General features: G+C 38.7%; 1 protein-coding gene and 2 pseudogenes across 12 annotated transcripts; all 3 read left to right on the top strand.

The window, feature by feature from the left end:
- The first annotated feature begins 6,112 nt into the window (after positions 1-6,112).
- LOC106828402 (non-selective voltage-gated ion channel VDAC1-like) lies at positions 6,113-6,855 on the top strand (annotated as a pseudogene).
- A 38,791-nt stretch (positions 6,856-45,646) lies between these two features.
- On the top strand, positions 45,647-140,138 carry FCRL3 (Fc receptor like 3). Of its 12 annotated transcripts, none has more exons than XM_070496975.1 (16): positions 45,707-45,850; positions 46,587-46,607; positions 47,689-47,931; positions 48,392-48,652; positions 48,900-49,184; positions 50,009-50,296; positions 50,617-50,895; positions 65,942-66,220; positions 123,634-123,912; positions 132,238-132,516; positions 132,882-133,001; positions 136,134-136,161; positions 137,054-137,172; positions 137,354-137,422; positions 138,900-138,931; positions 139,017-140,128. In XM_070496975.1, exons 1-16 carry the CDS (start codon positions 45,820-45,822, stop codon positions 139,158-139,160), a joined length of 2,757 nt encoding a protein of 918 aa, XP_070353076.1. In that variant the 5' UTR covers positions 45,707-45,819; the 3' UTR covers positions 139,161-140,128. The 12 variants fall into 12 exon arrangements, 10 of the variants coding, with proteins under 10 accessions (XP_014692371.3, XP_070353076.1, XP_070353069.1 ...); XM_070496968.1 differs by lacking the exons at positions 123,634-123,912; positions 132,238-132,516; positions 132,882-133,001; ... (3 more) ...; positions 138,900-138,931; positions 139,017-140,128 and adding exons at positions 66,587-66,706; positions 70,894-70,921; positions 71,613-71,696; ... (3 more) ...; positions 73,650-73,704; positions 75,818-76,912; XR_011498038.1 differs by lacking the exons at positions 45,707-45,850; positions 46,587-46,607; positions 47,689-47,931; ... (3 more) ...; positions 50,617-50,895; positions 65,942-66,220 and adding exons at positions 110,516-110,765; positions 119,625-119,645; positions 120,726-120,968; ... (1 more) ...; positions 121,938-122,222; positions 123,033-123,320 and having other exon boundaries at positions 139,017-139,169; positions 139,391-139,477; positions 139,579-140,137.
- LOC106828403 (non-selective voltage-gated ion channel VDAC1 pseudogene) lies at positions 93,264-94,092 on the top strand (annotated as a pseudogene).
- Positions 140,139-144,179: the final 4,041 nt, after the last annotated feature.

Here is a 144,179-nt window from a genome sequence, read left to right as displayed (position 1 = left end):
GATGGAGTCTTTGAAGCACTTCAGAGTGGGCAACATTAAAGGATGGATTTTACGGAAGAGCATGTGAAGATGGAAATCCACACATTAAGCATGGCAGTTCTGTGTCTTGGGGCATAAAGTCTGGAAGTGAGGTATAAGTAGGAACTCAAGAGCTCAGTAATTTTTTTCTCCTTCACAGAAAACACCAGAAGGACATTTCTGGAGAACATATTGAGCTAGGCTCCTTATAAGTTCTTCATCTTGTGTCCCTCCACCATGTTCCTTCTCTTGCTCACTTAAGTCCTTCCTTCTGTGTGTTTCTCCTAGGACTCCTAAGTGATCTACTCTGGTGTGAAGAAGGCATAACACTTGGAGGAACAAGAGGGGGAGACCAGAAACAAGGGTGGAGCAGCCCTAAGGACTGCCATAGGACCTTGTAAAAATGCTCAGCTCTCATAACCTGTCACAGACAGAATGTGCTTCAGGGACTCTAGGCAAGCCACCTGTGTCATCATTTTTGTTCTCATCATGTTCTTTTCCCAATATCTTCTTCTATTAGTTAAATGTTTATTGAACTGCTACTATATCCAAGGCACTATGTGAGGAAATTATTTCTGCTATCTTCTCTTAAGCTATCAATATCCAAAGAGTTGAGAAAGCAGAATGAACAAAAGACAAGTTCTCACATTTACCTACTCTGAAGTGACATAAAGAGACTCCATTTCTGGGTTTTTCTTTCCCTCCTAAATTGGATATCTGTTGTCTTTTATCTCCACAGAGATCTCAAGTTTTAAATTGAATCCTCTCTTGCTTTTGTGAAAACTTTAGGGTGAGTTTGTGGGAGGAAACAGCAGCTTGAGTTAGCTTGCCATATAGCTCACTCTTGAATGTTCAATTTTTATATTAATTCACATTGATTTAAAATTAATAGTGTGTTTGTATCTTTTTGAAATGCTAAATGCTTTACACTTGCCATCATCATGTATGGAGTAAGACCACAGCCTGTGGAATCTGCTGCCTCGGGTGTGTCCCAAATCCATCCCTTATTAATTGTGTAGCTTTGAGCAAACTACTTAACCTTCCTATGCCTCAGTTTCTTCACCTTAAAATGAGGATAACCCATAGGTTATTATGAAGAGTAAATAAATGTTTGTAAATCACCTAGAACAATGTCCGGCATATAGGTAGCATTATGTAAGCGTTCATTAAATAAAACATGCATAATTATCACTTGGCCTTAAACTCAGTACTAAGAAAGTTCAAAAAGCAGAGTGATATCAGTCTCTAACCAAAGGATTATCAAACACAACTGTCAGAATTTTCACCACAACACCTCTTTGATTAACATTTTATATAATCCCCTGCCCTGCCAAAGATAGTTCACCAATAGGAGGGACATAGATGACTGGGGATTTGAATTTGATAATTAATCTACCAAAAATAATTTAGAATGCTTTATAAAATTTAGAGAGTAATTTTGAAGTTCATCAGAAAAAATAAATAATTAAGAATAGTGAAAATTATTATTTAAATTTTATATTCAAATAATAGTACACCTTTGTCAAGACCACCTAAATTCTGAGATCTGAGCATCAAGGACTGAGAGCTAGTATATCCCATAGATTTATGACAGAGTGAGGGTAATGTCAACCCTAGAATTAACCCTGAGACCCCCCCTTAGCAGTGATGAACTGCTCTCAGCTATTATTTACATCTAACCATCCCTGGGGGATAGTATGCACTCCCATTATTAACAGTAACTATGGGTTAAAAACCTCTAGAGGAATATATCAAAATTGCATAGGTAATTTGATCTATCTCTGCTCTAGTCACTCCAAATCACCCTTACCTATCAAGAATTATTTATCTCCATATTTATGGCTTGCTGGAACCTGTGTGAAATTATAGGTTTTCAGGTAACATTCCATGTTACCATGGTCTGGCTCAATGGTTAAGTTGCCAGTAACCACTCTCATCTTAGAAGGAGACTATCTCAGAGCTGCCATTTAACACTTCTCCACACACTTAACACACGTGCATATGACCTGACTATTCTTAAATCTGAGAGGACTACCACCTGGACCCTTTGAGCTGAGAGGGACCACAAGAACCTGTGGATTTTTACACATAAGATATCTTCATTGTACGAAAACTAGAAATCGAGAAAATTAAAACAATCACTGTTAAAATCACTTTTCACTTCCATCAACCTAAGACAATTGCTACCAATACTTCAGTGTGAAGGGTCAAGGAGCTTATTATACGTTACTATCACGATATAGAATTGAAACAACCTTATAGGAAAGAACAATCTCCATTTTCTCAGCATCCTACGTAAGGAAATAGAGATTAAACATTGGAGGAGTCTCCTTCTTCCTGGCTTTCTATTTATATAGAACATTCTGAAGAATAGCTTCTTGTCCTTGCTTCCTGGTACTTTTTTGAAAGAGTTTTTCAGGTCAGTTACTGAGAGAGCGTCTTCTCAAAATGCTGAATGGTGAGGTCTTCATGCTACTGTGATCATTGTTGCTGGTGTTTGGTGAGTGGACAACTTGGAACAAGATCTGGGGCAGCAAGAGGATGGAGACCAGAGTATGTAGAGATCCGTGGGGCTTTCTCAGAGTCCACATCTTTGGCTAATGCCTAACAGTGAGGCTGGGTCTCCACTTCCATTTCAGTCTCCGGAGATATTTGAGAATTGAAAAGATGAGAAGACCTAGATTTCCAAGAATGCATAGAAAGGATACATTTCAATTTCTATTAGGAAAAGAAGTCTTTGTCATGAATTTCTCTTCTGATCATACAGGAAACATTATAAATGATGTAATTTGGATTTTTTTCAATATTAAACCCCAGTAATCTATTCCTTCACCATACTGAATAAAAATCAAACTTATTTAGATAACAGAGCCGGCCCGTGGCTGAGTGTTTAAGTTTGTGAGCTCCACTGTGGCAGCCCAAGTTTCCCCCGGTTTGGATCCTGGGCATGGACACGGCACTGCTCATCAAGCCATGCTGAGGTGGCGCCACACCTAGCATAACCTGAAGGACCTGCAAATAGAATATGCAATGATTACTGGGGGGCTTTAGGAAGAAGAAGAAGAGAGAGAGAGAGAGAGAGAAAAAAAGATTGGCAACAGATCTTAGCTCAGGTGCCAATCTTTAAAAAAAAGAAAGTACTCTGTAAACTGCAAAGCAATTTACTTCATCTTAAAAAAACTGTCTAGATAACATTAAAATTCATGATAGACAATGAGACCCTCTTGGTAAGGTACCACTGCTTAATTTTGGATAAGGGAATATCAGAACTTTGCTAAGAAACCTGACTCTTCTCTCCTGTACTTGGGAGGAATTCTGTACATAATTTTAGAATGAAATAATGGATTCTTAAGCCAAAACTTGGCCTAAAGTTGGGAAAGGAGGATTTGCACATCATACAAAACAGAGGAAGCCCCTCTTCGTCTCCATGTGTTCCCCTGGCTCTGTGTCTTAAGTTATATTGGGGCTCTGGAGAAGCAGAAGTAATAGTGAAAGGAATAAACACTGGAGTGTAGATGAACTTCTTGGAAAAGGGAACAGCGCTGTGTAATAAGAAATTGGGAACTTCCTTTGCGGGTATTAAATGAAGCAAGCGATGCAGTGTTGATGGGAAATGTACAGCTTTTGAGGAGAGGTGGATGTGGAAGAAGAAATATGAAAGGAAGAGGGAAAGAGAGAAGAGTGGAACAGAACTGGGAAAGTCCTCAGAACTGCAGATTGAAGAGAGAAATGAGGATACTGCTCTGTGCTCATTTCTCACTATTCTCTCTCTTGCAGCTTTGATCAGTGAACAAATTAGTACCAGTGTTCCTGCTGTTCCTTTCTTACAATTTTGAGAAATTCTGTCCTTTAGGCCAGCTCAGGAGGCATGAAAGTTCCACCTCAGATGGATGAAATTGAGGAGTACTAGACATGTAAATGCTTAGTGGTTTCCTCAGGCCCAGGCTGTTCTGTTTTCATATGATATCTGCTCTGAAAATATGCATGCTTTTGCTGAGTGGACAGATGTTATCTATCTTTTAAAGCTCTCCAATTCTCTACCCTTCAAATCAGAGGCTCACAACTGGTGGTCTATGACCTCTCTCTAGCTCACAGACCTGTTTTGTTTCACTAGCATGTTTTTCTTTTTAATTAAAAACTTTACATTTGTGGACAAAATGGCTCTAGGCTCTTTCTCCTAAACTTTTTCTTGGAAATACCACATAAACAAGATGGAGGTTGGTGTATATCAAAACTTTATCTAAAAACTACCATAAATACAAAAAAGACAGAAATATAGGGAACCAGAAGCTGCTTAGAGAGGAAGAGGAGGATTGGAAATGAGGGAGTGCTTCTTGGATGACATCTCTTCTCTCCCTCATATTGCTCTGAGCTGACTCTTGCCCAACCCAGCTGGGTAGTTCTACCACCAGAGCCAGTGGAGTAGCTATCAGGGCAGCACTAGAACCCAGCCATTATAGGCAGCAGATAACAGTGGGTACAGGTATATTGCTGGGCTCCTTGGAATTCTTGTCTCCCCACTGCCCGCCACAGCCCAAGGACTGAGTGATTATTATTGAAAGAGGCAGAGAAATCCCTTGGAAGAGCAGCAACTAGTGTAGAAGTATAGAGAATCCTCTAGTGGGTGGGCCAATAGGAAGTGATTGTGTCCAGTTAGAGCTCTGGAGATTTTCTGCCTACAAACACTCCTCAACACTCCCTAGACACATCGAATTGTGCACAAGTTAAAGAATAGCCAAGTAGAGATCATAAATATGAAAATTATAATAGTCAAAATAAAAATAACTGACGGGTGATTAATTAGCACATAGAATAATACTAAAGAAAAAAGTGATTTGGAAGATCAGGAAAACTCTCTTAAAATTACCAAAAAAGGGTAAAGAAATGGAAACTATAAAAGGAAAATTAAGAAATACGGATGATGGCAGTGAAAGTGTCAATATCTGTATAATGTATGTACGACAGATAAAAATAAAAGAATAGGAAAAAACTCGTGGAAAAAATAATTACTAAGAATTTTACATAATCAGAAAAAGGTGAGGGGCCAGCCCGATGGTACAGCGGTTGATTTCGCATGTTCCACTTTGGTGCCCTGGGGTTTGCCAGTTTGGATCCTGGGTGCAGACCTACGCACCACTTGTCAAGCCATGCTGTGGTAGGCATCCCACATATAAAGTAGAGGAAGATGGGCACAGATGCTAGCTCAGGGCCAGTCTTCCTCAGTAAAAAGAGGAGTATTGGCGGCAGATGTTAGCTCAGGGCTAATCTTCCTCAACAAAACAAAACAAACAAACAAACAAACAAACAAAAAACATTAAAAAAAGAAAAAGATGAACGATTTCACATTGAAAGTGTTATAATTTGCTAAGCTGAATAGACAGGAAAAACCTAAACATTATAGTAAAATTTAAGAATATCAGACTAAGGGAAAATTCTGAAAAATTTAAGAGGATATAGGTATTATCTGTAAGTCATAGAAATCAGACTGACTTCAGGCTTCTTAACAATAACAGTAAATGTAAGTCAATGGAAAATAATGTTTTCAAAGGGGAGTGTATAATCTTATATCTAGCTAGATGAAGATAGATAATTTTATATCTAACTAGACTAAAAAGCCAAACCTATAATTTTATATCTAACTAGACTTTCATTTAACAATGAGAGTAAATAAAGATATTCTTTGGTATAACAAGCCTTGAGATTTTAACACACACACTTCCCCCTCTAAAAACACTCTTAGAGGAAGTGCTGCAGTGAGAAGAAAAATATATGCAAGTATAGACCACAGCATATGGAAAATAAGTTTGAGTAATCAAATAGTAAAATTTTGTTGTTCAAATAAGCAATAACAAAATAAATAGAAAGAAAAATAAACTAATAAACTAATAAACTCAAGAGTATGATCTCATAATTGAAGGGTGGGAGGGAGTTGTTTTGAAGAAAAATAAAAGGATGCTGTTACTCCTCCCAGTAAGTTAGTAATTACCACCAGAAAACAAAAACAGGACGTGTAACTTTCAGAGCAGCATAAGAATACTCAGCCTCCAACTGGGCTGTAGCTATGCTGAGCAGAAGAGATCTGTATCTCCCATGTATGCTGATCTTGGCAAATCTGCCAAGGATGTCTTCACCAAGGGCTATGGATTTGGCTTAATAAAAGTTGATTTGAAAATAAAATTTTAAAATGGACTGGAATTTACAAATTCAGGCTCAGCCAACACTGAGATCACCCAAGGGAAAAGCAGTTTGGACACCAGGTACAGATGGACTGAAAATGGTCTGACGTTTATGGAGAATCAGGACACGACAACATGTTAGGCACCGAGATTATCATGGAAGATCAACTTGTACGTGGACTGGCCTGATGTTTGATTCATCCTTCTCACCTAACAGTGTGGGGAAATAAAAGCTAATTTCAAGACAGGGTATAAGAGGGAGCATATCAACCTGGGCTGTGATGTGAATTTTGACATCTCTGGGCCTTCAATCGGGGTACTCTGTGCTGAGTTGTGAGGATTGGTTGGCAGGCTATCAAATGAATTTTGAGACCAACACGTCCCAAGTGACCCAGGGCAACTTTACAGTTAGCTACAAGGCTGCTAAATTCTAGCTTCACACTAAGGTGAACAATGAGAAAGAGTTGGTGACTCCTTTTACCAGAAGGTGAACAAGAAGCTGGAGACGACTGTCCATCTCACCTGGACAGCAGGAAACAGTAACATTTAGCTTAGGAATAGCAGCCAAGTATCAGATCAACCCTAACACCTGCTTCTCAACTAAAGTAAACCCAGCCTGATGGGTTTAGGATACATTCAGACCCTACAGCGAGGAATTTAGTATACATTTTAACATTGTATATCTGAAATGCCAGTATTGCTAAATATCATGTTAGACCTCCAGGTTAATGATGATTCAGCCCAAAGAAGTTATGCTCTCAGAGGTAAAGAAGAAATCCAATTCAAAAAGAGGGTCCTTTCAGGTAGCTATAGATTTGGAGGGAATTGATAGCCCCTCTCGGGATATCAGTCTTCTTATATAGCAATGGCTGCAGGTGGAAGCTAACAATGTGTGGGCACTTTGTAAATTCATATTGAGTAAGTGAATGAAATTGTGAATTCCTGAGAATTGAAACTTGGTTTCCTTCCGCAACTGAAGGGTGACTCATTACTTAACGGTGTGTACAAAATCATCTGAAAGGGGTTTTTTCAGACAGATCTTCGTGACCTGTTTCCACCCCAGTCCATCACCTCTTTTACACCAAAAATAGTCTGCAAAGTGTGGTGGCTACTTCTTTTCTTCCGTGTTGGGGTAACAAGGGTGGATGTGATGAAGCCAATAATTGAGGACTTCATTTTCTCTTGTGTGGTTTTTTGCCCTTGCACCAGTGTATGAAATAGCTTCTGAGAATTCCAACCATCAACTGGGAAGAGTTTTTGTAGCTATAATCACATGGTTGCAACACTCAGAATCAAAATTGGACTAAATTATATTCTTTTTTTTTTTTTTTTTAAAGATTTTATTTTTTCCTTTTTCTCTCCAAAGCCCCCCGGTACATAGTTGTGTATTCTTCGTTGTGGGTTCTTCTAGTTGTGGCATGTGGGACGCTGCCTCAGCGTGGTCCGACGAGCAGTGGCATGTCCGCGCCCAGGATTCGAACCAACGAAACACTGGGCCGCCTGCAGCGGAGCGCGCGAACCCAACCACTCGGCCACGGGGCCAGCCCCTAAATTATATTCTTAACCCTTGATTTAGTTTTTAGCAGTTTAATGGGTACATTTTTGAGTCTTCTATTTTGTGTGGAATTAGGTCACCCCCCTTTCAAATTCTGTAATTAACATCACTCAAAATAAAACTTGAATAAAATATTGAAACCTCAAAAAAATAGAAATAAAATTCAATTTATATAACAAAAACTGGCAGGGAAGGGGGAAAAAAGACATAACAAGAAAACATGGGTAAGCAGAAATGACAAAATAAAACAACAGAAATTAGATTCCACTAGCAAAGTACTTAAAGAATTGTAAATAATTTAAACTTAGCAATCAAAAATCATGGACTCTAAGATTGAATTCTTTTTAAAAACAACCAAAATGCACTCAGAAATATATTTGTAACACAAATGCTAAACAAACACAAATAATACTGTTTCAATTCAAATAAGTACTATTTAAATACTAATTCAAAATCCAACTAATTTTGCCTCCCATTTTACCATTAAAATGAATTTTGTGGTTGTAAAATTCTCCTTGTCCAAGGAGAGAATTCAGGTAGGTCTCCTGGTTTTATTTCTCACCCTTCGGTAGTAGGTAAGTTGCATATTTAATTCTCAATTTATTAATTAGGATGTCACTGTCCCAGATATTAATCAAAATTCAAAACTTGAGTTAGCATCAAATCAACCCCCTTCTCTCAGCCTCAGTCTGTTTCATGCCGAAAGTCTACAGTGAAAAAGTAGTGTGGAATGTGTTTAGTTTCATCTCTTTTTCTCCATTTTGTCTCCCCAGGTAGCATCAAGAACTTTGGAGCCAGCACGTGGGAAGGCAAGATGAGAAAAAAGCAGGCTTCAGATCATATAGGCATATAGGTATTAAAAACTGTTGTCTTTCCTTCTTGGAAGCTCTAATTCACTAGTATTCTTTAATAATTTCTGTCTCTGCATGCAGTGCCAACCTAGTTTCATCTGGGGTCATTCTATATCTCAGGTGTTTCTCCTGAAAGACCTCACACAACCAGTCTGTCTATAGGGCTCCACGAACCATATAGATTCTGTGTCTTCCTGGCTCATTATCCTGCCCTCTCTCCTCAGACATTCTCTTTCTTGGTATCAGTCACTGTCCCCAAGATTTTCCTGTGTTTCTGGTTCCTGTGTGGTGCTTCCAGCCCTGGCCCCAAAGAGCCCACTTGTTGAGGTGGGGGAGCTACAGCCAGAGTACAGAAATGGCAAGACCCTATTGTGTAGGAAGCCCTCTGGGTTAGGGCAAGAGAGAAAGGAGGAGCCTGGGGAAGGGATCATAGATGAAAGGTTTTCTGGCTGTTATGCCTTGCTGAAACTTAGTCTCTCCCCATAAACAATAGCTTCAAGGGCTGGGAAGGTAGTGCTGGAGATGCCTGTGACTCCTTGCCTTTCCACCAGTGAATCTTGGAGGTATCAACGAGGTTTATTCCCAGGTCTGGGGCACTGAAAAGGGCTTCTTGCTCTGTGCCTAGTTAAATGTACTCTATACACAAAGATAGGCACACAAAGAAACAAGACACCATGAGTAACAATCAGAAGAAATAACAAGAGACAAACCAAACCTTTGGTTAGGCTGATCAGGATGAAAAAAGAGAGAAGGCACAAATAACCAATATCTGGAATGAAAAACAAGCAATGATTACATATTCTGAACTTATTAAAAGTGAAATAAAAGGATATGACATAATTTTATTAAAAAATAAAAATTAGATGAAATAGCCATGTTCCTAGAAAAACTGATTTTTTTTTTCCAGCAAGAAAAATAGAAAAATAAACTGAAAAGGACATTGGAAGAAATAGAATACCTAGATAGTATTGTAACTATTGAAATTGAATCAGTGATTTAAAACTTTCTGTAATGAAAACTCCAGGCTCAGATAGCCTTACTAGTAATTCTATCAAATATTTTGAAGAAAATAACAACAACTTTATACCAACACTTGCAAATATTTGAAATAGGTAATATACTTGGCAAGCATAATTTTTATCACATTTATTGCCCTTTGCTGTTAGGACTTGGGTACTTCTTTGCAGATTTTTGGGAATCCTATCTCATCACTCTTTATATTTTTGATAGTAGCTATTGGAGTTCCCAGAAGTTATCACCCACGTTCATGAAGCTGCTTCCTCAGGACCAACTATGCTCCTGTGGGTATTCTCATGGTACCACCAGTGGGCAGTGGTGCACAATTTTCCCAAAAGACTCAGAAAAAAATATTAATTAAATAATACCAATGTCATTTGGCATCCCAGGTTGAAAATTTGTTTCTAATTACATTTTCTATCCCAAATTAAGTCCAGTAAGCTGTTCAGAGGTTCTGCAGTGAGATTAAACAATAACACAAGATCCTTTAATAGTTAAATTACAACAATACTGAGATACTATAAATTTTACTGTAAATTCTTTCCCTTTTTAATATGCCTAGGAGGAAACCAAAGTTCAAAGATTAAATTCCCTTGTAAGAAAAATTCCAGACACATTAAAATAAAAATAAAGTTTTAAATCCAATTATCTTTTGTGAGTTAAAAATCTAAAGAAATTAAAGTAACGCTCTGCCCCCAATTTTTTATTCTGTTCAATCTCAGCCAAAAGGAGGTTCTCAATGTTTGGTTGGAGCTGACATTCTTTGAGCAATTACTGTCTGGACCATGTCGCAGTAGACTTGAGTAATTTCTTTCAGGACCTTGGAGGTTGCATCGGGTCAATGCCAAGACTTTCATGAGCTACAGTTAGTGAGTTCAAAGAATTAATAAGACATAAAAAATTATCACAGTACAGGCCCCATACTCACTGGATTTTTTAAAAAGCCAATCTCCAACTCTAGAACAGTTCTGCTGATCAGACTTACATTCCTAGAATCCACATTTAATGTCTCCAAAGACCATAACAGAGATCTAGCCACATATGACGAAGGGAGAGCAGATAAAGTAATTCTTTGTCTAGCTTCAGTAGGATGCCAGTCAGTTGGTGCCAATTGAGGCCAGTTAACCCAGAGCCTTTGAACTTAAACTCAATCGTGAGAAACCTTCCAGCACAAGGTTAATCTTAACACGAGCATTTACTATTTTGGGGAGTGAGTGGAACAAACTCTTGTGCCTTTTTTCCCATTGAATCTATTCAAAACCTCTTCGTTTTCACTTCCCTTTTGAGTGAGGTGCTTCTGACACCTTGGCTCTGAACTGAGTGGAGCATCTCTTAAGTGACAGTGTCTGCACTCTCAAGTGAGCAGACCGGCTGCTGCTTGTTATAGAATTGCATTGGCCTAAGAAGTCTGCAACCTGGGAGACATTTTCACCTTGCCCCCTCATTTATTTCAGTTGGGAAATATATCTCAGCAGATTCTGGAAATGAAACTGCTGTATATGTTTCTGAAGCCTGTGCCCCAAAGGGTCTGGTGAGAACCACTCGTTCCCAAATATGCACCACAAGAAACTGAACTTCCTTCTCTTTTAAATTCAATAAATTTATCAGTCACATTCTCAAAGGATACAGGCAAGAACTGCATGCCCATTTATAGTAATATACAATCTTGAAACCTACCCTATTAATTCTTTTTAAAGAATTATCTTATTGAGCTCATAATGGTTTATAATATTGTGTAATTTTGGGTGCACATTATTATTTATCAGTTTCTGTATAGACTGCATCATGCTCACCACCAATAGTCTAGTTTTCATCAGTCACCATATATGTGTGTCCCCTTACGCCTTTCGCCCACCCCCAACCCCCTTCACCTCTGGTAACCGCTAATCTGTTCTGTTTATCCACGTGTTTGTTTATCTTCCACATATGAACAAAAATCATGCCGTGTTTGTCTTTCTTTGTCTGGCTTATTTTGCTGAAGATAATACCCTCAAGGTCCATCCATGTTCTTGCAAATGGGACGATTTTATCTTTTTTATGGCTTGATAGTATTCCATTGTGTATATATGCCACATCCTCTTTATCCATTCATCAGCTGATGAGCACTTGGTTACTTCTACATCTTGGCTATTGTGAATAATGCTGCAGTGAACACAGGGGTGCATAAATATCTTTGAATTATTGATTTTAAGTTCTTTAGACAAATATCCAGTAGTAGGATAGCTGGATCATAAGGTATTTCTAATTTTAATTTTTTTTTTCATGAGGAAGACCATTCCTGAGCTGACATCCATGCCCGTCTTCCTGTATTTTGCATGTGGGATGCCAGCAGAGCATGGATCGATGAGTGGTGTGCAGGTCTACGCCTGGGATCTGAACCTGTGGATCCCAGTCCACCAAAGCAGAGTGTGTGAACTTAATCACTGTGCCACTGGGCCAGTCCCTATTTTTAATTTTTTGAGAAATCTCCATACTGTTTTCCATAGTGGCTGCACTAGTTTACACTCCCACCAGCAGTGTATAAGGGTTCGCTCTTCTCCACATCTTCTCCAACATTTGTTATTTTTCGTCTTGGTAGTTATAGCTATTCTGACCAGTGTAAGGTGAAATCTCACTGTAGTTTTGATTTGCATTTCCCTAATAATTAGTGATGTTGAATATCTTTTCATGTGCCTGTTGGGCATGTGTATATCTTTTTTGGAACAATATTGCCTTTCTGAGTTATTGTTGTCACAAATTACTGTGTTTTTAATGTTGTGACTTTGTGACTAAATTGAAGTGTTTATAGTTATTTTTGATGCTTTCCTTCCCTTTGTGTTTTATATTATAATTGTTTGCTAACCTGTTCTGATAGAGAGCTGCAATTTTCTGATTTTGTCTTTCTGTATATCTCCTCGCTCAAAGTTTTGCAAACCTTTCCCTTTATGTTTCATGTGAGAGGGCTTCCTTTATCATTTCTTGTAAGGCAGGTCTAGTGGCAATGAACCCCCTCAGCTTTTGTTCATCCGGGAAGGTTTTATTTTTTTGTGAGGAAGATTGGCCCTGAGCTAACATCTGTTCCCAATCTTCCTCTTTTTGCTTGAGGAAGATTGTCACTAAGCTAACATCCATTCCAATCTTCCTCGATTTTATGTGGGATGCTGCCAGAGTGTGGCTTGACGAGTGGTGCCAGGACTGTGCCTGGGATCCAAACCTGTGAACCAAAGGCTACCAAAGCAGAGTGTGCAAACTTACCCACTATGCCACCGGGCCAGCCCCATATCTGGGAATGCTTGTATTTCTCCATTGTATCTGAAGTATAGTTTCACTGGATAGAGAATTCCTGGCTGAAAGTTTTTGTTTTTCAGTATTTTGAATATATCATTCCATTCTCTCCTAGCTTGTAAGGTTTCTGCTGAGAAATCCACTGAAAGCTTCATACAGGTTCCTTTGTAAGTTATTTTCTTCTCTCTTGCTGCCCTTAATATTTTTTCTTTGTCATTGACTTTTGCCAATTTTACTGATGTATACCTTGGAGAAGGTCTTTTTGCAGTGATGTAATTAGTTCTATTGACTTAATATACTTTTATGTCCAGTTCCTTCCCCACGTTTGTGAAGTTCTCAGCTATTGTTTCTTTGAACAAACTCTCTTCTCCTTTCTCCCTCTTTTCTCCCTCTGGAATACCTATAATCCTTATATTGCTTTTTCTAATTGAATTGGATATTTCTCAAAGAGTTCCTTCTTTTTTAGAAAATCTCTTCTCTTCCACCTGTAGTGTTTCTATATTTGTATCTACTAATTCACTAATTCTGTCCTCTGTAATGTCACTTCTATTTTTTATGGTTTCTTGATTAGTTTTGATCTCATTAATTGTGCTCTTTATATCCAGAATTTTTGTATAGCTTTTTTTTTTTTTTTAAGAGCTTCAGTCTCTTTGGTGAAGTATTCCTTCTGCTCATTAATTTTATTCCTGAGCTCGTTGAACTGTCTTTCTCAGTTTTCTTGTAATTCATTGAGTTTCTTCATGACAACTATTTCGAATTCTCTGTCATTTACATTGCTGCCTTCTATGAATTCAGGATTGGTTTCTCGAGACTTGTCATTTTCCTTCTGCTCTTAAGTGTTACTGTAATTCTTCATGGTATTTGACGAATTGATCCCCTGCTGGTGCATTTGTGGTAGTATCAGGTGACAGATTGCACCTGCTACCACTAGGGGAGGCAGGAGCTGTGTTTTCTGATCCTTCCCCATCTACTGGTAGTTTTCTGGTAGGGCTGCTCTGTGTTTGTGTGGGCCAGCTGCAGGTGCTCAGCGGGTTGCACTCTTGCAAGCCTGCACTCTGTGCTCACTAGGCTGGTCATGCACACGCAGCCAAGACCTCTGTGCTCAGAGGGCAGGTTGCTTTTATTTGGGCAGGACCGTTGTGCTCAGCAGGGACAAGCTGAGCTGCTGCTCTAGGCAGGAGGGGAACTTTATTTTGAGTGGGCTGGCATTGTGCTTACAGGTGGTTTGGCTGAGATGCTGTGCTTGGTGGGTGGGGTGCATTTGCATGGGCTGAGCCTCTACCCCTTGGTGGGGAATGTTCCCACAGATTGGGCCACCTCAGTACCTGGGTGCTCCTGTGGTTCAAGCTAGCACTCAGAATGCATTTGTTCATGGGCTGGGCTGCTCCTGCTTCCACTTACAGTGGTGCCAACTGCTGTATGAGGACCCACAACCTGGATCGCTGCCCCTAGGGATGGTGAGGGAACTGCTCACCTAGTTCCACTGCTTCTCAGGGATCCAATCTACCCACTTTCAGATGCATGGCTGTGTGCATCTCTCAGGCATCCTGTTGTGTTGTGGAGGGAATCCTCTGTTGGTTAATGAATGTCTGTTTGGTTGTAACTTAGAGTGGAGAGATAAAGGCAACAACTCACTCTGCCATGATGCTGGTGTCACTTGGGTGATTATTACTAATGATTTATTTTTGGTGACCAAGTTTGAAAACTGAAAAACACATTCTAATCAGTGCAAGGAAAAAGATCCTAAAGACTTCTTAAAATACCAGCAGCAACCCTGTCAGTCTGGAGACCCTTGTAGATGCTGAGGGACAAGCAAGACACTTAAGCTGTGGCCTCCCTCAGGCACAACAAAGTGGTAATGGCCTCTCATTCTTCAGGCACCAGAAATGAGAAATCCAAGAGGAAGGAGGACAGGCAATGGCAGCCAAAAGAGTAGAGTCCACAGGAAGGAAACCCTCTAAGTCTGGCTTCCCTGTCTGCATCCCACTTGGCTGTCCATGTCCTGCCATAAGTAGAACTGTCCCTTGCTGTCCTTATGTCTCCCTGGTGTGCTCTGCCCTGGAAATTCAACCTGTACTTTTCTGGAAACATCCTTACACAGAGGCATTACTGTGCAGAGGCTAAGAGCATGTGTCTAGGAGGCAGGTAGATCTGGTTACAATTCCAGTTCAATCACTTAATAGCCATGTGACCTTGAGTGAGATACTTTGACCCTTTGGCACAGTTTTTTTGAACAAGATTGATACCTTTTTTGCTAGAATGATCAGTTTTCACTCCTGCGTTTTATTAAATACATATTTAACTATTTATTCTTGCTTAATCCACTTTAATGTTCCTCTTTTAAGTGGGAAATCAAAAATGACAGCAAAGCAAGTAATTTATAGGGTGACTTCTTGGATAAGCACCAAGCAGTGGAGGCCAGCTTACTTCCTAATGATAATTAGTCTTAGTTCTTCTGTGCCCTAAAGCTGATTCCCTGGACATCCCTGATCCTAAAACTAGTCCTTATGAAAGATGTATTCCCATGTGAGAAAGCCCCTATTCTGGTAACATAAGGATAAATAGTTTAGTACAAATAGTTCTTCAGGGGAAGAGAGCAAGAGGAACCATCTGAGGAGCTGGCCCCAGTTTGGGAAGTTTCCCAGGGGTTACTAGACATTGCTGCACTATGCTGCCTCACCATGGAATACATTATCCTAATGCTAAAATAAGAGGTCTGTAATGAGTCACATGCACAATTTACCCCTGTGTGCTTCCTACTTAGCCAAGAGGATATCGTACTGCCAGTTCTAATGTTAAGCTCCAATCCTTTCCCACCAGGAAATAGTGCTTTTCCTTAGTCTCTGTGACCAAGAGGACTGTTTCTGTTTTACCCAGTCCTAACTCCTCGTCTTCAGGGTCTGTGGATCCTCTTCTGTATGTCCGTATAATTTGTTCCATGTTGTCTGTACATGGGTATTTTATTTTTTTTCTCAGGATCCTCCCTTCTCTTTTGTCAACTGAAATATGCCATCTCTTTTTGAAAAAAGATTGGACAAGGAATAAGGAGATGATAGTTATCTAATCTATTTCTTGTATTGTAATTTTGTTAATAGACCCAATACTGTATTTTTATAGCATTTTTTTCCCTCCAGGATCCAATGAGTATGCAGTCTATAATCATTTAGCTGTTATGTCTGCTTAGTCTCCTTCAATCTAAAACATTTCTACAGCTTTTCTTTTCTTTCTTTTCATATTATGGGCATTTTAAGGAACTATTCTTCACTTGCTTCTTTTTTTTTTTTAAGAATATTTCTCATTTTGGATATGTGTGATGTTTCACATGAATTCCAAGCCAGAAAACTATGTAAGTGATGCTGTATCTTCAGGATGCCACACGTTGAGGCTCATGATGTTCGTCTGTCCTTCATTGACGATGTTTTCATTATCCAGTCAAAATGTTCTCCAATTTCTTCTCTCTATAGTTACATTTTCCCCTTTCACTTAATATGCAGTTTATGGGGAGACACTTCAAGAATATTTAAGCAACTATTCTGCTCCCCATATTAAAATTTCACCCAAGATTTATTCCATTGATTGCCTGAAAAAATCTTCATCAAGATGTAGCAAAATGATGATTTTCCAACTCTGGCACTCCCTGAACATTTGTCACTTGGCATTTATCATTCTATAATAAGTGACACCTCCCTTCTCCCCAAATGAACTTTAGTATTCACTTGTCTAGTTCAATGACAGACATCCTAACCAAATATAAGGCTATCTTTCCACTTGCTCAAGTCTACTTTTGTGACTTCATTTTTATTCACATAGATTTTGAACAGTTCTTGTTTATTCCTAAGTATTTCATGTTCTTATTACTGTTTAATTTTTTTATCTGTTATTTATCCTAACATAATTCTAACACATTGTCATTGTTTTGGTATACAAATGTTATTGATTTTAAGATTAACTTTATACCTTATTACCTTCTTGAAAGATTTTATTGTTTGAGTTAGTTTTATCATTTATTCTCCAGTATTTACCAGAGGTACTACACGTTTATCTATAAATATCAATAGTTCTGTTTCTTATTTTCTTCTTTTACCTCTAACTGTCTCCTCTATTTTAACTGCATTGGATGATACATCCAGAGCAATTTTAAATAGGTGGAAATAATGGGTATTTTTGCCTTGTTTCTGACTTGAGTGGGATTACTTCTTACATTTCGCCATTAAATGAGATCCTAGCTTTAGAATTTAGGTAAACATATTTTAACATGTTAAGGAAGTATCTGTAAATCCCTATTTTCTAAAGAGATTTCTATGAAGAATGGCTGTTGAATTTCGTCACTTTTTCAGTATCTAGGAAGGTATTCATATTTATCTCCTTAAGCCTATTAATATTGTGAACTACCTTAACATATTTTCTAATATTAAACCATCCTAAAATTCTTGGTACTAACCCCACTGGGTTATGGTGTATATAGACCACTAATTTTGATTGTCTAAGCCCGTGCTGTGCCCCTAAATAGGTTTCCTTAATGACTTTATTCTAAATTTAGACCTTATGTAAGATAGTCATTCTCATGTTTAAAAAACTGTTCTGGTTACTCCAGAGCTAACTGTTTAATACAGGAGCCCATGAGAAGAAATAAAAGAGCAAATAGGAATCTTATTGAGGATTGAGACATGTTACAGGTTGTTATCTTATGGAAATATCTTGCTTCTCCAATGAAAGAATTGAATACAAGTGTCTAAATCTATACTCTATAATAAAATGTATATACAGTAACCCAAATATGCTTCTTACTTAGTAACTAAGAATACAATATACTAGTTTCCGGTGCTTAATTTCAGTCTTTCCTTGCTAAGAAAATAGTGTTTCTCCCTAATCAGTTTCATCAATAAAATACTTTCTGTTTTGATCCTATATGAATTCCACTTCTTCCAGATTCTTCTGCGTATTTACACCACTCTTCATTTTAAAGAATGAAAGTTTAGTTGAGACATATATTATTTTTAGCAGTTTAAAAAAATTTTATCATTGAAAGAAATACAAACATTTCATTTTTTAAATTTTTTAAACAATTTTATTAAGGTATGACTGACATACAAAAAGCTGTACATAGTTAATATATACCATTTGATAAGTTTGGAGATAAGTATATACCTGTGAAACCATTCACATCAAGGCCATAAACTTATCCATCACCTCTAAAAATTGTCTCCTGTCCACTTTATATATTTATTATTTACTTGTTTTTTTTTTTTGTGGTAAGAGCACATAACATAAGATTTACTCATTTAGCAAAATTTTAAGTATACAATACAATTGTATTTTAAGTATACAGTAAAATAGGACTATAGGCCCTATGTTGTATAGTATATTGCCAGAACTTATTCATCTTGCATAAGTTAAACTTTGTGCCCTTTGACTGACATCTCTCTATTTTCCCTTCTCCTGTATCCTGGTAACCACTATTCTGCTCTTTGGTTCTGTGAGTTTTACTATTTTAGATTTTGCATAAAAGTGGGATACGCAGTATTTGTCTTCCTGTGTCTGGACTATTTCACTTATTATCATGTTCTCTTGGTCCATCCATCATGTTACAAAGGGCTGTATTTCCTTCTTTTTTAAGACTGAACAATATTCCATTGTATATATATACATTTTCTTCATCCAATCATCTGTCACTGGGCATTTAGATTGTTTCCATTATCTTGGCTACTGTGAATAATGCTGCTATGAACATGACAGTGCAGAATTCTTCAAGAACCTAATTTCAATTCCTTATATATATTCTCAGAAGTGGAATTAGTGTACTACATGATATTTTTATATTTAATGTTTTGAGAAACCTTCATATCATTTTCCATGGTGGCTGCACCATTTCGTGTTCCCACCAACATTGTACAAAGGTTCCCATTTCTCTACACTCTCACCAACATTTGTTGTCTTTATTTATAACCATCCTGACAGGTGTAAGGTGACATCATATTGTGATTTTGATTTTCATTTCCCTCATCATTAGTGATGTTGATCATCTTTTTATATATCTCTTGGTAATTTGTATGTTTTCTTTGGAGAAATATCTATTCAAATTCTTAGCCCATGTTTCAACTGGGTTATTTTTTACTTTTAAGTTTTAGGACTTTCTTATATATTTTGGAGATTAACCACTTTTCAAATATATGGTTTGTAAATATATTCTCCATTCCATAGGTTGCATTTTCATTTTGTTGACTGACTCCTCTGCTGTACAGATGCTTTTCAGTTTGATGTAGTTCAACTTGTTTATTTTGGTTTTTGTTGCCTATGCTTTTGGTGTCATATCCATGAAATTATTTCCAAGATCAATGTCATGAAGATTTCCCCTATGTTTTCTTCTAGGAGTTGTATAGGTTTGGGTCTTATGTTTAAGTCTTTGATCCATTTTGAGTTGATTTTTGTGTATGGTGTAAGATAAGTGCCCAATTTCATTCTTTTGCATGTGGATATCCAATTTTCCCAACACCTTTTGTTGAAGAGACATTCCCATTGTGTATTCTTCCATTTTTGTTGAGATCAGTTGACTGTGTATGTGTGGATTTCATTTTGGCCTCTCTATCCTGTTCCATTGGTCTATATATCTGTCTTCAAGCCAGTAATATATTGTTTTAATTACTGTAGTTTTATAATATATTTTGAAATTAGGTAGTATGATACCTCCAGTTTTGTTCCTCTTTCTCAAAATCACTTTGGCAATTTGTGGTCTTTTTAGTTCCATAATAATTTTAGAATTGTTTTTTTCTATTTCTGTAAAAAATGTCATTGGGATTCTGATAGGGATTGCATTGAATCTGTAGACTGCTTGGGGTAGTGTGAACATTTTAACAATATTAAGTCTTCCAATTCATGGGCACGTGATGTCTTTCCATTTGTTTGTGTCTTGTTTAATTTACTTCAGCAATGCTTTGTATACAAAGCATTTCAGTATACAAGTTTTCAGTATACAAGTCTTTCACCTCCTTAGTTAAGTTTATTTCTAGGTATTTTCTTCCTTTTGATGCTATTATAAATTTGATTGTTTTCTTAATTACCTTTTCAGATAGTTTATTATTAGAATATGGAAATGTAACTGATTTTTGTATGTTGATTTTGTATACTATAACTTTACTGAATTGGTTTGTTAATTCTAACATCTGTGTTGATGACTAATGTATCCCCAGTGTCCACAGAAGTGCCTGGTACATAGTAAATGATAAGTCAATATTTGTGGAATTAAGCTATCATTTCAGATATGCATCGGTCTATCTGTAAGATAAATTTCCATAAGTGGAATTGTTGGGGTAAATATATTCCAAAATGAATATTAGAACATTTTAATAGATAAAACTATCCATGGAGCTGATATAATGTATGAAAATACCCTTTTCTCCACAGTTTTAGGAAAAGATTTTATTATCTTTGCAAATCTGATAATATTTCAGTGTAGGTTAATTTACATTTCTCTTAATATGAGTGAGACTGAGTGCCACAGATATTTTTATGTTTTTAAATTGTCTTTTACTCTTTGTTGTTAATTGGATCATTGTTCTCCATTCTCCATCCTTACCTGAATTAAAATTATATATCCTCAGCTTTTTCCTTGTGACTTTTCTTTAACTCCCATTAGACTGAGTAATATATATTTTCCCACCCATTGGTGTGCTTGTCAGCTGACTTGTTTTGGTTAATGGAATCCTGATGGGAGTGACAGTGTGCCAGTTTTTGAATCAAAGTTTTAACGGACATTGTGTTTACATTGGTCCTTTTACGCCTCTGTGATCCACCATGAGAAGGGCATACCTCTGTACAGCTGCTGGTCCAAGGAGAACAAGGAAATATTTAGAGCAGGCCTTAGTGCAGCTGACGTCCTCAAGCCCAGTTCAGTTCATCCTGTAGTCACACCCACCAGACCCCCATGCATGTGAGCAAGAAAATAAATGTTTGTGTTTAAAAACAACTCAGATTTTGACTTTATTGTTATGAAACCAAAATTAACTAAATATCCTTTACTCATTTTTAGATGGGGTAATTGCTCTTTTTCTTATTGATTTCTAAGAATTTTTATAAATTAGGGAATTTAGGTTTGGTGATATAAATAGAATTCTTTTTTCCCCCTATTTGCCGTCCCTCTTTTTACTTTGTTTATGGTCATACTTGACCTGTAGAAATTTAAAAGAGTATTTTGTGGCTGTAGAGTTTTGTATCTTAGCTAGAAATGTTTTTTTTTTTTTTTTTTTAAGATTTTATTTTTTCCTTTTTCTCCCCAAAGCCCCCCGGTACATAGTTGTGTATTCTTCGTTGCGGTTTCTTCTAGTTGTGGCATGTGGGACGCTGCCTCAGCGTGGTCTGATGAGCAGTGGCATGTCCACGCCCAGGATTCGAACCAACGAAACACTGGGCCGCCTGCAGCGGAGCGGGCGAACTTAACCACTCGGCCACGGGGCCAGCCCCTAGAAATGTTTTTTTTAACATATAGATTATAAAAGAATGCTTTCAAAGTTTCTTTTAGTAATTTTACTTTTTATATTTAAATATTTAGATATATTTGGGATTTTTCTGGTATAAGTTATACGATTTGGACCCAATTTTATTCTTTCTATGTCTACACTAGAGACCCAAATCTGATTAATTGAATAATCCATTTTCCCCCAATAATATCTTTATCATGTACTAAATTCACATGTATTTGATTTTTAAGAAATTTCCAATTTGTGATACTTATTTATACATCAATACAGTTATGTTTTAATGATTAAGAATATATAACAGCTTCTTTAGATTGAAGTCTTATTGATGAACAATAAAATGCACAGATCTCAAATGTTCAGTCTGATGTATTTTGACAATTCTTTCTACTCATGTGTCCACCCATCCCCAATATGGAACATATCCATCACCAAGGATTTCCCTTATACTTCTTTCTGACCAGTATACGTTCCTCACCCTGGAACAATCTCTTTCTCATTGTTACCAATACAAATTAGTTTTGCCTGATGTCAGATATCATATAAATTAATCCATACAGAATGTTCTATTTTGTTAAGGTTTGTTTTCATTCGACATAACGTTTTTGAGAATAATGCATGCTTTCTCATATATTAGTAGTTTGTATTTTTTAAATTGCTGAGTATGTCACTGTTATATGAATATATTACAATTTATTGATTCATTTTCTTGTTGATGAACATTTGGATATTTTCTAGTTTTTGGTTATTATGAAAATGTCATTATAAGCATTGTTCTACAAGTCTTTTTGTGGACATATATTTTTATGAGATGTGGGATAAATATCTAGAAAGGGAATTCATGGGTTACAAGTAGTTTATGTTTAAATTTAGAAACTGCTAAATAGTCCTTTATATAATAGTATAAAATAGTATCATTATATACTATCACTGGCAAGACATGAGAGTTCTGGTTGCTCTACATCCTAATACTTAATGTTGTCAGTTTTTAAAATTACACTTATTCTGGTGGGTATTGTGTTGTACGTTTTTAGTTCACATTTCCCTGATGATTAATGATGTTAAGCACCTTTTCATGTGCATATTGGCCATTCAAACATCTTCTTTTTTGAAGCGCCTGCTCAAAGGTTTTGCTAGATTTTAATTGATTGTTCATCTTTTTATTATTTTGTAGAAATTCTCTGCATAGTCTAGTTACAAATATTTTTTCCTATTCCAATCTGTCTACTTTTTCTTGTTTATTTTTACAAGAAAAATGATAATTTTGATAAAGTCCGATTTATTAAATGTTTTTTAATAATTAGAGCTTTTTGTGTTCTGAGAAATCTCTAAGCAGACCTTAGGTCATCACGATATTTTTCTGTGTTTTCTTCTAGAAGCTTTACAGAACTGCGTTTTATGTTTAGGGCTGTGATACGTCTCAATTTTCTATTTATTTAGACAGAGTGGACATCTTAACAGTGTAGAGTCTGCCCATCTATGGACATGATGTAACTCTCCATTTATTTAGGTGTTTAATTCGTCTCAGGGATGCTTTGTAGCTTTCTGTGTAGAGGTTTTGTACATATTTCATTAGAATATTTACTAGATATTTGATGTATTTTGATGCTATTGTAAATGGTATGGTTTTGAAATTTTATTTCTATTTTTTGGTTCCTAGTATATTAAAAGAGAATTGACTTTGTATTTTAAACTTGAATCCTCTAGTCTTGCCAAATTATTAGTTCTAATAGTTTTCTCTTCCCTTTGTAGTTAACGTAGGTTTTCTGTGGACATAACCATGTTATCTACCAACAATAGTTTTTTTCTTTATTTTCCAATTTAGGTGCCTCATCATTTTTGTCTTATCCTATTACACTGGGTAGGACAGATGGTACAATGTAGAATAAAGGCCATGAAGGTAGACTTCCTTGACTTTTTCCTAATCCTAGAATGTTAATTACAGGCTCTTCATAGTTATCCTTTATCAACTTAAGGAAATTTCTTTTCATTTCTCATTTACTGAGACTTTTTTGCTTTGTTTTTAATCATGAATTGTGATTGAGTGGAGCTGTTGAGGGGATTCTGCTCTCTGGTCCTTATTCTCCTAGAGTTTGTGGGAGTAAAGACTGCTTGAGTTTTGTTCCAGGATCCTCATATGGGTCATCCATGTGAGAGATCTGACTGGTCGAGAGACATGAACAGGTCTTAGCAGAGGGAAGTTTCAGGAGTTTTGCTTGTTTGATACATCAGCTGTATTATTTGTGAATTTTACAATGAGAAAACTGAGTTCCAAAGAGCTTATCTAACTGATTTAAGGTCATCCAGTAAAGTAATATGTTGATACAGTAGCTGTTAACATTTGACACCATGTCTTAAGAAGAAACAGTGTAGAAGTAAGACTGTAATATACTCAGAGAAGATTGTTAGAGTGGACATTGGTGGTCACTGCCCCACCAATCTAAACCAATGATTCCTGACCCAGTGCCCTCCGCTTTATATAGGATCGTGCCATTACTTTGGGCAGTTAAAGTAGGGGAAGAGCCACTTACAGTTGTGTTTTGTAACAGGATGTGGGGGTAAAGTACCACAATGTGCTGGAAGCCTCTGCGGCATTGTGTGACTTCTGCCTAGTCGCTGCATCTCTTAGGCCTTCAGTTCCCATTTGAAGAAAAAGGGCCTGAATCAGAGACCAAGAGTCCTTAAAGGATGATTCGCAGGCTAAGATCCACCAACAAATCTCTTTCAAAGGAGTAAAGGACAGTCATGCATAAGCCACGAGGAGAGCTCTCTGCCTCAAAAATCTCTTCAGTTCTTCCCCTCTCTCCTCTTCCCCCACTTCCAAAATGTCAACAGCACTTTCTTTCCTTCAAGGCTGAACTTGCTCCTCCTTCATATAGTGGGATAAAGCCCCTGGACCAGTTGGTTTGTAAGCTTCCTTCCAGCTCCAATATTCTGAGTATGTGGAAGAATTTTCCCTTTGGTCCTGTTAGGAGTTTTGTACTCCACAGGTTTGCTTATCTTAGGGTAATAAAATTACCCACATAATGGGGATATTGTGAGGTTCACATGAGTTAATTCATGTAGGGCTCTTAAGACAGTGTCTGGCATCTGTTAAGGGCTCTGCAAATGTGAGCTATTTCCATTACTATTTCTTTCACTGTGACAGACATATATTGACCAGAGTTGTTGAAGATTTAGCACAACTGCAGGGGTAGTAATCCAGAAGAAGCAAATCTACAGGAGTGTGTGGGACCTGGTCAGTTCTTAGGAACAGCCTTCTGGATCTCAGCCTTCACAGCTGGGTCCTGCCCTGGGTGTGGCTCTTATGTTGGTGTGCCTCAGTCTGAGTGAGACTCAGGCCTTGAATGGACTTTAGTAGCTCAGTTGTTAATATCAGGGCCTCCAAGATTGGACAGAACTTGGTCAGATCTGAAGTCCATATTGCTTGCTGAATTACCCCAGTGCAGGTAGCATAGAGACTTTGCAATGCCACATTATTGAGGCAAAAGGACTACCCTATTGCTACTGGCAGCCACAGAAACATTCTCATTACTTCCCTTGTATCTACAATTCAAATCATGCTCTAATGGAATGAAAATGTTTAGAATTTCTTTAGGTAGAAATTTCTTCCAAAATTTCCCAGTAGCCAGTTGCTTTTTTAAATTGCAGGAACGTGTAAATCTTGTTGCTATTCTCATTTACCCAATAGAGAAGACAGTGTTCACTGCTTGCTGCTCTCACCAAAACCACGCTGACTTTCAGATCAGACATCTGTGGGCCTCCAAAGATAGTGTATCTCCTGAGAGTGAATCAGGCTCATGCCTTTCCTTCCATGAATAAGTGATATGCAGGGTCCTAACTGCGGAAGTGTGCAGTCAGACAATTTTGTCTCCAGGGCCCCACTGTTATGAGTTGAGTTATATCTCCCTAAACCCACAGTGCCTGTGAATGTGACCTTATTTGGAAGAAATGAATTTGCAGGTGCAGTCAAGTTAAGATTAGGTCATTAGAGTGGACCCTAAGTCAACATGACTGGTGTCCTTATAAAGAGGGGAGATTTGGATACAGATCTATAAGGAGAATGACATGCAAAATGGAGGCAGAGATTGGAGTGAGTATCTGCAAGCCAAGGAATACCAAGGCAATAAATTTCTCTTGTTTTAAGCCACCCGGTTAGTGGTAATTTCTTATGGCAGCTCTTGGAAATTAATAAACCCATCCTCTTTCGGAGCTCTTCTCTGACTCAAATCCTCAGAAAGGAATGGAAACTGAAACTCATTTACACTGAGGTATACATAACCAAAAAATAGCTTAAAGTGTTAGCTCTCCCAGGGCCACTTGCTGTCTTCTGAGGATTACATCCTTAAGCTAAAGGAGTCAAAGGAGCAGTGAACACGGTGCCTGGTTCAGAGTCAATAGTCCTCTCTTGGCTTCTCAGTTTTTCCACCCAATAATTTCATATAATCTCAAAGACACCTTCCAGATCTGGCATTTGTTGCTTCTTTTGAGGCCAGAAGTGGAACACCAACAGTGTAACTTCAGATTTTACCTCGGTCGTGGGAATGAATTTGCTATACCTAGAGAATCAACAGGAATCATTCTCTCTGTTGCTTTCCATCTCTAGCCCTCATTGTCCCTCTCAAGACTCTTATAATATTCTCTGAGGATTTTACTCCTCTTGGCCCACCTCTCAAGCCAGTCAGAGTTATCTTCTGGCTTTATTCACACTCCTTACTCTTTAACTTTTCCATCATTCCGAAGTGATGACAAATCAATGACCGGTCTCCTTACCCAAGGACTCAACAGGCCTTACACCCTCAGCTTTCTTTGTCTCTCCGGACTCCTATCCCATCACATTCTTTTACACACCCTCCACTGGCGTCACATGGCTTACCTCCTCATTCCTAAACATACTTAGGCTTCTGCCCTACCACGATACTGATGAAGCTCTTCCCTTAGTATGGAGCACCCTGCCCTTGTGTTCTCCCATTGTTACTTTACTTATCCTTCAAAGACAACCTAATCAGACTTAATTGCATCTTTCTCTGTTCTTCTTGCATATGTTATAATCTGTGTTCTAACATTTCTTTTAAGATAATCTATTATTTATGAATCAGTCTCACCCATTTTCTGTAATCTCTTTGAGAGAAGATACTCTATTATATTCATCTTTGTTCCTTCAAATTACCTACTGTAGTGCTTGGTATATAATATGGTTAAATTAATCTATGCTGATATGCACTGAATTTGCCAAATGGAATCATCTTTTCTATGTAGCCAGATGAAATGTTCTCATTGACCCTGAAAACTGTCTTTTACTTTATTTCATATTGAGCTACAATTTTTGCCAATTAGTAAGTAGCGCTAAACACGAGCAAGTCATAGAGAAGTTATAAATATCACAGATTTACAGATCTCACTATTTTTGTACCTAATCTCTACTTCTTGATTTCTCCCTGAAATTTTTTTTTTTTTTTTAAGATTTTATTTTTTCCTTTTTCTCCCCAAAGCCCCCCCGGTACATAGTTGTATATTCTGAGTTGTGGGTCCTTCTAGTTGTGGTATGTGGGATGCCGCCTCAGCGTGGTTCGATGAGCAGTGTCATGTCCGCGCCCAGGATTCGAACCAACGAAACACTGGGCCGCCTGCAGCAGAGCGCGCGAACTTAACCACTTGGCCACGGGGCCAGCCCCTCTCCCTGAAATTTTAAATGGGGAATACCAGCCCATCTTGTCTTTATCATGAGTCTGTGCTCACCAAGCTTCATTGTGACTATTTTATTAGATACCTTCAAAGCCTGTAGTAGGAAAACTGTGAAAAGGAATATTGTCCGTGTGCTTATTTGGGGGAGCACCTAGAAAGATGTGATTTATGGAGACTGCACCTGATACAAAGCTAGTCAGGGGAAAGGATCAAATGAAATTTGGAGCCTGAAGAACATGAAAAGTAAGGTTGCATGGAGCCATTTTGGAGTTGGGAAGGGGCCTAGGTCTGCTAGTAGATGAGCTCATATAAGCACCCTACATGCACATCTCTCCTTACTCTTAAACCTCAGGAAAATCCAGCAAGACAAACTGATCCTTCATGTTAAGGTACCAGGTATTGAAGCCTAGGCACTAAACAGATAATGGCAAAAAATGGTGTGGCTATGGTCCAGTCCTATCCCAGGACCTGCAGTAAAACGTGGGTTTGGATAGGCAACCCTACGTCTCTGTGCTGGCCAAGGTGATGTCAGTGTTAGAGAGTGTGAAGAAGAAGGAGCAGGCAACTCAGGACCATTGCTGACCTGAGCTGAAGGACAGTCACAGGCCAAAAAGCAATGATGCTTAAAATTTCTCAGCATGTAACCCTCTGAGAAGTTCTTCAATCTCAATGCAATTCCTTTGGTCCCCTGCTCTACATTATCCACTCTTGTAAAATAAAAGCATATGGTTTGTTTATCCTGAAAACACAAAATAAATGAATTTTCTCAGAAGTTCCAAGTCTCTATCCCTTCCTACCTCAGAACTCTGACCTATCTCATCTGTAAGACACAAGGAAGAGGCTTTATGGGGAAGATGTTCACCTTTCCACCCCTCAGATCCCCCTTACTTCCACCCAACCTCAGGCCTGGGTCAGGCTCCAAGTCTGGAGACTGTATATCTTTCTTAGTAGACTCCCAACTGGGTCCTGATCTAGGACAGATTCCTGACTCTCATAGTCACATTCAGGGGGATAACTTCCCGGTCAGATTCTCCATGTCCTTGTCATATCCCTCACAACACCCATAAGACAGCAGGTGCAGAGGAGGCTTCTAGATAAATGGGCCTAAGCAGCGCATGTCGGAGACCCAGGAGTTCCAGGGCTCCAGCAGGTGCACAGAGTGATGAGAAGACCTGTACCCTGGCAGTGCCTGAAGTTTGGATGAAAACGTTGCAGAATATGAAGAAAAAATCATACTTCACTTCCTTCCTGCCAATGATTTAAAGCAAATGGTACATATGATAGAAAAGGGCAGTAGGTACCAGCAAAATACCCCAGAAGGACTAGACAGAATCAGCCACAGGCATAAGTTCATGTCACTCAAGCATTGAGGGGACCAGATAGGAAACTCATTGCCCAGAGGCCCCTCCCTCTGTCACTTCCAGGAGAATAAGCTTCTCCTACGCCTTCTTCCTCTGCCTCCCATGCCTCTCCTCTACTCCTCATGTACTCCCATCTACCATCCTTGGAAGGAAAACAAAGAGGGTTCCTTTGTGAAAGGGGAAAAAATAGCCCATTGGGGAGTTTAAATTTTGAAATCACTGAATATGTATGCAAAAGAGTTTGAATTAGGAGAAAAGGGACTATTTAAAATCAAACAAATATGAGATATATTTAATTGGAAGGTTTAAATTTTCTTATGACATCAGCAAAGGTGAGAACTCAAAATTAAGATGTGATTGGTTGTAGATAAAAAAGAAACTTTAGGGGCTGGCCCCATGGCCAAGTGGTTAAGTTTGCATGCTCCGCTTCGGTGGCCCAAGGCTTTGCTGGTTCACATCCTGGGTACAGACATTGCACTGCTCATCAAGCCATGCTGAGGTGGTGTCCCACATGCCACAACTAGAAGGACCCACAACTAAAATATACAACTATGTACTGGGGGTATTTTGGGAGAAAAAGCAGGAAAACAAAGAAGATTGGCAACAGTCGTTAATTCAGGTGCCAATCTTTAAAAAAAAAAAAAAGAAAGTTTAAATTCTTTGCACATCTCCATTATGGTATGAAATTTTTATTCTATCCTTCACATATGTCTGATATTAAGACTCAATGTTAGGTACCAAATATAAGACCATATGTGTTTGCAGAATATACTTATTAGCTTAAACCAGAGTTTTATTTTGAATGGGAGTCACAGTATGATTATCATGCACTTTGTATCCTGTCTTTTCCTCCTGTAACCTTGATGGTGGCCATGTCTGCAGCATACTTTGTTCTCCTAATGCCCGGTTTTACAGTAGTCACCTCTTCTTCTCATTTCTAGAGTAAACCTCGTCTCCACAAAGCATTATTAAATATAACTTTATTGGGTTTATTAAAGTTCAGTGATAGTCTTATCAGGGTTCCCTTACATGTAACACACTCATTTCTCTTGCTGCTGTTAAAGATTCTCTCTTTGTCTTTAACTTTAGAAAATCTAATTATAATGCGTCTCAGTGTGGGTCTCCAAAGAGAGATTCAAAATTAATCTTTTTCAGTATTCTTTAGGCTTCCTCTATTCTGGATGCCTTTTTCTTTCCCAAGATTAGGCATGCTTTCAGCTATTATTTTTCTGAATAAGTTTTCTACCCCTTTCTCTCTCTCTTCTCTTTCTATTCCCCTATTATGTATATATTGGTCCACTGGATAGTGTCCCATAAGTTCCTCAAGTTATCTTCACTCTTTTTCATTCTTTTTTCTTGATTGGGTGATTTACACTGCCCTCTGTTCAAGTTCAAGACAGTTTCTTCAGCTTGATCTAGTCTGTTGATCTGCTTTATTATTTTTTTCAGTTCAGTTATTGTATTCCTCATCTCTATGATTTCCGTTTGGTTTTTTTTTTGTGTGTTTTCTATGTCTTTGCTGAAATTCACACTTCATTCACACATTGCTCTCCTGACTGGGGTGAGCACTTTTATGACCATTATTTTGAACTCTCTGTTGGGTAACTCACTTATTTTCATTTCATTAATGTTGGTTTCTGGAGATTTATCTTGTTCTTTTGCTTCAAACATATTACTTTGTTTCCTCATTTTCCTTGACTCTCTATGTTGGTTTCTGCACCTTAGCTGTAACGGCCACTTCTCTCAGAGTTGACAGACTGGCCTCATGCAGGAGATGAACCTTGTCAATCAGCCTGGCCTGAGCTCCTAGTTGACTCTCAAATCTTTGTGATTGTCCAAGCTTCTGTCTTTGTTCTTAGCGATGTAGATGAGGATTTGCCAAGACCCATCAGTGTCCCAAAGGCACAGGAAATGCCCATACACCTGTTCAGACTCCCAGAAGACTACTAATTGCCTGTTCTTTCAAACTCCCACTCTAGACTAATTGGAAACCTGACCTTCAGGCAGGAGGTGGGAAAGTTAAGATGTTAGATATGTAGTCTAGCCACTATCAGGGAGAAATTGGCAGCTTGATGTTTTTGCCTATTCACTCTGGATTGAGCCAGATGGAAGAGTCTCTGGGAATGCTTGTGTGCCCAAATAGAACCACTCATTTGTTTTGTGTGGTCCTAGGGGATTTGTGAATGCCAATTCCTGCAGATACCAGAACTAGATGGTTTGAGAGCCAGTCCCTTGGATGGTAGCTGTATCCGTTGGGACACCAGAATTATGGTCAAGCTCCTTCTAGAGAAAAATTGGAGACTTAGTTTTACTGTTAGAATGAGTCAGGGGGAGATGGCAGGGGACATGACTGCCAGCATTTTCAGATTCTCAGGAGGATTCCTGTGAGATCCTATATGCAGGCTGATTATAAGCTGGAACTTAGGCAGCAGCTAGGAAAGTAGGCAGTTGAATCCCTTCTAGGAAGAAACTGAGAGACGGGAGTTTTTGCCTACTCCTTCTACACTGAGCCCAGGGTGAGGGGAGATAGCTGTGGAAAGTGTTTGTGCACCCATTTAACAACTGCCTCTTTGTTTGCTATAGTCTTATGGATCTCATGAATGCAGTCTCCATCAGCTTTCAGAGTTAGGGCGCCATCCTTTGGGTGGAAGGCATAAAATTTGAAGTGCTACATGTGTGGTCCAAACCCTTCACCCCTCAGAGAGAAGCTGGGAGTTGGAGGTTCCCTTTTGATTGTAAGATTCTGTCCTGGGGGTGGGGCTTTTGGTGAGAGTGTGTCTCAGCCTTTCCTACCTGTTTCAATTTGGATATTTTCTCAGTTGTATAATGTGTAGAAGTCACTCAACTAGTTTCTGGATTTCTCTCAGAGGGAATTGATTTGTGTATAGTTCTATATTCAGTGTGTCCATGGGAGCAGGGAAACTCAGGAACTTCCTATGTTGCCATCTTGGTGAAGTCCAAAAAGGGTTTAACTCAAGTTGGCTTGTAGCACATCAGATTTGATTATAAATTTCAGTTCCTTGGTTTCACAATTTTTTAACATGTCCTTTACAAATGGTCTAGTACTTATTTTTCCAGACCTTAGGTCCTCTGCCTTAACTATGACAGTATGAAAAATTATATTTATGAGAAAAAGAAAAGTTATGAACAATTTTATAAGAGAGATTTGAGAGAATTTAGAAAATTTATACTACTCTATCGCAACAAAAATGAAACCAAATAAGTTCCCGTTAAACATTTTTATTCTTCCCAATGTATCTCTTCTCAGCCTCACAGAAATTAACTCTTGATTCTACCCTTGCAAGATATAAAATATGTGCATCTATGCCTATGTTTATATTTGAATCTAAATCTATATTAATATACATCTAAGTAGAGTTTTCTCCCCTTATTTCCATTTTTATATAGAAATTCTTTTACCCAACTTATTTATCACAACTTACTATATTTTTAAGTGTCAAAGGTTAACATTATTAAAAATATTAATTAAATCAATTATTTATAATGTTTATTTATTGGTTCTATTATATGTAATTATTAATTAGGCAAAATATTAATATTCACTAAATATAAAGGATGGATACTCTAATAGTTACAAGAATAAAATAAGAGTTATGAATTTAAAATATTCTAAAAGTGTTACACTTATACTGTAGCATTCAAAATACACTGTCATTTAATATGGCACTTATGTCTTGATAGAAAAGACTGTCTTTAAACCATCACTAACTCCTGTCTTCCCCCTTCTAGAAGCTCAGACAGGATTTGGTACACAAGACACAATTAGTGATTATTTATGGTTACATTAATGAGATCTGATTAAAGTTTTATTACTAGCTTTGAGAATGCTGAGAGAGAGGGGTGACAGAGAATATCTCCAGTCTGATCTTTTCCTCCTTCTCCTTCCACATGCTCTTAACCCTTCCCTCACGCCACTTTCATCTCTTTATTCCATTTCCAATCTCCTTTCAAGAATAGGTGGCATGCTCCAGTAAATTATTCAAGAGTAAGAAACTGACAAAAGGAAAATGACACCACCTCCCAGACCACATGGAATGGGAATGGTGTGGACACTCAGAAGAGGATCTGTAGACCCTGAAAAAGAGAAATCTGGGCTGGATAGAACAGAAAAGGTTCTCTTGGTCACACAGATTAAGGAAAATCATCATCCTCTTAGTAAGGAAGGATTGGAATTTGACAATACAATAGCCCCTTGGCTAAGTAGGAAGTACACAGGAGTAAATTGTGCATGTGGCTCATTACAGAACTCTTATTTCACCATTAGGATAATGCATTCCATGGTGAGGCAGCATAGTGCAATGATGTCCAGTCACCCCGAGACACTTCCCAATCTGGGACCAACTCCTCAGACAACGCCTCTCGCTCTCTTTTCCTGGGCACTGTACTTAACCATTTTTTCTTATGTTACCAGAATAGGGGTCTTTTCACATGGGAATGTTTTTCATATGACCTAGGTTTAGGATTTGGGATGTCCAGGGGACTAGCTTTGGGGCACAGAAGAACAAATTAAGGCTAAACAGCATTAAGAAGTAAGCTGATCTCCTCTGCTTGGCGCTTATCTAAGGAGTCATCCTATAAACTACTTGCTTTGCTATCACTTTTGATTTCCCATTTAAAAGAGGAACATGAGGGGCCGGACTGGTGGCGTAGCTGTTGAGTTCACATGCTCCGCTTTGGCAGCCTGGGTTTGCAGGTTTGGATCCCAGGAGGGACCTAGCACTGCTCATCAAGCCACTTTGTGGCATCATCCCACGTAAAAAATAGTGAAAGAGTGGCACAAATGTTAGCTCAGACACAATCTTCCTCAAGAAAAAAGAGGAAGAATGGCAACAGATGTTACTCAGGGCCAATCTTCCTACAAAAAATAAATCAAAATATAAAAGAAGAAAATGATAATGGGTTAAGCAAGATTAAATTAATTAAATATGTGTTTAATAAAAGGCAGAAGTGAAAACTGACCATTCTAGCAAAAAAGGTATAAATCCTGTTCAACAAAACTATGCCAAAGGGTCAAAGTAGTTGCTCAAGGTCATATGGCTATTAAGTGACTGAGTTGAACTGTAATCAGGTCTGCCTGCCTCCAAAGCACGTGCTTTTAGCCTCTGCACTGTAATGCCTCTTTGTAGGGATGGTTCCAGTGAAGTCCAGAAATGCACATTTTGAAGTTCCAGGGCAAAGCACAGCAGGGACATAGTTGTACTGGACAGCCAGGACCAGTTTTACTGGCAGCAGGACATGGACAGCCAGGCAGGATGCAGACAGGGCAGCCAGGCCTACAGGGTTTCCTCCCTGTGGACTCCACTCTTTTGGCTGCCATGACCAGTCCTCCTCTCTCTTGGATTTTTCATTTTTGGTGCCTGAAGAATGAGAGGCCATTATGGCTTTGTTGTGCCTGGGGGAGGCCACAGCCCAAATGTCTTGCTTGTCCCTCAGCATCCACAAGGGCCGCAGACTGCCAGGGCTGCTCCTGATATTTTAACAAACCTTTAGTATCTTTTTCTTGATCATGTTTAGAATGTTTTTGCAATTTTGAGAATCGGAGACAAAAAAAATTAATAGTAATCAATCAACCATAAATAATGGAATATCTATTAATGGGCCATGTGACTAAATACCTATAGCTATAGTTCATGTTCTCTGGGGCAACCTCTTCTGTCTTTAGAATTTTCTAATGATAAGTTGGAAAAAATAATTTCCTGTAGTATCCATATGTAGATCTTGTTATCTCCTCAGGAATTCCACGAAACAATTTTATTCTCAATGCCAGAAGACTCTGCTCATGTTCCCTCCACCCCTAGTTGGATTTATGCCTTATTTTGAGCTCTTTCTCAATCCTGGATACTACTTGGGAGGGAGGCAGATAAACAAATGAGAGCAGCAGAAGGGAATCAATGATTCTATTTACAGGTGTTTACAGATGTACACGGGAAAGAGCAGCCAAACCCACCAGAATCCTGTTTTCTATCAATTATTATAGAAAGGCAGCCCAAGAGACCCCTAGTCCTTCTGGCAACCATCCCAGAATGTCAGTCTTTACCTTCTGCTGCCCAGGAAGCACACCCTCATGACTCTCAGCTGTGGGGTCAGTCCTACCTAGTTCCAAAGCCAATTTTATGTAAGATATGTACACATAAAAAACCTTGTCCCACTAAGGGTAACTGAAATGAGCGTACCTGGAAAAATAACCTATACCATTATTATGGTGGTGGACCCCTGATTGACTTGCTGTCCTATTACCAAAATCAAAGATCTTCCTTTGATTTTTCAAACCACAGATAAACAGAATACATATTTCTTAACAGTTTTTCCTCTTGGAGACCTTATGACCTCTATCTCCCAGCTCTTACAAGACAATGTGGACATAATGGACATGAGATGGTATTCTGATGGTTGAAAGACTCAGTGATGCCCTTTGGCTGCCAATACAATCATTCGTTTGTTCAGAGGGTCAACGATAATTTATTGCATGCCAAGTACTGGAAATAACTCAGAAGGAACAACTCAGATGGTTTCCTACTCTCACAGAGACCACTAACAGTTGACAGATGGGTTATTTGTCAGATGGGTTTCACCTTTATGCCAAACCAGCAGAACATGTCACTCACCCTTCATTAGAGCACTCCACAGACTGCTTTCTGTGCTCTTATGCGTGTTAAATATTGATTTCCTCCAGACAATTATCTACTTCCACACAGCTGAGGACTTCCACACCCCCTGCGTCCCACCGCATCTCCCTCATTTGGATAAGCCTCTTATTGATAACCTTTTCTCAATTCCCTAAACCCTCAGCTTCTGAAACTTCCACCTTCACTCTGTTTCAGTCCCCTGACTTGGGACTTGTCATTGCCCATATCTGCTTCTCCTCTAAACTTGTAAACACTTCTCTCCAAATCTCTGAACAACTTTCCATGCTTTGAACATTCTAACACTTTCCTTTCCCCCAGCCCTTCCTCAGTGAGATCCCCTTTCCTACAATGTATTTCTGCTTTCACTTTTTATCAGCCTATTTCCTGATCTTCTCTAAGTCTTGTAGGCCACTTAAGTTGTGCTCTCAGCTTGAATCCCCACTTTACTAGCCTCCCAACATACCTTTCTTACAAGTGTCCAGCTCTGAATCAATCAGGCTGATAATCTCACACTCAACTCTCTGAGTGCAGCTTGAGGGGACCTCACAACTGAGCACACTGGTGACACTTACAAATGCAGGTTTTCAACTCTGTGATGAAAAATAGTCATAGCACTTGTCTTTATTCAGGTCCCTTTTCCTTTCAGTGATTACTTTTGACCTTTGTCACTTTTCAGAAGCTCCCTGTCCAATCCAACCTTCCTGGCTCCTGTCAAGCAACTTATGCTCCACTTCACCCCAAACACCAAGACTATGAGATGTAGTCTACTTTCTGCCTATCCTTGCTGACATTTATCTTTATTCACTTTCTGTGACATTTTTCCCTTCCAGAAGTCGGGTGATCATCTTAAAACACTAATTACCCCTCATGTTCACATCCAAAGAGCAAAGTCTTTTCATAGATTCTACAGTTAATTCTCTCTCATACTCATTTCCTCCCCTCAAAACTCCTCATGACCTTGTCAGTTCAGACCCTCCTCTGCTCTCTCTGGACTGGTGTGGTGGTCTCTCATGAGTCTCCCTGGTTCCAAACTACCCACATTCCTATTCCTTTTCCATGCTGCAGTCAGAACACACACTCTAAAATGCATAACATCCTGCAGTGGGTTCTTGTGCCCTTGGGATAATGCCCTTCTGACTGAAAAACTTTCCTTTTCCTTTCTTTGTGTTCTTTACTCTGTTAATAAAATACTTTATAGGAGAGGAAGCTTTTGCTTTTATTTTTTCTTTCCTTTTCTTTAATTGAATTTTCTACCTAAAAGGGGGAGAAATAGATCTGAATCTTGAGGCCTGAGCTCTCTGGTGGATTTCTTTGCCAACAGGCCATATGAATTTTTTTCTCCTCCAACTGTCAACTCAGCAGGGCAGGTCTGGCTCCTGAGGGCTGAAGGTAAATGCAGAGGATCTTGGATCCCAGCTGCAATCTAATGTAGCTTCATTAACAGTAAAGCTGATGTTTTGGGCCTTTTCTGCTTGTTGTGTCTGTTAGTGCATCATTTCAGAATCTGGAGAGGGAAGGATGTGAGTAATTCACATTTACAAACCCTTTTATATAGACCCTCCATCATCTGGATCCTGTTGATGCCTTCATATCATCCAGCATCTGGACCTTCCAATACCTCCTGACACCTGACCAACAAGCAGGCTGTGATCTAGGCATTCCAAACTACCTGTTGTTGTTTAATGGGGAATGCTGTTTCATTTGTCTGCATATGCATAGCAAAGCCTTTTCCCATTCTGATTCTCCATTCTACTCATCCTTTAACTCCTGCTCAAATGTCATCATCTTTATGAAGTCTCTGATTAGCCCCCAGGTAGAAGTGACCATTTCCTCTATTGGGTTCCCAAAGTTTCTTATACTTTCCTCTCTTACAGTTGTTTTCACGTGCTTTAAAATTATTAGACCATGTCCTTTTGGAGAGCCAAACTATCCCTTATTCATCAATGTACTCCCTCCACCCATCACATTCACCTGGCACTCATGGCTGCCGAAAACTTTTTACTGAGTGCAATAATAAGCAAATGAAGAAATACAGGATTATAAATGAATGCCTATAATGAGCCAAGCTTTATGAGGAATGACCTGAATATAAAAAAAGCTAACCTGTTTCATTGTAGAGGAAAAATTATCCTGCTTGACACAGTAGGGAGTGATGTTAGCACATGTAGTTGAGTACTTGAGTGGTCTGGAACTGAATAGCTCTGAAGCATAGCCATACTCAATAGCAAGGTGAGGGAGTCTGGAAATACTGACAGTCTTGCTGCTCAGTTTCTGTCCGTCATATCTTAGACCTTAGAATGACTTGATTTCATTACCACAGGGACTTGTTTCTACTCTGCTTCCAAAGATGGGCATTAACCAGGAAAAGCACTGAAAAAGAGTAGATCCATGTACTAAGCACTCTGCTTAGTCCCGGAAATGCTGGTTTGAAGGAAATAAAGCCAACCCTAGATGCAGAGATTGACACCTTGACTCTGGATTGTGGTTTTGACACTGGATTATGGTGCCTCCAAGGGCACCTCTGGGTTTACTCTATGGTCTCTGGTTTCTATATTCTCTAGGAACTTCCATCTGGAGCGACAGAATCAAATGGCCTATTGCACCCGTGAACCATACGTACATGGTTCAATGTACGTACAATGGAGGTCAAGCATTGCCTGGTCTTCCAGTGTGAAACGGCTTCATTCTTGGTACCCGATTTTCCTTGTGGGAGCTCTTTTCCTTGTTTACATAGTGAAGGGACTGAAGCAGAAATGGATGGAGCTGGGATTACAGCAGAAGGAAGTCATAACAGCTTGGGTTTTTTTGTTGTTTTCAGCATCTTTCCACAAGTTACAGCCACCTCCCTTCCTCTGGGGATATGCTGAGTTCAGCAAGTCCAGCCTTGTCAGTTCTGCCCCCTGAGCCTATTGGTTTCTGGTCATCTGGTAAGGATTCTGCTGCAGACCGGTCTTGTCTCCCTCCCTCCTCTCAGCACACTTGCAACCAAAACTGAATTTTGCTGCTCTTGGGACTCCCTCCAGTCTTAAGTTTCAGCTCATCATCTTTAGTTGCCTGGGTCATGGCTCTGCTATTCTCCTTGATCCTTGGTACGTATCTCTGCCCCTGTTGGTTTCGGCTTCAGAGGACTCTGGGGCTTTGATCAGGAGAATCCTTTCCCTGCCCACGTGGTGCAGATCTAGGTAACTTTCAAGGAGAAGCTCCTCTCTTCTCTGCCCTTTCTCTATATCTAGCAACTGTTCTAAACCCAAAAATCACTTAATCCGTACCCAGTTTATAATACACTTTATCAGATTTTTTTCTATTTCCCTATATTTGCACTGAAAAATTTATAATAGTTTATCCCATTTCCCTTTTACATTAATTTTCCTAGATGTACTATTTATAAAAAAGACAAATGCATGGACCATGGGTAGTGGCAGGTAGGGCAAGAAAAGGAAGTATAACTGTAAGACAAACACTTTTATTGATCCTATTGTTTAATTTCCTCTCAAAAGTGTTTCATACAGTGTTTCCCCCAGTTTTTTTATTACATATATTAGAGTAAATGGATATTTCAGAGTCAAAGAGATCTGAGTTTCAATCCTTGCTCTTTGATTTCTTGGCTGTCTGAATTTTTAAGTTACCACGTCTATCTGAAATCTTGTTCTCATCTATGAAATAAAGACAATTTTATGTTCCTCAGAGGTCTGTTAGCAGCCTTTTCACAAGATAATTAATTTAGGGTATCTAACAATGACTGCTAGGTTCCTTCCTTAATAAATAACATCCATTTTTATTGTCTTGATGATCCAGTCCATCACCAAAGCCCGCTGTGGTCTCTCAATTGAGCACTTATGTGTTCTATATAAGCTGCTGGCCATATTCTTAAACATCTATACATCCTCTGCATCACCTAACAGATAGTCCCGCCCATCATGAATGTACTGTTGAATCTCCCAGGCTTACTTCCATGATTACTTTTTCCCACCTCATTCATGAACTCTTTATGGTCTTTGTTACTCACAATTATTGATTCTGCTACAGAGTTTTCAAGTCACTTTTGCACTATATCGCTTCACATTTACATATCAGGCTTGACATGTTCCCTTTCCTTTGCATTTATGCATGTTTTGTGTTCTTCACTAGACGTGTGGAGTGTTATGTATAATACAACCTTCAGTTTTAGACAGTTGTAGACAAGGTCTCACTGAGTCTGGGAGTGGCGACTTCCTGAAGATTAAGGGATGGGGTTATTAAGAAATTATTTGGAAATATAAAGAATAAAATAATCCACTCACCTTTTTCCACTGCTTTCCAGGGACCCAGTACCCCCACATTTAGATGTATGGCTGTGTGGATCTCTCAGATGTCCTATTGGGCCTTGTAGGCAATCCTTGGTCTGTTAATGAATGTCCATTTAGTTGTAACTTAGAGGGAAGAGACTAAGAAAATAGCTCACTCCACCATGATGCTGACATAACTCCTTGAACATCTTGTATTCATAAAGATGCCCTAAATCTTTTCTTTCCCGGGTCCCCCGAAGCCACATTGCTTCCACTTTCAGGAGTGATTCCCAGAGCACAGGCCCAGTAATTCTTTAAATATTTCCAACTCTTGAGCCTAGGGAACACCATAAGAATTCAAGAGTAATCCCTCCAGTTTGCTCCTTGGGTCTGAAAGCAGGGTGGAATTTGGGGTGACTCATTTAGGGAGACTTTCTATGCCTGAAACTAACAATTTGGAGCTAGATCCTTATTGGTGTTCTGTAGCATACAAGGAAACTTAAAGCTAAAAAATATTATTTTTACCAGTCACCAGTGCCTTAAAAAGATATAGAGATTGGGGCTGGTCCAGTGGCATAGAGGTTAAGTTCACGCACTCGGCTGCAGTGGCCCAGCGTTCACTAGTTCAGGTCCTGGGTGTGGACCTATGTGCCACTTACCAAGCCATGATGTGGTAAGTGTCCTACATGTAAAATAGTAGAGGAAGATAGGCATGGATGTCAGCTCAGGACTAGTCTTCCTGGAAAAAAAAATGCTATAGATCTTTCTACTTTTACTAAAAAAGACTATGTGCTTCAGCTATGACTGCCTAGAAAAGCTAAGCAGGCTACTCTGGGCCTTTATTGAGCCACCTCTATAGCCCTAAGGCTCTGTTGTAGGGCAAACTTCGGGTCCTCCGTGTATCTACTGCCCAGAGTTAAACCCTTGCATCATTTGTTCCTGTTTATAAAGGCCTTCACCACTCTCTTCAGGCCCCTGATGAGGTTCTTGTAACTTTTGTTTATTGATATCCATGAATATGGATATTCAGTCCTTCTTCTATAGAAACATCCACTGGCCTATAAACAAAGCCACCACAAGCTGATGTCACCCATCAAGGTCACAAAACCAGCCTCTTGCCGATCTCAGGAAAGTTAAAAAGGACCAGTATGAGTTTCTTCAATCTCCAAAATACCCTGCTCTCTTGTGAAAGCCCAAAGCTGAAAGCCACAGGGCCTGGTCCCACTAATAACCTCATCTTGTAAATATATGACACACTTATGTTAGTTCCTTTGTTTTTATTTCTGTTATATCTAAGCCCATGTCCCAACTTTCTGTGTCTCTATTAGCTCTCAAAATTCTAGATTTTCTGCCAGTCCAGGGCAAGTTTTGTGCCTGTATATAGATCTGTCTACCAGCAGGCTTGCATCCAAGATGAAAAGAATGGAGCTGATTAAAGCATGCCTCATTTATTATTCCCCCAAATTTGCCCACCAGATAAGTCATTTCACTTCTCCTGGGGTGGAGTGAGTTAAGGAGCAGAGAGAGGACCAGAGTTGGAGTTGTATACACATGGAAGAAACCAACTGTTCCCTCACCACAATCACTCATTAATTTATTCATGCAAATTAAAAATGACTGTTCAGTTGTTTGCCAGATTTAGCAAATAAAAATATTGGATTTTTAGTTATATTTGAATTTCAGATAAACAGTGACTACTTTTTTAGTGTAAGCATATCCCAAGGATTGTATGGGACATAGTTATAGTAAAAATTATTTGTTTTTTATATGAAATTCCAATTTACCTGGGAATCCTGTATTTTATCTGGTAATGCTAGACTTAATGTCATGCATTGTTCATGGTGCAGAGACTATAGTGTGAACATGACATAGTCCTTGCCTAACAGAGAGGAAGACAGAAAATCCAATATTTTTGGCATCAAATTGGCAATAACATTCAAAAAGCTGCTTTCTGAGCATACCCTTCTAACCACAAGAAACAATTGTTAGCAGGAATCATCATCATCTTCACTTATGATCATGAAATGAATTGTAATTTTTCATGTGTTGAATAAGTCTGATTTTAACACACTACATCTCAAAGCTATCCATATTCAACTGATCCTTCCTTTTGTTGACAGTTATGCTGGACACAGAGAACTCAAAGTGAGTCAGAGTCATTACCTTCCCTAAAGATACTTACACTACTGAGAAATACTGTCAAAGGAACAGGAAATTACACTTCACTGTGATGAACTCTGTGATGAAGGAAATCAAAGTGTTCATTAAACACATGAGAGGAAGACCTAGCCCAGATTTGGAAGGTCAGAGAAGACCTCTTAGAAGAAGTAACACCCATACTCTATAGTTATTCGTTTACAATATGAATATAAAAACAGTAATTCAAAAAAATATGTTCATTGCAGCATTATTTACAATAGCCAAGAGATAGGAACAAGCTAAGTTCCCATAGACAGATGAATGGATAAAGAAGATGCTGTATACACACACACACACACACACACACACACACACACACACACACATACACAATGGGATACTACTCAGCCATAAAAAAGATGAAATTTTGCCATTTGTGACAACATGGATAGACTTTGAGGGTATTATTCCAAGTGAAATAAGTCATATGCAGCAAACAAATACTATATGATTTCATTTGCATGTGGAATATAGAAAACAACAACAATAAACAAGCACGTAGGTACAGAGAACAGATTGGTGGTTACCAAAATGAATGGGGAGTAGGGGAAGGGCAAGGGGTAAGGAGGACATTTGTACGGTGATGGATGGAAACTAGACTTTTGGTGGTGAACATGATGTAGTGTATACAAAGTCAAAATATAATGTAGTACACCTGAAATTTATATAATGTTATAAACCAATGATACATAAACTTGCATATTGTCGAAGTAATCAAAACAGTATGGTCCTGGCATAAGAACAGACATACAAAACCAATGGAAGAGACTAGAGAATCCAGAAATAAACTCATGCATACATCATCAACTGATCTTTGACAAGTATACCAAGAATACACAATGAAGACAAGATAGTCTTTTCAACAAATGGTGTTGGGAAAAGTGGATATCCACACGAAAAAGAATAAAATTTGACTCTTATCTTACACCATACACAAAAATCAAGTCAAATGGATTACAGACTTAAACATTAAACACAAAACTATAGAATACCTAGAAGAGAACATAAGGAAAAAGCCCCTTGATATTGGTCTTGGCAATGATTTCATGGGTATAACACCAAAAGCTCAAGCAACAAAAAGAAAAATAGAAAAGTGACACTACATCAAACTAAGAAGCTTCTGCACAGCAAAGAAAACAATTGACTGAGTGAAGACACTCTACAGAATAGGAGAAAATATTTGAAAACCATATATCTAATAAGGGGTTAGCCTCCAAAATATATAAGGAACTCTTACATCTCAATAGTGAACAAATTTATAATCCAATTAAAAAATGGACAAAGGACATTTCTCCAAAAAAGACTTACAAATGGCTAACAGATACATAAAAACATACTCAACATCACGAATCATCAGAGAAATGCCACACAAAAAGAAATGAGATATCACTTCAGACCTGTTAGGATGACTATTATCAAAAAAACAAAAGATAAGTGTTGGGAGGATATGGAGAAAAGGGAACTCTTGCATTCTATTGGTGAGAATGAAAAATGACACAGCAGCTATGGGAAACAGTATAGAAGTTCTTCCAAAAGCTGAAAATAGAGCTACTAAATGATCCACCAATCTCACTTCTGGGTACTTATCCAAAATAATTGAATTCACGATCTTGAAGAGATATTATTAGCACTGCTATGTTCATTGAAGCATTGTTCACAAGAGCCACAATGTGGGGAAAACTTAAATGTCCATGAGTAGATGAAACGATAAGGAAAACAAGGTATACGTACATTGTAATACTACTCAGCCTTAAAAAAGAAGGAAATCCTGCAATATGTGACAAAATGGATTAACCATGAGGATATTATGCTAAGTGAAGTAGGCCAGTCACAGAAAAACAAATACTGGATGACTCCACTTATGTGAGATATCTAAAATAGTCAAATTCATGAATCAAAAAGTGGAATTGTGGTTTCCGAGTGGATGAAATGAGGAGTTACTAATCAATGGGCATAAAGTTTCAGTTAAGCGAGATTAAGTTAAATTAAGCTCTGGAGATCTGCTGTATAACATTGCATCTATAAGCAACAATAATGTATTGTATACTTAAAAATTTAAGATAAGTATCTTGTTGTGTTCTTACTACAATAACAAAAAGGAAGGAGGGAGGGAAAGAAGCAATGAAAGAAGGAAGGAAGATAAGAAGAAAGAAGGAGGGAGGGAGGGAGGGAAGGAGAGAAAGCAAGAAGGAAGGAGAGAAGGCAGGAACGAAGGAAAGAAGGAAGGAATGAGGAAAGGAGGGGAAGAAGGAGTGAAGGAAGGAAGCAAGGAAGGAGAGAAAGAGGGAAGGAAGAAAGAAAGAAAACACAATGGAGAACACACCAGATTCTTTTGAGCTCTTGTGATGCTACAGTCTAATGAGAGAAAGGGACATCATACAATCACACAAATACATATAGAAAGGCAAAATTTGGTAACTATCATTGGGGAAAGAATGGAATGCTATTTGGTTAAAGAAGAGGACCTCTTTCCATTATAGCCTCAGGATATCCTCCCCAAAGAAGCGACATTTGATCTGAGATTCTCACCTGTTTCTAATGTAAAGGTGTCTTTGAATGGTCATAGCTTCCTATCCTGGTAGTTAGATTGCTGAGAATGGTCTGTCTCTATGTCTAGAACATGCATGCCCAACAGCAGTGATATAAGCCTCAAAGCAAAAAAATGGTTCTTGGGGAGGCAAAAAGATCCTACTATTTTTATGTGTAAAACATAGATACATGCATACCGTACATAAACAGATATACAATATGTCTGTGGTCTTAATGTTTCATGGAGGAAGGGATTGGCTTGGAAAAAAAGTCCAAAAGTCCTGTCAGGGAGGGATAATGAAAAAATGGTTGAGAAACACTAATCCAGAGTTTCTCACAGTCCCTCAAAAAATATTTATTAAGTGCCTACTTTTGAGAAAGAATTGTTAGAAGCACAAGTGATATAACAGTGGATAAGACAAACCAGCCCTTACGCATTAGTCAGAGAGAAGACACAAAAATAACCAAGAAAATAGAGGAAATAATTAGATCATGATAAACACTGTGAAAAAAGCACACAGGGGCTGACACAAAATAGATGAGACCTCTTTGATTGCAAGGCCGTGGAAGGTCTCTCTGAGAAGCGCCCTGGCTTTGAAAACAGGGGTTCGGTAGTATAAGCCCTGACAATTGGTTTTTCCTTTTTATAACAAAGAGTCTTTGACATAAGCTTTGATTGCCTAGGCCTACACCTCAAAGATGGCTACTTCAAATAAAGACACTGCCAGCCACTAGATAAAGAGCTAGGCTGCTTCCCCTCCCACCCCTGCCCCCGAGACTCCCTCGTTTTAGAGATCTTAGTTGATTTTGATAATGGACCATTTGGGCCACTTGTTTTGTCTCTTTCTGTGCTTTAAATGCCTGCTCTTATGTTTTAAATTCACCAACAAAGAGTGAGCCCATGCCACCCTAGCCCCCAAACCCCATTAACCACAATAAAAGTGGAACGTCAGCCTTGTGACCTCACTGTGCAGCCCTATGTGTGCCATATGCTTACCAGGACCTGTATGTAATAAACCTTTGTTTTTTTTCCAAAATTTTCTTATGGTGAATGCAGAGGGCATCTTGCAATCATAGTAAGAACCACAAAAGCCAGTCCAGTCACAACACTGGTAATACATAGGCTGAGACTAACACAAGAGACGTTCCTCTTTTTATGCCTGTTCCTTTGTCTCCTACTTTGCACAGATCTGGGTGGCAATTAGGGGCAGCCACTTTTGCTAATCTGCGATTTTCTATTATTTTCCTTTTCAGCAGCTTCATGCCAGCTTATATAAGTGGCAAAAAGGGTTTTGCATCTGCTTTGACACTTTGTATGACTCATGTTGTAAAACATAGTAAGACATCACACTCATCAAGTGTCTCTATATTAGGAGCCTCATGTGGAAGCAAAAACCTCATGTGGAATTTACAGTTATAAAGGCATTTTCCATTTGAAAAATAAAGAAAAAGTTATTTGAATACTAGCAAATCCACTGCTTGTCATTTTCAGAGAACCTAGGGACAACCTTGGAGATTTCTCCTGAGAGACTTGAACAGTTGGAAGATGACCACCACCTAAAAATGCAGAGCTGCCAGTGTTGAAATACAAACAGCATTTAGGAAGGCAGCCACGTGAATATTTTTAGAACCCAAAGCAAGATAAGATTCTTTACTTCCCCTTTTATAATTCTTGCAGAACTCATCTAAGTACCGCCCTCCTGTCCTCCTGTGTGGATGCAAGTTAAACCTGGCCTTTGGTGAGACAGACTTTCCCTGCCCTCAGCAAGGGCCAGGTCCCCATGCTTCTGTGGCTGCTGCTACTCCTCCTGGGTGAGTGGATTGCTCAGACTGGGACAGGGGTCTTAGTTTCTAATGTCAGCCAGGGGAAAAACCAAGGCACTTCTGTCTCCTCTTGCACTTAGGGTTCAGAGACAGACAGCAGGAGAATGAAAATGAGCAGAGCAGTGTTCCCAAGAAAACCAAAGTCTCTGAATACAACTAGCAGAGCAAGTCAAGAATGTTACCCTGGGTTTCTCACCCATTTCTTTTCCATCTCATAGGAAGCTTGGATTTTTCTTTCTGCCAAACTGCAGCTCTAAATCCCTCAGATAAAAAATTACTTTCAAAACTTAGGCAATTGAGGGAAGACTTACTGAGAAACATAACTCCTTCCCTGAGATTTTAAGTCATTATTTAACCAGAGATTGAAAAAGTGAGGAACAACACCAAAGAAATGACGGGGAGGATAAGTCACTTGTCTAAGCCCTTTTCTGCCTCTGCACTGCTAGTTCAGACTAGAGAGGAGAAGAAGGGAATGAAGTATGCAACAGCAAAGAGGTGAGCTGGAGTTGTGGATACAGTCATTCATGTTTATAAAATAAATTATAGGCTAATTTTTGTTTATCTGTAGGGATGGGTTCTGTAGAATTGGGACAAAGAAATGAGGAAGAAAAAATGAAGAAGTGGTTGTGGCTGGGTTGTTGGAAAATTTCTCAGAGAGTATGTAACTGAAAATGTTTGAAAAACATTGCTCTATGCTAATCTTTAAATCTTGGTTCCCTCACAGCTCCTGGAAGAGAACAATCAGGTCAGTTTTCCCTTCTCTATATTCCTCCTGGTCTCCGAGCATTGGTCCTCTTGGCCAGCACAACCTGCCTCCATAAATGAAGGATTCAGGGCTGTGCCAATGTTGGTGGTGTTGCTACTCTGAGGTCATGCTTGTTGCTATAGTGGGTGAGCAGACTCTCCCCTGATTTCTCCAGTTCTTTCCCTATTATCAGGATGCTTCAGTGTAGAGAGGAAGGAAGCATTTTCAGAGGGAAGAGCAGAAGCAGGAGGCTCATGTTGGGAGAGCCTCAGATCTGATCTCCTCTATTCCCTAAGACCCTTCCCTCTGTATGTCCAAACTAGTGCCACTAACAAAGGACATAGAAATAGTTCCCATCCACAGAGGAAATGCTACAGCCAAATCTTTATATATCTCCAAAAGGAGCTCATGTCACTCTCGTGCTTCCACTTCTGGTCCCATTAGTCAGTTGCAATTCTATACAGAAGTATGATTTGTGTATATGATTTCTCAAGCAGCCCATGCCCCTTCACTCAAATTCTTTGTATCCTTCAATTATTGACTGTGTCCAACTTAGATGGAGAATAGAAAAAAGTTGCTTTCCCCATAGAATCTCAAATTAAGCAAGGTTTAATAATAATGAAAAGCTAGAAAAAACTTTGTTCATTAAATATTATCACCAAGTAGGAAGTGGTTTTTTAAAGTCTAGGACTTGCCTCTGAGGTATACACATCTCAGGCTCACATTTACCTTGGTAAGAATATACAGGTCAAGCTCATTTCAGAATCAGCCCACCTTGAGACGCCCTTATAGTGTTTGCCCAGCTACAAGTCACATCTCCTGAGCTTTTCTGAGCCCACACCAGGGACCTGAGAGCTATCCCTTATGACACCCACCAGCTCACCTTCAGGCCATACAAAGAATGCAGAAGAACAGATTCTGCCCCAGGCATTTCCCAAGGTTGTTTCTGTTCCATTTCTTACCCAGGTCCTAATAGGAATTAGTTTAGGGAAACTCCCAGCTGCAGGCCAGGCCCTCCCCTGTTCTCTTACCCACTCCCCATTCACCTTCACGTGCCTTCATCTTTCTATTTCCTGTTCAGGATTAGCTCCAAAAGCTTTTCTTCTCCTTACTCCTCCATGGTCCACACACTTCAAAGGACAGAAAGTGACTCTCAAATGCAGGGATTCCCGTTATCCAGCCTGGGGAGATGTATCCTGGTATTATAATAAGAATTTGATGAGAGAAGAATCTGGAGAGATTCAAATAAAAAAGTCTGGATATTACAAATGCAAGACCCAAGTATCTTCCTTCAGTGATCCCGTACATGTGGAATTTTTGTCTGGTAAGGAAAGAAAGGAAGAGTTTCTGAAATAAAACCACTCGTCAGCATGTCTGAGGGCTGGGTTAATGCAGAGAGTCCATGAAGCGTGAGATATTGGAAGTATTGACCACAGAAAATAATGAAATAGGGCAGCAGTGGATGCTGCATTGTCTGTCTTCTCCATCCAGAGAAGTGTCAGTTACCTATAACTCACAAGGCAAAGAGGGACCCACGTCTGAATAAAGGTATGGTATAAAATTTCTATTTTAACAATATTTATGGGAATTTTTTGAGGACATTTCCTGGGATTAGTTCACTGTCCTAGGACAATGGAGAGTCAGGGATTGGAACCACATGGAAATGTTGATGGAAGATATTTGCAAGCATGTACAGGACTGTAGCTCTTTCATCGTGAGCAGAAATGAGAGCTTGAAGAAAGAAGCAATAAGGGTAAATTGGTGTGTTCCTCTACTCTTTGCAGACTGGCTGATCCTCCAGGCTTCCCACCCTGTATTTGAAGGAGACAAGGTACTTCTGAGATGTCTGGGGAAGGAAGAAGAGATTCCTAGTGAAAAGATTTACTACAAAGATGGAAAAAAACTTGGCAGTACTTATAGTACAGAGGCCATCATACTAAATTCAGTTTCCCTGGAAAATAGCAAATATCATTGTACTGTGTCTAGGAAGGATTTCTGGAGTTCATGGAAAGAAACTTCAAAACCTCTAAGGATCCAAGTTCAAGGTAATGGCTACACTTCTGTGGGTAATAGGGCTCAGGAGGGAAACAGTGCGTGTGGATTGAGGGAGGGTACTCATCAGTGGGGATTTCATGAAAAGCCTCTTTTGAGCCAGCCATGGGAGGACGATGAGAAGTGGTTCCATCTGCATGGGTCCCTATCTCCTGATGGCTGGTGCTGACAACAAAGGTGTGTCTTTCCAGGCACGCTGGGCCTCACTGCCCTGAGAATTATATTTGTTCTTCTCTCTAGAGTTGTTTCCGCCTCCTGTGCTGACAGCCAGCCCCTCCCAGCCCATAGAGGGGAGCCCAGTGGCCCTGAAATGTGAGACCTGGCTTCCTCCACAGAAGTCAGACACTCAGCTTCAATTCTGTTTCTTCAGAGAAGACCAGGCCCTGGGGTCAGGCTGGAGCAGCTCCTCAGAGCTCCAGATCTCTGCCATATGGAGTGAAGACTCAAGTTCTTACTGGTGCCAGGCAAAGACAGTGACTCACAGTGTCATAAAAAGAAGCTTGAAATCCCAGATACTTGTGCAGAGTAAGTGTCTGTAGGGCTGCTCTTTCAGAGTCAGAGGTGGGGAGAGGAGAAGAGAACAGTGACATCTGCTCACTGGGATAATGAACATAAGGGAGAGGAGATTCCTGCTATTCTGATATCCTTCTTTGTTTAGGTTCTACAATGGCCTAATCTTCCTAGAGCAGTTTCTTCCATCTAAGCCATGTAATAGCAGTTATTGATCAATTACTGGGTGCCGAATGCTGTGGGGGCTACAGAGACATACAAGATCTGTTGTATTCTCTCATGCGTAAACAGATAACTAAAAGCACAGATGACCACATGCTGTATTTAGAGGTCTCTTTGTTGCTTCCATTTGTTGATCTAAACTTACTCCAAAATAATCAGAAAAGAGGAACATAAACACAAACTGGAATAGTCAAAGAAGAATGTGGGAAGATAGAGGTGAGAATGGAGAAGAGTCTTGAAAGAGAAGAGAGGGGTTTGATTCTGAGTAAAATCAGATCAGGATAGAAGTAGCATTACCATTGCTCTCTCTTATTTTGTGGCCCATTGGTGCATCAAAGTTTCCTTAGAGACAAATGTCCATAAAATATGACGGCAGTCAACATTAGGTTTAAGATTAAGGGCCTGATGCCCACATTACTCAAGAATGGGAATTGTCTGTGAGAGGAGAGGAGCTGCTCCCATTGTAATAATATACTCAATTCATTCCTTAATTCCTACTTTGGACCCCTGCCCATTGAACCTGCTGCTATTGGCTTAATCATGGCAGGACCAGCCTTCTCCTTGACCTTGAAGTCTCTGCCATCAAGACCCTCATGTGTCATCTTGTGTCCTCCCAGGAGTCCCTGTGTCTGATGTGAATCTAGAAATCCAGCCCTCTGGGGGGCAGCTGATTGAAGGAGAAAATCTGGTCCTTATCTGCTCAGTAGCCAAGGGGACAGGGACTATCACATTCTCCTGGCACAGAGAGGGCACAATAAGAATTTTGGGAAGAAAGACCCAGCGTTCCCTGTCAGCAGAGCTCCGGATACCTACTGTGAAGGAGAGTGATGCTGGGAGATACTACTGTGCAGCTGACAATATTCATGGCCCCATCCTCAGTAAACTGACTATGGTCACATTGAGAAGTAAGTTCCCAATTTCTTTTACTTAGCCTTGGTTTGCAAGCCAGGGTTTAGGTTCTCTGTAAGCTGTGAGGATCTTGTGAAGGAGGCAAAGGAACAGAGCTGTGAAGATTTAAAAGCTAACCAAGGAATGGCAAAGAGGGCAAAATAAGTTGAGGATACCTTACTTCTTGTGGAGAGGATTGAGTAGTGATGAAAACAAAATTATCCAGGATTACTCCTCATGACTCAAGGGATCTATCTATTTTTAGCCTCCTCAAGTGGAGTTATGAACGTGTCACAGCTTCAGAGTCCTTCTCTGACAGCTTTTTTTTCTCTCTCAGTTCCAATGTCTCGCCCTGTCCTCACCATCAGGGCTCCCAGGGCCCAGGCTGTGGTAGGGGATGTGGTGGAGCTTCGTTGTGAGGCCTGGAGAGGCTCTCCTCCAATCTTGTACCAGTTTTATCATGAAGATGCCACCCTGGGAAGGAGCTCAGCCCCTTCTGGAGGAGGAGCATCCTTCAACCTCTCTATGACTGCAGAACATTCTGGAAATTACTCCTGTGAGGCTGACAATGGCCTGGGAGCCCAGCATAGTGACAGAGTGACTCTCAACGTCACAGGTAAGTAGGATATGTCCATAGCAGTTGCATCCAAGAAAAGAATATGTCTTCTCACAAACAAAGCTCATTTGGGCTATTTTCTAGTGTGATGTCCCAGCAGACTCCCCACTTTTTCTGCCTCCACCTGAAGGTTCTGGGATTCTTCCCTCTGGCTATACATTCAGTAACTTAGACAATTTCTTTATTTCCACTTTCATTGTCATCAACAGCCATATATTCCTAACAGTCTTTCTAGTAGAGGCAAAAAGACTTTCCAAAATACCAGATATATGATGGTTCAGCAATTTCTGATGAAGGAACAGCCTATAGAAAGCTTTATTTCTAAATTCCTTTGGACAAAAGCAAATGACCAGATCATTCCTTGACAAAGTTTTCTGCCCATGCTCCCATCCAATATAAATTCCTACTTGGCTCTCTGGATCACTAGACAAAGTGTCTCTCCTTGTGGACACCCACAGCTATCAGAGCAGCAGAGTTTTTCATGGCCTTCAGACTGACGACCTGTCTGGCCTTCTCACTTTCTCCACATGCCTCTGACTCTTTGAATGTTAGGATATCATTGAATATGATGTTCTCGGTATCTCCAAACAAAATTTTTCTTCACCAGAGCTATCAAGGCATCTTTATTTCCCACTTCCAGTACATGTTGGCAATTAGTGATACGCCCATCCATTTGGGAGAGACCCATGGTCCATGCCATGATCATTCCAAAGTACCTGGCATTTAGAAGGTGAGGAGAAGCACAGGGACTTAGGAAGAGTTGGCAGGATTAAGAGATGTGATGGTGACTCCCAGTGCCTCAAACCCTTACATTCTCTGGATTTTGCCATGGCTTCTTGTTCTCCAGCTATTCCAAACTATTGTAATACTTATGATATCTAGGTTAATAATGACTCTTCCTATGGGCCAACTTTGGGTTATGATTTAAGGAAGATTAGAACCTGGGAGAGCCAGATAGTGTGCTGATACTGGGATTCCAGTATTGAACAAGAAAGTGTCTATTTATGTGACCATCAACAAGTCTCCCTACTAATCTTGTCTTCGATTTTCCCACTGATAAAGTAATTGAGTCACGTAAGTCATGGAGTCACACACATTCCTGATCTTACACTGCTGTCAGTTAAAAGTGTTGAAAATGTATCATAAATATTTTTTATTAGTTATATACATGTTCTACTGTATTAACTTAATATACACACTATTAAACACAGAAATATAAATTAAATAAGGATGAAATAAACAGTATTTTAAAATATTCTTGGAATCTTTGACTAAAATAGTAATTGAATATGATTTTTTTCACTTTGAAAATCTTGGTTTACTCTTTGTAGTACAGTTATTTGAAGCCTGGTTATAAGTTTGGCTTATTCCAATTGATTTCAGTGGCTACTATTGAACAAAAGGTGTCTTGCCAAGATATCCAGATCCAAGTGGAAACAAAGCATCTGTGATACCCATTTTTCAATCCAATATACTAATTACGCAAAGATTTTCCTTTAAATTTGGCTAGTAAATTTCCATTTTTATTGATGTCGTTAAGTTATTTTTGCAAAGTACCTGGGAAGTGTTACATATTTCAATTTATCACAGATTAGTTCAAGCTTTGAAAGATGTATAAACTGGTTACAACATGCTGTTTAACTACATTTTTAAATGTATAGATATAAATTTTTGAAGTGACATATTGACATTTTCTGATAATAAAACCAGATAGAAGTGTAACTATGTTTAAACAACCATTTACAAAATATTATCTCTATCACATGAGTTTATTTATGAAGCATTAATAATGAGTACTGTTAAGTCTTCTTTTTAGTGCTGGACTAAATATTATACTATTGGGTCACTGATCACCAAAATACATAAATAAATAAAAACACCAAAAATAGAGATCTCATCAAGATGGCGCTGTGAAAAGACGTTGAACTCGCCTCCTCCCACGAATACAACCAGGTTACAACAATTTTGGGAAGAATCACCCTGGATTGAAAACTGAAAACTAGATAAAAAGAACCCCCACGACAAGGGACAGTCCTGATGAAAGCAGAAGAGGCAGTAACTCCAGCCAGAGAGGAAAAAAGCCACCTTTGGGAGCAGCGGAGCTTCTCAGCTGGCCAGGCGGGAGCCACCCTAAGGTACGAGCCCTCCCTGGAGGAGTGAGGTCCGGAGCGGGGGCAATACTGCTATAACCATCCTTTGGACTCAGCCCAACTGAGATGAAGGTCTTACTGCCTGGCTTTGCTGGCTATTAACTGCAGTGAGGACGCCCCCAGAAAAGCTATTGGCCGAAAGCCAAAAAGATCCGCGTCTTAAAGGGCCCACGCACAAACTCGCTCATTGCAGCAACCTAAAATCACCAGAGAGAAGGCTGACTGTCCTTTGGTGAAACAAGACTCACCTGGTGGGCTCTGGGGGCATCTTGGTGAAAGGAGGGTCCTCTCCGGAGACTGAGACATTGGTGGGGGCCATTGTTCTGAGCTGGTCCAGGCGTGCTGATACGGACACCGGTGGGGGCCATTGAGGTGCATCTGTTGGGCTGTTAGCCCAGGGGTCTGCCACACCCACTAGAGCACAGATTTAATCCAGTTCAGCCAGGGCAGGCAACCCGCCCTAGGGACTGACCCCACCTAACAGCAAGCCCTCAGGCTACTTTTCAGCCTGCATTGACTGAGTGCCTTGATCCTCTACAGGCAGGCAAGGGTGTCTGCCTCTGTGGGGCAAGGCTTGTGTGAGGACCAGGTGAACTGTGGGGGGCATTGGGGCAGAGGTGGGGGCCTCTGCAGTGTGGCATTGGGGTACGCTCCAGGGGGTTGAGAAGTACGCACAGACCAGGACTGTGTTGACAGTGTATGTGGTCCAGTGGGGGGTGAGGCTTATCAGTGGCAGAAGACTTATGCTTCACAAATAGCCATAAAAAGGATCAGACCCACCTTCCAAAGCCTGAAACAACTGAGTGCCTCCATGCCAAGGGCTAGCCCCACTCAGCTGCACTCCTAAGAGAACTGACAACAGCCTTGTTGGCCTCAGGCCTATTACAACTGTATGCCCCTGAGCCTAGCAACCAGCTACACTGGGTACCAACCCAATTAAGAGGACAGTTGCAATAAGAGTGTGCTGATAGACTTTGTAGCCAACAGTGCTGAGGCCCCTCCAAACAAGATTTACAAACAGCTGGCCAGGGAAGGAAAGATCAGACTCCCTGGGTACCTGCAGTGGGAGCAACCCTGCCACAGCAGAAGAACACAAGTAGCCCACAAAGGGGTCACTCCTGGTTCTTATGGTCCGGTGACGAGAGGGAAGCACTCTGCTGGGCCTCATAAGGCATCTTATACATAAGGCCACTTCTCCAAGATCAGGAGACATAGCCGACTCACCTAGTACAAAGAAAATAGCACAGAGAAAGAGGCATAATGAGGAGGCAAAGGAATACTCTCCAAGCAAGGGAACAGTACAAAACCTCAGAAAAAGAACTAAGTGAAACAGAAACTAGCGACCTCCTGGACAAAGAATTCAAACAAAATATAATGAGGATGCTCACAGATATGTGGAGAAGAATGGATGAACACAGTGAGCACATCAGCAAAGAACTGGAAGATATAAAATAAAATCAATGAGAAGTGAAGAATACAATACTCGAAATGAGAAATTCACTAGAGGGACTCAATAGCAGAGTAGAGGAAGCAGAAGAACAGATCAGTGAGCTAGATGAAAGACTAGAGGAAATCACCCAAGCAGAACAGAAAAGAGAAAAAAGAATTAGACAGAATGAGAACAGTGTAAGGGAACTCTGGGACAATATCAAGCATGCTAGCATTCGGATTATAGGGGTCCCAGAAGGAGAAGAGAGAGACAAAGGGGCAGAAAATTTATTTGTCAAAATAATAGAGGAAAATTTTCCTAACCTGAGGAAGGAAACAGACATCCAAGTTCAGGAAGCACAGAGAGCTCCAAACAAGAGAAGCCCAAAGAGGCCCACACCAAGACATATTATAATCAAAATGTCTAAAATTAAAGACAAAGAGAGAATCCTAAAAGCAGCAAGAGAAAGGCCACAGTGACATATAAAGGGAAGCCCATCAGGCTGTCAGCGGACTTCTCAGTCGAGACCCTACAGGCGGGAAGAGAATGGCATGACATATTTAAAGTTCTAACAGGAAAAAACCTACAACCAAGAATACTCTATCCATCAAGGCTCTCATTTAGAATAGAAGGAGAGATAAAGAGCTTCCCAGACAAGCAAAAATTAAAGGAGTTTACCACCAAGAAACCAGTTCTACAAGAAATGCTGAAGGGTCCTATTTAAGTGGGAAAGCAATGACCACAAATAGAGATAAAAGAGAAAAAATTATCAAAAAAACCCAAAACAACAACAACAAGAAAAAGCAGGCAATAAAATCACTTGTAAGGTGAAAGTATAGTGAAGGCAGCAGATCAACTACCTGTGAAGATAATATGAAGGTTAAAAGACAAATGTACTAAAATCACCTATTTCAATGATAAGAGGGTAATGGATAGACACACACTAAACAAAAGACTATATATGATGTGAAAAACATATAATGTAGGAGGAGGGGAGTGAAAAAGTAGAGCTTTTAGAAAGAAGTCAAGCTAAAGAGTCTATCTACTCAATATAGACTGTTATATGCATAGTATATTAAATAGGATCCTCATGGTAACCACAAACCAGAAACCTACAACAAGCAGGAAAAAAAGTAAGACAAAAGAAGTCAAACATATTACTAAAGACAGCCATCAAACCACAAGGGAAGAGAGCAAGAGAAAAAGAAAGGAACTGAGAACTACTAAAACACCCCAAAAAAAGAAAAAGTGACAAAATGGCAATAAATACATATTTATCAATAGCTACTTTAAATGTCAATGAACTAAATGCTCCAATCAAATGCCATAGGGTGGCCAACTGGATAAAAAAACAAGATCCATGTATATGCTGTATACAAGAGACACACTTCAGATCTACAGACACTCACAAACTGAAAGTGAAAGGATGGAAAAAGATATGCCATGCAAATGGCAAAGAAAAGAAAGTAGGGGTAGCAATACTTATATCAGACAAAATAGACTTTAAATCAAAAACTGTAATAAGAGACAAAGACGGGCACTACATAATGATAAAGGGAACAATCCAACAAAAAAATATAGCACCTGTAAATATCTACGCACCCAACATAGGAGCACCTAAATATATAAAGCAATTATTAACAGACATAAAAGGAGGAATAGACAGTAACACAATAATAGTAGGGGACTTTAACACTCCACTTACACCAATGGATAGATCGTCCAAACAGAAGATCAATAAGGAAACGCTCACCTTAAAGGACACATTAGACCAGATGGACTTAGTAGATATATACAGAACATTCCATCCAAAAACCACAGAATACACATTCTTTTCAAATGCCCATGGAACATTCTCCAGGATAGATCATGTATTAGGCCACAAAACAAGTCTCAATAAATTTAAGAAGATCTAAATAATACCATGCATATTTTCTGACCACAAAGGTATGAAACTGGAAATCAACTACAGAAAGAAAACCAGAAAAGCCACAAAAATGTGGAGATTAAACAAAATGCTACTGAACAATGATTGGGTCAATGAAGAAGTCAAAGAAGAAATAAAAAAATTCCTGGAGACAAATGAAAATGAAAACACGACTTGCCAAAATCTGTGGGATCCAGCAAAAGCAGTTCTACGAGGGAAGTTTATAGCAATTCAGGCCTACCTCAACAAAGAAGAAAAATCCCAAATAGACAATCTAAAAGCACACCTAAAGGTACTGGAAAAAGAACAACAAACAAAGCCCAAAATCAGCAGAAGGAAGGAAATAATAAAAATCAGAGCAGAAATAAACAAAATAGAGACTAAAAAAACAATAGAAAAAATTAATGAAACCAAGAGCTGGTTCTTTGAAAAGATAAACAAAATTGACAAACCCTTAGCCAGACTCACCACGAAAAACAGAGAGAAGCCTCAAATAAATAAAATCAGAAATGAAAGAGGAGAGATTACAACGGACACCTCAGAAATACAAAAGGTAATAAGAGAATACTATGTAAAGCTAGACGCCAACAAATTGGACAATCTAGAAGAAATGGATAAATTCTTAGAAACATACAACCTTCCAAAACTGGACCAAGAAGATGTAGAAAATTTGAATAGACCAATCGCCAGTAAGGAGATCGAAACAGCAATCAAAAACCTCCCCAAAAAATAAAAGTCCAGGACCAGATGGCTTCCCTCGTGAATTCTACCAAACATTCAAAGAAGACTTACTACCTATCCTTCTCAAACTCTTCCAAACAATTGAAGAGGAGGGGAGGCTTCCTAACTCCTTCTACGAAGCAAACATTATCCTGATATCAAAACCAGACAAGGACAACACACACACAGAAAAATTACAGGCCAATATCACTGATGAACATCGATGCAAAAATTCTCAACAAAATACTAGCAAATCAAATACAACAATACATTAAAAAGATCGTACATCATGATCGAGTGGGTTTCATTCTGGTGATGCGGGATGGTTCAACATCTGCAAATCTATCAACATGACACACCACATTAACAACATGAAGAATAAAAAGCACATGATCATCTCAAAAGATGCAGAGAAAGTATTTGACAAGATACAGCATCTATTTCTGTTAAAAACTCTAAATAAAATGGGTATAGAAGGAAAATACCTCAACATAATAAAGGCCATATATGACAAACCCTCAGCAAATATCATTCTCAATGGAGAAAAACTGAAAGCTATCCCTCTAAGAACAGGAACCAGACAAGGATGCCCACTGTCACCACTCTTATTTAACATAGTATTGGAAGTCCTAGCCAGAGCAATCAGGCAAGAAAAAGAAATAAAAGGGATCCACATAGGAAAAGAAGAAGTGAAACTGTCACTCTTTGCAGACGACATGATTTTATATCTAGAAAACCCTAAAGAGTCCGCTAAAAAACTTTTAGAAATAAAGGAATACGGTCAAGTTGTGGGATGCAAAATCAATGTACAAAAATCGGTTGCGTTTCTATACACTAACAACGAAGTACCAGAAAGAGAAATTAAGAATACAATCCCATTTACAATTGCAACAAAAAGAATAAAATACCTAGGAATCAACTTAACCAAAGAGGTGAAAGATCTGTGCACCGAAAACTATAAAACATTGTTGAAAGAAATGGAAGAAGACACAAAGAAATGGAAAAATATTCTGTGCTCTTGGATTGGAAGAATTAACATTGTTAAAATGTCCATACTTCCTAAAGCAATCTATAGATTCAACGTAATCCCTATCATAGTTCCAACAACACTTTTTATAGAAATAGAACAAAGAATCCTAAAATTTGTATGGAACAACAAAAGACCCTGAATAGCCAAAGGATTCCTGAGCAAAAAGAACAAAGCTGGAGGTATCACACTCCCCAATTTCAAATTATACTACAATGAAATAGTAACCAAAACAGCATGGTACAGGCACAAAAACAGACACACAGATCAAGGGAACAAAATTGAGAGCCCAGAAGTAAAGGCACATATTTATGGACAGCTAATATTCGACAAGGGAGCCAAGAGCATACAATGGAGAAAGGAGAGTCTCTTCAGTAAATGGTGTTGGGAAAACTGGACAGCCACATGCAAAAGAATGAAAGTAGACCATTCCCTTACACCATGCACAAAAATCAACTCAAAATGGATTAAAGACTTGAATGTAAGACCCGAAACCATGAGACTTCTAGAAAAAAACACAGGCAGTACGTTCTATGACATTGGTCTGAGCAGCATATTTTCAAGTCCCATGTCTGACTGGGCAAGGGAAACAAAAGAAAAAATGAACAAACGGGACTACATCAAAAGCTTCTGCACAGCAAAGGAAACCATCAACAAAACGAAAAGACAACCTAACAATTGGGAGAAGATATTTGCAAACCACATATCAGATAAGGGGTTAATATCCAAAATATACAAAGAACTCATACAGCTCAACAACAAAAAAACCAACAATCTAATTAGAAAATGGGCAAAAGATCTGAACAGAGATTTCTCCAAAGAAGAAATACAGATGGCCAACAGGCCTATGAAAAGATGCTCAACATCACTAGCTATCAGGGAAATGCAAATCAAAACTACAATGAAGTATCACCTCACTCCGGTCAGAATGGCTATAATTAACAAGACAGGAAACAATAAATGTTGGAGAGGGTGTGGAGAGAAGGGAACCCTTGTTCACTGCAGGTGGCAGTGCAAACTGGTGCAGCCACTATGGAAAGCAGTATGGAGTATCCTCAGAAAATTAAGGATAGATCTACCATATGATCCAGCTATTCCACTGCTGGGTATTTATCCAAAGAGCTTGAAAACACAAAGGCATAAAGGTACTTGCACCCCTATGTTCATTGCGGCATTATATACAATAGTCAAGACTTGGAAGCAACCTAGGCGCCCATCAAGGGACGAATGGATAAAGAAGAAGTGATATTTATACACGATGGACTACTACTACTCAGCCATAAGAAATGACGAAATCCAGCCACTTGTGACAACATGGATGGACCTTGAGGGTATTATGCTGAGTGAAATAAGTCAGAGGGGGAAAGTCAAATACCATATGATCTCACTCATAAGCAGAAGATAAAAACGAGAGAAAAAAAAACAATGCATAGCATTGGAGATTGGACTGGTGGTTACCATTGGGTAAGGGGGAAGGGGGACAGGCAAAAGGGGTGATTAGGGTCACATGTGAGGGGATGCACTATAATTAGTGTTTGGGTGGTGAACATGATGTAATGTATAAAGAATTCGAAATATGATATACATCCGAAAAAAAAATTTAATAAAAGGCTAACAATTGGAAAAAAAATCCACCAAAAGTAAAATAATGATCTTCCATCTTAGCAAAACGCATGGGTAGTCTTTATATTTACCTCCTCTTTTAGAACTGTGCCACCAAATAATTGAAAAAACTCCTAGGTGGTACAAAAAGATACTGTGATTATAACCCAATTTCATTACAAAGCATTTTAAAGACTTTAATTATTTAAGTTGAAATAATATGTAAAAATACTCAAGTAGATGACTTGGAGGGCAATATGTTCCCATATGCTGAAAATGAACAAACAATTGAAGGTTCTCTGTCAACTCCTCCATGTGGTGGGAACCCCACTGCCTTCACAAGAACTCCCTTACAGATCTCAACACAGGCTATGACACATGGCTCGAATAAGAGTGCCAATGTGACTATTAGTAAAGCTGAATTTCTTTCTTACTTTTTTTTTTCATTATTAAGTTGAGAACTTTAATCTTTTCACTTAAAGGAAGCACTTCGTGGCTTCTCTTTGGCATATCCAAATTACCAGCATCACTGCTCTTGTACTTTGAGGCCATTATTAAGCAAAATAAGGATTATGTCAACACAAGCACTGCAATACTATGACAGTAGATCTGATAACCAAGATGGCTACTAAGTGACAAATGGGCAGGTAATGTATACAAGATGGACACACTGGACAAAGGGATGATTCACGTCCCAGGCAGGTTGGAGCAGGATGGTGTTCCTCTAAGACCAGGAACAAGGCAAGGATACACACTTTTCCACTTCTATTCAGGATAATATTGGAATTTCTAGACAGAGCATTAGACAAGAAAAGGAAATAAAAAGTACTCAAATTGGAAAAGAAGAATTTAAAATTACTCTGTTCACCAATGACAAGATTTTATATGTAGTAACCCCTAAAGATTACACACACACACCCAAAAAATCTGTTAGAGCTAATAAAAGAATTCATCAAAGTAGCAGGATACAAAGTCAACACACAAACATCAACTGCGTTCTGTGCACTAATGATGAATAATACGAAAAGGAAATTATGAAAACAATTTCGTTTAAAACGAAATCAAAAAGAATAAAATACTTAGGAACTAACTTAACCAAGGAGAGGAATGACTTGGACAATAAAAATTACAAAACATTGCTGAAAGAAATTCAGAAGACATAAAGTAAAGGGAAACACGTCGCATGTTCATGGATTAGAAGACTTAATATTCTTAAGATGTCAATACTACCCAAAGCAACCTACAGATTCAGTGCAATATCTATAAAAATTCCAATGATGCTTTTTGCAGAAATAGAAAAATCCATTCTAAAGTTCATATGGAATCTCAAGGGACCTCACATAGCCAAAACAATTTTGAAAAAGAATGGACCTTGGAGCACCACAATTCCTGATCTCAGAATTTACTACAAATCTGCAGTAATCAAAACGGTGTGGCACTGGCATAAGGACAGGCATATAGACTAATGGAATAGAACAGGAAGCCCAGAAATAAATAAGAAGCCCATCACATTTATGGTAAAGTGATTTTTGACAAGGATGTCAAGACCATTCAATAGGTAAAGGACAGTACTTTCAACAGATGTTGCTGGGAAAACTCAATATCCATATGCAAAAGAATGAAATCAGACCCTTATCTAACATCATACACAACAATAACTTAAAATGGACCACAGGCTTAAATTTAAGACCTAAAACTATAAAACTCTTAGCATAAAATATAGGGCAATTTCATGACATTGGATTTAGCCTTTTTTTTTGATAGACACCAAAGACACAGGCAAAAAAAGAAAAAAATAGACAAATTAGACTTCATGAAAATTTTTAAAAATTTGTGCATCAAAGGACAATATCAACAGGATGATAAGGCAATCCACAGAATGGGAGAAAATATTTACAGATCATATATAATGATAATGGATTAATATCCAGAATATAGAGAGAAGTTATAAAACTCTACAACAATAAAACAAACAACCCAATTAAAAAACAGGTAAAGGAGTTGAATAGACATTTCTCCAAAGAAGATAAATAAATGGCCAATAAACATGTGAAAAGATGCTCAACATCACATGATTATTAAGGAAAGGCAAATCAAAACTACAATGAAATACAACCTCATACCCATTAGGATGGCAACTATAAAAAAAAAAAAAACGGGTCTGGCAGGTGGCATAGCGGTTAAGTTTGCACGTTCTGCTTTGGCAGCCTGGGGTTTCCTGGGTTCGGATCCCAGTGTGGACATGGCACTGCTTGGCAAGCCATGCTGTGGTAGGCGTCCCACATAGAAAGCAGAGGAAGATGGGCATGGATGTTAGCTCAGGGCCAGCCTTCCTCAGCAAAAAGAGGAGGATTGGTGGCAGATGTTTGCTCAGGCCTAATCTTCCTCAAAAACAACAACAACAAAAAAAACAGGAAAATAACAAGTGTTGACAAGGATGTGGAGAAATTGGAACCCTTCTGTACTGTCGGTGGGAATGTAAAATGGAGCAACCATTATGGAGAATAGTATGGAGTTTTCTCAAAATTTGAAAATAGAACTACCATATGATCCAGAAATTTCATTCTTAGGTTTGCATCCTCAAAAATTGAAAGTGGGTTCTCAAAGAGATAATTGTCCACCCATGTACATAGCAGCATCTTTCATAATAGCTAAAACATTGAAGCAACGCAAGTATCCATTGATAGCAATATGGATAAGCAAAATGTAGCATATACATACAACGGGATATTATTCAGACTTAAAAAGAAAGAAAACTCTGATATTTACTACAACGTGGATGAATCTTGAGGCCATTATGCCAAGTGAAAGAAACTAGCCACAGAAGACAAATACCAAATGATTCCACTTATATAAGATATTTAGAGTAGTCAAAATCATACAGACAGAAAGTAGAATGGTGACTACCATTGGCTAAGGAGTGGGAAAATGGGGAGCTAATGTTTAATGGGTGTAGAGTTTTGGTCTTACAAGATGAAAAGTTATGGAGATGGATGATGGTTACGGTTGCACAACATTATGAATGTATTTAATACCACTGAACTTTGCACTTAAAGATGACTATGGTGGTACATTTTTTTCCAAGTAATTTTATTGAGATTATAATGGTTTATAATATTGTGTAATTTCGGGTGTGCATTATTGTTTATCAATTCCTGAATACACTTCATCGTGCACACCCACAGTAGTCTAATTTTTGCCCATCACCGTACATGCATGCCTGTTTGTCCATTTTGACCAACCCCCAGCCCCCTTCCCCTCTGGTAGCCACTAATCTGTTCTCTTTATCCATGTACTTGTTATCTTCCACATATGAGTGAAATCATGCAGTATTTGTCTTTCTCTACCTGGCTTATTTTCTTAACATCATAACCTCAAGGTCCATCCATGTTGTTGCAAATGGGATTATTTTGTCTTTTTCATGGATGAGTAATATTCCATTGTATATATATACCACATCTTCTTTATCCTTTCATCTGTAGAAGGACACTTGGATTGCCTCTACCTCTTGAATATTGTGAATAATGCTGAAGGGAACATAGGGATGCATAAATCTCTTTGGATCATTGATTTCAAGTTCTATGGATAAATACCCAGTAGTGAGACAACTGGATTGCATGATATTTCTATTTTTAATTTTTTGAGAAATCTCCATGTTTCCCATAGTGGCTACACCAGTTTGCTTTCCCACCAACAGTGTATGAGGGTTCCTTTTACTCCACATCCTCTCCAACATTTGTTTTTTGTCTTTGTAATTATAGCCATTCTGACTGGTATAAGGTGATACCTCATTGTAGTTTTGATTAGCATTTCCCTGATAATTAGTGATGTTAAACATCGTTTCATGTGTCTCTTAGCCATCTGTGTATTTTCCTTGGAAAAATATCTGGTCATATTCTCTGCCCATTTTTTGATCAGGTTGATTCTTTTTCCCTTGTTGAGTGTATGAGTTCTTTACATATTTTGGAGATCAACCCCTTGTCTGATAAATGATTTGCAAATATTTTCTCCTGGTTGGTGGATTGTCTTTCTGTTTTGCTCATGGTTTCCTTTGCCTTGCAGAAGTTCTTTAGTCTGATGTAGTCCCATTTGTTCATTTTTTCTATTGTTTCCCCTAGCTGTGTAGAAATGGTATTCAAAAATATGCTGCAAAAACCCATGTCAAACAGTGTGCTGCCTGCACTTTCTTCTAGGAATTTTATGGCTTTGGGTCTTACATTCAAGTCTTTAATCCATTTTGAGATAAATTTTTGTGTATGGTGTAAGATAATGGTCTACTTTCATTCTTTTGCATGTGGCTGTCCAGTTTTTGCAACACCATTTATTGAAGACACTTCCCTTTTTCCATTGTATGATCCTGGCTCCTCTGTCAAAGATTAACTTTCTATAGATGTGCAGTTTATTTCTGGGCTTTCAGTTCTGATCCATTGATCTGTTTCTCTGTTTTTGTGCCCATTCCATGCTGTTTTGATTACTATAGCTTTGTAGTATGTTTTGAACTCAGGGATTGTGATGCCTCCAGCTTTGTTCTTTTTTCTCTGGATTACTTTGGATATATGGTGTCTTTTGTTTTTCCATATAAATTTTAGGATTTTTTGTTCTATTTTTGTGAAGAATGTCATTGGGATTCTGATTGGGATTGCATGGAATCTGTAGGTTGCTTTTGGTAGTATGAACATTTTAACTATGTTTATTCTTCCAACCCGTAAGCATGGAATATCTTTCTATTAGTTTATGTCTTCAGTTGCTTTCAATAATGTGTTACAGTTTTCAGTGTACAGGTATTTCATCCCTTTGGTTAAGTTTATTCCTAGGTATTTTATTGTTTTTCTTGTGATTGTAAATGGGTTTATATTCTTGATTTCTCTTTCTGCTTTTTCATTGTTAGTGTATAGAAATACAACTGATTTTTTTAATCTTTCAGATGTACATCATAATATATTTCAAATTCTGTGTAGACTACATCATGTTCACCACCCAAAGACTAATTACAATCCATCACCACACGTGTGTGCCTAATCATCCCTTTCGCCCTCATCCCTCCCTCCTTCCTCTCTGTAAACATCAATCCAATCTCTGTTGCTATGTGTTTGTTTGTCATTGTTTTCATCTGCAACTTATGAATGAGATCATATGGTATTTGATTTTTTCCCTCTGACTTCTTTCACTTAGCATCATTTCCTCAAGGTCTATCCATGTTGTCACAAACGGCTGGATTTCATCCTTTGTTATGGCTGAGTAGTATTCCATTGTGTATATACACCACATCTTCTTTATCCATTCATCCCTGATGGGCACATAGTTTGCTTCAAAGTCTTGGCTATTGTGAATAATGCTGCGATGAACATAAAGGTGCAACAATTGATTTTTTAAAATTGATTTTGTACTGCGCAACTTTGCTGTAGTTGTTGATTAATTCTAATAGTTTTATGATGGATTCTTTAGAGTTTTCTATATAGAGAATCATGTCATCTGCAACCAGTGAGAGTTTCATTTCTTCCTTTCCAATTTGGATTCCTTTTATTTCTTTTTCTTGCCTAATTGCTCTAGTCAAGAATTCCAGTATTATGTTGAATAGAAGCGGCATGAATGTGCACCCTTATCTTGTTCCTGTTCTCAAAAGGATGGCTTTCAGTTTTTCTCCATTAAGTATGGCATTGGCTGTGGATTTATCATGTATGGCCTTTATTATGTTGAGGCACTTTCCTTCTATACCCATTTTATTAAGAGTTTTTTTTTTTATCATAAGTGGATGTTGGATCTTGTCAAAAGATTTCTCTGCATCTATTGAGATGATCATGTGATTCTTATTCCTTATTATGTTAATGTGATATATCACATTGATTGATTTGTGGAGGTTGAACCGTCCTTTCATCCCTGGAATAAATCCCAATTGATCATGATGTATGATCCTTTTAATGTATTGCTGTATTCAGTTTGCCAATATTTTGTTGAGTATTTTTGCATCTATGTTCATCAGCGATATTGGTCTGTAATTTTCTGAGATTAAAAACTTTTAAAACATCAAAATTATAGAGCTAATAAAGGGCAGAGACAGGATTTGAACTCAGGTTTTCCTGAAACCCAAGTCCATGTTCCTAATAATAAATAATGCTGGATATTTCCTTTATTAAGTTATCTTGTATATACAGTTAATTAAAACTTCCAGTGAACTATGTTTTGTCCCTCAGTTCCAGTGTCTCATCCTGTCCTCACTCTCAACCCTGCTGGCACCCAGCCTGTGGTGGGAGATGTGTTGGAGCTTCGCTGTGAGGCCCAAAGAGGCTCTCCCCCGATCCTGTACTGGTTTTATCATGACAATGTCACCCTGGGGAAAATCTTGGCCCCCTTTGGAGGAGGAACATCCTTCAACCTCTCTCTGACGGCACAGCCTTCTGGGAACTACTCCTGTGCGGCCGACAACGGTCTAGGGATCCAATGCAGTGAGGTGGTAATGCTCAACTTCACAGGTGGGTTGGCGGTACCTGGGCTATAGGTTACAGTTATGTCAATAAAATATTTCTCCAACAGATTGTACAAATTCTGCCAATGTCAAAGAGTTTTGCAACATGATACCAAGGCTTGGGGCTTCTGGAGATTGGTACTGATTTCATGGAGGAGAAGAAAAGGGAATAAATTTTCATCTTAGATGCTGCCAGTCACCCTCTATGTGTCATTATTTTGAAATTTACAAATTATACCAGAGATAATTCAAGTGGAGAAATCAGAAACTGGCAAAAATCTGTCCTGATAGATCTCTAGCTCCCACCCACATAGTCTTTGCCTAGATCAAAAATATTTGCTACTGGAACTCAAATATAGGTTTTTCCACTTAGTGCCTTCCAGGAGCAAAATAATCCTTATCACTGTGGGAGTCATCTCGGGGCTGCTAAGTATCCTTGGCCTTACTGCTACTGCTGCTCTGGTGTGCAAGTTCAAGACCCAAAGGAAATCAGGTGAGTATCTACTTCTTACCCTTGGATATTGTGACTTATGCCATTGCTATAATAATTTGGACTTGTGTGGTGCATCTGATAAAGGTCAACTTTTCCCTTCAAGTAATAGACTCTCAGCTCTACTCACTGCCACTCTATAGGTAACAGTGGCAAAAATCATAAATTTTCTCAATGAAATTGTTACTCCATATGTTTAATTTGAGATTTAAATCAGATAGCAAGAGTTTGACTTCCAATTATAAATTACAAAGTTAAGTGTTTACCATTCTACCCCCAGTCCAAAGCTTACTGAGAACAAAAAGAATGAAAAATCAAGTCCTTTCTTTGTAAAAACAACAAAAAGACAATGGCCATGAGTATAAACCATGGTCTTTGAGATGTATTCAAATACCTGTCAAATATAGTGAAATTTGGATAAAATTAACAAAGAATGCTGAGAATTAAAGTTTAACTTCTGATCATTTATTGATAGTATATAGAAATAAAATTTGTTATTGTAGTGTCGTTTACTCTGAAATGTTCTTTGATGTTAATGTATTAATGTAATTAGTGTTAGCATGGTATTTCTTTATTCATCTTTTTACTTTTAACATATTTGTGCCCCTATATTTAGTGCATTGTTTACAGAGAGTGTAAGTTAATTCTTGTTTTTTTATCCAAGATGACAGTCTCTACCTTTTAACTAAGGCGTTTAGATCATTTCCTAATGTGATTATTGACAGGCTCAGATTTAAGTCTATTATTTTGCTATTTGTTTCCTATTTGTCCCAACTGTTCTTTGGTTTCTTTTTTCCCCACCTTCTTTTGGATCAATGGAGTATTTTTGGATGCCATTCTATTTCCTTTGTTGGCTTATTAGTTATATAGTTCTTTGTTTTGTAATTTTAGTGGTTGTTTTAGAGTTTATAGTATACATCCCTAATGTCACAGTCTGTGTTCAAGTGATATTATTCACTTCACATATAGTATATTACTATAGTGTGCTCCATTTCTCCTCTCCGAGCTACATTGTTATTATTTTTGCAATTATCTCTTAAAGAGACTTAAATATAATTTTAAAATCTTATATATTTACTCAAGTGGTTACCACTTCCAAAGTCCTTTATTCTTTTTTGTATATCCATATTTTCATTTGATATCATTTTCTTTCTGCCCAAAATATTTCTTTTAACATTTCTTGTAGTATGGGTCTGCTGGTGATGAATGACTTCAGCTCCTGTATGTCTGTAAAAGTCTTTATTTTGCATTCATTTGTGAAAGATATTTTTGCTGGCATTGAATTCTAGGTTGAAAATATCTTTTCTTTCAGTATTTTAAAGATGTTGCTCTGTTGTCTTTTTGTGTGCATTGTTTCTGACAGGAAATCTGCTATCATTCTTATCTTTGTTCTTCTGTGGCTACTTCTTTTTATTTCCAAATTGTTTTCCATGGATCAGGAATCTTTGAATGAACTGTTTTATTTAGCACTCTGAGTGCTTGCAAGGTCTCAATACTTTATATTTTGGAATTACTAACCTTTTACTTTCTTTTTGTCTATGTGGTGTAACATGGCAACTCCTTTTCTGTCAGGCTAAATGCTTCTTTCTGTTCTCTTTTTCTCAGGGCTCATACTGAAAACCAAGAAAATAAGCAAATGAAACATTTGGATCTCAGTTTAATGAAAAAGCTTACATATTTTTTCTTAATCATGCTGGTCAAGCATTGTCTTCTTACACCTCTTTTCATGTCAATCAATGAGTTTCCATCCTGTTTCTTTGTATGAAAAATGGCATTGACATTTTGTGATTGATATTTTAAAGCTACTTAATATTGTATTAAATAACATTACATATAAAATTATGTGTATATATAATTTTCAAAAACGTGAAGAGATTGAGAACGCTAACTCCAACAGTACTCATAAAATCTGTCATTTATTTAGAGTCTATTATATGCAATTTTATAACTTGTCTAATTCTCCCAATTGTTCAATAAGTACATTTCAGTTCAATTCTACCAAAATTATTATCAACAAATTACAGATGAAAAAATGGAGATTTAGGGAAGTTAAGTAACCTTTCACATATCTATTACGAATCAGAATTAGGGCTTAACTTGAGTATTCCTAACCCTTGAGTTAGTATTCTCTTCATTACACCTTGACGACTTGTTGAAGGCTGGTCACACTTCCTACTCTCAAAGTTACTTTTCTATCTCATTGCCTATCCAGGATATCATTTATTAATCAGTAGCATACTAGAAGTGCAGACATTAGAACACCAATGTTAAAGTTGATAATGTTCAAAAAACCAATTGCTCAGTCAACACAACACCAAACAACACCAGGGAAGGAAAGATTGCCAATCATCACTTTATGTGATCCATGAGGGTGTGAGCTCTGGAGGTTTTGTCCTCAGATCTAGGAGAAATGTTGTTTTAAATATCAAATTCAAATAAGGAATTCTGAGAGTCCACCAATCAGAGGTTCGCTGCCATTCTCATCTCAAAATCTTGCCTACTGTATTTCCCTCATAGTAAAGTCTTCCTTCTCATTATTGACCAGATGCTCAGGGAGGAGTTCAGGACTTCCAAATTTTCCTAAAAATGAAGAGTTTGATTCCTCAAGCCTGAACATATTCTACAAGTTACCTAAGGGAATGATAAACTTATTCACTCTGTAATTAACTGCATTGATTACAATTCCAGTAATGACAAATATCAAGAATTTGGCAAGTAAATTAAATTCTCCAGACCCTAGTTTCTTTAGCTATGTAATGGTCATAATAATAGCGTCTATCTTTTAGGTGCCATGAGACGATCTATGTAAACTGCTTAGCACAGTGCCTGGACTATATATCTTCAGTGAATATTAGCTTGTACTATAAATAGCAATGTTCTGGGTCTGTTTTCTCTTTTACGAATGAAGAGATAGACTGAGTCTAAGAAGCTTCCTGAGACTTAGCTAACCTGCCCACAAGGGAGGATATTGGTTGCTGATTTATGTGGATTGCAATTGTTCTGAGGAGAGAGGTACAAGCCAGATTCATGCTCATATACCTCTAGCTTAACTCAGGACACCTGGTTCCTAAAGACAGGATTTGTAGAATCAATCAGTCATTTTGCATGGGAGGTAAGGATGAGTATGTTTACTGTGGGCAATAACTTGTGTTCTCTATGCCTGGTGAAACAGATATAGAGCCACAGATAAATAGGTAAAAGACAGGGATGGGAAACTTGGAGGACGCGTGTACTGAGTCAGGCCAGAAAGATCTCAATATTTCAGTGGTGAAGGAAAACTGCCGTATTTTCAAGGCTGGTGGATAAATCTTACAGATTAGATTTACATGTAATCATCTTTTGTAAAACTGTCAATTTGTCATTCTTTTATTCCTCAATGTACATGCTTTAATTTGTTCAGTTGTTTTACAAATTGATATTGAATATTTTCAAGATTTTAGGTATGGGAATGCAAAATAATTAAGACAAGGTTTGCGGCCTCATGTTACACACTGATTCATTAAGGAGAAAGTTAGAGACAAATATAGAAATAAATAATTATAGTACAATATAGTAATTTAATATTTCAGGGTTCTGTGTGCATGGACATAGGTCAGTTAATCCAGCCTATTGGTATCAGGGAAAACTCTTGAGGAGGAAAGGTAAATTGGAATTGGCCAGATGAAAGAGAAGAAAAGAAGAAGTGTGGAGAAAACATTATGTACCCAGTGTTGGAATGGATGTGTAAGGGTCACTGATAAAGAGAGGTCTTAGATTATTATGGTAGTCCTAATGATTCATGCTTGTTTAAGAATTCTGTATCAGTTTTAACCCCTCTCAAGGCCTCAGTCTCCTTGTCTCTCCTCATAGGGCTACAGTCAGGATAGAGAAGTGGGAGTGAGGGAAGCATTTGACCCAGAGGGAAACATTTAATTGTCTCTCTTCTGCTATTTGGTCACTACTACTTACAGATCATGCTGATATTACTGATTGAATAATGATTCAGAATAAGTGTGATTCTGTGCAAATGTCTTTCAAGACCCCACCTTCCTTATTTAAAACATGACATGGGGAATGGAGTTGGATGTTCTCTCAGATTTGTCGTAGCTGAGATCTAGAATGAATCTGACTTCTAGGAAGGGATATTCTAACATAGAGCATGTTATGCACACAGCTCACTTACCATCAATGTTCCTTTGTGTGTTTTTCAGGAGGACTTTCTGCCACTGGAACACCTGGGTGAGGTCTCTGCTTCTTGTGCTGCCAACATCTTCAGGATTTATTTATACCCATAAGATAGGAACATGGAATATGTACATTAAAAATTTTTGACTGAACCTCCTATTAACATTTTCAAATTCTTGGGAAATCCAAAAATGTGATTAAGAAGACGACTTTCAATCACATTTGTGAATAACACTAATTTATACTTAATTATACACAGAATTCATGTTATTTGCTTTCCGTGTTAATTTATCTACTTCTTTAGATGTGCTGCAGTAGAGAATTGACCATTGACATATTAATTACACCATCTCTCTTAGAACTACAATTCATTCATTGCCTTATTGCTCATTCCTCCACTCACACACTCATTCAGGAAATGATTCCCGAATGCCGGCAATGTTCAATTCACAATATTAACTGCAGAAGGAAATCACATTGAGAAAAAAACCACAGCACTTTTCATGAAGTGCCTTCATGGTATCTTACAGGAAGGGTAGATTATTGTAATATGGACAGAAAATCGAAAGGGGCCTTTTACAAAAGACAAAAGTCAAATTCTGTGGGAATGCAGAAGTCTTTGTGTATCAATGTTGAAGCATTTACATTTTTGAGAATAATAAAAAATTAGGCAAATGCAAGTTTTACTCTATCAAAGTGACATTGAGACTGTGTAGCTTTAGCCCTCTAACCTTGCCTTAGACAGCCTTCTCTGTAATGCTGCCCTGGCCTTCATCTTGTGCCACATCCCTTCTGACACTCTCTTGAAAAACTCACGCAGACTCTTAGAGTAAGCAACCATGATATTTTTACTATGCTGGGCTCTTCCTGGGTATTGATTTCCCTGAGACTCTGTATAATCTACAAATACTTTTCTCCCTTGTCTCTCCCCACCCTGTCACAGTTACAGTCCCAATGAGTGTCAGGAACCTTCTTTGTCCAAGCCTTTCAGCACAGACACCCAAGAACCCACTCACTCTGAGCTACCAGCCCTAATGGAGCTGCAGCCAGTGTACAGCAATGGTGAGGACTTCCTAAGGCTCAGAGGGCTCCAGGGAAGAGCCAGGGAGGGAGGAGAGTGAGCAACAGTATAGAGCTCAGTCACATTAAATTTATAATGGCATTCCTATCACTCTGTTGGGGATAGAACTTGGTGGCTGGGAGGAAGGGTCTAGAGTGTGGGCTCTTGACTACAGCCAGCTATGATTTATTCTCTCACAGTGAATCCTGGAGATAGTGACTTGGTTTATTCCCAGGTCAGGAGCACCCAGCCTACAAAAGAACATTTAGGTAAGACATCTTGCAGACAAGTAGAGGTGAGGTGACAGTATGTTGTCAGATCTAGCAAGGAGTCTTTGATCAAAGAGTCATCTCAAATATGAGTCCAAAATGGAAGAAATTTCCTGCTTCTCTTGTCTTGCCAATCATATAATCACTCATTCCATCTTAGCTGTCTACACTGCCACCCCACAGATTCCTTGAGGACAGACAGTATAATCTTTCACTAATGTATCAAAGCATCTAGTGCAATACTTGGCGAACTATAGGCCCCCTCAAATATTTTTTGAATGAATGAATGAATATAATTGCTAAATTAAGCTTCTCGTAATCTATTGTGCAGACAATTGTAATTCTCTTCATTAGTCTTATTATTTGTGATCTTGTTATCCTCCCACCTTCCAACAATCTGTTTCCCACATGATCCCTCTGAGATATACAATAGATCTCATCATTGAGTATATTAACTGCCCGCAATGACTCTCTATTCTAAAGGATGACCCTTGCCTCCCTCTGAACTCTGGCCCCACTCTAAGTTCTGCCTTATGAGCTTATTCTAGCCATACTGAACTCTTGACATCTTTCCTGATCATACTGGGCTGTTTCATGCTTTGGTTCTCATGCTTCTTATTTGTCCTGTGATGTCCTTGCCTTTAGTTTACTTGCTGACCCTTGCTCACATTTCAAGACACAGTTCAGGAACCACTGTGAGACTTGGAGTGACTCCCACCAGCCCTCTTTATGTCCTAACCTGGGAGGAACTGATTGCCCTTTCCTAGTTACATAGCATAATTCGATGTGTATGTCTATCTTGGTGCCTATAATACTTGTTGCATTTTTTATGAAAGAGATCCAAAGAACCCCTTGGAAGGATGGAAGAAATACACATACTGAATTTTCTTAATATTCTACTGTAATTGTCTTCCTGGGAAATTACTGTGTGGTCTTAGAATACCAACTCTCTCTCTGACCGCCTCCAATTTCCCACTGCAAAGTGAAGTGAATCTTATTTGACATCTGTTCCCAGATGATCAGTCTAGTCATAGATGCCCTGTGTTTGGGGGTAGGGTGGTTCTCTGTTGGGGTTGTGATGGCAGTGGAGAAAGAAGGAAATCATCAGGAAAGTGATTCTGGGCATTTGGTGGGCAAGGGCAAGGCTTATGATGTGTGTGGAGGGGAGCAGGTTGGGACCCTTTGCCTGTGAGGGCTTAGAAGTATTCAGCAGAGGAAACAGTCAAGAGATGAGTCAGCAGAGGAAATGTTGGCTTGGAATGCATTGTGAGTAACTTGTAAGTTGGAATATATCATCCACTGTTTAATACTTTTCTTTCCCTTCTCCATCCAACAGCAAATTCACCAAGGATGCATTGGGAGCACGAGGTGGGTCACATTTTCTGGCTTTCTTTCCCTTCTGCTCTTCCTCACCTATATTTAGGTATTTATTGTTTGTATTTTTTCCCACCAGGGATCCACAGTCATCTATTCAGAAGTGAAGAAGACACATCCAGATGATTCTGCAGGTCAGGCCAGCAGTGGAGGCTGGGCCCATGAAGATGCTACAGAAAGCTATGAGAATGTCCCATGTGCATCAATGGCCTTGGACCACTAGCCCTTTACCCAGAGTGACCTCCAGAGACCCTGCAAATCAGTCCCTGCTATTCTCCCTATATTCTCCAACCATGCACCCTCTGCCTCCATGACTCAGCCTCCAAGGAGGCTGGAGGGGACTTGAGGCTGTGTGAAATATCTGCCAGCCTCCTCTGTCTCTGGGTCTGTTCATCTCTAGGAATAGAGTGGGTGTTTGTTTGAGTAAATACTGCATTCTTTTTTCAGTAGACGTACATATGAAAGCAATGCAGGTAGGCCTTCAGCACCTGGGTCCATGGAATAGAGGAGGAGGGAGAAATGACCTGGCCAGAGTCATAAGGGTGCAACGTAGTCATTTAATTGAAGTGTGATTGAAAGCTTTTAATGTACTCTCTCTGCATAAGTAGTTTGATCTAAACATTTTTTTTCTTTTGTGCATGTGTGTTTGGTAGTGGCATTGCTGATGTTCTGGTGTATATGTTATGTTCCAGCTACCAAATTGGAAATGATCAAAAGGATTCATTCTATCTACATATATACTATTTCTTGATGAAATATGTATTTGAAAAAAATAGCCCAGTTTATTTAAAGAGATAGAGCTTCTAAATTATCTGATTACGTAGTGTTATGGACTGAGTTGTGTTCCCTCAGAATTCATATGTTGGAGCCCTAACCCCAATGTGATGATAGTTGGAGATAGGGTTTTTAAGGAGGTAATTAAGGTTAAATGAAGTCACGAGGGCAGGCTGCAATCCAACTGGCCTGGTGTCCTTACAAGAACAAGAAGAGGCACTGGAGATCTCTCTATCTCTTCTTGTGCACATAGAGGAAAGGTTATGTGAGTACACAGCAAGAAGGCACCATCTGCGCAGCCCAAGGTGGCCGGAAAGAGAAGTCTCACCAGCAACCAACCCTATCAGCACCTGGATCTTCGATTTCCAGGCTCTAAACTCTGAGAAAATAAGCGTCTGATATTTAAGCCACCTACTCTGTGGCATTTTGTAATGACAGCCAGAGCAGATTAATACAGATTTATACATAGATATATAGACGATAAATGATCGGTGATTATAATGTTGATGATGATAATGATGATGATGGTAGATAAATAATAAAATAGATGCAGACATATGACACACCTCTCTACCCACACAGAATTTTTGGTCTTCAAGATACTTTGGTCTCACAGGATCAAACATTCTTCCTACCTGAGGCAGGTTAGTTTTTGCTGTTTAATTATTCAACATCCAATATTTGAAGACTACAGAAGCATCAGCACAAACCCTGTAAGCCCAGTAGAGCCAATGATTCACGTGACTCAGATGGCAAAACTTAGTGTCACTCGGGAGCCCTCATGACCTGTTCTGGCAGTGGATATAGAGATAGACGCAAGGCAATCAGTAGGCTCAAAGGAGGACAACCCCTTCTTTTGCTCAAAGACCCCTAATCCATTCCTCAACTGACTGACAAACATTGAATGTCTACCACTGAAGAGAAAAAATTTTTAAAGTGTGACTTTGTGCTTAAGTTTCAGGAAAAATGGCAGAATAACTTTTATTCATAAGATTTGCTGGGGCAAGAAATGAATAACTGAAATTGTTGGGATCTATCACCTAGTGTTACACGCAAATTTTATTAGCTCTGAAAACAATAGATCTTAAGAAAAGAAGATAGTAAGTTCACTAATGACTGATTTATATCAACTGTTATAATGTATGGACGTCATGGATTTTACACCAGTCATTATTCATGACTTTAAGTAAATAACACAACGATGTTTTGCAAAACTGGAAAATAGCTCAAGCATAAAAGTATTAAGTGTATTTTATATTTTTGGCTTTTACCCTTGGGGGTCAGAAGGTTAGACAACAGAAAGTATAACATATACTTTAGAAAAGTGCAATCTGATTTGAGGTTTTTAATCATAGGCTTATGAATTCAACTAGCAAGATAATTTGCTGAGAAAAAAATCTACTTCTTTCTTAAAGAGGTCATACATATTTTTCTTATTAACGGGGCTTATATGTCTTGTCACCATGTTACTAGGTACAAAATGCAATCTGGAATGTATGCCTGGCCTTTCAAGGGTGCAAGAGATCCAGGTGTAATCTATATCTGTGCTTAAATTTTGCTCCAAATGCCTCCCCACTTTGGGATCCAGGAAGAATAAAGCTGTATATGGGGGAAGAGTCAATATCACCAAGTGCCAACTGTGAGAAATCCATTTGGAAGAGTGATGAAAAAGGACAAATGTTTCTTTATTGACTTAAGAGAGAAAATTCCTAAAGGAGAAAGACAGGATCTAGGCAGCATCCCATGGACAGTGAGAGTCACTCTCCAGGAGTGCCAGTCAGTGGTGCAAGCAGCACCAAGGACAGCAGCCTCTAACAAGAAGAGAACCAGCAAATGGCAGCAAGAGATGGGGACCAGAGAGACTCTAGAGTGCATAGAATAGTTCCGAGCTTATGAGAGCCTCCCTCCCAGAACTCCATATCCAGGTCCTCAAACTGAGGGCAAATAATAGTACCTGTAAGCAGTCAGGAAGTCTAAGAAATATTTGGGAGAAGATTCAAGAGAAAATTATTTTTTGAATTAGTCAAGAAAGTAAATTTGAAGCTTCAAGATTTGACACATTACTATAATTTCTTTCTTTACATTATGTTTATTTGCTTACAAATTTATTGTAGAATAATTTATGTGCAACAAACTGCACATTTTTAAAGTGTACAATTCAATGAGTTTGACAGATGTATACATCCGTGAAACCCCCACCACCACAATCAAGATGCTGAAATCTCCATCACCCCCCAAAGTTTCCTCATCCTCTAAGCAATACTGCTTTCCCTCTACAGCCATCTTATGTAATCATTGATATGCTTTCTGACACTATAGATTTCAATGTATTTTCTAAAATGTTATGTAAATAGAATCCTACAGTATAGACTCTTTTGTGTCTGGATTCTTTCACTAGGCAAAAAGATTTTGAGATTCATTCGCAGTTTTCATGTATGCATAGTATATCCCTTTTCATTGCCAAGTAATATTACATTGTATGGATATACCACGTTTTGATTATCCATTTACCTATTAGTGAACATTTGGATTATTTCATCATTATTAAAAATAAAGCTGCTATAAATATTCATGTACAAGTATTTGTGTAAACATATGCTTACTGCTTTTTTGTCATACCGAAGAGTGCAATTGCAGGGTCACATAGTAGATTTATGTTCAACACTTTAAGAGGCTGCAATGCTCTTTTCCAAAACGGCTGTACCATATTACATTCCCATGAGAAGTTTATGATAGTTACAGTTGCTCCACATCCTTGCCAACAATTGACTTTTTCAGTCTGTAATTTTAGTCACTCTAAGGAGTATGTAGTCTAGCACAGTGTTATCTCATTATGGCTTTAATTTCCCTGATGATCAATGATGCTGATTATCTTCTCAAGTCCATATTGGCTCTCTACAGATCTTTTGTGAAGCATCTGTTTGCATCTCTCCCTCTTTTTAATGGGTTGTTTTCCTTTTTATTATTGAGTTGCAAGAGTTTTTGAATATATTCTGGTATGATTTATATGTTGCAAATATTTTTTCCATTTCCATAGCTTGCCTATTATTTTCTCAATGGTCTCTTTTTAGAGCAAAAGTTTTTAGTTTTGATCAAGTCCAATTTGTCAGCTTTTAAATTTTATGTGTAGGTTTTATGTTTCCTAAAGAAGAAAGTACACCCCAAGGTCAAAAGGTCCTCTCCTATTTGTTTCATTTTTTTTTCTAGTTTTCACTTTTACATTTAGGTCCATGTGCAATTTAAAGTGAATTTGTGTGTGTGTGTGTGTATGTATAGTCTGAGAAAAAAATGTTCATTTTTTCCTTGTGAATATCGAGTTGTTACAGCATTATTTGCTGAATAAACTTTCTTTTGCCTCTTTCTAATTTGAGTTGTTTGTCTTCTTATCCAGTTACTGAAGTTCATTATATATTTGGGATATATATCCCATTGTCAGATATATACTTCGCAAATACTTCCTTTTGGTTTGTGACTTGCCTTTACATTTTCTTTACCGTGTCTTTCAAAGAGCAAACATTTTTGATTTAATAGAAATTATTTACCACTTTTTTCTCTTATGGTTTATGGTTTGTGTATCTTGTTTAAAAACAATTTGCCTAACTGAATGTCATAAAGATTTTTACCTATATTATTTTTTAGAAATTTATTAGTTTTAGCTCTTATATTTGTATATGTGACACATTTCAAATGTCTTTTTCATATGGCATGAGGTGAGAGGTGATGTTAATATTTTCCCATACAGACATCCATTTGTTTCACTACCATTTCTTCAAAAAACTACTTTTTTTCCCATTGAATTACCTTGTCCCTTTGTCAACATTCAATTGACCATATAAACACAGGTCTACTTCTAGACTATTCCATTCCATTGATCTTATACATCTGTCCCTATGCCCAAAACCACTCTTCTTGATTACTGTTGCTTTGTTTTAAGTCTTGAGATCAGTTGGTGTAAGCTCATCAACTTTATTTTTTTCCCAAAGTTGTTTTAACTAATATAAATTAATTTAACTAATATATACTTAAAACTCATAGGGTTTTACACTGGAATTTTAATTTATTTGAAAAAGTCTGTTAGAATTCTGATTAGGATCTCATTGAATCTATAGATCAATTTGAAGAGAATTGCCCTCTTAACAACACAGTCTTCCAATCGATGAAATTTATATAACTTTTCATTTCTTTAGGTCTTTTTAAATTTCCTTTTTGCACCCCCTTTATTAAATTACTTTCTAATGATTTTATATTATATGCTAATGTAAGTGGAGTTTTTATTTCATTTTCTAATTTCTAGTATTTTGTGGTAATATTCCTCAATTTTGTGAGTTCAGGTAGGATTGATATTTTATTTTTCTTTAACAGAATACAGTAGTGAAGCTGTTTGGATCTGAATTTTTTTTGTGGGGGAAAGTTTTTTGGTAAGGAATTTAGGTTCTTAATTGATAGAGGATTATTCACAAATTTTTTCTTTTTGTGTCAGTTTTGGCAAGTTGTATTTTCTGAGCAATATGTCCATTTCTTCTAGTTGGTAAATTTGTTAGCACAAAATTTTACATCATATTTTCAAATATTTTTAATGTCTGAAGCATTTGTAGTACTAACTTCTCTTTCATTCCTAACACTGTTTGTTGTATTTGCTCTCTTTTTCTTTTTGATCTGTTTAGCTAAGAGTGTCTCAATTTTAGCAAAGAACCAGCTTTGTCTTTGTTAATTGACTCTATTTTTTTGTTTTCCATTTTGTTGATTTCTGCTTTTATCTTTATTACTTTATTCTTTCTACTTATTTTGTGTGTGGTAGGCAGAATTCTTTGATGGCTCCCAAGATTTCTGCTCCCAAAGACTCTCATCATTGTATTATCCTTTCCTCTTGAGTATGATCAGGACTTGTAAATACGATGGGATATCACTCAGTGATTAGATTACTAATCATTTATTTTCAACTAATTAGAAGGGAGATTTTCCTAAGCTACTTAATCAGATGTCTTTAAAAAGAAGTGAAGCAGCAGAAAGATTTTTCTGCAGGCCTCAAGGAAGAAACAAACTTGTCATGTTGTAAAATGCCTATGAAGAGAGAGGCAGCTTCTAGGAGGTAAGGGTGGTCCCCAGCCAGCAGCTGGTGAGAAAAAAGAGGACCTCAGTCATACAACTGAAAGGAAATGAAGGGAACTTGTAAGTGGATCTCTTCGGAGTTCAGCCTCCTTATGTGGATCCCCTCAGCTGACACCTTGATTTCAGCCTTCTGAAACCTTGAGCAAAAGACCCAGCTGAAAACACATCAGGCTCCTGACCCATTGAAACTGTGAGATAATAAATGTTTGTGGTTTTAAGCTACTAAATTTAAGCTACACAACAATAGAAAGTGAATACATTGTCTGCTTTGTTCCTCTTTTTCTTGCTTTTTAAAGTGGTACCTTGAATTATTCATTTTAGACCTTTCTTCCTTTCTAATGTAATCATTAAAACCTAAGGTTTTGATACTAATGCTGGTTTATCTGCGTCCCACACATTTTATTATTATTGGTATGGTTACATCTAGGTACTCCATTTCATAGTTTTGTGTTTTCCTGGTTTTTATTTCTCTGCTTACTTTTCCTGCTTTCTTCTAGATTATTTTTATTTTTATTTTTTTAGTATTTTATTCAGTTCCTAATAGTTTTTAATAGTCGTTAGGATTTTTTCAACTCACTAATTATTTAAAAATACGTTGTTAATTTCCAAATATTGGGGATTTTCCCAAATATCTTATTGGTACAGATCTTGCTTGACTTATGATAGAGTTATGTTCTTATAAACCCATTGTAAGTTGAAGATATCATAAATCAAAATAGGTTTAATACACCTAACCTACTGAGCATCATAGCCGAGGCTAGACTACCTTAAACGCACTCAGAACACTTGCATTAGCCGACAGTTGGGCAAAACCATCAAACACAAAGCTTACTTTATGATAAATTGTTGACTGTCTCATATAATTTATTGAATACTGTACTGAAAGTGAAAAACAGAATGGTTGTATGGGTGCAGAATGGTTGTATTAGTTGTTTATCCTTCTGATCGTTGGGCTGACTGGGAATTGCAGCTCGCTGCTGCTGAGCAGCATCACCAGAGAGTATTGTACTGTATATCGCTAGTCCAGAAGACCAAAATTCAAATTTGAAGTACAGTTTCTACTGAATGTGTATCACTTTTGCTCCATCATAAAGATGAAAAATTGTAAGTCGACTCATTGTAAGCTACCGACCATCTATATTGCTTCCTAATTTAACTATGTTGTGATTGGGGAACATTCTATTATTTCAGTCCTTTCAGATTTATTGGGACTTGTTTTATGACCTGATATGTGATCTATCTTGATGAGTATTCTGGAATGTAGTAAATATCAATTAAGTTAAGGAAGTTAAGAATGCTGTTCAAATTTTCCTTGTCTAGTGTCCTATCAACGGCTGAAACAGGAATGTTAAAATTTCCTACTATGATTATAGAATTATCTATTTCTCACACTATACCATCGATTTTTGCTTCTCGTATTTTGAGACTCTGATATTAGATGCATACACATTAATAATTATGTCTTCCTGAAATTGCCCCTTTTATCATTATGAATTATCCCTCTTTATCTCTAAAAATACTCTTTGTCTTGAAGTCTATTATATCTAGCCTTAATGTAACCACCTCAGCTCTCTCATGCTTACTGCTTAAATAAGGTATCTTTCTCCATTCACTTACTTTCAACGTATTTGTGTCATTATATTTCAAGTGTGTTACTTGTAAGCAACATGAAATTCGGTATTACTTATTTTTTATTGAGGTAACATTGATTTATAACATTATATAAATTTCAGGAGTACATAGTATATGTCAATTCTTGTGTAGATTACATCATGTTCACCGCCCAAAGACTAATTACAATCTGTCATTACACCTGGTTCCCCCTCTGGTAACCACCAATCCAATCTGTCTCTATGTGATTGTTTCTTGTTTTTATCTTCTACTCATGAGTGAGATCATATGGTATTTTACTTTCTCCCTCTGACTTATTTCATTTAGCATAATACCCTCAAGTTCCATCCATGTCGTCACAAATGGCTGGATGTCATCATTTCTTGTGGCTGAGTAGTGTTCCATTGTTGTGTATATACCACATCACCTTTAGCCATTCATCCCTTGATGGATACTGAGGTTGCTTCCGAGTCTTGGCTCTTGTGAATAATGCTGCAATGAACATAGGGTGCATGTATCTTTATGCATTCCTGTTTCCATGTTCTTTGGATAAATACCCAACAGTGGTATAGCTGGATAGTATGGTAGTTCTATTCTTAATTCTTTGAGGAATCTCCACACTGTTTTCCATAGTGGCTGCACCAGTTTGCACTCCCTCTAGCAGTGTATGAGAGTTCCCTTCTCTTCACAACCTACCTAATACTTGTTGTTTCCTGTTTTGTTAATTATAGCCATTCTGACGGGAGTGAGATGCTATCTCGTTGTAGTTTTGATTCACATTACTCTGATAGTTAATGATGTTGAACAGCCTTTCATGTGCCTGTTGGGCACCTGTATATCTTCTTTGGAGAAATATCTGTTCAGATCTTTGGCCCATTTTTTTATCTTAAAGATTGGCACCTAAGCTAACAGCTGTTGCCAATCTTCTTCTTTTATTTATTTATTTAATTTATTTTTTCTTCTTCTCTCCAAAGCCCCCCCAGTACAGAGTAGTATATTCTAGTCGTGAGTGCCTCTGGTTGTGCTATGTGGGATGCTGCCTCAACATGGCCTTATAGATTGTGCCATGTCCATGCCCAGGATCCGAACCCGCAAAACCCTGGGCCGCAGAAGCCAAGCATGTGAATTTAACCACTTGGCCACTGGGCCAGCCCCTGGTCCATTTTTAAATTGGGGTGTTATTTTTTTTTTGTTGCTGAGATGTATGAGTTCTCTTTATATTTTGGATATTAACCCCTTATCAGATATACGGTTTGCAAATATCTCCTTCCAATTGTTTGATTGTCTTTTCATTGCATTGATAGTTTCCTTTGCTATTAAAGCATTTTAATTTGCTGTAGTCCGATTTGTTTATTTTTTTCTATTGTTTCACTTGCAGGTCAGACATGGTACTTGAAAATATGCTGCTCAGACTGATGTCAAAGACCATACTGCCTATGTTTTCTGCTAAAAGTTTCATGGTTTCAGGTCTTACATTCAAATCTTTAATCTATTTTGAGTTGATTTTTGTGCATGGTATAAGGGAATGGTCTACTTTCATTCTTTTGCATGTATCTGTCCAGTTTTCCCAATACCATTTGTTGAAGAGGCTTTCCTTTCTCCGTTGTATGTTCTTGGTTCCTTTGTCAAAGATTAGCTGCCCATAGATGTGTGGGTTTATTTCTGGGATCTCCATTCCGTTTCATTGATCTGTGTCTTTTGTTGTGCCAGCAGCATGTTTTGGTTACTATAGCTTTGTAGTATACTTTGGAATCAGGGAGTGTGATACCTCCAGCTTTGCTTTTTCTCAGGATACCTTTGGCTATTCAGGGTCTTTGGTTCTTCCATATAAATTTTAGGATTCTTTGTTCTATTTCTGTGAAAAATGTTGTTGGAACTTTGATAGGGAATGCATTGAATCTGTAGATTGGTTTAGGAAGTATGCTCATTTTAATGATGGTAATTTTTCCAATCCAAGAGCATGGAATATCTTTCCATGTCTTTGTATCTTCTTCAATTTCTGTCATCAATATCTTATAGTTTTCAGTGTACAGATCTTTCACCTCTTTGGTTAAGTTTATTTCTGGTTATTTAATTCTTTTTACTGCAGTTGTAAATGGGATTGTACTCAATTTCTCTTTCTGCTACTTCATTGTTAATGTATAGAAACACAATTGATTTTTGTATGTTGATTTTGTACGCTGCAACTTTCCCATATATACTTATTATTTCTAAAAGTTTTTTGATGGATTCTTTAGAGTTTTCTATACATCGGATCATACCATCTGCAAATAGTGACAGCTTCACTTCTTCCTTTCTAATTTGGATACCTTTTATTTCTTTTTCTTGCCTGATTGCTCTGGCTAGGGCTTCCCTACTATGCTAAATAAGACTGGTGACAGTGGGCATCCTTGTCCAGTTCCTGGTCTTAGTGGGATATCTTTCAGTTTTCTCTATTGATAATGATATTAGCTGTGGGTTTATCATACATGGCCTTTATGATATTGAGGTGCTTTCCTTCCATACTCAATTTAATCAGAGTTTATATCATAAGTGGATGCTGTATCTTCTCAAGTGCTTTCTCTGCATCTATTGAGATGATCGTGTGATTTTTATTCTTCGTTTTGTTAATGTGGTATATCATGTTGATTGATTTGCAGATTTTGAACCATCCCTGGATCTCCAGAATAAATTCCACTTGGTCATGCTGTATGGTCTTTTTAATGTATTGCTGTATTCTATTAGCTAGTGTTATGTTGAGGACTTTTGCATCAATGTTCATCAGTGATATTGGCCTGTAATTTTCTTTTTTTGTGTTGTTCTTGTCTGGTTTTGATATCAGGGTAATGAATTAGAAAGCTTCCCCTCCTCTTCAATTTTTGGAAGAATTTGCGAAAGGTAGGTATTAAATCTTCTTTGAATGTTTGATAGAATTCACCAGGGAAGCTGCCTGATCCCGGACTCTTATTTTTTGGGAGGTTTTTGATTAGTGTTTTAGTCTCCTTACTGGTGATTGGTCTATTCAAATTCTGTATTTCTTCTTGATTCAGTTTTAGAAAGTTGTATGATTCTAAGAATTTACCCATTTATTCCAGATTATCCAATTTGTTGGTGTATAGCTTTTCATAGTATTCTCTTGTAGTCTTTTGTATTTCTGAGGTTTCCATGGTAATTTCTCCTCTTTCATTTCTGATTTTATTTATTTGAGGCTTCTCTCTTTTTTTGCTGGTGAGTCTAACTTAAATTTTGTCAATTTTGTTTAATCTTTTCAAAGAATCAGCTCTTCGTTTCATTGATTTTTTTCCTATTGTTTTCTTAGTCTCTATTTTATTTCTTTTTGCTCTGATTTTTATTATTTCTTTCCTTCTACTGATTTTTGGCTTTGTTCTTCTTTTTCCAGTTTGTTTAGATGCACTGTTAGATTCTTCATTTGAGATTTTTCTTATTTGTTGAGATGGGACTGTATTGCTATAAACTTCCTTCTTAGAACTGTTTTTGCTGTATCCCATTAATTTTGACATGTCATATTTTCATTTTCATTTGTCTCCAGGTATTTTTTTCTTTCTTCTTTGATTTCTTCATTCACCCAATCGTTGTTCAGTAGCATTTTGTTAAATCTTCACATATTTGTGGGGTTTTTTGACTTTATTCTTGTAGGTGGTGTCTAGTTTTATAATTTTGTGGTCAGAAAAAATTCTTGGTATTATTTCAACATTCTAAATTTATTGAGATTTGTTTTGTAGCTTAACATGTGATCAATCCTGGAGAATGCTCCATGTGCATTTGAAAAGAATGTGTATTCTGTGGTTTTGGGATGGAATGTTCCCTATATATCTACTAAGTCCATCTGGTCTAATGTGTTGTTTAAAGCCAGTGTTTCCTTATTGATCTTCCATTTTGATGATCTATCCATTGGTGTAAGTGGAGTGTTAAAGTCCCGTACTATCATTGTGTTACTATATTTTTCTCCTTTTATGTTTGTTAATAATTGGTTTATGTATTTAGGTGCTCATATGTCGGGTGTACAGATAATTACACTTGTTATGTCCTCTTGTTGGATTGTTCCCTTTATCATTATGGAGTGCCCTTCTTTGTCTCTTGTTATAGGTTTTATTTTAAAGTTTATTTTGTCTGATATAAGTATTGCTATCCTAGCTTTCTTTTCATTGCCATTTCCATGGATAATCTTTTTCCAACCTTTCACTTTCAGTTTGTGAGTGTCTTCAGGTCTGAAGTGTGTCTCTTGTACACAGCATATATACGGGTCTTGTTTTTTATCCAAACAGCCACCCTATGCCTTTTGATTGGATCATTTAGTTCATTGACAATTAAACTAGCTATTGATAAGTATGTTCTTATTGCCATTTTGGTACTTTTTTCCAGGATGTTTTAACAGTTCTTTTCTGTTCCTTTCTTCTTCTCTTGCTCTCTTTCCTTGTGGTTTGATGGCTTTCTTTAGTATCATGTTTGGGGTTTTTTCTCTTAATTTTTTGTGTATTTATTATAGTTTCTTGTTTATGACTACCATGCAGTTCATATATAATAATCTGTATATATGGCAAGCTGTATAAACTTGATGGTCTCCTTAGTTTGACCTCTTTCTAAAAGCTCTACTCTTTTACTCTCCTTCTCCCACATTTCATATTTTTGATATCATATCTAACCTGTTTTGTGTGTGTTTGTGTATCCATTACCCTCTTATCATTGAAATAGGTAATTTTAGTACTTTTGTCTTTTAACCTTCATATTATCTTCATAGGTGGTTTATCTGCTACCTTTACTGTATTTTTGCGTTTACCAGTGATTTTCTTGCTTTTTTTTCTTTGTTAATTTCTTATTCCTATTTGTGGTCTTCTCTTTCCCACTTACAAAAGTCCCTTTAAGAATTCTTGTAAAACCGGTTTCTTGGTGATAAACTCTTTTACCTTTTGTTTGTCTGGGAAACTCTCTCCCCTTCTATTTTGAATGATAACCTTTCCCAGTAGAGTATTCTTGCCTGTAAGTTTTTCCCTTTCAGTACTTTAAATATATCATGTCACTCCCTTCTAGCCTGTAAGGTTTCTGCTGAGAAGTCATCTGATAGCTTTATGGGGTTTCTTTTGTACGTTACTTGTTGCCTTTTTCTTTCAGCTTTTAGGATTCCCTCTTTATCTTTAATTTTTGAGGTTTTAATTATAATGTGTCTTGGTGTGAGGCTTTTAGGTTTATCTTGTTTGGTGCTCTCTGTGCTTCCTGTACCTGGATGTCTGTTTCTTTCATTTCGTTAGGAAAGTCTTCAGCTATTATTTCTTCAAATAGATTCTCTGCCCCTCTATCTCTCTCTTCTCTGTTTGGGACCCCTATAATATGAATGTTAGTGTGCTTGATGTTATCCCAGAGATCCCTTGAACTGTTCTCATTCTTTTTAATTCTTTGTTCTTTTATCTGTTCAGCTTGCGTGAATTTCTCTAGTCTTGCATCCAGCTTGCTGCTCTGTTCTTCTGGATCATCTATTCTGTTGTTGAGTCCCTCTAGTGAATTTTTCATTTCCAGTATTGTATTCTTCATTTCTGATTGGTTCTTTTTTATATTTTCCAATTCTTTGTTGACATTCTCAGTGAGTTCATCCATTCTTCTCCCAAGATCAGTGAGCACCCTTATGACTTTTTGTTTGAATTCTTTGTCAGGTAGATTATTTATTTCTGTCTCATTTAGTTCTTTTTCTGGGATTTTGTCCTGTTCTCTTATTTGGAAAGTATTCCCTTGTCTCTTCTTTTTGCTTCCTTCTCTGTGCTTATATCTATGTATTAGGTGGATCAGCTATGTCTTCTGATCTTGGAAAGGCAGCTTTATGTAAGAGATGTCTTATGAGGCCCAGCAGTGTACTTCCTTCTTGTCACCAGTTCCAAATGTTCCTGGAGTGTCCCCTGTGTGAGCTACATGTGTCCTTCTGTTGTGGCAGAGTTGCTTTTGCTGCAGGTGCCCGAGGATCCTTGGCTGTCCTCCTAGTCAGAGTTTATAATGCTCAGCTGCATGTGGCTAAAATGGTTCCTTCAGTCACTCTATCAGGCATAGAGAGGCCCAGCACAGTTGGCTGCAAGGTCTAATAGCACATTCCTGTTGTAGTTCTTCCATTAAGTGTGTTGATCCCTAGTGTGGCTGGTTGCTAGGCTCAGTGGTTTACAATTGCTGTAGACTTCCAGCCTACAAGGCTGTTGTCAGCTCTCTCAGATTGTGACTGAGTGGATCTGGTCATAGGCATGGGAGCACTCAGTTGTTTCAGGTTTTGGAAGGTGGGGCCAATCCCCTATGTGGCTGTCTGAGAAGTACAAGTCTGCTGGAGCTGACAAGCTCCACTGCCCGCAGGGCTACACATCCCAGCAATACAGTCCTGTTCCATGCTCACACCCTGACCCACTGAAGCAGACCAAGTCACCCTGCTGCAGAGGCCACACACACTCTGCCAACACAGGCCTACCCCTCGCACATACCCTGCCCTGCAGAGGTGGACCTACTCACCCAGCTGCAGAGGTTCCATGCACCCTGCATATGTGGGCCCACAAGTTGCCTGAAGGCTTGCTGCTGTGTAGGGCCTGTGGCTAGGGTGGCCTTCCTGCCTGGCTGAGCTGGATTACATTGATGCTCTAGTGGGTTGGGAAGATCCCTGGGCTAACAGGCCAGAGGAAGAACTCCAATGAAGTGAGCATCTTTTCACCAAAAGACAGTGCACCTTCTGGTGATGTTAAGTTGTTTTCCAAAATGGGTGAATTTGTGCATGGGCCCTTTAAGAACGGGCTTTTTTCCCCCCTTATGACTGATAGCTTCTCCAGGGCTATACCCCATTGTTGGTGATAACCAGCAAAGCCAGATATGGCAATTGTCTCAGTTGTGCTGTGTCTAAAAGCTGCTTATTGTGGTAATGCTCCCCTGCTCAGATCCCCTACTTCTCCAGGAAAGGGGTCATACCTTAAGATTGCTCCTGGCTGGCTGTGAAGCAGCTAGAAGGTGGCTTTTTTTCTCTCCAGAAAGGAATTTCTGCCTCTTTCACCTCAGTCAGCACTGTCCCTTGTTGTGGGAGTTCTTTTTATCCCTTTTTCAGTTCTCTGTAAGGGCTAATTGTTTCCAGAGTAGTTGTAAATTTGTTATGTCCATAGGAGGAGGTGAGTTCAGAGTCTGCCTGCACCACCATCTAGAGAGTAAATCCCTGTCCACTCTTTAATGTTCAGTTTTTTAAATTCACATTGATGTAAAATCAACAGAGTGTCAGTTTCTTTTTGAAACGTTAAATGTTTTACATTTGCCACCATGTCAGGAGTAAGACCACAGCCTTTGGAATCTCCTGCCTGAGGTGTGTCCCAACTCCATCTCCTATTAAGTGTGTGGCCTAGAGCAAACTACTTAATCTTCCTATGCCTCGGTTTCTTCACCTTTAAATGGAGATAACCCATAGGTTATTATGAAGAGTAAATAAGTGTTCATAAATCTCCTAGAACAATGTCTGGCATATAGGTAGCACTATGTAAGTGTTCATTAAATAAAATATACATAATTATCACTTAGCCTTAAACTTAGTACTAAGAAAGTTCAAAGAGCTGAGTAATATGGGTCTCTAACTAAATGACTATCAAGCACAAGTATCAGAATTTTCACCACAACACCTCTTTGATTGACGTTTTGTACAATCCCCTCCCCTGCCAAAGATAGTTCACCAATGGGAGGGACATAGATGACTGTGGGTTTGAATTTGATAATCAATCTACCAAAAATAATTTAGAATGTTTTATAAAATGTACAGAATAATTTTGAAGTTCTTCAGAAAAAACAAACATTTAAGAATGGTTACAACTATTATTTAAATTTTTTTGTACTGAAATAATCATACATCCTTGACAAGAACACCTAACTTCTGAGCTCTGAGCATCAAGAACTGAGAGCTAGTATATCCCATAGATTTATGACAGGATGAGGGCAATCTCAACCTTACAATTAACCCTGGTAACACCTTAGCACTGATGAACTACTCTTAGCTATTAATTACATGTAACCATCCCTGGGGCATAGTACACTCTCCCATTATTAACAGTAATTATGGCATAAAAACCTCTAGTAGAATATATCAAAATTGTGTAGGGACATAGATAAATTGGTCTAGTCACTCCAAATCACCCTTATCTATTAAGAATTATTTACCTACATATTTCTGGCTTACTAGAACATGTGGGAAATGATAGGTTTTCAGGTAACTTTCCATGTTACCATGGTCTGGCTCAATGGTTAAGTTGCCAGTGACCACTCTAGTCTTAGAATGGGACTAAGAGCTGCCATTTAACACTTCTCCATACACTTAACACACATGCATATGAACTGACTATTCTGAAATCTGAGGGAACTACCACCTGGACCCTTTGAGCTGAGAGGGGCCACAAGAACCTATGGATTTTTACATATAAGATAATATATCTTCATTATACAAAAGTAAGAAATTAGAGAAAATTAAAAATATAACTATTAAAATCACTTACACTTCCATCACTCTGAGGCAATTGCTACTACACTTCAGTGTGAAGGATTGATCAGCTTATTATACATTACTATCATGATACAGAGTTGAAACAAACTTATAGGAATGAGCAATCTCCATTTTCTCAGCATCTTACATAAGGAAATAGAGATCAAACATTGGAGGAGTCTCTTTCTTCCTGGCTTTCTATTTATATAGAACATTCTGAAGAATAGGTTCTGGTCCCTGCTTCCTGTTACCTTTTTGAAAGGTCTCTTCAGGTCAGTTGCTGAAATAGTCTCTTCTCAAAATGCTGAATGATGAGGAGCTCGTGCTACTGTGATCATTGCTGCTGGTATTTGGGGAGTGGACAACTTGGAATGAGATCTGGGGCAGCAAGAAGATGGAGACCAGAGTATGTAGCGATCCTTGGGGCTTTCTCAGAGTCCACATCTCTGGCCAAGGCCTAACAGTGAGGCTGGATCTCCACCTCCATTTCAGTCTCCAGAGATATTTGAGAATCGAAAAAATGAGAAGACCTAGATTTCCAAGAATATATAGGAAGGATACATTTCAATTTCTATTAGGAAAAGAAGTCTTTGTCATGAATTTCTCTTCTGATCATACAGGAATCTTTATAAATGATGTAATTGGGATTTTTTTCAATACTAAACCCCAGTAATCTATTCCTTCCCATACTGAATAAAAATCAAAACTGTTTAGATGAAAAATTAAAATTTACTATAGACAGTGACATCCTTTGATAATGTGTCACTGCTTAATTGTGGACAAGGGAAGATCAGAACTTTGCTATGAAAACTGACTTCTTTCTGTGTACTTGGTAGGCATTGTGTACATAATTTTAGAATGAAGGAATGGATTTTTAAGCCAAAGTTGTCCTGAAGTTGATAAAGAGGGACTCGTACATCATACAAAACATAGGAGAAACCCTTCTTCTTCTCCATGTGTTCCCCCTGGCTCTGTGTCTTAAGCTATATTGGGGCTCTGGAGAAGCAGAAGTAATAGTCAAAGGAATACACACTGGAGTGTAGATGAACTTCTTGGAAAAGGGAACAGCGCTGAGTAATAAGCAGTGTATATGTTGGGAACTTCCTTTGTGGGTGTAAAATGAAGCACGCAATGTAGTGTTGATGGGAAATGTACAGCCTTTGGGGAGATGTGGAATGTGGAAGAAGAAATATGAAAAGAAGAAGGAAAGAGAGAAGAGTGGAACAGAACTGGGAAAGTCCTCAGAATTGCAGATTGATGAGAGAAATGAGGATACTGCTCTGTGCTCATTTCTCACTATTCTCTCTCTTGCAGCTTTGGTCAGTGAACAAATTAGTACCAGTGTTCCTGCTGTTCCTTTCTTACATTTTGAGAAATGCTGTCCTTTAGACCAGCTCAGGAGGCATGAAAGTTCCACCTCAGATAGATGAGATTGAGGACTACTAGACATGCAAATGCTTAGTGGTTTCCTCAGGCCCAGGCTGTTCTGTTTTCATATGATATCTGCTTTGAAAATATGCGTGTTTCTGCTAAGTGGATAGATGCTACCTGTCTTTTAAAGATCTCCAATTATTTACCCTTTAAATCAGAGGCTCAAAACTGGTGGTCTATGACCTTTCTCTAGCTCACAGACCTTCATTTCACTAGTATGTTGTTTTTCTTTTTAATTAAAAACTTTATATTTGTGGACAAAATGGCTCTAGGATCTTCCTCCTAAACTTTTTCTTGGAAATACTTTTACCGAACCTGAAGTGAGTTCGCTCACCCATTGCACAGCAAGCCAATCTCTGACACCAGGGGTGGTGGAAGAAAGTAGGAATTTTATTTTTGCACAGTGCTGAGCAAGGAGAGAGGGCAGCTAATGCTGAAATCCCAAACTCCCCGAAAAGCTAAAAGGAAGGGTTTTTATTTGGGGCTTTAGGTAGGGGAGGGGGAGCATATGGCCTTGCTGGTCAGAGCTTTCCCAGCAGCCTGTCTTTGGCCTTGAGACACTTGCAGAGAGGAGGAAGCCCATGACATTGCTGGTCAGCAGCTTTCCCACCAGCCCGTATCTCTTTGTGGGAGGAGATAGTCCAGGTGCTTGTCCTTGACGGTGTCTGTCTCCATGGAGGACAGTGGATTCTGGAGCCAGGAAGCCAGAGAGTAAGCAGGGAATGAGTGTTTTGGTTTTAACCCCATATATGCTGGGTTTAGTGTGGGAAAACTGATATCAGGGTCAATATCAATACCACATAAACAAGACGGAGGTTGGTGCCTATCAAAACTTTATATAAAAACTATCATAAATACATAAAGAGACAGAAATATAGGGAAGCAGAAGCTGCTTAGAGAGAATGAGGCAGATTGGAGGTGAGAGAATGCTTTCCAGATGAGATCTTCTCTCCCTCATATTGTTCTGAACTGCTCCTTGCCAAAGCCAGCTGGCCAATTCTACCAGCAGAGTCAGTGGAGTAGCTATCAGGGCAGCACTAGAACTCAGCCATCATAGGCATCAGATAACAGTGGGTACAAGTGCACTGCTGGGCTCCTGGGATTTCCTGTCTCTCCACTGTCCACCCCAGCTCAAAGACTGAGTGATTGTCATTGAAAGAGGCAGAGAAATCCTCTAGTGGGCAGGCAAATCAAGAATGATTGTGTCCAGTTAGAGCTCTGGAGGTTTTCTGCCTGCAAACACTCCCCAACACTCCCTAGACACATCGAATTGTGCACAAGTGAAAGAATAGCCAAGGAAAGATCACAAATCTGAAAATTATAATGGTCAAAATAAAAATAACTGATAGGTGGATTAATTACTACATAGAATCATACTAAAGAAAAAAGTTATCTGGATCAGAAAAACTCTTGTAAAAAAACCAAAAAGGAGTACAGAAACCGAAACTATAAAAGGAAAATAAAGAAACATGGATGATGGCAGTGTCAATATCTGTATAACGTATGTACTACAGATAAAAATAAAAGAATAGGACAAAACCCATGGAAAAAATAGTGACAAAGAGTTTTACATAATTAGAGAAAGATGAAAGATTTCACATTGAAAGTGTCGTAATTTGCTAAGTTCAATAGACAGGGAAAACCAAAACATTAAAGTAAAATTTAAGAATATCAAATATCAAGGGGAAATTCTGACATATTCAAGAGTATAAAGATATTATCTATAAGTCATAGAAATCAGATTGTCTTCAGACTTCTTGACAATAACACTAAATGCAAGAAGTGAATGGACATAATATTTTTAAAATGGAACATATAATCTTATATCTAGCTAGATGAAGATAGATAATTTTATATTTAACTAAATTTTCATTTAACTATGGGAGTGAGTAAAGATATACTGCGGTATAACAGACCTCGAGATTTTAATATACACACACACCTCTGAAAACACTCTCGGAATGCTCCAGTGAGAAAAAAACATATGCAAGAATATACCCCAAGATATGGAAAATGTGTGAGTAATCAAATAGTAAAATTTTGTTCTTTAAATAAACAATGACAAAATAGATAGAAAGAAAATCATAAAATAAACTAATAAAATCCTGTTACTTAAACTCAAGAGTACAATCTCACGATTGAAGGGTGGGAGGGAGTTGTTTTGAAGAAAAATAAAAGGATGCTGTTACTTATCTTAGTAAGTTAGTAATTACCACCAGAACAAAAACAGGATGTGTAACTTTCAAAGACGTATAAGAATATTCAACCTCTAACTGGGCTGTAGCCACTGCTGAGCAGAATATGGCTGCATCTCCCATGTATGCTGATCTTGGCAGATCTGTCAGGGATGTCTTCACTAAGGGCTATGGATTTGGCTTAAAAAATTTGATTTGAAAACAAAATTTTAAAAAGAACTGGAATTACAAACTCAGGCTCAGCCAACACTGAGACCACCCAAGTGAAAGGCAGTCTGGAAACCAGGTACAGATGGACTGAATGTGGTCTGACATTTATGGAGAATTGGACCATGACTACATGCTAAGTCACCGAGATTACCATGGAAGATCAACTTGCACGTGGACTGGCCTGATGTGTGATTCATCCTTCTCATCTAACACTGTGGGGAAATAAAAGCTAAAATCAAGACAGGATATAAGCTGGAGCATGGCAACTTGGGCTCTGATGTGAATTTTGACAGCTCTGGGCCTTCAATATGCAGCACTCTATGCTGAGCTGGTTAATTGGCTACCAAATGAATTTTGAGACCACAAAATCCTGAGTCATCCAGGGCAATTTTGCAGTTGGCTGCAAATGGCGAATTCCAGCTTCACACTAAGGTGAACAACGGGATAGAGTTTGGTGGCTCCATTTACCAGAAGGTGAACAGGAAGATGGAGATCACGGTCAATCTCCTGGAGAGCAGGAAAAAGTAACACTAGTTTAGGAATAGCAGCCAAGTATCAGATTGACCCTAATGCCTGCTTCTTGGCCAAAGTGAACAATCCAGCCTGACGGGTTGAAGATACATCCAGACCCTAAAGTCAGGTAGCAAACTGACCTGCCAGCTCTGCTGGATGGCAAGAATGTCAATGCTGGTTGCTACAAGCTTAGTCAAGGACCGAAATTTTGACCATAAATGAATACTGTACAACCATTTAATTTTACAGCATTTTTCAGCATAACTATCTTTGGAATTTAGTATACGTTTTAATATTGTATATCTGAGATGCCAGTATTGCTAACTATCACGTTAGATCTCCAAGTTAAAGATGATTCAGCTCAAAGGTGTTATGATTTCAGAGAAACAGAGGAAATCCAATTCCCAAAACCGATCCTTTCAGATAGCTATAGACTTTGGGGGAATTGATGGCCCCTCTAGATATATCAGGTTTTCTTTCTTTCTTTTTTTTTTAAATCTAGAAATGGCTGCAAATGTAAGCTAACAGTGCTTAGGCATTCTGTAAATTCATATTGAGCAAATGAATGAACTTGTGACTTCTTGAGAACTGAACTTTGGTTTCCTACCCTAATTGAGGAGCAGCTTACTGCTTAATGGTGTGTAAAAAATCACCTAAAAGGGACGATTTTAGACAGATATTCGTGACCTGTTTCCACCGCAGTCCATCACCTCTTTTATACCAAAAATACTCAGATCAGAGTGTGGTAGCTGTTTCTTTCATGCCATTTTGGTGTAGAGAGGGTGGATGCAATGTAGCCAATAATTTAGGAGTTAATTCTCTCTCATATGGTTCCTTGTCCTTGCACTGCAGTATGAAATAGCTTCCAGGAGCTCCAGCCATAAGCTAGGAGGAAGCTTTGCAGCTGTAATCACATGGTTACAGCACTCAGAATCTAAACTGGACTTCTGTTGTGTTCTTATCACTTGATTTATTTGTTAGCACTTTAATGAATACCTGTTGGAATCTTCTATTTTGTATGGAATTAGATCATCCTTTCAAATCCCATAATTAACATCATATAAAATAAAACTTGAATAAAATATTGAAACTTTAAAAAAACAAAAAGAAAGTCCAATCTCTGTAACGAAAACTGGTAGACAATGGGGGAAAAGACACAGAAAGAAAATATGGGTAAACAGAAATGACAAAATAAAACAGCAGAAATTAAGTTCCACTAGCAAAGTACTTACAATAGTTGCAAATAAGTTAAACTTAGCAATCAAAAGGCAAGGATTCTTAGACTGAATTGAAAAAAAGAACCAAAAATACATTCAGAAATATATTTATAACACAATTACTAAACAAATACAAATAATACTATTTCAATTCAATATAATTCAATTCCAATAAATACTATTTTGAATTACTAACTCAAAATCAAACATTTTTGGCACCATTTTGCCATTAATATTAATTTTGTGGTGGTAAAACTCTCCTTCTCCACAGAGAAAATTCAGGTAGGTCCCATGATTTTCTTCTCACTCTTAGGTAGTAGGTAAGTTGAATATTTAATTTTCAATTTATTAATTAGGATGTCACTGTCCTAGACATTAATCAAAATTCAAAACTTGGGTTAACATCAAATATGCCTTCTCTCAGCCTAGGCCTATTTCATACTGAAAGTCTACAGTGAAAAACTGGTGTGGAATGTGCTTAGTTTCATCTCTTTTTCTCCATTTTGTCTCCCCAGGTAGCATCAAGAACTTTGGAGCCAGCATATGGGAAGGCAAGATTAGAAAAAAGCAGGCTTCACATCATCTAGGCATACAGGTATTTAAAGCTGTTGTCTTTCCTTCTTGGAAGCTCTAATTAGCTAGTATTCATTAACAATTTCTGTCTCTGCAAGCAGTGCCAACCCAGTTTCATTTGGGCATCTTTCCATGTCTCAGGTGTTTCTCCTGAAAGACCTCACACAACCAGTCTGTCTATAGGTCCATAATATCACTCCGCAGACCATATAGATTCTATGTCTTCTTGGCTCATTCTCCTGCCCTCTTTCCTCAGCCTCTCTCCTTCTTGGTATCAGTCACTGTTCCAGGATTTTCATCTGTTTCTGGGTCTCACAGTGGCCCTTCCAGCCCTGGCACTGAAAAGCCCACCTGCTGAGGTTGTGGAACTACAGCCAAAGTACAGAAATGGTGAGACCCTACTATGTAGGAGGCTCTCTGGGTTAGGGTAAGAGAGAAAGGAGGAGCCTGGGGAAGGGATCATGATGAAAGTTTTCTGGTTGCCAGGCCTTGCTCAAGCTTAGTCTCTCTCCATAAAAAATGACTCTAAGGGTTGGGAAGGTAGTCCTGGAGACATCTGCGAGTCCTTGGCCTCTCCATCAGTGAATCCTGGAGGTGTCAATAAGGTTTATTCTCAGGTCTGGAGCACTGACAAGAGCTTCTTGCTCTGTGCCTCCTGTCCATGCGGCAGAGGCCTAGGCAGGGTGATGATCCTCTAGTCCAGGCTCCACAACAACAATGACATAGAATCTGATAACCCAGGAGACAGCAAAGCTAACAGGAGTCTGCACCTTAATGAGAAATTGACCCTCTGAAAGAAATTGGGAAGCGCCACATCTACTATCCTATTTTAAGTTATCTGTGCTTGTGTCCATTCTTTTCTTCCAAAGTCTTTAATACATTTGTATTATGTTACTGTTAGGTTTAAGCCATCCTTGTGGACTTTAAATTCTGGGCTGAGGCTTGAAGTAAATGATACAAGAAAAAATGGTAGCAGCTTAAGGCAGCTAGAGGTAATAGAGAGCACAGAAATCAGACATATATGAAAAGAGTGGATAGTATCCTGAGCCAGATGACTGACTGAGGTGGAATGATAATAAAGATAGATTTGTGGAGAAGGCAAGTATTTACCATAGACAAATGGAAATATTGGGGATGGGAAACCTGATCAAATAAGTGAGTTTATAAATCAGCCAAAAGGAAAGGGTCTTGAGTTACTGACATATGGACGTTAAAATAAAAAGTGGGGTTATATGAAAGGTAGACTATTAGGGTAAAGAAAGATCTCTTTGGTTACCGTGTGAAGCATAGGTTATGGTCTTCTACTTCCCACAATGGAAACCTAGATAATTTTTTACCAATCATTTTGTAAAAGACAATTGAGAAAGCAAAATTTTATAGGTTCAAAACATAAACGAGCTAACAAAACAATAAGGGATTACTGGGCAGAGATCTGGAAAAGATCAGAATGCAAAGAGCTGTTTTGCGACAGTTTATGCCCTGTGGCAGTAAGGGGTGAGGGAAGCTGATGTAAAAATGTTGATAAGGGACTGAGCTGAGATTGAGGTAGCCTTGTAAGGCTGGCAATAAACATCGAAGTCTAGGGTCTTTAAAGGCCAAGGAACCTAGTAAACCATCCTCCCTCTTGAGTTGATATCTCAAAGGATTCCACTGCAGGTGTAAGTGGGAACTGGACGTAAACTGGCCCGCAGACAAATTGATGCCTGGTTTCAAGTCATTTGGTTGCCCTAGAAAACCACATGCCTGGACTTGGATTAAAGTGGCCCCGTACTGTTACTGCCGCCAGAATACTGAGTTTTCCAAATATGGATTTTAGAAAACTAAATTTTCTTGGGAAAAAATAAAATCAAATTAGACTTCAAGTTATTCCTATAAACAAATTTTCAAATACAATATACACACAAAGATAGGCACACAAGGAAACAACACAGCATGAGTAACAATCAGGAGAAATAATGAGAAAAATCGAACCTTTCATTAGGCTGATCAAGACAAAAAAAGAAAGAGGGTACAAATAACCAATATCTGGAATGAAAAAGAGGACCTGATTATGTATTCTGAAGTTATTTAAAAATGAAATAAAAAGAAAATACATGATTCTACTTAAAAATAAAAATTAGATGAAGTGGACAAGTCCCTAGAAAAGCTATCTTTTTCCAGGAAGAAAAATTGAAAAATAAACTGAAAAGGACATCAGAAGACATAGAATACCTAAATAGTGCTGTAACTTTTGAAATTGAACCAACGATTTAAAATTTTCCATAAGGAAAACTCCAGGCTCAGATAGCTTTATTAGGAATTCCACCAAATATTTTGAAAGAAATAACACCAACTTTACATGAACACTTGTAAATATTTGAAAAAGGTAATATACTTGACAAGCATAATTTTTCTCACATTTATTGCCCTGTGCTGTTAGGATTTGTGTTCTTTGCAGATTTTGGGGAATCCTATCTCATTACTCTTTATATTTCTGATAGTAGCTATTGGAGTTTCCAGAAGTTATCACCCACGTTCATGAAGCTGCTTCCTCAGGACCAACTGTGCTCCTGTGGGTATTCTCATGGTACCACTGGTGGGCAGTGGTGCACAATTATCCCAAAAGACTCAGAAAAACCTGTTAATTAAACAACACCAATGTCATTTGGCATCCCAGGTTGAGAATTTATTTCTAGTTACATTTTTCCACCCAAGTTAATTCCAGTAACCTGTTCAGAGGTTCTGCAGTGAGATTGAACAATAACACAAGATCCTTTAATAGCTAAATTACAACAACACTGAGATGCTATAAACTTTACTGTAAACTCCTTCCCTTTTTAATATCCCTAAGAAGAAATTAAAATTCAAAGATTAAATTCCCTTGTAAGAAAAATTCCCGACACACAAAAATAAAAATAAGTTACAGTTTTGGGGCCAGTGGTGCAGTGGTTAAGTTCACACATTCTGCTTTGGTGGCCCGGGGTTCGTGGTTTGGATCCTGGGTCTGGACATATGCACCACTTGTCAAGCCATGCTGCGGCAGGAGTCCCATATAAAATAGAGGAAGATGGGCATGGATGTTAGCTCAGGGACAGTCTTCCTCACCAAAAAGAGGCGGATTGGCGGCAGATATTAGCTCAGGGCTTATCTTCCTCAAAAAAAAAGTAATAAAAAATAAAGTTTTAAATCAAATCATCTTTTGTCAGTTAAAACTTAAAAGACATTAAAGTAACCCCTAGCCTCTGATATTTTATTTGGCTCAATCTCAGCCTGAAGGAGGTTCTCAGTGTCTGGGTGGAGTTGAGATTGTTTGAGCAATTACTGTCTGGACCATCTCACAGTAGACTTGAATAATTTCTTTCAGGACCTTGGAGGTTGTGTTGGTTCAGTGCCAAGACTCTCATGAACTACAGTTAGTGAGTTCAAAGAATTAATAAGACATAAAAAATTGTCACATTACAGACCCCAAACTCACTGGACTTTTAAAAAGCTAATCTCCAACCCTAGAGCAGTTATACCAAACAGATTTGCACTCCTAGAATCCACATTTAATGTCTCCAAAGACCATAACAGAGATCTAGCCACATATGACGAAGGGACAGCAGATAAATAAATTCTTTGTCTAGCTTCAGTAGGATGCCAGTCTGTTGGTGCCCATGGATACCAGTTAACCCAGAACAGTTGAATTTAAACTCAATTGTGAGGAAACCTTCCAGCACAATGTTGACATTAAGCATTTACTACTTGGGGCGGGGGGGGGGGGGGGGCGGTGAGTGGAACCACCACTTCTGTGCCATTTTTCCTGTTAAGTTTATTCAAAACCTCTTCGTTTTCACTTCCCTTTTGAGTGAGGTGCTTCTGACACCTTGGCTCTGAACTGAGTGGAGCATCTCTTAAGTGACAGTGTCTGCACTCTCGAGTGAGCAGACCGGCTGCTGCTTGTTATAGAATTGCTTTGGCCTAAGAAGCCTGCAACCTGGGAGACATTTTCACCTTGCCCCCTCATTTATTTAGATGGGAAGTATATCTTAGCAGACTCCGGAAATGAAACTGCTGTATATGTTTCTGAAGCCCGTGTCCCAAGAGGCCCACTGAAAACCAATCCTTCCCAAATGTGCACCACAACAAACTGACTTTCCTCCTCTTATGAATTCTATAAATTTATCGGTCACATTTCCATAAGATACAGGCAAGATCTTCATGTCCATTTATAATAAGTATAGAATCTTGAAACTTACTCAGTAATTCTTTAAATATTTTCCACTCTTGAGCCTAGGGAACACCACATGAACTCAAAATTGATTCCTCCAGTTTGTTCCTCAGGCCTAGATGCACAGTGGAATTTAGGGTGACTGATACAGGGAGCCTTTCCAGGCTTGACATTATCAATTTGGAGCTAGATCTTTACTGGTGTTTTGTAGCACACAAGGAAATTTATAGCTAAAAAATATTATTCTAGTCATCACTGTCTTAAAAAGCTATACAGGTTTCTATTTTCTCTAAAAAACATTATCTGCTTCAGCAGTGACTGCCTAGAAAAGCTAAGTAGGCTACCTTGGGCTTTTGTTGAGCCATTCTTGTAGTCCCCAAGGCTCTGTGGCTGGGCAGCCCTTCTGATCATCCACGTGTCTACTCCCCACACTTAAACCCCTGCCTCATTTGTTCCTGTTTATAAAGGGCTTCACTCCTCTCTTCAGACCTCTGATGAAGTTCTTGTACCTTTTGCTTATTGATATCCATGAGTGCAGTCTTGCCTCTGTAGAAACATACACTGGCCTATAAACAAAGCCAACAGAAGCTGATGTCACCCATCAAGGTCAGAAAGCCAGCCTCTCGCCCATCTCAGTAAAGTTAAAAAGGCCCAGTATGAGCCTCTTCAATCTACAAAATATCCTGCTCTCTTATTTTTATTTATTTATTTATTTTTTGAGAAAGATTAACCCTGAACTAACATCTACTGCCAATCCTCCTCTCCTCGCTGAGGAAGACTCGCCCTGAGTTAACATCCGTGGCCATCTTCCTCCACTTTATATGTGGGATGCCTGCCACAGCATGGCCTGCCACGCAGTGCCATGTCCATACCCGGGATCCAAACGGGCAAACCCCAGGCCACCAAAGTGGAACGTGCGAACTTAACCACTGCACCACTGGGCCAGCCCCCTGCTCTCTTATTAAAGCCCAAGGCTGAAAGCCACAGAACCTGGTCCCACCAAAACCTCACCTTGAAAATATATGATGTCCTTATGTTTGTTCTTTATTTTTTATTTCTGTTAAATTTAAGCCCATGCCCCAAATATTTGTGTCTCTGAGAATTTGCTCTCAAAATTCTAGATTCCCCCCCAGTTAAGGGCAAGTACATAGATCTACACTGTATATAGTCCTCTCTACCAGCAGCCTTGAATCCAAGATGAAAAGTGTGGAGCCCAGTTGAACATGCTTCACTTATTGTTCCCCCAAATTTACCCATTAGATAGGTCATTTCACCTCTCCTGTAGTGGAGTGAGTTAAGGAGCAGAGAGAGGAGCAGAGTTGGAGTTATACACACATGGAAGAAAGCAAGTGTTCTCTCACCACAATCACTCATTAATTTATTCATGCAAATTTAAAAGTGATTCTGTTCAGTTTAGTTTGCCAGATTTAGTAAATAAAAACACAGGACTCCTAGTTACATTTGAATTTCAGACAAACAATAACTACTTTTTAGCGTAAGTATATCCTAAACATTGTATGGGACATAGGTATAGTAAAAATTGTTTTTTATCTGAAATTCAAATTGAACTGTATTTTATCTGGCAACACTACAATTAATGTCATGCATTGTGCTAGGTTCTGGGACTAAAATGTGAATGTGACATAGTCCTTGCCTTACAGAGAGGAAGATAGAAAATCCAATATTTCTGGCACTAGGTAGGCAATAACATTCAAAAAGCTACTTTCTGATCATCTCTTTCCAACCACAGGAAACAGTTGTTAGCAGGAATCACCAACATCTTCACCTTTGACCATGAAAAGAATTATATTTGGTCAAGTGTAGAATAAGTCTGACTTTGACACACTACATCTCAAAGCTATCCATAGTCAACTGATCCTTCCTTTTGTTGACAGCTGTGCTGTCATGTGAGCCAGAGCCTTTTCTTCCCTAATGATACACTACTGAGAAATGCTGTCAAAGAAACAGGAAATTGCACTACACTGTGATGAAGGAAATCAAAGTGTTAGTGAAGCACATGAGAGGAACACCTAGCTCAAATTCAGAAAGTCAGGGAAGAGCTCTTAGAAGAAGTGGCACCCACACTCTGTAATCGTAGTTTACTATATGAATATAAAGACACTAATTCAAAAAGTCAGGGAAGAGCTCTTAGAAGAAGTGGCACCCACACTCTGTAATCGTAGTTTACTATATGAATATAAAGACACTAATTCAAAAAGATATATGCACTCTATTTCATTGTAGCATTACTTATAATAGCCAAGACATGGGAACAACCTAAGTGCCCATAGACAGATAAAGGGATAAAAAGGATATGAAATACACACACACACACACACACACACACTGGAATACTATTTAGCTGTAAAAAGATGAAATTTTGTCATTTGCGACATGGATAGATTTTGAGGGTATTATGCTAAGTGAAAGAAGACAGATGGAGAAAGACAGATGTCACTTGATTTCACTTGTGTATGGAACATAGAAAACAACAATGACAAAGAAGTACATAGATACAGAGAATAGATCAGTGGTTACCAGAAGAAATCAGGGTTGGGGGAGAATAGGAGTAAATGGGGACATTTATAGGGTGATGAATGGAAACTAGATTTTTGATGGTAAAGATGATGTAGTGTATATGAAGTCAAAACATAATGTACACTTGAAATTTATATAATGTTATAAACCAATATTGCCTCTCTCTCTCTCTCTCTCTCTCTCTATATATATATATATATATATATGGCAAAAAGTTAAAGTAATCAAAACAGTATGGTACTGGGATAAGAACAGACATATATACAAGTGGAACAGAATAGACAATCCAGAAATAAACTCACACATATATCATCAACTGATCTTTGACAAGGGTGCCAAGAATACACAATGGAGAAAAGATACGTCTTCAACAAAGTTGTTGGGAAAACTGGATATCCACATGAAAAAGAATATAATGTGACTCATCTTACACCATACACAAAAATAAAGTCAAAATTGATTGAAGACTTAAACATAGAACACCAAAGTGTAGAATACTTTGAAAAGAACATAGGGAAAAAGACCCTTGATATTGGTCTTGGCAATGACTTTGTGGATATAACACCAAAAGCTCAAGCAACGAAAATAAAAATAGACAAGTGAGACTACATCAAACTAAGAAGCTTCTGCACAGCAAAGGAAACAATTGACAGAGTGAAAGACACCCTACAGAATAGGAGAAAGTATCTGCAAACCATATATCTGATAAGGGGTTAATTTCCAAAATATATAAGGAACTCTTCAACTCAATAGTAAACAAATTTATAATCCAATTAAAAAGTAGGAAATGGGCATTTCTCCAAAGAAGACATATTAATGACTAACAGATATATAAAAAGGTGCTGATCGTCACCAATCATCAGAGAATTGCAAGTCAAAAACCAATGAGATATCACTTCAGACCTGTTAGATGGCTATTATCCAAAAAACAAAAGGTAGGTGTTGGCAAGGATGTGGAGAAAAGGAAATTCTTGTACACTGTTAGTGGGAATAAAAAAATGACACAGTAACTATGGAAAACAGTGTAGAAGTTCTTCCAAAAACTGAAAATAGAACTATTATATGATCCAACAATCTCACTTCTGGGTATTTATCCAAAATAATTGAATTCAGGATCTTGAAGAGATATTATTAGCACTGCTATGTTCATTGAAGCACTATTCACAATAGCCATGATATGGGAAAAACCTAAATGTCTATCAACAGATGTGTGGATAAAGAAAACGTGGTATACACATACATTGTAATAATGCTCAACCTTAAAAAAAGAAATTCTTCAATATGTGAATGTGACAGCATGGATGAACCATGAGGACATTATGCTAAGTGAAGTAGGCCAATTACAGAAAAACAAATACTGAATGATTCCACTTATATGAGATATCTAAAGTAGTCAAATTCATGGAATCGATGAGTGGAATTGTGGTTGCCAGGAACATAAAATCAGGAGTTACTAATCAGTGGGCATAAAAAGTTTCAGTTAAGCAAGACTAAATTAAATTAAGCCCTAGAGATATGAGAATAACATATTGTATTACAATAATGTATTATATACTTAAAAATTTGTTAAGAAGATAGGTATCACGTTGTATTCTTACTACAGAATCTAAAGAATATTGTAGTCATGTGGTATCACACTCAAAAAAATCATGACTTTTTAGACATTGGCTTGTAACTATAATTAGATCGTCTGCTCAGAATCAGCCCCAGTGGTCTCCCAGGGGACTACAGCATGTTCCGCATTTTGAAACACAGAGATGGACACATACATAGATCCAGACACAGAAAAACCAGACACCAGTAAACCAGTTCCAAGATTTGTGGTAGAAAGTCCTACAACTGTTCCCACTCTGAATGGTCATACATTTCTATCCTGGTATTTAGATTGCTGAGAAGAGTCTGTCTCTATATCTAGAGCATTCATTCCCAACAGTGGTGATATTGATATTGGCCCTGATATCAGTTGCTCTACATTAAACTAAGCATATATGAGGTTAAAACCTAAAGCACTCATCTCCTTTCCCTGCTTACTCCTTGGCTTCCTGGCACCAGAATCCACCATCCACCATGGAGGCAGACAACGAAGGACACCTACCTGAGGATTTCTTTATCTCACAATACTCCTCCTTGCATCAGTCTCAAAGACTAAGTGCAAGCTGGTGGGAAAGCACCAACCAGCAGGGCCACAGTGTCCCCCTCCCTACAAGCAGCTGCATTGCTCACAACCTTTTAAAACCCTTGCCTCCCATCTTTCAGGGAGATGAGATGAATTTGAGGGCTGACTCTTGTCTCCCAGCTGATATCACCTGAAATAAAAACCCTTTCCTTCCCATAAGCCTGGCATTCCAGTTTTTATTTGGTCCTCTTGTGTGGTGGGTAAAGAACTTGCGTTTGTGTCCTGTAATAATTTGGTGAGTGAGCCAGGAGGCTCTTTACTCATGGCTCCACAGTCTCAGGCCAACTGGGGTTTCCTGGAATCAGTCCAGCAGCTGCCTAGGTGATTTGCCCCAGGAACTGTCCCTAGTACTTTCTGTCTGACTCAGCACCACTGACTCTAGACACATTTTCTTGTGGCAAGGACACAGGCTCTAGATTCATTTGTGGTTTTTGGCTTCTGGTGAGTAGACGGACTTAATCTAGAATAGGGTAAGTCACCTCAGACATGCCCATGAACTCCCTTACCCTCCAGTTGGGGCCTTTCCATTTATGGTGGGGCCATCTGCAGTCCCTTCCATTCGCAGAGTGGCCATCTGGGCCAACATTCAACCCACACCACATGAAATTAACTTAGTGGCTAATATCAGGTGCTAGAAGGATAATAAAGTTTTCCCTTCCAAGATAAATTGGTCTAAGATTAAATGTACACTTAGAAAGGGGGAATTTCTTAAATGATTTGTGCAGACTTTTAAAAGGGTGATACATTGTCCGAAAGTTTCAAAACTGCAACTGCGATGTCTTTGTGTATATGTGTGTCTCTATATACATGTTATGTGTATATATATGTGTGTGTGTGTGTGTGTCTTATATGATATTTTACCTCAGATGGAATGGTCGAAATTAAGAGGTCTATTTAATTGGCTTAAAGTGAGGACTTACATTAGTTGTTTCTAAATGTAATAAAAACTAACCCAAATGTCTTTCAAGTTAACATAATTTAAAATAACCTTTAAAACATAAAATAAATAAAAGCTTATTTAAGTTTGCTGTTTTGATCTAACATAGTTGTGTCCTCAAAGTTATCAGTATTGGATATAATGTGGACATACAGCTTGGGTTTACTGGTCAAATAAGCTCATGTTTTCTCTGTTACAAAATTTGTCAGTGAGATTAGTAACTCACAGTAATAGCTGTTTTTTTTGGATGTCTCATGAGTTTTTTGTGGACAATATACATATAATTGTTGAGGACAGATAAACTAGATAGATTAAAAAAGATAAAAGTTCTTGGACGAAATTTTTAACAATTATGTTTTGTGGTATATACATTTGAAAAATAACTTTCAAAATCTTTTTGTTAACTTAAAACTTTAGTTTTGCTGAATTAAGTAAATTATAAAATGTGTTGAGTGTCTAGTTCATTTCCACATAAGATAAAATATTAAAAACTGATTACTAACCATAGTTTTGCCTGCCTTTGGTTTCTTATGTAAAAGAAATGGAAAGATGCTTGAGTTTGTTGATAAACATGTTTTGTGCATGCTGAGGAATTTTCTATGGGAAAGCTCATTTTTCTAGAAAGTCCGTACACAAGGAAAGTAAAATGTATGTTTTCAGTAAAAGAGGTATAAAAAATGGGTATATTTTTGTTTATTTTGTTAAAGAAAGATAAATTTGTCCAAAAGTACTAGGAGGGAAAAAAGGAGACATGAGACAAATTCTAATTGTAAAAAAGGAAGTTATACAAAGCTTATGGAGAAATAATCCTGAGGAAGAAACAGTTATACATTGTCAAATTGACTAAGATTAAACTGAATTTAATTAATAATTACATTTAAAGATCAAAAGCAAGCTGATGTAAAAGTAGAATTTGACTTTCTCTCTCTTAAAAAGATAATTCTCTTGAACATTTGACCTGCTCTTGATTAAGAAGTTATAACAGGTTTTTCTTTATTTTTGAGTAAGTCTACATAAAAGACAGAAGATCTATGCTTTGTTAAAATAATTCCCTGTGTTCAAAATCACTGAAGTCTCTTAATTAAAGTTTTTTGACTGTTTTGACTCTCTGTTTACTTTTGACATCTTCTGTTGTCACCTTGGTTGAATGGATACCTAAGTATTGTTTGCTATTGGACCAAGCGTTTTAAAACCTTTTGATATTTTTGAAAAACTTCCTCCAAACTTAAAGTCTTCTTTTGACTTAAGAAAATTGAGAATTTCCAATCAACTCTGAAACTTCTCAAAATTTGTTCACTCTTTGTACAAAGAGGAAGATATTAAACTAACTAAACTTATTTGGTATGTTAAACTACATGGGAAGTATTACAAAATAAATGATAATAAGCCTTCCTAGGTTATATTATGTGGGTAAATGTTATTGACATGCATTTTAAAAGTTGTATAACATTCCTAAAATTCTCATCTGTACTGATTGTGAGTCACAATTCTGGTTATTATCTTAAAGTGTTGTATGTCACAGAAATAGCCAAGTTTCTTTGTCAATTGCCATTTTTAAGTCTTTTGTCATTTTCAGCCAGCTGTTTTACTCTGGGTTTTTTTGAAAATATGTTTCATCTTCAGCCAGATTCATGGAAAGGACTCTGATCCTTGCTCTAGAATACAGGTTTCTAATAAACTTTCAGATTATGAAACTGAAATGGGTAAGAAATTACAGAACTGTAAGTGAAAAGCTGATGGCTTCATCAAATTGGTAACAGAAGATCAAGAATTGATTACATGAAACCAAATGAAGTGGTAAGGATGTGTCCAATTTTTATGACTTTTGATTTGAAATATTGCTGATTTTCAATTTTTTTTTATATTTAAGGAAATTTTTTCTCATTTCTCTTAAGGAACTATGTCTTATAGCAGTTTGTAAACAAGTTTAAAAAATTTATCTTTTTCTTCCTACCTGATTCCACCAGAATTTGGAAATTCTTAGTGAATTAGTATTGTTTTCATGATAATATGGTTGTTTGCATAAGTTCAATAAGAATCTTTTTTCCTTACGTCAGGATGCAATTGAAAAACACTATTTGTATAACCAAAGCATTGACTGGAATATCATATTTGAGAAAAATATATATAGACTCAGATATGACCAGACAACTTTTAAGAATGAAGGTTGAATTTATGGAGTAAAGCCATTTGGTAAATATTGGCCTTGCTTACAGGGTTCCCAGCAACCTCACCAGGTAAGTAAAGAATGTCACTTTTCTGGCAAGTGCAAGGAACCTCAAACTATTGTGGGGAACCTCAAAAAAGAGAGGAAATCACCCAAATTTATAGGTATTACAGACAGAATCTGACAACAAGTCCTTGGTATGGGTTTCCTGACCTCAAGAGGCCTTTAAATTTCAATTTGGGATTCCTTGTTAAAAGTTCCAGCAAAGCAGATTTAAAATAACCTATGTAAATTACTATTCTTACTGTACTTATGTAGACAATTGGGATAAGTTTTTTAAAACTAGACTTATTTTACAAACAGTGAGTCTTAATTTGGCTATCTTTGATAAAAATGAGTGTGATTTTAGAGAGAAAAATTACGTTTCAATAAAAACTTTGTGGATGTTAGATTTTGATTCTGTTAATTGTCTCTGAGGTTTTTGTTTTCCATCTGTAAAACTGACTGGATCCTGAATTCTTCTAGTCTCCTGAAATATCTGTATACAAATCTCCAAACTAACATTTTCAATTTTTCCCATCATTTTCATTTGGAATCATTGAGAACTGAACCTACCCTTTTTCCTGAAGTCCTGCAAACTGAAGCTGAACATCTTGATATAAACTTAAAAAATGTTCATGCCTGTTGCCATATTAGCCACTCAGAAATATACCTGAGTGCCTGGTGACACCATCAGAGACCTTTCAAACTGCAAAAGATGCTTTGACACTGACTTCTAGAAATCTTCTTGATTGGCTGGCCCCTGGGCTCAGGAGCTGGTTTATAACTTGCTCGAACCATTAACCTTGTTTTTTCTTTTTGTTTATCTGGAAATACTTCTTATTAAATACCTGATTACTTACTTACACAATGTCAGCCTAACTTGGGGGCCCACCTGCATCACCGCCTTAGTAAGAGACTGGTTCAAAGAGATGAATCAACCTATGCCCCTTATCAACAGTTTTATTACAGGGAAACTGATATCATATCAAGAAGCTGAAGCTTCCCAGACCCCAACTCTGCAGATTCCTGGTACCAGAATCTACCACCCACCATGGAAGCAGACGATCAAAGACTCCCACCTGTGGCTTCCCTTATCTCACCACCCTCCTCCCTGAAAGAAGCCTCACAAGGCCAAATATAGGCTGGTGGGAAAGTGCCAACCAGCAAGGCCATAGTCTCCCCCTCCCTACAAGCAGACACATTCCTTGCAATCTTTAAAACCCCTTGCCTCCCATCTTCCAGGGAGATGAGAGGAATTTGGAGGCTGATTCTCTTCTCCCAGCTGATATCAAATAAAATAAACACCCTTTCCTTGACATAAGCCTGGCAGTCCAGTTTTTATTTGACTCTTCTTGTGTGATGGGTAAAGAACCTGTGTTTATGTCTAGTAACAATATCGTCCTCAAGGCAGCAAAAATTGTTTCTTGTGAGGTGAAAAATGTCTTATTTTTATGTATAAAACATAGGTATGTATACAGTACATAAACATATATACAGTATATCTGTGGTCTTAATGTTTCATGGAGGAGGAAGTTGGCTACATAAAAATGTCAAAAAAGGCCCCTTCAGGGAGTGATAGTGAAAAAAACTTTGAGAAACACTGGTCCAGACTTTCTCACAGTCCCTCAAAAATATTTATTAAATTCCTACTTTCAAGAAAGAATTGTTAGAGGCAAGGGGCATATAATGGTGGATAAGATAAACATGGGCTGTTAGTGTTAGTCAGGGAGAAGACACAAAAACAGTAAGAAAATAGAGGAAATAATTACAGATTAAAATAAGTGCTGTGAAAAAGGCACAAAGGGGCCTGAAAGAGAAAATAGTCAAATGAGACCTCTTTGACCACAAGGCCATGGGAGGTATCTCTGAGAAGGACTTTGGCTTTGAAAACAGGGCTTCTTCAGTGTAAGCTGTTTTTGCCTTTTTCTAGTGCAAGTGACTCCCTTAAGCTTTGATTGCCGAGACCTACACCTCAAAGATGGCAGTCTTGAATAAATACATTGCCAGCCACCAGACAAAGAGCCACACCACCCGCCATCCCTTGAGCCCAGCTTCCTAGAGTCCTTTGTTTTAGAGATCTTGGTTGATTTCTGGCAGCTGGCCATTTGGGTGGCTTGATTTTTCTCTTCCCTTGCTTTAAATTTTCAGTCTTAAGTTTTAAATTCACCACCCTAGGCCCCCACTCTCAAACTCCATAAAAGCAGAGTGCCAGGCTTGTGACCTCACTATGCAGCCCCATGTGTGCTGTGCCCTTCTCAAGACCTATGAGTAAGCTAACCTTTTTTTTTCAACATTTTATTGTGGTTAATTAGGAAGGCATCTTGTAGTCATAGTAAGAACCACAGCATTACTCATCCATAGGCTGTGACCAGCACCAGACAAGATCCTATTTGTATGGTTATTCTTTTATCTCTTAATTTACACGTATCTGGGAGACTTAGTGGCAGCCCCTTTTGCTAATCTGTGATTTTCTATTATTTTCCTCTTCAGCAGCTTCACGTCAGCTTATGTAAATATAAAAAAAGCTTTTGTGTCTGCTTTGACACTTTGTATGACTAACACCATAAAACATAGTAAGACACCACCCTCACCAGGTGTGTCTATATTAGGAGCCTCAGTGGAACCAAAGGTTTTGTGAATTGGTAATAAAGGGGTTTTCCATTTGAAAAATGAAGAAAATATTGTTTGAATACTAGCAAATCTACAGCTTGGCATTTTCCGAGAACCCAGGCACAGCTTTGGAGATTTCTCCTGAGAGACTTGAACTGCTGGAAGATGACCACCAATATCTAAAAGTGCACAGTTGCCAGTGTTGAAATACAAACAGAATTTAGGAAGCTAGCCATGTTAATATTTTTAGAACCCAAGGCAAGACATGATTCTTTACTTCCCCTTTTATAATTATTGCAGAACTCATCTGAGTGCAACTCTCCTGTCCTCCTGTGTGCATGGAAGATATGCTGGATTTTCATGAGACAGACTTTCCTTGCCCTCAGTGAGGACAAGGTCACCATGCATCTGTGGCTGCTGCTGCTGCTCATCCTGGGTGAGTAGATGATTGGACTGGGACAGGGGCCTCAGTTTCTAATGTCAGCCAGGGGAACAACCAAGGCGCTTGTCTCCACTTCCACTTAGAGTTCAGAGACAGCTAGTAGGAGAATGAAAATGAGCAGAGCTGGGTTCCCAGTGTTGGGGAACATAATCCATAACCAATGGGTAAGTCAAAATTAGGGTGAGTTTATTATGAACCAGATCTGAGGGGCATATAGCCCGGGAGAGTCGTTTCATGAAGGAATGGAGCACTCCAAAGAAGCGGGAGTTGACACAGTAGTTATATGCTATCAAATAGTATGTATCATGTATGATTGGAATATCCCTTTTACAATAATCACGAGATTGGTTTGCTGGCACAGCCATTCACACAGCAGGTAGCAGGTCTGTGGTCTTGAGCTGGGTGGTCATAAGGTGAACGCAGCAGGCCAAGAATTAATTCCTAGTATCGGGAGAGATGTTTATCCTTAAGGAAATGCCAATGTGGGGAAAGTTACATCTTTATCTTAAAGGGCATTGGTCTTGTCTTTTGGGCAGAGTAAATACTTAAAGCAGATATACAATGCATATTCAACAGCCACATCAGGCCTTTTTGGAAAAATAAGATCAGACCGAATTAGTTTTACACCAAATTGCTTCCTCATATACTCCAATATATCCTATTGTTTGCTATTTATTTATCACCAGGAAAACCAAAGGCTCTGATTAAAACTAGCAGAGCAAGTCGAGAATGTCACCCATTTAATTTTCATCTCATAGGAAGCTTGGATTTTTCTTTCTGCCAAATCACAGCTCTAAGACCCTCAGATAAAAAAATTACTTCCAAAACTTAGGCGAGTGAGGGAAGACCTACTGAGAAACATGACATCCTTCCTGAGATTTTTAAGCCAATATTGAATCAGAGATTGAAAAAGTAGGAGGAAGAAGGTCCAAGAAATGAGGAGGAGGATAAACCATTTCTCCAAGCCCTTTTCTGCCTCTGCATTGCTACTTTTTAGCTAGAGAAGAGAAGGAGGGAATGAAGTATGCAACAGCAAAGAGATGAGACTGGGTTGTGAATACAATCAATCAAGTTTATAAAATAAATTATAGACTACTTTTTGTTTGTTTATTTGGGGGCTATAGGTGGTATAGAATTGATGTAACCAGCAAAAGGGTTCTTCTATTACCTGCAAAGGCAAGCCAACAGTCAAGAGGCAAGGTGGTAGGAGAGAAAGGGTCTTTTCATTACAGCTTGTTAGCAAGTAGGAAGATGGCAGACTAGTGTTCTAAAGAACCATCTTAAAACTACAAAATTTTGAAACAGTTATATAGGGCAAGTGGGCTGAAGGGGGGTGGTCATGCAATGTTGACCATTTGGTGCTGTAGTCTTGGAGACTCCAGATCATCCCTTCCTCTTGTCACTGGTGATGGATACCAGCAGAAGGATTTTTCCTGAAGGTCATTACATCCCTGGGAAAACTTAAAGAACAAAGTTATTGGCTTATTGGAATAGGGAGGTCTACGTATAAGCCAAGATTATTAAAATAGCAAAGCATGCATATTTCTCACAAGCAGGAGTGTACTTATCCAGGCTACGTGCAAACTAAAGCACTGCTGACAAGGAAAAAGGGGGGGATGTTTTGTGGATCAGGGTCATTTATAGTCCTAACATTGTTCCCTGCTATAAGATGGCTTTCCCTCATGCTAACTTATGTTAACCATTGGCTGTATTTATCTTAGCTATTTAAGCAGCACTAACAATTTCTCCCCTGTCAGTTGTACCCCTCCACCCCAGGGCATAAGCATATGCTGGTGTAGATAATAGGGCCGTCGTGTCCAGTCTGCTACTTCCTGCTGAATGTGGGTGGCATGTGGGCACCATGGCATGGGATAGATTTACTCTCTTTTAAAAATGAGCCAGGGGTGTCTAAGGGGGAGCCGTTGCACTATTGACTTGGAAGCTTTGGTGGTTAAGGTGGATATACATTTTATTCCACTTTTAATGGCTAAATATCTTACTAAACCTACTAATATTACTGTTAGGCCACTTTTTATGATACCCACAAGAATGGATTGAATTCCTGCTGGTATCCAGGAGAAAAGGTTAGTAAACCAGTCACCTGTTCCTGACAGGAAAGGGGTTTTATGATTTTAGGTCATTTGTATCCAGGTGGCTTGTTCTCTTATTTTATTAACACTGGCTTCTACTTGGGAAGAAGTATTGATACAAGCACGGCCGGTGGTGTTAGCGACCATGCACACACCGCCTTGTTCTGCAAGGATGTCATCCAGAGCTGTTCTGTTATCCAAGATGACTTTGGTTAAAGAGTCAAGAGGGGTTTGTAAATTAGCAAGAGGTAAAGCTGTTTCACTAGCTATCATTTCAAGAGTACGAGATGTTGGTGGGCTGCAACTCCCCACCAATGTAACAGAAGGTACCCAAAGAAATAAGCATCCCCATCAGGAATTCCACAAGGAAAATCTCTGCTGCATTTAGTGAGCAGTTTTAGGGAGTTTGCCCTATGTTTAGTTTCTTCATTAGAGCATAAATTAAAAGGTATTATTAGGGTGCCCTATAGATGTTGTCCTGAGTCTGCTCTACTCCATAGACAGTTGTGTGCCCAGGTGATTCCATTATGACTGCATATGAATATATATCCTTTAGGGGTACAATACATATGGTCAATGTCTGTGCTGATGGCCAGTGCAGGATTTTTCACCCAATTGTGACCTGGAAAATTTGAGTCTGTAGGTTCTCTAGGAGTGATTTTTATTGCAGACAAGGATGGTTTGGTGTTTATAATAAGTTGTGTATCTATGCCAGATTTAATCACAAGCCTTTTTGAAACTTCATAAAGAAATAAAATCCAGCATCCAGGGAGGTGACATTGTTAATATGGATTGAAAAATCCACATTATTTCTCTTATTGGTATCTGCAACTTGTGACCCCAGGGAAATGGTGTCCATTAAAATGGAAGAACTGTTCATAGCCCATTTCAATTTTTCTAAACCAGATAACAGGGCCCATTGGGGAAGTAGAAGGTAAGGCACAATGTAGGATAACATTGTTGCCAGGTGTTACACTGAGCACCATTTTTATTTGAATTATCTGGGGAGGCTTAGTGTCTGATATTTGAGTTCATGAGTGAGAGCTCTTGTTTGAAAATAACATCAACGAATTTCTTAATTTTTGCTGTCTAAATCCATATGTGGGAATTTCAATTGGGGAAGTTGTACATGTGGGCAACGTATTGATTTCTGGAGAAGACATATTTGTGCAGTTTTCTCTTTAAGGGTACAGTGAAGCAGGTAATATTTCCCTGTATTTCAGCTGAGAACTGGGCTATTCTAACCCAGTATATAACTCTTCTGATTATAGGCCTTTTGGTCTAACCTGGAGGAACCTGGGAAAAATTACATATGGGGCAGACCAACAGATCCCGATTTTCAAAAACAGAAGAGGGCTTGGGATGGCAAACCCAGCATTTAGTGACATTAGTAGAAGTTGCAATAACCTGAGTGATACGGACCAAAGCACTGCTTTTCCAGGTTACAGTAATAGTAAGAAGAGAAAACAAACATAAAAGGCTAAGTTTTTTTCTTGAATACATATTTTAATTCTTTAAGGGGGTTGACTTGCTAAGTATGCCTTTTATTACAAGGTGTACTTTCCTGTGAGGTTGGACCTGCCTTTATCTCAGAGTGATGTAACCACACTTTTATTCTAGTGAGCCTGACAGATGAGTGTGCGGTCAGCAGTATGTCAAAAGGGCCCGTCCATCTGGCAGCTAGTTGATTTTCAGGTCCTTGTTCTATCCAAGTCTTCAGCAGTACTCGGTCACCAGGATGGAAAGGATGGAGGTGTACATCAGATGGGAAAGCTGACCTGTTAGAGGCAAACTCTTGAATAGAAGTTAGTATAGCACTTAATGATTTGACATAAACTGAGTGTGACACCCGCTAGAGTCTCAGGTGATTCGCCTGAGAAAGAAGGCTGCATAAAATTTCAAAAGGGCTCAGTTTAAGCCTACTTCAGGGAGCCACCCTAATCCACAGCAAGAAAATAGGCAACACTTTGTCCCAGGTGAGATGAGTGGGGCTTTTTTTCCTTTTTTTTTTTTTTTTTTGAGAAAGATTAGCCCTGAGCTAACATCTGCTGCCAATCCTCCTCTTTTTACTGAGGAAGACTGGCCCTGAGCTAACATCCATGCCCATCTTCCTCTACTTTATATATGGGACGCCTACCACAGCATGGCTTGCCAAGTGTTGCCATGTCCGCACCCGGGATCCGAACAGGCGAACCCTGGGCCGACGAAGCAGAACTTGCAAACTTAACCACTGCACCACCGGGTCCGCCCCAATGAGATGAGTTTCTTGACAGTTTTTAACAATATTTCTTTTTAGGGTATGATTCATCTTTTCCGTTTTTCCGGTGGATTGGGGTCTCCAAGCTGAATGCTGTGTCCATTTAATATTTAACGCCTTGGAAACCTGCTGAGTGAATTGAGAAACAAAAGCAAGTCCATTGTCACTCTGTAAGATATTAGGCAGGCCAAATCCAGGAATGATCTCCTTTAATAGAACCCTGACAACTTTCAGTGGCCCTCTCCAATTGGATGGGGAGAAAGCCTCTACCCACCCAGAAAAGGTATCCACCAATACCAGTAAATATGGGTAATTTTCAGCAGCATAGGGCATTTAGGTGAAGTCTATCTGCCAGTCTTCCTTTGGCCGTTCCTCCACGTGTTAGACTCCTAATTGTTGAGGCCCTGGAGCACTTTTGGGATTATTTTTTGCACAAATCATACAACTAGTAGTTACTTGTTGCACAGTCTTTTTAAAATTAGGTCCCAAATGTATTTTTTAACCCAATGTATTGTCTCTTCCATAATGGGTGTTCACATACATCCATTTTAGGAGTGGGCAGAGGAGAGCTTCAGGTGCAAGAATTAGTTCTTGGTTATAATCTTCCAGCCTGCCTGTGGGTCTGAGGTAAAATCCCAGTCTCTTGCACGCTCTAAGTCCCTGTCTGAGTAAGCTGGCTGATATTCAGACAAGTTTATTTGAGGAAGCAAAGGGCCAATTATGTAAGAGCCTTTTACCACTTTCTTGGCTGCTTGGTCAGCCAGGTGGCTTCCTTTAGCGACAGGGGCTTCGTCCTTTTGGTGACCAAGTGTATTATGGCCACTTGCAAGGGCTCATTAATTGTCTCTAATAACTGTCATGTTTCTATAGCATGTTTCATTTCTTTTGTATCAGCAGCTAAGAGTCCCCTTTCTTTCCCTATCGCCCTGTGGACATGGACCACTGAAAATGCTTACCAGGAATCTGTATGAATGTCCACCTTTCTTCTCTGAGATACGTGTAAGTTTCGGGTTTGGGCTGTGATTTCTGCCTTCTGAGCTGAGGTTCCTAGAGGTAGGGCTTTGGCTTCTAAAGTCTCATGTAAGGTCACAACTGCATATCTGGTGCTTCTCTGACCTTGATCCGTGAAGCTGCTGCCGTCTGTAAACAGTTCCAGTTCAGGGTCCTCAGATGGTTGATCTTTTAGGTTTGGTGGTCTGGAATAAACCATTTCTATAACTTGTAAACAGTTTATGGTCTGTTGTTTGTGAAGTTTCATTGGGGAGCAAGGTGGCCGGATTCAGGATTGAAGAGACTTGCAACCTGACATTTGGGTTATCTATCAGAATGGCATTCAGCTTGGAGACTTCAATCCACTGGAAAAACGAATCACACCCTAAAAAAAGAACATTGCTAAAATCTGTCAAGAAACTCATCTCACCTGGGACAAAACATTGCTTATTGCCCTGCTGTGGATTAGGGTATCTCCCTGAAGTAGGCTTAAATTGAGCCCTTTTGAACTTTTATATGGCCATCCTTTCAGGTTTCTTCTTTCCCAGGCGAATCACCTGAGACTCTAAAGGATGTCACACTTGGCATTCTAACGTCTGTCCAAACGACTGATGTTGGACTTTGCCAGAAACCCCAGTTATCGGAGTTGACCTGGTTGATTTTTTGGTCAGTTTTGTATTTAAAACAGCGTAGGTGGCGCCAGTGTCTACTAGAAAATCAATCAGTTTGTCCACCACTGACAATTTTACCTGAGGCTCCTGTGGGGAGAAATATGAATAGGTTATTTTAGGTTCAAAGGAGCCCCAGGACCCCTTCAATCTTTGTCAGAACAAAGATCCTTTTCCACCATCAAGGGGGCTTTTTCCTTAGTTTTCTCACCTAGGGGGAGGTTTTGTTTCTCTTAGGAAACTCTTTTTTCCAGGATCCTTCCTGCTTACAATAAGAACATTGATTTTTCCTGAGGGGGTGCTTACCTGGTGTCCCAGTTTCTTCTTCCAGTAGTTTATATTCTTGCCACTTAAGGCAGAGGCCAGGAGGGTGGCAATTGTCTGGCACGCCCTCTTGTTTAATTCGGTGTTCTCAGCTATTCTAGACCATAAAAGCAATATCTACAAGCTGAGAATGGTCCATTCCTAAAACCCCATCCATTTTTGCAGTTTTCTCTTAATGTCTTGGGCGCTTTGTCCTAAGAAAGTCATGTTGACCATCCTGAGGTTTCCAGGGGCCTCAGGATCAGAGCTGGTGTAATGCCCGTAGGCCTGCTAAACTCTTTCCAGAAATTCAGAGGGGTCCTCATCAGGTTTCTGTTGCAGTCCCTGAATCTTATTTAGATTCTTTTGTTTGGGAACCCCTTTTTTGAGGCCCACCAGAATACACCATTTAAAATGTTCCATTTGGGCTCAGCCCCCCGCTTCTTTGGGGTTCCAATCTGGTTCTACTAATGGGACAGCCACATTAGATTCAAAGGTGTTATTGAGGTCTTCCACATGGAATCTAGTGGCTTCTCTAGCTTTATCTAATGCCAATCTCCTTTCAACACCAATTAACAGCATATTTATCAGAATATGAATGTCTGCCCTTGACGGATGATAAATGGCAAAAATGGAAGAGAACAAGTCAGTCATTTGCTTGGGGTCCTCTTGGCACGGTGGGTTGTTATTTTTTCAGTTGAACAGATGAGAGGTGGAGAAGGGGTTATTCATCCATATGAAACCAGCAGATTGTCCATCAGCATTAACTCCTATTGGCTATTGCCTTAAGGAAAATTGCCTAGCTCTGGGGGTAGCACCTGGCCAAATTGTGTTCCCTGTCTAGTCCTGGGGGGTAAAACCCGGCCAGCTGGCCTGTGTCCTTTTCAGTATTTCCCTTGTAAGATGTTGAGGCCTCAGCTCCCATGGCTAAAGGAGCCTCTTGGGGCTGAGGAGCAGGAAGAGCAGTGGCAGCTGTTTGTGCTTGTGCTGCAGGGGGAGGGTTGAGGGTTTGAATGATTGTCATATCTTTCTCTTCCTCCTGAGTTCCTTGTCAAACCAGTCCTCTTTCTCCTTTTGTTCTTTGTACCATAAGGAAATCTTTGCCCTCTCTTTCCTTATCCTGATATAATAGCATAAAGGGCTGGACATATGGGATCTCATCATCTTTACCAGCTCACTTGCAAAACAATTCTAGCTGTAAGATGGTTAACAATTCAGTGAGCCATTAACCAGCCAGTTCTCACCTGAACCTAGGGAATATTGTGTCCAGGCAGTGTTGCAGTAAAAAATCATCTTTTTCTTAGTCGTTGGCTCATAGCTATAATCAGACCAATTATTCAAAATTTGCCCCAAGAACTGATGGTGGACTTCCCATTGTTATTACACAAAGTTGACTCGTTCTACGCACACACACAGACGCAGAAACACAAATGAGCACTAGATAAACCAGACACTAATGAAATAGTTCCCAGATTTCAGATAAAGTCCTACAACTATTCCCACTCTGAAAGCACACCCAGATGGCCCTACCATAAAAGGCAAGATCCCAGATGGAAGGGAAGGGAATTCTTGGGTATTCCCAAGGCAATTTACCCTGTTCCTGGTTGAGCCTGTGGACTCCCCAGATGTAGCTGTTTCTTGCTTTACCACAGTTAGCCTAAGGAGGCAGCTGGTGTCAGCACAGGAAAGCAGGAAAGGCAAATCCCTGACAGAAGGGGCCTCAGCAGCTGCTAGGGACTTACTGTCAGGCTGCCTGTCTGAGGTCAACTACCTGTGAGCAGGAATTATAGTCCCATCGTGGTCATAAAATTTGTAACTGCCAAAAGGGATGTTCTACTCTCCACAAAGACAAGCCAACAGTCAAGAGGCAAGGTAGTAGGAGAGAAAGGGTCTTTTAATTACAGCTTTCCAGCAAGGGGGAAAATGGCAGACTAGTGTCATAAAGAACCATCTTAAAACTACAACATTTTGAAGCAGTTATATAGGGCAAGTGGGCTGAAGTGAGGTGGTCATGCAATGTTGACCATCTGACATTATAGTCCTTGAGACTTCAGATCATCCCTTTCCCTTGTCATGAGTGATAGATACCAGCAGGGCCTTTTTCCTGAAAGTTGTTACATCCCTGGGAAAACTTAAAGAACAAAGTTATTGGCTTATTGGAATACGGATGTCTACATATAGGCCAAGACTATAAAAATAGCAGAGCATGCATATTTCTCACAAGCAGGAATGTACTTTTCTAGGCTACATGCAAACTGAAGCATTGCTGACAAGGAAAAAGGGGAGAGGGTTTTTGAATCAGGGTCATTTATAGTCCTAATATTGTTCCCCTCTATAACATGGCTTCCCTTATGCTAACCTGTGTTAACCATTGGCTGTATTTATCTTAGTCATTTAGGTGGCACTAACATTGGGACAAAGAAATGAAGAAAAACTAAAGATGTGGTTGTGGCTAGATTGTTGGAAAATTTCTCAGAGAGTATCTAACTGATAATGCTTGAAAAATATTGCTCTATGCTAATCTTTAAATCTTGTCCCCTCACAGCTCCTGGAAGAGAACAATCAGGTCAGTTTTCCCTTCTCTACATTCCTCCTGGTCTCTGGGCATTGGACCTCTTGGCCAGCACAACCTGCCTCCATAAATGAAGGATACAGGGCTGTGCCAACGTTGGTGGTTTTGCTACTCTGAGGTCAGGCCTGCTGCTATGGTGGGTGAGCAGACCCTCCCCTGATTTCTCCAGTTCTTTCCCTATTATCAGGATGCTTCAGTGTAGAGAGGAAGGAAGCATTTGCAGAGGGAAGAGCAGAAGCAGGAGGCTCATGTTGGGAGAGCCTCAGATCTGATCTCCTCTATTCCCTAAGACCCTTCCCTCTGTATGTCCAAACTAGTGCCACTAACAAAGGACATAGAAATAGCTCCCATCCACAGAGGAAATGCTACAGTCAAATCTTTATATATCTCCAAAAGGAGCTCATGTCACTCTCGTGCTTCTGCTTCTGGTCCCATTAGTCAGTTGCAATTCTATACAGAAGTATGATTTGTATATATGATTTCTCAAGCGGCCCATGCCTGTTCATTCAAATTCTTTATATCCTTCAATTATTGATTGTGTCCAACTTAGATGGAGAATAGAAAAAAGTTGCATTCCCCATAGAATCTCAAATTAAGCAAGGTTTAAAAGTAATGAAAATTAAAAAAGAAAAAACCTTATTCAAAATACTAACAAAATTGGAAGTGGTCTTTCAAAGTCTAGAAGCTCCCTCTGAGGTATATCCATCTCAGGCTCACCTTTAGCTTGACAAGACTGCATAGGAGAGGATCATTTCAGAATCAGCCCACCTTCAGAGGCCCTCACAGTGTTTTCCCAACTACAAGGTGCATCTCCTGAACTTTTCTGAGCCCACACCAGGGACCTGAGAGCTATCCCCTATGACACCCACCTACTCACATCCAGGTCAAGAAAAGAATGAGGAAGAACAGATTCTGTCCCAGGCATTTCCCCAGGTTGTTTCTGTTCCATTTCTAATCCAGGTCCTAATAGGAATTAGCACAAGAAAACTCCCAGCTGCAGACCAGGGCCTCCCCTGTTCTCTATTCACCTCCCATTCACCTTCATGTGCCTTCATCTCTCTATTTCCTCTTCAGGTTTAGCTCCAAAAGCTTTTATTCACCTAACTCCTCCATGGTCTGTGAACTTCGATGGAGAGAAAGTGACTCTCACATGCAGGGATTCCAATTCTCCAACCAGGGGAGACATATCCTGGTATTATAATGACAATTTGTTGAAAGAAGAATCTGGAGAAATTCAAATTATGAAGACTGGATACTACAAATGCAAGACCAAAGGATCTTCCCTCAGTGACCCTGTGCATGTGAGATTTTCATCTGGTAAGGAAAGAAAGGAAGAGTTTTTGAAGTAAAGCCACTGGGCAGCATATCTGAGGGCTGGGTTAATGCAGAGCCCTTCAGGCATGAGGCTATTGGAAGTGCTGTCCCCAGGAAATAACAAGATAGAACAGCAGCACGATGCTTCATAGTCCTTCTTCTCCATCCAGAGAAACGTCAGTTACCCAGAAGTCACCAGACAAAGAGGGACTGAGGACTGAAGAAAGGCATGGCATAAAATTCCTCTTCTAAAAATGTGTATGAGAATTTCTTAAGGACCTATCCTGGGGTTAGTTCACTATCCTAGAACAAGGGAGAGTCGAGGATAGGGGCTATGTGGAAATGTTGATGGAGGACATTTGCAACTGTGTACAGGACTGTAGCTCTTTCAAAGTGAGCAAAAATTACAGCTTGAAGAATGAAGCAGCAAGGATAAATTGATTGTGTTCCTCCGTTCTTTGCAGACTGGCTGATTCTCCAGGCTTCCCACCCTGTTTTTGAAGGAGATTATGTATATCTGAGATGCCGGGGGAGGAAAGAAGAGGATATTAGTGAAAAGATTTACTACAAAGACGGAGAAGAACTTGGTGGCAATTATAATTTAGACTCCATCACAATAAATTCAGACTCCCTGGACAACAGCAAATATCATTGTACTGCTTCTAGAAGGGGTTTCTGGAGCTCACGGAAAGAAACTTCAAAACCTATACAGATCCAAGTTCAAGGTAATGGCTACACTCCTGTGGGTAGAAAGGCTTGGCAGGGAACCAGTGGGTGTGGATTGAGGGAAGGTTCTCATCAGTGGGGATTTCATGAAAAGCCTCTTTGGAGCCAGCCACGGGAGGGAGATGAGAAGTGGTTCGATCTGCATGAGTCTCTATCTCCTGATGGCTGCTGCTGAGAACACATGTGCATCTCTCCAGGCATGCTGAGCCTCACTACCTTGGGAATTGTATTTGTTCTTCTCTCTAGAGTTGTTTCCACCTCCTGTGCTGACAGCAAGCCCCTCCCAGCCCATAGAGGGGAGCCCAGTGACCCTGAAATGTGATACCTGGCTCCCTCCGGAGAAGTCATACATTCAGCTTCAATTCTGTTTCTTCAGAGAAGATCAGGCCCTGGGGTCAGGCTGGAGCAGCTCCTCAGGGCTCCAGATCCCTGCCATATGGAGTGAAGACTCAAGGTCTTACTGGTGCCAGGCAGAGACAGTGACTCACAGTACCATGAAAAGAAGCTTGAAATCCCAGATACGTGTACAGAGTGAGTGTCTATGGGGCTGCTCATTCGGAATCAGAGCTGAGGAGAGAAGAACAGAACATGACATCTCCTCCCTGGGATAATGAACATAACAGTGAGGAGACTCCAGCTATCCTAGTATCCTTCTTTTGTGGTTCAACATTGGCTTAATATCCCTAGACCATTCTTTTCCATCTAAGTCAGGTGATAGTAGTTATGGATCAGTTACTGGGTGCCCAGTGCTGTAGGGACTACAGAGACCACAAGATCTGTCTCTCATGTGTAAACAGATAACTAAAAGCACAGATGACCGCATGCTGTCTTTAGAAGTCCCTACGGTGCGTGCATGTTTTGATGTAAACTTGTTCCAAAACAATAAGAAAAGAGGAACATAAACACAAACCAGAATAGCCAAAGAAGAATGTGGGAAGAGGGAGATGAGAGTGAAGTCTTGAAAGATAGAAGAGGAGTTTGGATTCTGAGTAAAGTCACTTCAGGATAGAAATAATATTCCAAGTGTTATCTCTTATTTTGTGGTCCACTGGTGCATCAAATTTTCCTTAGAGACAAATGTCCATAAAATGTGACAGCATTCAACATTAGGTTTAAGATTAAGGGTCCGATGCCAGCATTACTCAAGAATGGGAATTGTTCCTGAGAGGAGGAGTATTACTCCCTTTATAATAATATATACAATTAATTCCTTAATTCCTACTTTGGACCCCTGTCTATTGCACCTGCTTCTATTGGCTTATTCACGGCAGCACCAGCCTTCTCCTTGACCTTAAAGTCCCTTCCATCAAGACCCTCATGTGTCATCTTTTGTCCTCCCAGGAGTCCCTGTGTCTGATGTGAATCTAGAAATCCAGCCCCCTGGAGGGAAGCTGATTGAAGGAGAAAATCTGGTCCTTATCTGCTCAGTAACCAAGGGGACAGGGACTATCACGTTCTCCTGGCACAGAGAAGGCACAATAAGAATTTTGGAAAAAAAGACCCAGCGTTCCCTGTCAGCAGAGCTCCAAATACCCACTGTGAAGGAGAGTGATGCTGGGAGATACTACTGTGCAGCTGACAACATTCATGGCCCCATCCTCAGTACACTGATTACCGTCACAGTGAGAAGTAAGTTCCCTATTCCTTTTACTCAGCCTTGGTTTGCAAGCCAGGGTTTAGGTTCTCTGTCAGGTTCTTCTAAAGAAAGCAACGGAACAGAGGTGTAAAAATTTAAAAGCTAACCAAGGAATGGCAAAGAGGGCAAAATAAGTTGAAGACACCTTACTTTCTGTGGAGAGGACTTAGTAGTGATGAAGACAAAATTTTCCAGGATTGCTCCTCATGACTCAAGGGATATATCTATTTTTAGCCTCCTCGAGTGTAGTTCTGAACCTGTCACAGCTTCAGAGTCCTTCTCTGACAGCTCTTTTTTCTCTCTCAGTTCCAGTGTCTCGCCCTGTCCTCACCATCAGGGCTCCCAGGGCCCAGGCTGTGGTAGGGGATGTGGTGGAGCTTCGTTGTGAGGCCTGGAGAGGCTCTCCTCCAATCCTGTACCAGTTTTACCACGAAGATGCCACCCTGGGAAGCAGCTCAGCCCCCTCTGGAAGAGCAGCATCCTTCAACCTCTCTCTGACTGCAGACCATTCTGGAAACTACTCCTGTGAGGCTGACAATGGGCTGGGAGCCCAACATAGCGACAAAGTGACTCTCAGCGTCACAGGTAAGTAGGATATGTCCATAGCAGTTGCAGCGAAGAACAGATAATGTCTTCTCACAAACAGAGACCCTTTGGGCTATTTGCTGATGTGATGTCCCAACAGACTCCCCACGTTTTCTGCCTCCACCTGAAGGTTCTGGGATTCTTCCCTCTGGCTATACATTCAGTAACTTAGGCAATTCCTTTATTTCCTCTGTCATGAAAGCCGTATGTTCCACATAGTCTTCTAGTAGAGGCAAAAAGACTTTCCAAAATACCAGATATATGATGGTTTAGCAATTTCTGATGAAGGAACGTCATATAGAAAGCTTTATATCTAAATTCCTTTGTCCACGAACAAATGACCCAACTGACCCTTGCCAAGGTTTTCTTCCTCTGCTCCCCTCCAATCTAAATTCCTACTTGGCTCTCTGGATTACTAGACAAAGTGTCTCTCCTTGTGGACACCCACAGCTATCAGAGCAGCAGAGCTTTCTCTTGGCCTTCACACTGATGACCTGTCTGGCCTTCTCACTTTCGCCACATGCCTTCTGACTCTTCAAATGTTAGGATATCATTGAATATGATGTTCTCGGTATCTCCAAACAAAATTTTTCTTCACCAGAGCTATCAAGGCATCTTTATTTCCCACTTCCAGCATATGTTGGCAATTAGCGATGTGCCCACCTATTTAGGAGAGACCCCTAGTCCATGCCATGATCATTCCAAAGTACCCAGCATTTGGAAGGTGAGGAGAAGCACTGAGACTTAGGAGGAGGTGGCAGGATTAAGAGATGTGGTGGTGACTCCCAGTGCCTCAAACCCTTACATTCTCTGGATTTTGCCATGGCTTCTTGTTCTCCAGCTATTCCAAACTATTGGAATACTTATGGTATCTAGGTTAATAATGACTCTTCCTATGGTCCAAGCTTGGGTTACGATTTAAGGAGGATTTGAACCTGGGAGAACCAGATAGTGTGCTGAAACTGGGATTCCAGTCTTGAACAAGAAGATATCTATTTATTTGACGGTGAACAAGTCTCTTTTCTAGTCTTGTCCTCAGTTTCCCCACTTATAAAGTAATTGATTCAAGTAAATCACGGAGGCAAAAACATTCCTGATCCCACATCACTTTCAGCCAAACTTGTTGAACATGTTTCCTAAATACTTTTTATTAGTCACATACATGTTCTACTGTAGTAGCTTAATATATACACTATTAAACACAGAAACATAAATTACATAAGGATGAAATAAACAATATTTTAAAATATTCTTAGAATCTTTGATTAAAATGGTAATTGAATAAGAATTTTTCATTTTCAACGTCTTGGTTTACTCTTTGTGGTACAGTTATTTGATGCCTGGCTATGAGTTTGAGTTATTCCAATTGGTTTCAGTGGCTGCTATCACGTAAAAGATGTCTTACCAATGTATCCAGATCCAAGTGGAAACAAAGCATCTATGATACCCATTTTTCAATCCAATACACTAATTATGCAAAGATTTTCCTTGAAATTTAGCTAGTACATTTCCATTTTTATTGATGTCATTGTTATTCTTGCAAAATACATGAGAAATGTTGCATATTTAAATTTATTACAGATGAGTTCAAGCTTTGAAAGACATATAAACTGGTTAGTACATGCTATTTAAATACAATTTTAAATGTGTAGATATAAATATTTGAAGTTGACATATTGACATATTCTGATAATAAAACCACATAGAAGTGTAATTATTTTTAAACAACCATTTTACAAAAGATTATCTCTATTGCATGAGTTTACTTAGAAAGTATTAATAATGAGTTCTGTTAAAAGTCTTTTTTTTAATGTCGAACTAAATATTATACTATTGAGTCACTGATCATCAGAAAAAGAAAGAAAGAAAAACACCAAAAGTAAAATAATAATCTTTCTTCATAGAAAAATGCATGCGTAATTTTTATATTTACCTCCTCTTTTTAGAACTTGACCACCAAATAATTGAAAAACTTTTATGTGGTTCAAAAAGATGTTGTTGTTATTAGTCAATTTCATTGAAAAGTATTTTAAAGTCTTTAATTATTTAAGTTGCAATAATATGTAAAAATACTGAAATAGACGACTTGGAGGGCAACATGTTCACATATGCTGAAAACGAACAAACAATTGAAGGTCCTGCTGTCAACTCCTCCATGCAGTTGGTACCCCACTGCCTTCACAAGAACTCCCTTACAGATCTCAGCACAGGCTATGACACATGGCCTGAGTAAGAGTGCCAATGTGACTATTGGCAAAGCTGAATTTCTTGCTTACTGTCAAGTTAAAATACTCAAACATTCTCATATTTTCTTCTCATACCCCATTCGGTTGGTTTGCATCCCATCGTGGAGACCACTGAACTTGGTGATAACCATGGTCTCTTTCAGCACTAAAATTCTCTGACTTTATTGGGATGTGCATGTAGAACCAGAAGTTTGGTGAACCCTGGAGGGAGAAATGTAATGGAAGAAGCTGAGAATCACTACTCCGAGCTTACAGAAGCCTAGAGAAAGAGGAGGTAGGGAGGATTCTGGGAAGATGGCAGAGTAGGAGGCACCAGGAATCTGTCTTCTTACTTAGAATTGCACTGGAAAATCTGTCTGAGGCAATTATTTTGGGATTCTTGGGTTTACTGGAAGCTTGCAACTCCCACAGGAAGGCTTGGTCGGTAAATTGCAGTTAATTTCCATCAATTTCAGCTCTTAGCACAGTAGCAGCTACCCAACTCCCACCCTCAGCCCTGTGGCAGGCTGCTGTGTATGTGTTCCTGGAGCAGCTTGCACACAGCTTGTGGGGAGCTGAGGTGGGCAAAAAGGACCCTGTCCTCCAAATATTGGGGAATCTGTGCTCTGAGCCCAATTGCTGCTTCTGATCACAGAGGTGTGCAGACAGACGCAGGCAGCTACAGACGGTTGTTATACCTCCTTCCTCTGTTGCAAGCCCCTCACTCTCCAGCTGAAGGGACTTCCAGAGGGTTTAAAGGGCTGCCACCCTTTTTTTCCCTTCTTAACTTTTTTTTTCCTTCCTTTTGGAACTGGACATTAAGGACTAGGACATTCAAAAACAACTGCATATACAGGGATATTTTGAAAGTGAGTGTGCATGCCCAAGGAAAGTCTCAGAAAAAACCTTAGAAGACCTTAAGTCTACACCTCAGGGTGATCTTTGGCACAGAGATAGCCTACAACAATCAAAAAGCAAAAGAATAGGGGCTGGCCCCGTGGCCGAGTGGTTAAGTTCGCGCACTCTGTTACAGGCGGCCCAGGGTTTCTTTGGTTCGAGTCCTGGGCGCGGACATGGCACTGCTCATCAAGCTACGCTGAGGCAGCGTCCCACATGCCACAACTAGAGGGACCCACAACGAAGAATATACAACTATGTACTGGGGAGCTTTGGGGAGAAAAAGGAGAAAAAATAAAATCTTTAAAAAAAAAGCAAAATAATAAACAAAAACAATAACAAAAACAGCAAAACCTGGGGAAGGAGGAGAATCTGACTTTCAGAGCTACCAGATTATTAAATTCAAATGTCCAATTTTCAAAGAAAAAATCACAGACATACAAAGAAATAGGAAAGTATTGTCCATTCAAAGGAAAAAAGGTAAACCAACAGAAACAGTCTCTGAAAAAGACCTGATGGCAGATACGCTAGACAAAGAATTTAAAAGAACTAAACGTCCCTCCTTATTTGTTGGGGATATGTTCCAAGACATCCAGTGGTTACCAAAAACCAAGGATAGTACCGAACTCTATCTTAACTAAGCACTTATCATGCACTGTCGTCATAACTTTTGCCGTTTGAGTTACGACAGCAAAACTAGCATGAATTTCTTGTTCCTTCACAATTTCACAGATAGAAAATTCATTCTTACCTTAGATCAGGACAATTTCACTATACGATTTTCTTTTTCATTATTAAGTTGAGAACTTTAATCTTTTCACTTAAAGGAATCACTTTGTGGCCTCTTTTTGGCATATCCAAATTACCAGCATCACTACTCTTGTACTTTGAGGCCATTATTAAGCAAAATAAGGATTACTTCAACACAAGCACTGCAATACTATGACAGTAGATCTGATAACCAAGATCGCTACTGAGTGACAAATGGGCAAGTAGTGTATACAACGTGGATATGCTAGACAAAGGGATTATTCATGTCCCAGGCAGGGTGGAGCAGGATGGTGTTCCTCTAAGAACAGGAACAAGGCAAGGATGCTCGCTCTTCCCACTTCTATTCGGGATAGTATCAGAATTTCTAGCCAGAGCATTTAGACAAGTAAAGGAAATAAGAGTCATCCAAGTTGGGAAGGAAGAATTTAAAATTATCTCTGTTCACCAATGACATGATTTTATATGTAGTAACCCTTAAGGATTATACACACCCCCAAAATACCTGTTAGAGCTAATAAATAAATTAATCAAAGTAGCAGGATACAAACTCAACACGTAAATATCAGCTGCATTTCTGGACACTAACAACGAATAATCTGAAAAGGAAATTATGAAAACAATTCCATTTAAAATGTCTCAAAAAGAATGAAATACTTAGGAATTAACTAAGGAGAGGAAAGACTAGGACAATAAAAACTAGAAAACATTGCTGAAAGCAATTGTAGAAGACAAAATAATGTAAACACATCCCACGTTCAGGGATTAGAAGACTTAACATTGTTAAGATGTCAATCCCACCCAAAGCAACCTACAGATTCAATGCAATATCTATAAAAATTCCAATGTTGTTTTTTGCAGAGGTAGAAAAATGCATTCTAAAGTTCATATGGAATCTCAAGGGACCCCAAATAGCCAAAACAATCTTGAAGAAGAATGGAACTGGAAGCATCATACTTCTTGTTCTCAGAATTTAACTATAAATCTATGGTAATCAAAACAGAATGGTACTGGCGTAAAGACAGACATATAGACCAATGGAATAGAATAGCAAGCCCAGAAATAAACCATCACATATATGGTCACTTGATTTTTGACAAGGGTGTCAACACCATTCAATGGGGAAAAGACAGTCTTTTCAATAAATGTTGCTAGGAAAACTGAATATCCACATGCAAAAGAATGAAGTTGGACCCTTACCTAACACCACACACAAAATTAACTTCATATGGACAACAGACTTAAATTTAAGACCTAAAACCATAAAACTCTTAGAATAAAATTTAGGGAAATTTCATAACATTGGATTTAGCCATATTACTTTTGATAGACACCAAAGATACAGGCAAAAAAGAAAAATAACCAACAAATTGGACTTCATGAAAATTTTTAAAAATTTTGTACATCAAAATGCAATATCAACAGATTGATAAAGCAACCCACAGAATGGGGGAACATATTTACAAATCATATATATAATAAGGGATTGGTATCTAGAATTAGAGAACTCCTGAAACTTAACAAGAAAAAAAAAAAACCCAGTTAAAAAATAGGTAAAGGACTTGAATAAGCATTTCTCAAAAGAAGGTAAATAAATGGCCAATAAACACATGAAAAGATGCTCAACATCACATGATTATTAGGGAAATGCAAATCAAAACTACAATGAACTAGGGGCCGGCCCAGTGGCTGAGTTGTTAAGTTTGCGCGCTCAGCTGCAGGCGGCCCAGGGTTTCGTCAGTTCGAACCTGGGCGTGGACATGGCACCGCTCATCGAGCCATGCTGAGGCGGCATCCCACATACCACAACTAGAAGGACCCACAACTCAGAATATACAACTATGTACCTGGGGGCTTTGGGGAGAAAAATGAAAAAAATAAAATCTTAAAAACAAAAACAAAAACAAAAAAACTACAATGAAATACCACCTCACACCCATTAAGATAGCTATCATAAAAAATAATAGAAAAGAACAAGTGTTGACAAGGATGTGGAGAAATTGAAACCCTTATGTTCTGTTGGTGGGCATGTAAAATGGAGCAACCATTATGGAGAACAGTATGGAGGTTCCTCAAAATTTGAAGATAGAACTACCATATGATTCAGAAATTCCACTCTAAGGTATGCATCCTCAAAAATTGAAAGTGAGTTCTCAAAGAGATATTTGTCCACCAATGTACATAGCAGCATTATTCATAATAGCTAAAACATAGAAGCAACTCAAGTATCCATCAATAGGTAAATGGATAAGCAAAATGTGGTATGTACATACAATGGGATATTATTCAGACTTAAAGAAAATTCTAATGTATGCTACATCATTTATGAATCTTGAGGCCAACATGCTAAGTGAAAGAAGTCAGTCACAAAAAGACAAATACTATACAATTCCACTTACATAAGATACTTAGGGAGGTCAAAATAATAGATATGGAAAGTAGAATGGTGGTTCCACCGGCTGGGGAGTGGGGAAATGGGGTGCTATTTTTTTTTGTTTTTTTGAGGAAGATCAGCCCTGAGCTAACATCTGCTGCCAATCCTCCTCTTTTTGCTGAGGAAGACTGGCCCTGTGCTAACATCCATGCCCATCTTCCTCTACTTTATATGTGGGATGCCTGCCACAGCATGGCTTGCCAAGCGGTGCCATGTCTGCACCCGGGATCCAAACCGGCGAACCCCTGGCCGCCGAAGCGGAACGTGCACACTTAACCACTGTGCCACCGGGCTGGCCCGGGGAGCTATTTTTTAATGGGTATAGAGTTTCAGTCTTACGAAATGAAAAGTTATGGATGGTTGTTATGGTTGCACAACATTACGAATATATTTAATACCACTAAATTGAGCACTTAAAAATGATTATGATGGTAAATCTTATGGTGTGTGTATTTTACTGCAATAAAAAGAAATTGGAGAGCCAGCCCCGTAGCCGAGTGGTTAAGTTTGCAGAACCTCTTTGGCAGCCCAGGGCTTTGACGTTTTGGATCCTGGATGTGGACACGGCACTGCTCATCAACCCATGCTGAGGCAGCGTCCCACATAGAACAATCAAAGGCACTCAAAACTATAATATACAACTATATACTAGGGGGCTTTGGAGAGAAGAAGAAGAAGAAAAAAAAAAGAAAAGAAGATTGGCAACAGATGTTAGCTCAGGTGCCAATCTTAAAAAAAAAAAAAAGGAGATAAAAAGAAATATGAGGCCATAATGTGGGTGGAAAGGCACACTGAGATGCACAAAGTACATATAAAGACTTACCCCTGAGGCCCTTAGCATTTGGCCCAGGTCACTTTATATGTCAAAGGATGTACAGAAGGGCCAAACTCAAGCCATCTGTTTAGATTTAGCAGGAAACCTACACTTCCAAAAGCCAGTGTTGGTATTTCCACCCTGAGGCAGTTGGTGCCATCTGTTTTGCAGCCAGCAGATGGCGCATTTTCAAGAGAAATCATTTCCGTTCAAGAATTGATTCCCGTGCTTCCCTTTGAGTCAATCTCTGATGCAGAGCAGAGTTTAAGATCCTTACCAACCTTCTCTTGCCAGTGACACACACAGCTTATATCTAAAGCACTGCACACAAATTCGCTCATCCAGGTTCCCTCACGACTTAGCAGAACAAGCAATCACAGTTCACATTCCACATTATTTATTAATAATTCCATATATTAGTAAAAATGATTTTTCTGTTCTTCCTGGCTGACCTAGTTCTATAATCATCAATTAAAAAGGAAATCATTGTTGCTATTGCTGTATCTGGACATTTTTATGCCAATCTGATCAGTTTGGTCACCCATGCAATCACCAGTTATTGAGGAACTATTGCATGCCAGGTTAAGTTCCAGCAGCTGGAAATATAATGAACAAACAGACAAGTCCTCATTCTTTTGAAACTCACATTTTATTGGGGGAATCAGATATACAACAATGATAGATAGATGAAAGAGAGAGAGACATAGATAAATAGATACACAGATAGATGTTAGTGCTAAATGCTGCATAGAAAAATAAAGGAAGGTAATTGGCTAGAGTAATGAGGTCCTACTTTCGATAGATGTGGAAGTATAGGTTTAAAGCTAGTACTCAGGAGTCAGTGATGCTGAGAAGCGAACCTTGCTTTTAATTATTATTTCTATCAATAGTAGTAGCTAACATTTACTGAGCACTTTACATTCATGATTTTTATTACTTATAGCTTGAGATATAATCATTATTAATTACATCTTACAAAGGAATAAACTGAGACTCAGAGACATTAAAAAGTTTTAAAACATCAAGATTACAGAGCTGAAAAAGGGCAGAGACAGGATTCAAACTCAGGTTTTCCTGAATCCTGGGTCCATGTTCCTACTAATAAATATGCTGGATATTTCCTTTATTAAATTTTCCTGTATATGTGCTGAACTAAAACTTCCGGTGAACTATGTTTCCTCCCTCAGTTCCAGTGTCTCGTCCTGTCCTCACTCTCAACCCTGCTGGCACCCAGCCTGTGGTGGGAGATGTGTTGGAGCTTCGCTGTGAGGCCAAAAGAGGCTCTCCCCCGATCCTGTACTGGTTTTATCATGACAATGTCACTCTGGGGAAAAGCTTGGCCCCCTTTGGAGGAGGAGCATCCTTCAACCTCTTTCTGATGGCACAGCCTTCTGGGAACTACTTCTGTGGGGCAGACAATGGCCTGGGGGTGCAATGCAGTGAGGTGGTGATGCTCAACTTCACAGGTGGGTTGGTGGTACCTGGGCTATAGGTTATAGTTATGTTGATAAAATATTTCTCCAACAGATTGTACAAATTCTACCAATGTCTAAGAGATTTTGAAAATGACACCAAGGCTTGGGGCTTCTGGAGATCGGTACTGATTTCATGGAGGAGAAGAAAAAGAAATAAATTTTCATCTTAGATGCTGCCAATCACCCTCCATGTGCCATTATTTTGAAATTTACAAATTATACCAGAGATAATTCAAACGGAGAAATCAGAACCTGGCAAAAATCTGTCCTGATAGGTCTCTAGCTCCCACCCACATGGTCTTTGCCTAGATCAGAAATATTTGCTACTGGAACTCAACTATAGGTCTCTCACTTAGTGCCTTCCAGGAGCAAAATAATCTTTATCACTGTGGGAGTCATCTCAGGGCTGCTAATTATCCTTGCCCTTGCTGCTACTGCTGCTCTGGTGTGCAAGTTCAAGACCCAAAGGAAATCAGGTCAGTATCTACTTCTCACCCTTTGATGTTGTGACTTATGTGGACTTAATTTATGTGACTTAATTTGGACTTGTGTGGTGCATCTGATAAGGGTCAATTTTTCCCTCCAAGTAATAGGCTCTTCGTTCTACTGTCTGGCACTCTGCAGGCAACTGTGACAAAAAGGTAGAATAAGTATTTCGATGAAGTTGTTACTCCATGTGTTTAATGTGAGATTTAAATCAGGTAGCAGAGCTTTGCTTCCAATTAAAAATTAGAAAGTTAAGTATTTACTGTTCCACCCCCAGCCAAAGCTTACTGAAAACAAAAAAAATGAGAAATAAACTCCTCTATTCATAACAACAACAAGACAATAGCCCTAGGTGTAAACCATAAACTCTGAAATATATTTGAATACCTGTCAAGTATAGTGAAATTTGGATAAAACTAACAAAGAATGATGAGCATGAAATTAAAATTTTAATTTCTGTTTGTTTATTGCTAGTATATGGAAATACAGTTGATTTTTATATGTCCTCACGTCCTGCAACCTCGCTAAACGTATTTATTAATCTCTGTTCAGATCTTTTGCCAATTTTTTAATGGGGTTGTTGTTTTTTTATTGTTGAGATGTATGAGTTCTTTGTATATTTTGGATATTAAACCCTTATCAGATATATGGTTTGCAAATATCTTCTCCCAGTTGGGTTTCTACCTTCTAACTAAAGCATTTAGACCATTTACTAATGTGATTATTGATAAGCTTAGATTTATTTATTATTTTGCTGTTTATTTTCTATTTGTCTCAGCTGTTCTTTTTTCCTTTTGCTCTGCCTTCTTTTGGATCAATTGAGTATTTTTATGATTCCATTTTATTTATTTTGTTGGCTTTTTTATTACATAGCTCTTTGTTTTGCTATTTTAGAGACTGTTTTAGAGTTTATAGTGTACATCTCTATCTCATCACAGTATATCTGACTTTAACATAATCTAAAAATCTTATATACTTACTCATGAATTCACCACTTCCAAAGTCCTTTATTCCTCTTTGTATATCCATATTTTCATTTGGTATCATTTTGTTTCTGCCCAAAGTGTTTCTTTTTACATTTTCTGTAGTATGAGCCTGCTGGTGATGAATTATTTCAGCTTTTGTATGTCTGTAAAAGTTGTTATTTTGCATTCATTTGTGAAAGATATTTTTGCTGGCATAGAATTCAAGGTTGAAAATTCTTTTTTTTCAGTATTTTAAAGATGTTGCTCTACTGTCTTCTTGTGTGCATTGCTTCAGACAAAAAAAAATCTGCTATCATTCTTATCTTTGTTCTTCTGTGACTATTTCTTTTTCTCTCTGAATGTTTTTCCGTGGATCGGGAATCTTTGAATGTGTAGACTGTTTTATTCAGTGCTTTGGGTGTTTGTAAGGTTTGAAGACTTTATATTTTGGAATTACTAATCTTTTACTTTCTGTCTTTCTCTCCGTGTGACGTAACATGGCATCTCCTTTTCCATCAGGCTAAATGCTTCTTTCTGTTCACACTTTCTCAGGGCTCATAATGAAAATCAAGAAAATAAGCGAAAAAATAAATAAAACATCTGGATCTCAGTTTAATGAAAAAGCTTACATATTTTTTTCAATGATGCTGGTCAAGCATTGTCTTCTTACCCCTCTTTCCAGGTCAATCAATTAGCCTCCATCCTTCTATTTCTTTGTATGAAAAATTACATCAACATTTTGTGATTGATATTTTAAAGCTACTTAGTATTTTCTTGAATAACATTACATATAAAATCATACGTGTATATAATTTTTAAAAAATATGTAAAGAGAATAACAGCACTAACCCCAATAGTACTCATCATAAAATCTGTCATTTATTTTGTGTCTATTAGTGCTGCCAATTGTTCAATAAATAATTTCAGTTAAATTCAACTAATATTATTATTATCATATTAGAGATGAAGAAATGGAGATTTGGGGAAGTTAAGTAACTTTTCCCGACTCACATATCTATTAAGGTAGGGCTTAACCTGGATCTTCCTAACCCTCGAGCCCATATTCTTTTCATTACTCCTTGGTGACTTATAAAAGGCTGGTCTCACCTCCTAATTTCAAAATTACTTTTCTATCTCATTGCCTATCCAGGATGTCATTTATTAATAAGTAACATGCTAAAAGTGAAGACATTAGAACCTCAGTGTTGAAGTTGATAATTTTTGAAAAACAGATTTGCTCAGTCAACACAACATCAGCTTAAAGAAAGATTACCAACCGTCATTTTATATAATCCATGAGGGCAGAAACCCAGGAAATTCTGTCCTGAGACCTAGGGGAAGTGTCATTTTAAATAGCAAACTCAACTAACGACTTCTGACAGTCCACCAATCAGATGTTCTCTGCCTTTCTCACCTCAAAATCTTGCCTAATCTACTTCCCTAATAGTAAAGTCTTCATTCTAATTATTGGCAAGACTTCTCAGAGAAGAACTGAACCCTTCCAAATTTTTCCAGAAGTGAAGAGTTTTGCTCCTTAAGCCTGAGTATATCCTACAAGTTACTAAAGGGAGTGATAAATTTATTGACTTTATCATTAATTGTGTGGATTAAAATTCCAGCAATGTAACTTGCCAAATACTTGATATTTGGCAAGTAAATTAAATTCTCCAGACCCCAGTTTCTTTAGCAATATGATGGTCATAATAATAGTATCTATCCTTTAGATACTATGAGACAATTTATGTAATCTGCTTAGAACAGTGCCTGGCGCGTGAATATTAGCTTCTATTATAAATCGCCAATTTCTCATCTCTTTTACAAATGAAGAGAAGTGGGAATGAGGGAAGCAGTTGGCCCAGAGTTAAACATTTAGCTGTCTCTCTTCTGCTACTTGGTCACAACTACTTAGAGTTCATGCTGTTATTACTGACTGAATAGTGAGTCAAAATAAGTGTGATTCTGTGCAAATGTCTTTCAAGATTCCGCCTTCCTTATCTATAACATGACACAGGGGGATGCTGGTGGGTGGAGCTGGATGTTCTCTAAGATTCTCAATGACTGAGATCTAGAATGAATCTGATTGCTAGGAAGGGACACTAACATACAGCTCATTGTCTGCGCAGCTCACTTATCATCAATCTTCCTTTGTTTTTTCAGGAGGACTTTCTGCCACTGGAATACCTAGGTGAGGTCCCTGCTTCTTGTGCTGTGAACATTTTCATGATTTATTTATACCCACAAGATAGGAACATGGAATATGTACATTAAAAAATATCTGACTGAACTTCCTATTTACATTTTCAAATTCTTATGAAATCCAAAAATGTGATTAAGAAGGCTGCTTTCAACCACATTTGTGAAAAATACTCACTTATACTTACTTATACACAGAATTCATGTTATTTGCTATCCATGTTAATTTATCTACTTCCTTAGATGTGCTGCAGTAGAGAATTGACCACTGATAACTTAATGACATCATTTCTCTTAGGACTACAATTCATTTATTGCCTTATTTCTCATTCCTCCACTCACACACTCGTTCTGGAAATGATTATTGAATGCCAACAATGTTCAATTCATAATATTAACTGCAGAAGGAAATGATATTGAGAAAAAACCACAACACATTTCATGAAGAGCCTTCATCGTATCTTACAGGAAAAGTAGATTGTTGTAATATGAGAGAAAATTGAAGGGGACTTTTAACAAAAGACAAAAGTCAAATTCTTTGGGAATGCAGAAGTCTTTGTGTATCAATGTTGAAGCATTTAAATTTTGGAAAACAATTAAAAATCAGGCAAATATAAGTATTTGCTCTATCTAAGGTGCCTTGAGACTGTGTAGCTTTAGCCCTCTAACCTTGCCTTAGACAGCCTTCTCTGTAATGCTGCCCTGGGCTTCATCTTGTGCTACACCCCTTCTGACATCTTCTCGAAAAAGTCATGCAGTCTCTTAGAGCAGCCATGATATTTTTACCTGAACTATGCTGGGCTCTTCCTGGAAATTGATTTCCCTGAGACTCCGTATGATCCACAAATACTTCTCTTCCCTGTCTCTCTCCCCCTCTGTCACAGTTACGGTCCCAATGAGTGTCAGGGGCCTTCCTTGTCCAAGCCTTTCAGGACAGGCACCCAAGAGCCAACTCACTCTGAGCCACCAGTCCTGATGGATCTGCAGCCAGTGTACAGCAATGGTAAGGACTTCCTACGGCACAGAGGGAGGGAGGAGAGATTAACCAACAGTCCATGGCCATTCACATTAAATTTAAAAATGGCGTTCCTGTCGCTATGTTGGGGATAGAACTTGGTAGCTGGGAGGAAGGGTCTAGAGTGTGGGCTATTGCCTACAGCCAGCTATGGTCTATTCTTTGACAGTGAATCCTGGAGATAGTGGCCTGGTTTATTCTGAGATCTGGAGCATCCAGCGTACAAAAGAAAATTTAGGTAAGACACCTTCCAGACAAGTAGAGATGAGGTGACAGTGTATTTTTAGATCTAGCAAGGAAGCTTTGATCAAAAAGTCATCTCAAATATGAATCCAAAATGGAAGAAACTACCTGCTTCTCTTGTATTGCCAATCATATAATCATATCTATTCCCTTTTACCTCTCTACACTGCCACCACTACCCCACAAACTCTTTGAGGACAGACACTATAATTTTTCACTAACGTATCAATAACATCTAGTGCAATGCTTGGAAAACCACAGGCTCCCTCAAACATTTTTTGAATGAAGGAATGAACATAATTGCTAATAAGCTTTTCATAATCTAATATGTAGACAATTGTAATTCTCTTAACTAATATCTTTATTTCTAATCTTGTTCTCCTCCAACCTTCCAACAATATGTTTCCAGCATGATCCCTCTGAGATGCACAGTTGGTCACATCATTGCCTAGATTAACTGCCCGTGATGACTCTCCATTTGAAAGTATGACCCTTGGCTCCCTCTGTGCTTTGGCCCTCCTCTATGAGCTTACTCTAGCCATACTGAACTCTTGGCCATTTTTCTGATTATACTGGGCTTTTTCATTCTTTGGTGCTCATGCTTCTTATTTGTCCTATAATATCCTTGCCCTTAGTTTACCTGGGGAACCTTGCTCACATTTCAAGACACAGTTTAGGAACCACTGTGAAACTTGGAGTGATTCCCACCAGCCCTCTTTATGCCCTAACCGGGGAGGAACTGATTACCCTTTCCTAGTTACATAGCATAGTTCAATGTGTATGTCTATCTTGGTGCTCATAATACTCATTGCATTTTTCTCATGTCCATTCCTCCCCTTAAAAACTATAGGCTTCTTGATAATATGGACAGAGTTTGTGTCATTTCTGTCTCCTTATAGCTTACCAGTTCTTAATAGAAGGTCATTGTTCAATGAATGCTTATTGGCTAATAAATAAATGAAAGAGATCTAAAATACCCCTCAGAAGGATGGAAGGAATACATATACTGAATTTTCTTAATGCCCTGCTGCAAATCATTGGCTTTCTGGGAAAATGCTGTGTAGTCTTAGAATACTGAGCCCCTGTCTGTACTCCTCCACTTTTCCTCCATGCAAAGTGTAGTGAATCACATTTGCCACCTTCTCCCAGATGATGAATATAGTCATAGAAGCTCTGGGGGGTTGGGGTGGTGAGCTTCTTTGCTGGGGTTGTGATGGCAGTGGAGAAAGAAATAAATAATCAAGAAAGTCATTCTGGGCATTTGGTGGGCAAGGGAAAGGCTTATGAGTGTGTGTGAGTGTGTGTAGGAAGGTAATTTTTTGTCTGTGAGGGCTTGGAAGAATTCAGCAGAGGAAACAGTCAAGAGATGAGTCAGCAGAGGAAAGATTGACCTGGAGTGCATTGTGAGTAGGCTGTAACTTGGAATATATCACCCACAGTTTAAGACCTTTTTCCCTTCTCCCATCCAACAGCAAATTCACCAAGGATGCATCAGGAGCATGAGGTGGGTCATACTTACTGGCTTTCCTTCCCTTCTGCTCTTCTTCACCTATATTTAGGCATTTACTGTTTGTGTTTTTTCCCACCAGGGACTCACAGTCATCTATTCAGAGTTAAAGAAGTCACATCCAGATGACTCTGCAAGTCAGGCCAGGAGTAGTGACAGGGCCCATGATGATGATAGAGAAAACTATGAGAATGTTCCATGTGCATCATCGGCCTTGGGCCACTAGCCCTTTACCGTGAGTGACCTCCAAAGCCCTGAAAAGCAGCCTGTGCCATTCTCCCTGTTTTCTCCAACCATGCACCCTCTGCTTCCAGGACTCAGCCTCCCAGGAGGCTAGGCTTTAAGGAACGTGAGGCTGTGTGAAATATCTGCAGGCCTCCTCTGTCCCTGAGTCTGTTGATCTCTAGGAGCAGAGTGGGCAGCATTTGAGTAAATGCTGCATTCTTTTCACAGTAGAGATCCATGTGAAGGCAGGTGAGCCTTCAGCATCTGGGCCTATGGAATAGAAGAGGACAAGGAAAAGGTCTAGGCAGGATCACAAGGGTACGACATGGCCATTTGATCAAAATGTGATCGAAAGCTTTTACTGTACTATCTTGCATAAACAATTAGCTCAAAACGTTTTTTTTTCCTTTTGTTTGTAGTTGATAGAGGCATTGCTGATGTTCTGCTGTATATGCTATCTTCTAGCTACCAAATGGAAATGACCAAAAGGATTCATTCTATCGACATACATCCTATTTTTTCACGAAATGTGCATCAGTACTAAGAAATATCTAAAATACAATCCAGTCCATTTAATGGGAGAGCGCTTTCAAATTATCTGATTAAATATTATTACGGGCTGGATTGCATCCCCTTAATATTCATATGTTGGAGCCCTAACCCCCAATGTGACGATACTTGGAAATAGGGCCTTTAAGGAGGTAATTAAGATTAAACAAGGTCTTGAGGGCAGGCTGTAACCCAATTGGACTGGTGTCCTTACAAGAATAAGGGACACTGGGGACCTCTGTATCTCTCCTCATGCATGCGGAGGGAAGGCCATGTGAGTACACAGCAAGAAGGCAGCCATTTGCACAACCAGAAGGTGACCAAGAAGAGAAGTCTCACCAGAAACCAACCCTGCCAGCCACTTAATCTTGGACTTCCAGCCTCTAAAACTGTGAGAAAATAAATGTCTGATATTTAAGTCACCTAATCTGTGGCATTTTGTTATGACATCCAGAGCAGATTAATACAGATTTATACATAGATATATAGATGATAAATGATTGGTGATGATGATAATGATGATGAGGAGGAGGTTGATGGTAGATAAATAAATAAATAAACTAGATGCAGATATATGACACATCTCCCAACCCACGCAGAATTTTTGGTCTTCAAGATATTTTTTCTCTCACGGGATCAAACAGTCCTCCTACATGGAGCAGCTCAGTTTTGCTATTTAATTATTCAACATCCATTATTTGAAGGCTACAGAAGCAACAGCACCAACCTTGGAAGGCCAGTAGAGCCAATGATTCACATGACTCAGATGGCAAAGCTTAGTGTCACTTGGGAGCCCTCATGACCTGAGCTGACAGTGGATGTAGAGATAGACACAAGGCAATCAGTAGGCTCAAAGGAGGACACCCACTTCCTTTGCTCAAAGACTCCTAATTCATTATGCAACTGACTGACAAACACTGGGTGTCTACTACTGAAGAAAAACATTTTGAAATGCATGCCATTTGTGTTTAAGTTTCAGGAAAAATGGCAGAATCACTTTTATTCATATAAGTTCTACTGAGGCAGGAAAGAAGTAACTAAAATTGTTACCTCCTCTGTCACCTAGTGTTACACTGAACATTTTTTTTAGTTCTGAAAACAACAGACCTTAAGAAAAGAAGCTTTTGAGTTCACTGATGACTTATGTATATCAACTGATACAATTTATGGACATCGTTGATTTTACACCAGCCATCGTTCATGACTTTGCGTAAATAACATGATGCTTTGCAAATCTGGAAAATAACTCAAGCACAAAAGTGTACTTCAAATTTTATGCTTTTCCCCTTCGGAGTCAGAAGTTTAGCCAACAGAAAGTATAACATAGACTTTAGAAAAGTGCAATCTGATTTGAGGTTTTTAATCGTAGGCTTGTGAATTCAACTAGCAAGCTAATTTGCTGAGGAAAAACAATTGTTTCCTTCTTAAAGAGGAAATACATATTTTTATTATGAAAGAGGACTTGTATGTATTGTCTCCATGTTAGTAGGTTCAAAATGCAATCTGGAATGTATGCCTGGCCTTTCGAGGGTACAAGGAATCCAGGTGTAATCTATGTCTGTGCTTAAATTTTGCTCCAAATGCCTCCGTACTTTGGGTTCCAGGAAGAATAAAGCTGTATTTGGGAGAGGGGTCCATGTCACTAAGTGCCAGCTGTGGGAAATCCATCTGAAAGAGTGGTGAAAAGGGGCAAATGTTTCTTTATTGACTTAAGAGAGAGAAAATTCCTAAGGGGGAAAGACAAGATATAGGCAGCATCCCATGGACAGTGAGAGTCACTCTCCAGGAGTGCCAGTCAGTGGTGCAAGCAGCACCAAGGACAGCAGCCTCTAACAAGAAGAGAATCAGCAAATGGCAGCAAGAGATGTGGACCAGAGAGACTTTGGAGTGCAGAGAATAGTTCCGAGCTTATGAGGACCTCCTCCCAGAACACCGCATCCAGGTCCTCAAACTGAGGGCAAATAGTAGTACCTGTAAGCAGTCAGGAAGAGTCTAAGAAATGTATGGGAGAAGGTCCGAGAGGAAATTATGTTTCCAACTGGTCAAAAAAGTAAATTTGAGGCATCAAGATTTAAGTATAATTTCCTTTTATTTATTTTTTATTGCACTAACATTGGTTTATAACATTATATAAATTTCAGGTATACATCATTATATATTTCATTTTCTGTGTAGATTACATCATGTTCACCAACCAAAGATTAATTACAATCCAGCACCACACACATGTGCCTAATCATAACTTTCTCCCTCCTCCCTTCCCCCTTCTTCTCGGGTAACACCATAATGTTTTCCATGGTGGCTGCATCAGTGTGCAATCCCACCAGCAGTGTATGAGAGTTCCCTTCACTCCACATCCTCTCTAACACTTGGTGTTTTCTGTCTTGTTAATTACAGCCACTCTGACAGGAGTGAGTTGACATCTCACTGTAGTTTTAATTTGCATTTCCCTGATAGCTAATGCTGTTGAACAGTCTTTCATGTGCCTGTTGGCCATCTGTATATCTTCTTTGGAAAAATGTCTATTCAAATCTTTTGCACATTTTTAACTTGGGTTGTTATTTTTTGTTGTTGTTGAGATGTATGTGTTCTTTGTATGTTATGGATATTAACCTCATATCAGATATATGGTTTGCAACTATCTTCTCCCAATTGGTAGATTATCTTTTCATTTTGTTGATGGCTTCCTTTGCTGTGCAGAAGCTTTTTAGTTTAATGTAGTCCTGTTTGTTTATTTTTTCTATTGTTTCTCTTGCCTGGTCAGACATGGTACTTGAAAATGTGCTGCTAAGACCAATGTTGAAGAGCATACTGACTATGTTTTCTTCTAAAAGTTTTAGGTTCTCAAGTCTTCAATTCTTTTTTTTTAAACTTATATATATATATATATATATATATACATATATATATATTTGAGGAAGAGGATTGGCCCTGAGCTAACTACTGCCAATCCTCCTCTTTTTGCTGAGGAAGGCTGGCCCTGAGCTAACATCCATGCCCATCTTCCTCTACTTTATACATGGGATGCCTACGACAACATGACTTGCCAAGTGGTGCCGTGTCCGCACCGGGGATCCGAACCGGCAAATCACAGGCCGCTGAGAAGCAGAACGTGCGAACTTAACCACTGCGCTACCAGGCCGGCCCCTTAATTCTTTAATCCATTTTGAGTTAATTTTTGTGTACAGTGCAAGATAATGATCTACTTTAATTCTTTTGCAAGTGGCTGTCCAGTTTTCCCAACAGCATTTATTGAAGAAGCTTTCCTTTCTCCCTTGTATGTTCTTGGCTCCGTTGTCAAAAATTAGTTCTCCATAGATGTGTGGGTTTATTTCTGGGCTCTTGATTCCGTTCCATTGATCTGTGTGTCTATTTTTGTGCCAGTACCATGCTGTTTTGGTTGCTATGGCTTTGTAGTATATTTTGAAATCAGGGAGTGTTCTAACTCCAGCTTTGTTCTTTTTTCTCAAGATTCCTTTGGCTACTTGGGGTCTATTGTTGTTGCATATAAATTTTAGGATTCTTTGTTCCATATCTGTGAAAAATACTGTTGGAACATTGATAGGGATTGCATTGAATCTGTAGATTGCTTTAGGAAGTATGTTCATTTTAACGTTAATTCTTCCAATCCAAGATCGTGGAATATCTTTCCATTTCTTTGTATCTTCTTCAATTTCTTTCAACAACATTTTATAGTTTTCAGTGTACAGATATTTCACCTCTTTGGTTAAGTTTGTTCTTAGTTATTTCGTTCTTTTTGTTGCAATTGTTAATGGTATTGTATTCTTAATTTCTCTTTCTGATACTTTGTTGTTAGTGGATAGAAACACAACTGACTTTTGTATGTTGATTGTGTATCCTGCAATTTACCATATTCATTTATTGTTTCTAAAAGTTTTTGGTGGGTTATTTAGGGTTATCTATACATTAAATGATGCCATCTGCAAATAGTGGCAGCTTCACTTCTTTCTTTTCAATTTGAATCTCTTTTATTTCTTTTTCTTGCTGGATTGCTCTTGCTAGGACTTCCAATACTATGTTAAATAAGAGTGGTGAAAGTGGGCATCCTTATCTGGTTTCTGTTCATAGAGGGAGAGCTTTTAGTTTTTCGCCATTGGGAATGATATTACCTGTGGGTTTGCCATTTATGGTCTTTATAATGTTGAGGTACTTTCATTCTATACCCATTTTAATCAGAGTTTTTATCATAAAGGGATGCTGTGCCTTGTCAAATACTTTCTCTGCATCAATTGAGATGATCTTGTGATTTTTATTCTTCGTTTTGTTAATGTGGTGGATCACATGGATTGATTTAAAAATGTTAAACCGTCCCTGCATCCCCTGAATAAATCCAACTTGATCACAGTGTATGATCTTTTTAACGTATTGTTGTATTCGATTTGCTAGTATTTTGTTGAGCATTTTTGTGTTGATGTTCATCAGTGGTATTGGCTTGTAATTTTCCTTTTTT

Source organism: Equus asinus, chromosome 25 (assembly GCF_041296235.1).
Source record: "Equus asinus isolate D_3611 breed Donkey chromosome 25, EquAss-T2T_v2, whole genome shotgun sequence".
Taxonomy (NCBI): Eukaryota; Metazoa; Chordata; class Mammalia; order Perissodactyla; family Equidae; genus Equus; species Equus asinus.
Note: the sequence above shows the minus strand (reverse complement) of the source record. Positions and strands in the feature narration are given on the sequence as shown.

Coding starts and splice junctions, on each gene's coding strand:
- FCRL3 (XM_070496975.1), top strand. CDS start 45,820: ATGCTTCTGTGGCTGCTGCTACTCCTCCTGG. Junction 46,608..47,688: donor TCCTGGAAGAGAACAATCAG/GTCAGTTTTCCC, acceptor TTTCCTGTTCAG/GATTAGCTCCAAAAGCTTTT. Junction 137,423..138,899: donor GCGTACAAAAGAAAATTTAG/GTAAGACACCTT, acceptor CCCATCCAACAG/CAAATTCACCAAGGATGCAT.